Source organism: Mobula hypostoma, chromosome 4 (assembly GCF_963921235.1).
Source record: "Mobula hypostoma chromosome 4, sMobHyp1.1, whole genome shotgun sequence".
In the NCBI taxonomy this organism is placed as follows: Eukaryota; Metazoa; Chordata; class Chondrichthyes; order Myliobatiformes; family Myliobatidae; genus Mobula; species Mobula hypostoma.
Genome location: NC_086100.1, coordinates 157838858 through 157983036, shown reverse-complemented (window position 1 = coordinate 157983036; position 144179 = coordinate 157838858). Strand labels below are relative to the sequence as shown.

General features: G+C 41.6%; 1 protein-coding gene across 1 annotated transcript; it reads right to left on the bottom strand.

Moving 5' to 3' along the window:
- Positions 1-64268: 64268 nt before the first annotated feature.
- On the bottom strand, positions 64269-141239 carry papss1 (3'-phosphoadenosine 5'-phosphosulfate synthase 1). Its single transcript, XM_063046810.1, has 12 exons — positions 141082-141239; positions 125027-125141; positions 117070-117305; positions 114074-114212; positions 112643-112761; positions 98282-98395; positions 96512-96623; positions 92748-92953; positions 89883-90018; positions 78889-79157; positions 67125-67354; positions 64269-65399 (listed from the first exon to the last, which is right to left on the bottom strand). Exons 1-12 carry the CDS (start codon positions 141133-141135, stop codon positions 65261-65263), a joined length of 1869 nt encoding a protein of 622 aa, XP_062902880.1. The 5' UTR covers positions 141136-141239; the 3' UTR covers positions 64269-65260.
- Between the last annotated feature and the right edge of the window lie 2940 nt (positions 141240-144179).

The following is a 144179-nucleotide window of genomic DNA, read 5'->3' as shown; positions in this document are numbered from 1 at the left end:
GACTTGATAAGTGCAGAGCATTAAACATAAAGAAAGATGCAATAGAGTTAATAGAATACAAAACAGAGCAGCCAGATACAATACAACCGATCAATGAATATGAAATATTTAAGTATCTGGTATATCAACAAGCAAAGAAAATAAAGGAAAAATATAACAAAGGCAATGAACACTTTCACTACAACCATATTAATGTATTCTTTTGGCATTATATCTTAGACTGAAACTGATTTGGAAAATTTGTACAGAAAAATATGATTTGAAATGACAAATCTTGGAAAACACTATGTACACTCAACCGCACTTAGGCCAGAAGGAGGAAAAGGAATAACAGATATAAAAAGTTTACATGGCAGTAAGATAAAATTTGTAAGGATATATTTTGTTCAAGAAAAACAGGATTCAGTACTCCACGTGAGCATATGCAATTCTGCTAAGAAGCACACACCACTAAACTTAAATGAAAGCACAACCCTGAAAAGAAGAAATTATCACTATAGAAGAAAATGATAACCAGTGGATGAGCATGACTCTCCATGGAAGACATCACTGTGATCTGAGCAGACTAGATGGTGACAAGGAAGCATTGAAAGCCTGACTCTGAGTTGGAGACCTCTTCCCAGAAACAGAAGGGTTCCTGGTGGCAGGATCAGGTGGTTAACACAAAAAAATTATCAGAAGTACATAATAAAAGACCAACAAATTCAAAATGAGAAATGTAGAAAATGCCAAAAGAAACCAGAAATAACACATTGCAGGATCCTGAAGTAGTTTAACTCAATTTGATTATTTACACAGGCACAATCAAGTGGCAAACATCATTCACCAGAAATCTTGTTTTAAGATTCAAACTCATAAAAGACACCATACCTTACTATAAATACAAACCTAATCTGGTTTTATAGTCAGAGTCCTGCGGATTACATTAGGACCAATCCATTACTACAGATAGAACAATCCATAATTGTCCGGATATAATATTACAGGATAAACAAGTAAGAACAACTTACTTAATAGATGTCCTGACGAAGGGTCTCGGCCTGAAACGTCGACTGTACCTCTTCCTAGAGATGCTGCCTGGCCTGCTGCGTTCACCAGCAACTTTGATGTGTGTTGGTAGTTAATAGATGTAGCCATTCCAAACACACACAACATACAGAAAACAACATCTGCTCCTTTGCCTCCCGCAATCAGCTCTTACTTGTCCCAATCTCTGGAGCCTTGCTCTTTAGTTTTTGCCAAATTGAAAGTAGGAGGATGAATTTGATCCAATTCCCAAAATCTGGTTTGGGCATAGAACGTTAGGCATTTATTATCTTAGTATAGCAGTAGTCTAGTGTGTTGGGACCTCAGATGCTAAAGATTATATGCTGATGGTAATTGGGCAGGGATTTATTCAAAAAAGCCTGATTGAAATCCTCAACTATGATATGAAATGTGTTGGGGTGGCCTGATTATTGTTTGGTGATGGCATCATGCAGTATCTCAAGAGTTTGATTATAGTCGGCTGCTGATGGTATGTAAACTGTAGTTATGATCATAGAGAACTCTCTTGGTAAGTAAAACAGTTGGCATATGATTGTTAGATGTTCAAGGTTGGGGCGGGGGGGGTGGGGGAGCTTGAGTACGTCAAAACTGCCACATCAGAGCACCACAGAGAGTATATCACGAATCACACACCTCCACTTTTGCCTATTTTGAATCAGCAGTTCAGTCCTTGTGCTGTATTGAGAAGCCTTTGGGTCTGACCACCATATCTGGTGCACTCGGAGTAAGCCAAGTCTCAGTAAAACACAGAACACAACAATTCCTCATTTCCCTACTCTATACCATGCTCTGCGTTCTGTGGGAAAGCTAATTCTGAATCCATGCAGGCAGGTTTCCCTGGATGCCATGCCTCCTGAGTTTCTGAATGAGCTCCCACAGGGAACCTTGTCAAATGCTTTACTAAAATCCACATACCACATCCACTGCTGTACCTTTATCAATTTGTTTTGTCACTGCCTTGAAAAAGTCAATTAAGATTGTGAGACACAACCCGTCCCTCACTAAGCCATGCTGACTATCTCTAAGCAGACTATATTTCTCCAAATGCTCATAAATCCTGTCTGTAAGAGTCCCCTCCAATAGTTTCTCACAGCTGATGTAAGACTTACTGGTCTATAATTCCCAAGATTATTCCTTTTAACTTTCTTGAACAAAGGAATGACATGTGCCACTTTCTAGTCCTCTGGTATTACTGTGGCCAGCGAGGATACAAAGATCATCATCAAAGGTGTGGCAATCTCTTCCTCACTTTCCCTAATATCCTGGGGCATATCCCAGTATTCAATATGTCAATCAAGAGATTCTTAGACGGGCACCTCACGTGCAGGAAATGAAAGGATATTGGCATGGAATAGGCAGAAAGGAGCTGGACATTGGTTTAATAATTTAATTAGTTAGGCACAACATTTTAGGTTGAAGAGCTGGTTCCTGTGCTGTATAGTTCAAAGTTCTATCAATGAATATTTCCAAATTTTTCTCACCCAATGACGTTTTTATCTCACAATCAAGCTATACTTTATACAGAATAAGTTGTGTACACTAATTGAAATTGACAAACATCCTTCACAACTGAACTCAGATTCATTTGCAATTGTCTTCCCTCGTCTCTAGCATACAATTTGATATAACCTATGGATTTAATTACTTTACCAACTGAGCATTCCTTTGCATTGTTAAAGAATATCATGAAATAGAAGTGTACCAAACCCAAAGCTCAGCTCTGTCAAATTCTTGACTGGCCCTTACAGTGAAATATTTAAAATTAGTCCTTGTTTATTGTCTCTGAGCCAAATTGTTTTCATTCTTGCCATTTCATCCTTTACAAAACTGGACCTCATTATTACACACAAGCCTTTGTGGAGCACTTAATCAAAGTTTTTTTGCATTCTACATAAATAATATACTCCTGGTCTTTTTACCTCACCGCTTGATCTTCTCTAAAATACAGCATTAAGAACAAATACCGCCTTTGTTTTGTGATACCATATTGTCTTTCAACAAACCCCTGCTTTTCTAGACAATCATCTATATCATTCAGTTTCATTCCTATCCATTAATTTCACAATAATTGCTTTGTGGCTTCCACAATATAACTAATCTATTTTTATATAAAGACAACACATATGCTTCACTCCAATCAACTGGCATTCCCCAGCACTCAGTGAACTATTGAAAATATTTGCCCCAGGGAATAGTATAAGATCATTTCTTTCAGTACCCCAGGATAAATTAAAAATGACCTTGCCACTTTTTCCAGTCTATTAATTAAGCTCATTCCCCTTGGGACCAGAATCTATCTGACTTGTAGTTTCATCTATTTTGTAAGAAGCCTTGTATTGTCTTACATTTCAAAGTAGATAAAAATACGTAATATTTTGCACTGTACTATTTTATAATCCCACTTTACCTCGCACCAATCCCACTAACTCTCCTACTAAACTCAGACATCTAATCTCATCAAATAAAATACCTTGTTATTTTGATTACTTTTCTCTCTCAAAGGATATTAAATTTCAATTGCAGTAGCTGCTTTTAAGAATTATAACTGACCCCATAAGTCTTAAAGTAGCTCATTATATGTGTGAGCCATTCCATTAATCCATCATTCCCCATTTCTCGCATTATTGTCTTTTCTTTTAAATAGAAGTATTATAATATTTCAATATTATTGTGAAAGCCATAGGTAGCAACACTAATCACTTCCCATCAAGGTAAAAATGACTGGGTAATTCCTAATCAATTAAAACTGCTATAGGGAACTGAAATCGATTATATATGCATAGTTTTTACTTGACTATCCTCCATCCACTATATTTTTGTAGAGAATTTATCCTGCTTGTATTGGGAAAGGTTGCTGTAATTTTTGTTTCTTTCGGTCTTCAGTTGTTTGTTTATGAAACAAATGGACTTTGATTGCACCTTTGCTGTCCTGGCTCCAACTCATTGGCTGTGTTGTCAGTAAACATGTAGGCATTTCTTTATTGTACTGTGTACGGCGATTTGTTGCAGCTAGCCACTTTTCCCTGTTAAATTCTGTTAATCATCGTTCCTTAGCATTAATGTCATCTTTTAAAAAACAGCACTGCCATTATTTTATGCCAAAACTTTCTAAAACCCATTTTCAAAATATTTTAATGAATGACAAATCCATGAGTAAATATTTTGCTTAAGTTACTGGACTAGCTAAGAGGTTGTCATGGCATGACATTTTAATTTTAAAGTAATTAAAGAAATCTGGAATAATCAGATAGTAACAATACAGTTGTCATGAAACTAGCAGATCATCATTAAAAAAAAGCATCTTCTTCACTTCATTGAAGAAATCTTGCTCACTTCATCTGACTGGCCCATGCATGACACTAAACCCATCAATGTTGTTGATTTTTAATTGCCCTCTCACCTGAGGCAAGTAAGAGCAGGTGATAAATGCTATCCTTGCCAGCACCATCCCCAAACCCTCAGTGGATCAATGTCTGAATCTCTAAGATGCTCCTCATCTGCAAATTATCTTTTGGCTGCAGTTCATTGCTGACCGCTAGATAATATGGGGGATAGGACTCAATCCAAGCAGCAGCTGCATCCACCTCCCAATTTCCTTTGCATCCATGCAGTCAGGACCCACCCCCCGACTGCACAGATGGGCTCTCAGCAGCTCGTGCTCATCAAGATCCTTTGAACTATTTTTAAGTGCCCTTGATATTCAGAGATCACTGAAAACTGTTCAGGTTTAAGTAAGTAATCTGAAAACTTCTGTAAAATAATCTGATTTTAAACTGCTAGAAAAATATCAATAAAGATATATTTTAAATGCTTTGCTGTACTTAACTTCGTACCCAAGGCTGACAACTCTGATCAAATGAAAGTTGGCATGTTACTTATAACACTGTAAGACTGAGGGGTCAGATGTGAAGTGTATCCAGCCTCCCAGCTTGGAACATCCATGCTCCGTTTCATGAGTCTCACAGTAAAGTGCGAGGTCATATAAACTAGAAACTGACCTCCTCTCAAGTCTGACTTCTGCTGAACACTCTCCAGTTCTCTGTGGGTTTGCCAGTTAGAGTTATGTCTTAGCCCATTATAATCCCTGCCACGATTAAGAAGTATTCTTTGATGGATCAGCAATGTCTCTGCTGTCTAATTCTCTACTATATAAATGGAAAACTAAAATTGAAATGTTCTGTGTTCTTTATTTGCCTTTTCAATTATTTAATTACCCAGAATCAACTCTCTTTCTTCTCATGGATTAATAACCCAAAAGGTCAAGAAAGCCTTTGCAGAAGGAGAATGAAGAAATCATGTTTGAGAATCAAACCAACAATTTCTCCTGATATAAGCTTTTTAAGAAAATAAATCTTAAATGATTATGGTGTGATTTATTCTTTCAGATATTAATTCTGGCCTTTGAATAACATAGCTCTTTGCTATCAGGTAGTCCAAAGCTCTACTTCATCTTTCACAAAAGATATCAAGGAAAACAAATGGATGCCTAAACAAAGGAAAGCCTAAGAAATGTTTGGCCAAATAGATGTTTTGTAAAGAAGGCCTTAAAAAGAAAGTGGAGATTATGGAAGATATGGAATTTAGGAAGAACGTTCCTGGAGTTACTTTAATCCATGACTTCTGCCCTTCAGTGGCGATACAGTTGCAAGGGAAACATGTGTTGCTTTCCGTGGGATTATCTGTCATTTATGGGCGAACAGTTGTCTGGATCTGAATGAGAATGTGACTTGCCTTGTTTATAAATGGAACTAAACAGGTTCTCTATACTTACCATTCATGGTTGTTATCTCTTGGGTTCAGTGTCTCTGTTATAAAAATAAATAGGAGATACTTGGCATTTTAAAATTGTATCAACATGCAGTTACTGTGGAGAGGGCAAACAAGTCTCTCTGTATCTTAAAATCATAGTTTAATGCTCTGTTGATGTCATTTGAATCCCAAGATTATATTAGACCCCTTTAACCGCTTCCAATCATCTGTTCTTTATCATATATGTATGTATTCCATTCCCTGTGCTTTTATATTGTATGTGTAATCGCTTGTTTACTTAACCCTTTGATGTCCTTTCTTTTTCTTTGGCCACGTTATGTTTTCACATCCTGTCAATGCAGCTTCATTATGGCAAAGTGCAGTTTTTACTTCTTCATCTGATACAGTTTCTGCTACAAACTACATAGAGGGCCGAGCTGCATCAGTAGGGTGAAAAAGAGAATTACTACTTCAGGTATATTATCCTTCAGTGAGTGCTATTTCTCTTGCCAAAGACTTTGCCTGACTTGCTGTGTGCTGCCAGCATTTCTTCTTGTTATTTCAGATTTCCAGCATCTGTAGTTGTTTGTTTTCCTGTTAAAGTCCAGTTAGCGCATGCCTACAGCACTTTTGACTACATTACAGAGAAACCCCCACTGTGCTTACCACCACATTCATTCACAAATAAACCCATTCATTGGGTACCCATTCACAATTAAGAGCTGACTCACACTTATTGGCTGTACCCACACTTACCAATAAGAATAAAATGAATAGTCATCAGCAAACACAATGCTATTTACTTATATTCCTAGAGATATTAAAGACATTTATAAATCCCTTATCCAGGGGTGCAGTGGTAGCTGGAGCTCTCTGAAACGTGACTGGCACCTCTTTAAGAAAAAAGCCAAAATAAACAAGCTAATTAATTAGGTGCCGCCCAAGGTGGTTTGAGTTTCTCAGAAACTGCTGATCTCCTGGGAGTTTTACACACAACAGACTCTGGAGTTTACAAAGAATGGTGCCAAAAACAAAAAAAAATCCAGGGAGTGGATTTAACACGATGTTTTCGCTCACTGAACAGCCACTCGCTGGATTTTTTTTTTGCTTTTGGCACCATTCTTTGTAAACTCCAGAGTTATTGTGTGAGGAGCATTTGGAGGCTCTGGGCCTGTACTCACTGGAGGTTAGAAGAATGAGGGAGGATCTCGCTGAAACATATGGAATGACGAACAGCGTAGGTATGTTGGATGTGGAGAGGATGTTGCCTATAGTAGGTGAGTCTAGGACCAGAAGGCACAGGCTCAAAAGAGAGGGACATCCATTTAGAATGGAGATGCGGAGGAATTTCTTCAGCCAGAAAGTGGTGATCCAGTCAAGATGGCTCCTGCATGCAACACTCCTTCGGTCTACATCTTCTCCATAGATCATGAAGCCATATATTTCACTTCTTTTATGTCCTTTACGTTTGTTTTTTGTCTTGAATCTGATTCTGGAATAGTTGGAGCCTGTGATTTGCAGTTTGCAGATCGTTTTGGTGTTTCAGTACTCTGCCGTCTCTGAGAGGATTCCGGGAGAGCGAGGCAGCGTGCATGAACCTCGTGGCAAGAAGGGTGCAGGCAGCTGTGGGATGGCAACACGGTGCGAGTTGATGTTTGACTCCATTTCGCCGATTAAAGCGATGAGGGAAATTGAAACATTGAGGCAAAAGTGGAAGGAGAGCATTGGCTGCCTTCCTGTTGATCACTAGTGAGATCACTCTGTTGCCAGAGAGGGGAGACTACCTTTTGATCGCTGGGGTGGATCACTCTGCTATCGGAGGAGAGACTACCTTTTGATCACCGGGGGGATCACTCTGCTATCAGAAGGGGAGACTGCCTTTTGATCACTAGGGGGGATCACTCTGCAATCGGAGAAGGGAAACTGCCTTTTGATCACTGGTGGGATCACTCTGCTATCGGAGGGGAGATTGCCTTTTGATCACTAGGGGGATTGCTCTGTTATCAGAGAGGGGAGACTGGCATTTGATCACTGGGGGGATCACTCTGCTGTCGGAAAGGAGTGACTGCCTTTTGATTACTGGGGTTCACTCTGCTGCCGCAGAGGGAAAAGGCCTACTGCTGTGCCCAAAGAATGTTACCCAGGTTTCCAGCGTTTTGGATATGAACTTGGGCTATAGATCTTTTTGTTTTTTTTTATATTCTGTGTTTTGCCCAATATTTCTTCTTGTTTTGTGTGCGGGGAGTCAGATTTGAAGATTGATGTGCCTGTTCTGTTTTTGTTCATTTTTGTGTGGGGAGGAGGGATTTGGGGGTTGGTAATTATGATTCCATCCTTTTCTTTCTTGGTTTCATGGCTATTTGGAGAAGAAGAATTTCAGAGTTGTATGCTTTGATAATAAATTGATCTTTGAACCTTTGGTGAATCAGCGGAACTCGTTGCCACATAAGTCGGAGGTTGATAGATTCTTGATTAGTCAGGGCATGAAAGGTTACGGGGGAGAAGGGAGGAGAACGGGATTGAGAGGGAAAATGGACTCGATGGGCTGAATGGCTTAATTCTGCTCCTATTTCTTATGGCCTTATGGTCTTCATAGAGTCAATCTCCACCAGGTTTAGGAACAACTACCATGTTCTTGAACTGATCTGCACAGCTCTAATCCTACCTCAGCAACAGAACACTATGGTCCACCTCTCAGTCCTGATGAAGGATCTCGGCCTGATCATCGACTGTTTACTCTTTTCCATTGATATAAGTCTCTCTTGCTGTGTTCCTCCAGCATTTTGTGTTACCTCTTGTACGATTGTGGACAAGAATGCATTCTTTTTGCTCCAATATATCGTTTTGAACAGTCTTGTAAAATTTAAGTATAACTGGTGTCCTGTGTATTGCTGTCTGAGTCTACGTGCCTGTGATGTTGCTGCAAACAGGTTTTTCATTTTTCCTGTACCTCACTGTAATATAAATAAACTCAAGTTCATTTGACTTAATTGAGAAATGCAAATATCTGATGAGCTCCAGTGGTTGTTGAATTTAGAGTAAATTAATTAAAATATACCTCTCAGCATTGGAAGTAACATGCCTATCAAAGGTTTCAAAGGTACACTTAATGTCAGAGTGCCCCAAAGAATGAATGACAATTGTAATTAAATGTGAAATTTCTTATAAAAGCTAGCATAGTTATGCTCGGCAAAGTGGCCTGCTGATTATTAAACAACCTGATTATTAAACTTTTATAACTTGAATTAATAAAAAACTTTTTATCAATGTCAATACACAATCTGCAGCCAATCCAATATTTTTTATATCTATAACTATTTCATTACTTTTGACACAATTAAACTTGTAAGTATAGAATTTGATCTGCTTTTTATGGCTGGATCAGTTTATTCACACAATTTTAGAGACCTGTGTAGATGCCTCACCATTATTCTTGTTCCCAAAATAAATTGCCTTGCATTTTTTTGCCTTACATTTTGCTTGATATCCAATGGACTAATCGGTCTAATGAAAGTACAAGTGCGACATTCCATTCCTGAATGTAAGCATATTAAATAGAATGGCTGTGTGGTGTCTTGATAATGGAGTTGGCCAAGATGTGTTCTGGTTCACTTTGTAATTCAAGAGGCCACCTGTTGTTCTTGGCATTGTTTAAAAGATGGACAAGGGAACTGCCTGAACTGGGCAGAATGCTCTCTGCACATATGGTCATAAGTATGTGGCTCATGACCAAGTCTGATTGCTAATCTGCCTGCACGCAAGCCTCATTGGCACCTGAAAAAACAGGATGGACGAGGAACAACCAGAGCAATTAACCATCTTGTGAAGAACAGTTTTAGGAGGTGAATCCTCCTTGCATTCAGGATCTTGAAATGATCACTCAAAAGCAGAGTGAAAAAAAATGGAAAAAGTAGCATTTAGAACATAAGACCATAAGACAAAGGAGCAGAAGTCGGCCATTCGGCCCTTTGAGTCTGCTCCACCATTTTATCATGAACTGATCCATTCTCCCATTTAGTCCCACTCCCCTGCCTTCTCACCATAACCTTTGATGCCCTGGCTACTCGGAAACCTATCAATCTCTGCCTTAAATACACCCAATGACTTGGCCTCCACTGCCGCCTGTGGCAACAAATTCCACAGATACACCACCCTCTGGCTAAAAAAATTTCTTCGCATCTCTGTTCTGAATGGGCGCCCTTCAATCCTTGAGTCATGCCCTCTCATACTAGACTCCCCCACCATGGGAAACAACTTTACCACATCCACTCTGTCCATGCCTTTCAACATTCGAAATGTTTCTATGAGGTCCCCCCTCATTCTTCTAAACTCCAAGGAGTACAGTCCAATAGCAGTCAAACGTTCCTCATATGTTAACCCTCTCATTCCCAGAATCATTCTAGTGAATCTTCTCTGAACCCTCTCCAACGTCAGCACATCCTTTCTTAAATAAGGAGACCAAAACTGCACACAGTACTCTAAGTGAGGTCTTACCAGCGCCTTATAGAGCCTCAACATCACATCTCTGCTCCTATACTCTATTCCTCTAGAAATGATTGCCAACATTGCATTCACCTTCTTCACCACTGACTCAACCGGGAGGTTAACCTTAAGGGTATCCTGCACGAGGACTCCCAAGTCCCATTGCATCTCAGAACTTTGAATTCTTTCCCCATTTAAATAATAGTCTGCCCGCTTATTTCTTCTTCCAAAGTGCATGTCCATACACTTTCCAACATTGTATTTCATTTGCCACTTCTTTGCCCATTCTCCCAGTCTATCCAAGTCTCTCTGCAGACTCTCTGTTTCCTCAGCACTACCGGCCCCTCCACTTATCTTTGTATCATCAGCAAACTTAGCTGCAAAGCCATCTATTCCATAATCCAAATCGTTGATGTACAATGTAAAAAGAAGCGGCCCCAACATGGACCCCTGTGGAACACCACTGGTAACCGGCAGCCAACCAGAATAGGATCCCTTTATTTCCACTCTCGGTTTCCTGTCAATCAGCCAACGCTCTATCCATGTATGTAACTTTCCCGTAATTCCATGGGCTCTTATCTTGTTTAGCAGCCTCATGTGCGGCACCTTCTCAAAGGCCTTCTGAAAATCTAAATACACAACATCCACTGCATCTCCCTTGTCTAGCCTACTTGTAATTTCTTCAAAAAATTGCAATAGGTTTCTCAGGCAGGATTTTCCTTTAAGGAAAACATGCTGACTTCTGCCTATCTTGTCATATGCTTCCAGGTACTCCGTAACCTCATCCTTGACAATCGACTCCAATAAATTCCCAACCACCGATGTCAAGCTAACAGGTCTATAATTTCCTTTTTGCTTCCTTTCCCTCTTCTTAAATAGCGGAGTGACATTTGCAATCTTCCAGTCCTCCGGAAACATGCCAGAATATATTGACTTTTGAAAGATCATTGCTAATGCCTCCGCAATCTCCACAGCTACTTCCTTCAGAACACGAGGGTGCATTCCATCTGGTCCGGGAGATTTATCTACCCTTAGACTATTCAGCTTCCTGAGTACTTTCTCTGTCGTAATTGTAACTGTGCACACTTCTCTTCTCTGACACCCTTGAGTGTCGGGTATACTGCTGATGTCTTCCTCAGTGAAGACAGATACAAAATACTCGTTCAGTTCTTCCGCCATCTCCTTATCTCCCATTACAATTTCTCCAGCATCATTTTCTATTGGTCCTATATCTACTGTCACCTGTCTTTTTCTCTTTACATACAGTACTTGAAAAAGCTTTTAGTATCTTCTTTCATATTATTTGCTAGCTTCCTTTTTTTCTGTGCTTTTGCTCAGTGCTGATTTTTGATCAGCACAGAACAGAAACAGGCCCTTCGGCCCAGCATGTCTATGCCATCTACAATGCCATTCCAAACTAATCCCATCTATCTTCACATAGTCAATATCTATTCATTTCCTGCCTTTTCATGTGCTTGACTAACCACCTCTTAAACACTGTTCACATATCCACTTCTATAACTACCCCTGTCAACAGCTATAAACTCTGGATGTCCTAAAGCAGTTTACATAAAATATGTCTGTCTTTGTAGAAACATCTACACATGGAAAGTTTTCCACAAACAACAGTGAAATAGGTGATCCAGTCATCTGCTGTAGATCTTGGCAAATAGATAAACAACATCCAATCAGGTCCTAGAATTCTTTATGTTCATCTGTAAAGACCAAGGATGCCTCAGTTTAACATCTCATTCAATGATAATAATGTGTACTACCCAGGCATTTAACACATAGAACATCTTTGTGTTGATAAGCGTGGACGCTGAAAAGGCATTTGATTTGGTTAATTGGAATTCTCTCTATAGAGTTTCACATAGATTTGGTCTACATGACACAATTATTAAAACTATACAGACACTATACAACAATCCCACTGCCAGGATTAAAATCAATGGATATTTATCTAATAGTTTTACCTTGGAAAAGGGCACGAGACAGGGTTGTGCATGGTCACCGCTACTCTTCGCATTTTATCTGGAACCATTAGCTCAATACATCAGACAAAATGCAGATATCAGGGAAATTACCATTCAAGGGACAGAGCATAAATTGACCTGTTACGCGGATGACATTTTGATCTATCTCGGGCAACCAACAGACTCTTTACCTAAATCCATGCAATCCTTTGAACAACATGGCCAATTATCAGGATACAAGATCAACATAGATAAAACCCAACTACTTTCATATAACTACAGCCCACCAAGAGAAATTGAAAGTAGATATACTTGGGCAAACAGAGTCCGTCAAATATTTGGGCCTCATTATGCCAAAAGATTTGGCAAAATTATCAGAATGCAATTATCAGCCAATATATAAAAAAATTAAGGAAGATATAACAAAGTGGAACCTAATCTCTTTTCTTGGTCTCAGTTCAAGGATTGAATCTATTAAAATGAATATACTGCCCAGACTACTATATCTCTTTCAGACCCTACCAATAGAGATTAACCAAAATCAATTCAATGAATGGAACAAGATGCTATCAAGATATATATGGCAAAGTAAAAGACCTAGGGTTCATCTCAAAACTTTGCAATTAGCCAAGGGGCCTACCTTCTCTTAGAGATTATTATTTTGCAACACAGTTGAGAGCTGTGATATGCTGGTGCAACCCATCATGTGATGCTCAATGGAAAAATATTGAGGAGAGGATACTTTCCATCCCCATACAGGCAACTTTGGCTGATAACAACCTATAAAGTTACATAAATAATATTGACAACCCGTGGGTGAAATAGACTCTTAAAATATGGAAAACTATTATAAAAGAATATAAACTGGAGAGAGACATTGCAATTCTTAAGTGGTGTGCATATGACTTGGATTTTATGCCAAATAAACTGGATGCTAGATTTAAGGACTGGACAGCTAAAGGAATAACATTTATTTGCAATATAATGAAAGAAGGAACACTGTTCAGTTTTGAAATGCTCAAAGAGAAACACTTGTTAGAAAAACAAGACTTTTACCGGTATTTGCAGATGCGACAGAATGTTAATAGGATGGTTAAAACTGTAACCAAGGTCAGTGCATGTCTGATAGAGCTGTTTAGAAAAGCATATAATTCAGACAATGGTAGTAAGATCATTTCAAGCGTGTATAAGGGTTTGTCAAATCTTAAAACACATTCAACTTCATACATTAAAATAAAATGGGAGGAGGGAGGAGGGATAATAATAACTGAGGAAGACTGGACAATAATATGGAGGTATCAGTGGAAGTGTACCAGTTCACAGAAATGGAGGGAGTTCGAGTGGAAAAACTTGATAAGGTATTTCATTACACACTCTCAGAAGTGCCATTATGATAACAACCACCCTGTTTGCTGGAGAAATTGTGGAAATCAGAATGCAAACTATTATCATATTTTCCGTTATCAAAGACTATTGGAGCAGGATACATTATGCCCTACAAGACAGCTTTAAATGTGAAATACCCTTAGAGAGTAAGACCATATTCTTTGGGTATATGCCTCAAGAATGGTTGAAAAGAGATAAATATTTAATGAATGTACTGCTGGTGGCTGGTAAAAAGACTTTTACCAGGAAATAGTTATCACAGGAGAGCCCAACTCTGAACGTATGGATGGAAATTACAATGGACATTTACAAAATGGAGAAGATAACAGCATCTGTTAATTATAAGTTGAAACAATTTTATTCATGCTGGAAAAAATGGTTTAACTACGTAACACCTCATAGGCCTGATTTTATTCTCACAAGTCAATGAATATGTTATAAAAAAAAAGATCGCTCCCTACTTTGTACATAGTTTTCTTCTTTTGATTGTTGTTTCTTTCCTCTGCTTTCTATAAGTGTATACTTCAGATAAATATTATGTGGAGATTTGTGACAAATATGATTATATGATTATATGGTGAAGAAAGCTTTTGGTATGCTGGCCTTTATTAATCAGAGCATTGAGTATAGGAGTTGGGATGTAATGCTGAAATTGTATAAGGCATTGGTAAGGCCCAATTTGGAGTATTGTGTACAGTTCTGGTCACCGAACTGTAGGAAAGATTAGATTAGATTATGAAGACACGTAGTCCTCTGTTATTGTTATTTAGTAATGCATGCATTAAGAAATGATACATTATTTCCTCCGGTGTGATATCACAAAACTCAGGACAAACCAAGACTGAAAATACTGAGAAAACCACATAATTAGAACATATAGTTACAACAGTGCAACAATACCATAACTTGATGAAGAAGTCTGTGAGCACAGTAAAGTTCAAAGTTTCTCAAATGTCCCACATCTCACGCAGACGGGAGAAGGAAGAAAAACTCTCCCTGCCATGCCGACCACAATCCGACTCTGAGTCATCCGAAAACTTCGATCTCTGATCATCTCTCAGTCACCGAGTACTGAGCGCCATCTCTGCCCGAATGATTCGACCTCCTTCTGGGTCGCCAAAAGCAGGCAAGGCCGGGGATTTTGAGGCCTACCCTCTGAAAGATTCCCGATCACAGTAACAACAGCAGTGAAGGGGCGTTTCAGAAATTTCTCCAGATGTTCCTCCAGATATCCACGTCCATTCTCCATCAAATCAGAATTGTCCACAGCCCCTATTTAACAGATACGATATCATTTTTCACCGGAGGGCTGCGCACACGCAGACGCACCGCCATCTTCTCCTCCCGCCTAAGATAAAAGATGTCAATAAAATTGAGAGAATACAGAGGAGGTTTACTAAAACGTTGCCTGGATTTCATCTCCTAAATTACAGAGGAAGATTGAACAAGTTAGGTCTTTATTCTTTGGAGCGTAGAAGGTTGAGAGGGGACTTGATAGAGGTGATGGCCTGTTTCCGTGCTGTACTTGTTATATGGTTATATGGTTATATGATATATATGTACAGTATCTGAAATACATCTTATGGAAATGTTTGTTTGCTGATGAAATTCAATAAAAAATAAATTACAAAAAAAAAGAACATCCTTGTGTTAACAATAAAGTCATCAGGTTTGAAATACAGTAGGAATCTCTGAGATGGAATTAAAAACAACTTTATTTACAGAATTAGAAAGAGGAAACTTCAATTTCATCAAAAGACTGCAGAAACTGCTGACCAAACCCAAAATAAATGTCAGCACTTCCCTCATTCTGTTCTTATTCAAGATAACTTTGTGTTTGCTAGGTCTTTTTATAGGCCAGTGAGCCTGACATCAGTTGTAGGAAAGTTATTGGAAGGTACTATAAGGGACCAGATATATAAGTATTTGGATAGACATGGACCTATTAAGGATAGTTAACATGGCTTCGTGTGTGGTAGGTCATGTTTAACCAATCTTATAGAGGTTTTTTTGAGGAAGTTACCAGTAAAGTGGATGAAGGCAAGGCAGTGGATGTTGTCTACATGGATTTTAAAAAGGCATTTGACAAATTCCTGCATAGGAGCCTGGTCAAGAAGGTTCAGTCACTCAGCATTCAGAATGAAGTAGTAAATTGGATTTGGCATTGTCTTTGTGTGAGAAGTCTGAGAGTGGTAGTAGAGGGTTGCCTTTCTGACTGGAGGCTTGTGACAAGTGGTATGCACACAGGGATCAGTGCAGGGTCCTTTCTGGTTTGTCACCTATATCAATGATCTAGATGATAATAGAAACATAGAAACATAGAAACATAGAAAATAGGTGCAGGAGTAGGCCATTCAGCCCTTCGAGCCTGCACCGCCATTTATTATGATCATGGCTGATCCTCCAACTCAGAACCCCGCCCCAGCCTTCCCTCCATATCCCCTGACCCCCATAGCCACAAAGGCTATATCTAACTCCCTCTTAAATATAGCCAATGAACTGGCCTCAACTGTTTCCTGTGGCAGAGAATTCCACAGATTCACCACTCTCTGTGTGAAGAAGTTTTTCCTAATCTCAGTCCTAAAAGGCTTCCCCTCTATCCTCAAACTGTGGCCCCTCGTTCTGGACTTCCCCAACATCGGGAACAATCTTCCTGCATCTAGCCTGTCCAATCCCTTTAGGATCTTATACGTTTCAATGAGATCCCCCCTCAATCTTCTAAATTCCAACGAGTATAAGCCCAGTTCATCCAGTCTTTCTTCATATGAAAGTCCTGCCATCCCAGGAATCAATCTGGTGAACCTTCTTTGTACTCCCTCTAAGGCAAGGATGTCTTTCCTCAGATTAGGGGACCAAAACTGCACACAATACTCCAGGTGTGGTCTCACCAAGGCCTTGTACAACTGCAGTAGTACCTCCCTGCTCCTGTACTCGAATCCTCTCGCTATAAATGCCAGCATACCATTCGCCTTTTTCACCACCTGCTGTACCTGCATGCCCACTTTCAACGACTGGTGTATAATGACACCCAGGTCTCGTTGCACCTCCCCTTTTCCTAATCGGCCACCATTCAGATAATAATCTGTTTTCCTATTTTTGCCACCGAAGTGGATAACTTCACATTTATCCACATTAAATTGCATCTGCCATGAATTTGCCCACTCACCCAACCTATCCAAGTCACCCTGCATCCTCTTAGCATCCTCCTTACAGCTAACACTGCCACCCAGCTTCGTGTCATCCACAAACTTGGAGATGCTGCATTTAATTCCCTCATCCAAGTCATTAATATATATTGTAAACAACTGGGGTCCCAGCACTGAGCCTTGCGGTTCCCCACTCGTCACCGCCTGCCATTCTGAAATGTTAACTGGATCAGCAAATTTGCAGATGACACCAAGATTGGGGATGTAGTGGGCAGTGAAGAAGGCTGACATGGCTTGCAGAAGGATTTGCATCAGCTGGAAAAATGGGCTGAAAAATGGCAGATGGTTTTCAATGCAGTCAAGTGCGAACTTCTGCATTTCAGTATGACCAGCTAAGGTAGGTCTTACACAGTGAACGGCGAGGCACTGAGGAGTGTGGTAGAACAAAGGGATCTGGGAATACAGGTCAATAATTAGTTGAAAGAGGCATCATAGGTAGATAGGGTTGTAAAGAAAGCTTTTGGCATGTTGGCCTTCATAAATCAATGTATTGAGTACAGAAGATGGGATATTATGTTGAAGTTGGATAAGATGTTGGTGAGGCCTAATTTGGAGTATTGTGTGCAGTTTTGGTCATCTACCTACAGGAAAGATGTAAACAAATTTGAAAGAATGCAGAGAAAATTTACAAGGATATTGCAGGGTCTGGAGGACCTGATTTGTAAGGAAAGTTTGAATAGGTCAGGACTCTATACTTTAGAACGTAGAATATTCAGAGGAGATTTAATAGAGGTACACAAAATTATGAGGGGCATAGATAGGGTAAATGCATCAGAGGTCATGGATTAAGAGTGAAAGGTGAGAAGTTGAAGGGGATCATGAGGGGAAACTTCACTCAGAAGGTCATGAGAGTGCGGAATACGCTGCCAACACAAGCGGTGCATGTGAGCTCAGTTTCGATGTTAGGATAGGTACATGGATAGCAGGGATTTGGAGGGCTATGGTCCCAGTGCAGTTCAATGGGGGAAGGCAGTTTAAATGGTTTCAGCATGGACCAAATGGGCCAAAAGGTCTGTTTCTGTGCGGTATGTTGTGCTTGTGTGTCTTTAATGTCACAGCACTCAATTACAATTATACAATACAATGTTTAAAAGGAGTTTGGGTGGTTCTTGGTTAGGAAAGGCAGGCAAGTGAGATAGGCATCACGTCAGTCTGAACAAATTCTGATTCAGGTTTAATTCTCACATGTACATCAAAACATGCTGAAAAATGCACCTTTTGCGTTAAAAAATCAACACCCCCCCCAAGAGGGTGTGTCGCCGAACATTCCAGCGCCAACGTAGTGTGCCCACAATATTCAGAACAACACAAGCAGGAACATCAACTACAACAGGACAGCAAAACAGCAGCAGAACAAGCCCCTTTCCTGCCTGTTCAGTATATCAGGTCATGGTGACAAATGATCTGAATCCAACGTGTTGCAATCCATTTCCCTCCATAGAGGTTGCCTGACCCATTGAGTTCCTTCAGTGTATCTTTTTTTGTGTTGTTTCAGATTCCAGCAACCGCTGTCTCTTGTGTTATGAAACAACTGATGTCCCCGGCACTAAATGGGACTAATGCAATGGCCCTGCATATAAAATACTTTTTAATAAATTTCTCTATGAAGTTAACCTAATTGGTATGAACAAAGCTCATTTTTCAAGCTCATTGTTTGAATTTTTTTCATGGAGTTTCAGTAACAGATCTGTGAATTCCCTTTTCATCAGAATGTCTCAAGTAATTAGAAAGTGGCAATCATAGTATGAGTAAATACTCTGACAATTGAGACCCTTTATTGTGGGCGATTTTTGATACCAGATCCAAGAGAGTTAATCATAGGGTGGGTCTTTTGCTCAGGAAGTGTTCTGAAAGCTATCAATCTAACTATCACTCAGAGTTTTAACACAGTGGGTCCTATTAACCACAAGCGATTGTAAAATACAATGAAGCCAATTATTGGGAGTTAAATTTCCAACACTTTTAGCTTCGAGACAGTGATTAAAGTGAAAAAAATTGAGAAAATTTCCTTAACTCTTTCATTGGATCACTTTCAATGGTTTTTCATTTTATGTAACATCTGGCACAAGTTCAGAAATAAAATTCACAAAAAAATTGAAATGAATTTTATGTAATTTGGCTTTCTTATTCTGAGTCCAAAGACCATAGGGACAGACTTATTACAGAAACAAAAAGAGCATTACCTGGTTGGAAGTGCATCTTTTGAAATAATGAGATAAACTGGAGACCAGAATCACCTCTCAGGTGAAGGTAGGTGCCTCAATGTTAATATTTAGTTCCCTGGTTGACATGTATTCATCAACATGATGCTTATTTATCTTTTTTGTTGCATGTGGATGCTTTTTGTCACATTGCACGGAATACAATATTGACGGGAGAGCACATTGCCCATAGTGCAGTCCATTGCCTCTTCTATTGCTGCGATGAGGACTGGTGCTCCTAGTGTGGCCTCCTATATCGGTGAGGCCCGATGTAGATTGGGAAACCGTTTCACCAAGCACCTACACTCCATCCTCCAGAAAAAGCAGAATCTCCCAGTGGCCACGCGTTTTGGTTCCACTTCCCATTCCCACTCTAATATGTCTTTCCATGGCCTCATCTACTGTTGTGATGAGGCCACACTCAGGTTGGAGGAACAGCACCTTATATTCCATCCAGGTAGCCTCCAACCTGATGGCATGAATACTGATTCCTCGAACTTCTGGTAATGCCCCTCCCACCCCTTCTCCATTCCCCGTCCCCTTCTTCTCCTCTCACCGTATCTCCTTGTCTGCCCACTGTCTCCCTCTGGTGCTCCTCCCCCCTTTTCTTTCTTCCATTGCCTTCTGTCCTCTTCTATTAGACATCCTTCTCCAGCCCTTTATTTCTTTCACCAATCAACTTTCCAGCTCTTTACTTCATCCTTCCCCCTCCCAGTTTCACCTATCACCCGTGCTTCTCTCTTCCCTCCCACACCCTTTAAATCTACTCCTCATATTTTTTTCTCCAGCCCTGCTGGAAGGGTCTTGGCCCAAAACGTCGACTGTACTTTTTTCCATAGATGCCGCCTGGTCTGCTGAGTTCCTCCAGCACTTTGTGTGTGAGGGAGCCTAGGATCAGAGGGCACTGCTTCAGGATAACATGACTTCCCTTTTGAACAGAGATGAGGAAATTTTCTTTATCTAAAGGGTAATGAATCTGTGGAATTCATTGCTACCACAAGTGACTGATATATTTAAAACAGAGGTTGCTAGGTTCTTGATTGAGCACGTGGCCAAGTGGTTAAGGCATTTGACTAGTGATCTGAAGGTCGCTAGTTCGAGCCTCAGCTGTGGCAGCGTGTTTGTGTCTTTGAGCAAGGCACTTAACCTCACATTGCAGTAGTGTCTGTGCAAGGAGTGGCGCCCCACACAGACTTCCAACCTGCGCCTTGTAAGGCATGAAAATGCCCGACACAGGCCTCTCATGGTCTGAGTCGATGTTCCCTCCCTGATTAGTCAGGGTATGAAAGGTTACGGGGAGAAAGCAGGACAGTGACATTGAGAGAGATGAGAAATCAGCTACAATGGAATGGCAGAGCACTCAATGGGCTGAATGGCCTAATTCTTCTCCCATGTCTTATGGTTTTATGGTCTTCCCTTTGAAAAATAGTTCATTGCTTCTTTAATTTTACCTCAAAACACTTTACTTTGGGACATTCTTTCCTTCAAACAATGTTCAATGAAAGTAAAATTTCCTTCATTTAAACAATCCCAGACACTATTGTCACAAAGGAATAGCAGCATTGTGGAAATGTTTCTGGGATAGACTGCACGGGTTGACTGACGCCACTTCAATAACCACACCAACAATTTACAAACACTGCAGGGGTGTGAAACTGAAGAAAGTGAGGGAAACCAGACATGAAAATAAGCATGGGAAAGACATAAAGATCAGACTCTTAATTTACGTTTGACCATGTTGACTTCCAACCTGTGTTCGAATACAGTGAATAGACCCCCTTCAAAGACCACTGTTATTGCTTTGGGTAACTGTTGTTCCAGGAATAGTCTGGAACAAACTTTCCCATTTGCTTTCAGATACCCGTGAGGAATGAATATTTGAAACACAAGAGACTGCAATGTTAGAATCTGGAGTCACAAACATTCTGCTGGAGGAATTCGGCAGGTCAAACAGCATCTGCAGGAGGAAAGGAACTGCAAAAGGTTCAGGTCAATGCCCTGCACTAGGTCTGAGAGTGGAGAGGTGAGATGGCCAGTGTAAAAAGGAGAAGGGAGTGGCGTGAAAGGAGTCCAAGGTGGACGGTGAAAGGGTGTAAGATGTCAGGTTGATGGTGCCAGGTAAGGGAGGAGAGTAGGCTTGGAGCTGGGAGACCGTGGCAGGTGAATGTTAGATAGATGAAGGCACACAAAGAGAGAGAGAAGTAAAATTGAGAGATAGATAGGAGGTGCAAAGTTTGGAGACAACTGCTGAGGGAAACAAGCAGGAACACAAAAGGCTACTAGTGCTGAAGTTCATCAGTCTGATAAGTGAAGGAGTTAAGAAGAAATAAATGTTTTCTTGGGAGTTATGTACATTTTTGGGGGATTTCTTTTCCCAATGTTGATATTTCCAAGTTTGTATTTTATTTGACAAAGTTATGTGTTTTATATTAAAATCTAAATTTTAAATTTTATCTTAAAATATTACTTTAATTCTTACTCTTCTATATTCTATCAAGCTAGGAGCCTGATTATTGCTGCTTCAAGGAAACTTCAGGCAGCTTTTATGAATGAGGTGCCTTTGAGTAATTCAAACCATGAGGAGAATTAACTTTATAAAATCACTGTTCACAGAGGAAAGGAATTATCTTGGATTTTCTCCATTCAAATGATATTCCAGGTGTCACTGAGACTTGCAAATAGTAGGATTAGCAATCAGAGCTTCAAGGTTCAACGTGTAGTGCATTCAGAGATACTCTTCTGCACACCACTGTTGTAACTGTTGTAACGCATGGTTATTTAAGTTACTGTAATCTTCCTGTAGTCTTCCTGTAAACTTGAACCGGCGTCTCTGATTTCTCTCATTAACAAGGCATTTTCACTCACAGACTGCTGCTCACTGGATGTCTTTTTTTTTGTTTTTCACGCTATTCTCTGTAAACTTCAGAGACTGTTGTGTGTGAAAATCTCAAATCAGCAGTTTCTATTACTACGTCCACACTAGACCGGATAATTTTGAAAATGCCAGTTTCGCGTAAAAACAATAGGCATCCACAACAGGCATTTTTGAAAATACCTCCATCCACATTAAAACAGATATTTGGGTGAATCTCCTCCTACTGAGCATGCGCAGGACACATCTACAGAAAACAAGCGAAGAGGAAACGGTGTACTTGGTGTGCATTTGTCCAATTACAGACTAGAAAAACTTAAAAGGAAATTGCCAAATGAAAGACTTGGTGCGCATTTGTCCAGAAACATTTCCTACAGCCATAGTCTCTTCATTGATGAAATGAACAACAGCTACAACTAAATGCAATAAGGCTTGTTACTGGGCAAAAGTGAAATTTGCTGTTACCTCATTTGTTTGCCTTTACTTTTGCCAATGTCTTTGTGTATTATTTTGCTGTATTTAACACGTGCAATAAAACGAGTTACTGGGCAAAAGTGACAATTGCACCTATTGAATGCTCGCACAAGCAATACATTAATAAAGCACCTTGTTAAATGTATAAAACATGTCTGCAAGAGTTATCTTGTATTTCCATACAATGTTACATCAGGCTGTTACACATCTATTGTCAGATATTGTTGTTGTGGTGTTGGAGGTTGCGTTCAAGAAAACAATGAAATGCAACACTGCCACCACCATTTGTTCCAGCACATCATGACAGCGTTTTTAAAATTAGCCGGTTACCCCGTACACACTACAACAGCCAGCCAGCGTTTTCAGATTTAAACACTCTGGAGAGTGTTTTAGAAAAGCTCCATTTTCGGGGGAGGAAAACGCCGGTTCAGTGTGGACGGAGGGTCAAAACGAAGAGGAAAAGCTTTGGTTATGGATTTACTTGGTCTAGTGTGGATGTAGCATCAGATACTCAAATTCCCTTATGGCACAAATGATCGTTTCACAGTAAAGTCACTTAGATCATATTTCTTCCCCATTATGAAGTTTGGTCTGAACAACAAATGAACCTCTTGACCATGTTTGCATGTTTTCATGCAATGAGTTTCTGTTACATATTTGCATTATCAAGCTGGTGTACAGGCGTATCTAATAAAATGGTCACTGAGTGTAGGTCTATTCTTACACTTTACAGTCACCTGACTAAACAAATCTCATCTCAACTCAGTCTGACTAAGATGGTCTTAATAATGAATCTTTCATTTCCCTGAATCAATAGACAGTAGAAATTGTAAGTTTCTCCAAGCCTTGTGTGAAAATGTTATTCCTCAATGTATGACATAATCTGGAAAACGGTGCCATCTAATGACATGAGAAACCAGATGTTATAGTGGGAAGCTATTGACGTCTGGTTTGCAGCTCATAACACAAATTGGAGAAATACTGAAATTGGAAGAAGATGGCACCAACAAACAACACCACCTAATGTGACATCCTCAAAATGGTTCATGAAGCAATTCCTTTCACTTTTTTCACATATTTTTATTTCAGATATTGTTCTGTTACTGTCAGAGCCTGTTATCTACATTCGGGCGGTATGATTTTGGGCTGATCGGGCGATCTAGCGCTTTGCTGTCTTCGAGAGTATTCCGCCAAAGCCTGGGGTATGGAGGTCCGGAAGCCTGGAGACGTGGCGCAGGCCATCTCTCGCCGATCCTATCGATGAAAACGCCAAGGAAGATTGAAATCACTGAGGTGAGTGTTCAGCGCCGTCTACCAGCACCTCGCTCACTGCTGCCGGAGAAGATTCTGCATGTGACTGCTCTCCCCCTCGCTTAGTGCTCCCGAGAGAAGGTCCTTGCATCCAAATGATCTCTTTCCCCCTTAGTTGATGCAGACTGAAGATTTGGTTGGCTGGTGGCGTCAGCGCCGGACTCTGGAACCGAGGTCCCCGGGTTCGAATCCAGTCGGGCTGTTCCCGAGTACACTTTCCATCCGTGCCCGGTTGAGTGTTGAGCTCACAACTCGACCTCGTAAAATAAAGAAAATACTGAACTGCGAAATGACTGTGTGAGGAGTGGCGCCCCACACAGTCTCTCGTTCCCCGCCTTGTAAGGCCTGAAAATGCACAACACTGGCCTCTCAGGCCTGAGCCAACATCATCATCATAGATTTGGATTCGAATTCAGTTTTAACGATGTGTTCTAGCTTTGGTTTCTCTTTTTTTGTTACTACTTTTGGACAATTTTTGAATTGGGGCGGCCTGAAGATAACGATCTGAACTGAACTGGAATGTGTTTTGGGATTGAGTGTTTTTTATCCTGTGTTGTCTCTTGTCTTTTTTTGTTCCTTTTTGCACAATATTTTTTGCACGTGGTTGGGGAACAGGTTTGAAGTTTGATATTTTTCTTTGAGTATGTTGGTCCATGGTCATTCTCCGTTTCCTGACTGTCTGTGGGGAAGCCAACTTTCAAGGTTGTAAACTGCATACATATTTTGATAATAAATGTACTTTGACTCATGAAACAGATAATTCTGATGTTAAGTGGTTAAATTACAGTAAATGAACTCATAACCATTTTAGGGTTAAGGAGCCAGGGCTATTCCACTAAGGTGTTCTGAATTCAAAGGGCTGTTAACTTATGAGGCAAGTGGATTTGTGATGTGAAAGAAAAGTAGGCAAGGCGTTAGTTGCCTTTGGCCAAACACACGACAACCAATTAAATTAAATGTCTAAATCACACAATAGGAATCGCATTGATGAATAAAAGAAATAAAGAATTCATTTTGCTTTTGTTGCAGAATGTAAAATTAATCATATCACTTTGCCAGACAGCCAGGCTCCACCAGCTCCTATCAATTAGCTGAAACTGCTACCAAGAGGGAGAGTTTATTTGTCCCTTGCCTCATTTATATTGCACAAAGCCACACCAATTACAAGTCTGACTCGAACTGACTTTACATATTGGAATGGACCTGGGGCCTGCTAGACCCAAAAAAATCTAGCTGCTGTAAAATTATGATTTTGTTTTTTTTTACTTTTAATTGCTTGGAGCTTACAAGACAAGCACACTATCAAACTTAGCACTAAGATAAAGACATGTTGCTCTTTCCTGATCTAATTCAATGCAGACAGCATAGAAGTAGTTATGTGAAGTTTAGAAGAACAAGAGGCAAACTCACTGAAATACTGTATGTAGACATAGAGGGGCCTCTTGCAAGGAATGGAGAATTAAGAACTGGCGAAAGGGAGTCGGAGTAAGGGACTAGTCATTTTTGGCTTAAATGGTGATAAGCCTAGTCCATCACAAGTAAATACTGTACCTCCCTGCTACTGAGCATATCTACAAGGATTGCTCCACAAGAAAACATCATCCATCTACCATCCAGGCTGTACTCTCTTCTCAATGTTGCTGTCGGAAAGGAGGTGCAGAAACCTCAGATCCAACATCATCAGGTTCAGAAACAGTTATTACCCTTCAGTCTACAAGCTCCTGAACCAGCATAGATAACACTACTCACCTCAACTCTATATTAATTCCATAACCTATAGACTCACTTTCAAGGATGACATACCTCACATTCTCAGCAGAGGTGAAGATGACTTCTCCCATCCCATTGCTGGAACCATTTAAATTCTTCTTCATCTAATTTCCTTTTCAAGGTAGCCAGAGTCCTGCTGGAGTCTGTGATCTACAGTTGCCTCAAACGGATGTGTGTTTGTGTTTTTGGATGGGCTGCATGTTTTGTATCTTCAGGAGCTGCCTGGAATATGGGCATCTTTAGGATGAAGCCTAGTGTGGCCCCGTGGACCCGATGCCTTATCAGTGTCATGAACTGAAGCGTCGGTCCATGGCTTCCTATACTGCCACAATGAAGCCACTTTCAGGTTGGAGAACAACACCTCATATTCCAACTTCATGTTCCAAGCCTTCCCTGGTAATACTCCCCAACTCTTCCTGTGCTACACTGACAACTGCATTGCTGCTGCTTCATGCACCCGTGCTGAGCTCATCAACTTCATCAACTCTATCTGTAACTTCCACACTGCCTTTAAATTCATTTGGTTTGTTTCTGACTCCTCCCTCCCCTTTCTTGATCTCTCTGTCTCCATCTGTGGAGACAAAATGTCAATTGACATCTTTTAGAAACCTGCTGATTCCCACGGTTATCTTGACTATACCTCCTTCCACTGTAGAAATGGTGTTTCCTTTTCTCAGGACCTTTCCCTCCACCACATTTGTTCCCAGGATGCAGCTTTCCTTTCCAGGACCAGAGTTGTCCTCCTTTTTCAAAGAATAGTGTTTTCTCTTCCTTCACCATTGATGCTGCCCTTAATCACATCTCCTCCAGTTCCCGGACATCTGTGCTCACTGCTCTGGCCTTTGACCTCTTCTCACCTGCCTATCACTTTCCCATGGGTCCCCTCCTCCTTCTCTTTTTCCCAAGGTCCACTTTCCTCTCCTATCAGATTCCTTTCTCTCCATCCACCTTTCCCACCCACCTGGCTTTACTTATCACCTTCTGGCTAGCCTCCTTCCCCTCCATCCCCCCTCACCTTTTCACTCTGGTTTCTTCCCCCTTCCTTTTCAGACCTGAAGAAGGGTCTTGGTGACCATTTGTTCATTTCCAGAGATGCTGCCTGACTGCTGACCTACTCTAGTATTTTGTGTGCGTTGTTTTGGGTTTCCAGCATTTGCAGACTTCCTTGTGTTTACGATTTGTTACCTCATATTCTGTTTGAATAGCATCCAAACTGACAGTATGAATATTGATCTCTCCAATGAATGGTAATTTCTTCATCCTCCCCCCCAACCCTCCTTTTCCATTCCCCATTTTAGCTTACCCTTTTTTTCCTCCTTACCTGACTATTACCGCCCCTCGGGTGCCACTCCTGATTCCCTTTCTGACGTGGTCCACTTTCCTCACCTATCAGATTCCTTGATTTCAACCCTTCACCTTTCCCATCTATAATCTGCACGCTTCTCACTTCATCCCCAACCCCTTATCCATATTTAGTGCCTTCATAAAGTACTCAGCCCTAACCCTTTGTTTACATTAATGAGGATTACAATCAGCGATTTTGATCAACATAACAGAGAGTTTTCATTTGTGGATCACATGCTCCCCTTTTTCACAGTACAGCCCAAAAATACCAGGAAATTAGTTGGGGAGAGGTGATGGACAGCAACCTTAAGGTCTTGCCAGAGATGCTCGATCAGGTTAAGGTCAGGACTCTGACTAGGTCACTCAAGGCTATCAATTTGTGCAAGGCCTTGGTGATTGTGTCTCCAGTTTCAGTCACCAAGTTGTGCAGCTCATGCAGGGTAACTGTTGGTGTCACAGTAGCTTGTCTTACAAGTGCCATTTTTCTCTGGTGACTAAGTTTAGAGGGGCAGCCTGACTGAGGCAGTGTGGCTGTGGTTTCATATTTTTTCCACTTTTTCATGATGAACTACACTGAACCCTGAGGTATGTTCATGCCTTTGAGATGGTCTTGGACCCTTCCCCAGATATGTGCTTCTCTGTTATTGTTTCCCCCCGACTTGTCCTGAATGCTCTTTTGTCTGCATTTTTGTTTAGTCTGCTGAAAATCTACCATACTGTAGGATCTTCTAGAGATAGTAGGTATTTATTCTTATGAATTCATTGAAAATAGATGATCCTCCAATTTTTGACATCAACAAATTGAGTGAATTGGTAAGTTAATATATTGCTATTGAGGGAAGTTAGTGTAGTAATTACAAAGCAGATGAATACTTTTTTCAGTCTCACGAGTTTGGTTTTTAATTTTTAGGAAATTGTTTGCAGGTTTTGGAATTTTCCTTTGGATTTGACATGATGCACAATGTTTTTCAGATTAGCTCAAAAAATCCTACTTCAATATTTCAAATTTTGAAAATGAGATAATAAAATATGAAAATAGTTGTGGGTCTGAATACTCCTTCAAGGCGCTGCACCTTCCCTATCATCTGGCCTCACCAATTACCTTCCAGCTTGTCCTCCTGCCCCTCCACCACCTTCTTATTATTCTGGCTTCTTCCCCCCCTCCCCCCCCCCTTCGTTTCCAGGCCTGATGTAGGGTCCAGACTAGAAAAATTGACTCTTCATTCCTGTCCATAGATTCTGCCTGACCTGCCAAGTCCCTCCAGCATTTTGCGTGTGTTACTCTGGATTTCCAGCAGAATTGCATACGTTTTTGCATTTTTATTATTACATAGAAAAAAAACATAGAAAACCTACAGCACAATACAGGCTCTTCGGCCCACAATCTAAGTGCCAGGTGATTATTAGCATCTAGAGTATTTTCATTTTGCCCGCACAATTATTATGAATTTGGAATTAATTTCTACAGAGTGAATTTGCAGTTAAAGTATTTGCAAACAAGCTTTGAAATAGATTGCAAAATCATGTTTTCACTTGGGTTCAATGCTACAAAAATCTTTGCTTTGTGACATATGAAATTCCCTGGCAAGGACAGCATTTATTTCCCAATTTTTATTGTTCTTGAGTTAGGGAGGTTATCAGTAACTCACACTTGTGCCAAACCAAGTAAAGATGGGAGATCTCCTTCTATGAAGAAATGTCATGACACAGACAGGAGTTTATGACTGTTAAGTTTTTTCAAGAGCATCAATATTTCATTCTAAGAGCTACTTAGTTAAGTGAATTTAAATTCTCCAGATGCCATGGTGGAATTCAAAAACATGTTTATGGATCATTTGGTCCAAGACTCTGGATTGCGTATCTGGAATATAAACACAAAGCTCCATAACCGTTTCAATTCAAAGTTCAAAGTTCAAAATACATTTATTATCAAAGTATGCATACATTATACAACCTTGAGATTAGTCTTCTTGCAGATAGCCACAAGACGAAGAAACCCAAAAGAATCCATTGTAGTAAAGACCATCAAACACCCAATGTGCAGAGAGGAAAAAAAAACAAATCATGCAAGCAATGAAAGTAAGCAAATAGCATTCAGAACGAAAGTGCATCTATGAATGACAAAGCCCAGAGCAGCTGAAGCCAGCCACAACCTCAGCTTCAGTTCAACACAGAGCTGAGTAAATGACATGGAGCAGCAAACACAACTGGCCCGACTTTTGCCTCTTGTTCTGACACCCTGCCTTTTCAATCCATCTTGCCTGGCGTTTAAATCATGCAAACATTGGATCGTTCCTCACACTCGGACTCAGGTCCTGAAACATCGATACACTCTGGGGTTGGACCCTGCCGCCACATTTCAGTCCATACCCAACCATTCTAAATTGACTTGGCACTCAGGTTGATCCAACCTTGTTCTTAGTCTAGGTGGGCGGGCCTTGAATCTGCCTCTCCTCCACTCATCCTGACTTTGCCTCAAATATGCCTCGACCTCACTCCAACTTTGCCTTGAACATACTTCAACCTTGGCTCGACTTTATTTCGCACACACACGCTTTGACTCTTGACTCAGCCTTGTCTTTGCTTCCCTCTCCATTGTTTGTAGTGATCATTTACCATAAATTTTACAAGAAAAAGTGTTATTAATAGAGTATTTAGTTGTACTCTTTGTTTTCCTTCCTGCCAGTAAGCCATTGCCGGGCTTCACCAGCGTCATCTTAAACCAGTTACAGTGGCTGATGAGAACAAAGTGAAAAAGTTTGCCTTCTCTTGGATCATTTGATAGACTTGACTGCCCTACACAAGATTTACTTTATTTTCTTTTATTTTATTTAGAAATTCAGCAAAGTAACAGGCTCATCTGGCCCAACAAGACCCCACTACCCAAATTCACCCATTGTACCACTAACCAACTAGTACATCTTTGGAATGTGAAAGAAACCAAGCGTCCTCCTGGATTTGGTATGGATTTATGCTCTTGTAGTTGGTACCTGGATACCACCTTCTCACTTGGCCATCTATTGATCACAGCTGAGTGTCACTGTGAATTGTTCACCATACTGCTGGACGTGGCATTCAGACTGGGAGTATGTTTGATATCAGTGGCTAGGCCTTTTAGTGCCTCATTGTAAATGGCATCTCAGACAATTTATTTGTTTATAATAAGATTATAAGACATAGTAGCAGAATTAGGCCACTCAGCCTGGCTATTCTGCTCCATCATCTCATGATGGCTGATTTCTTATGCCATTCAACCCTGTTCTCTTGCCTTCTCCCCATAACCTTTGACACCCTGACTAACCAAGAACCTATCAACATCTGCTTTCAATAGACTCAATGACTTGGTCTTCACAGCCATCCATGGCAATGAATTCCACAGATTCACCACCCTTTGGCTAAAGAAATTCCTTCTCATCTCTGTTCTAAATGGACATCCCTTTGTTCTGAGGCTGTGCCCTCTAGATCTGGACTCACCCACTATAGGAAGCCTCCTCTTCACATCCACTTGCCTACGCTTTTCAATGAGATCCAACACCCCCACCCCCCCCATTCTTCTAAACTCCAGTAAGTACAGGCCCAGAGCCATCAACTGCATCTCATACGTTAACCCTTTAATTCCTGGAGTCATTCTCGTGAACCTTCTCTGGACCCTCTCCAATGCCAGCACAACTTTTCTTAGATAAGGGGCCTAAAACTGCTCATAATACTCCAAATGCGATCTGACCAATCCCTTATAAACCCTCAGCATCACAACCTTGTTCTTTATTTCTAGTCCTCTTGAAATAAATGCTAACATTGCATTTACTTTCCTTACCACTGACTCAATTTGCAAGTTAATCTTTAGGGAATCCTTCACAAGGAATCTCAAGTCCCTTTGCAGATCTGATTTTTGAACTTTCTCCCCAGTTAAAAAATAATGAATGCCTTTATTCCTTATACTAAAGTGCATGACTGTACATTTCCCTACACTATATTTCATGTGCTACTTCTTTGCCCATTCTGCCAATCCAAGTCCTTCTGCAGAATCCCTGCTGCCACTCTGCCTACCTTTGTATTGTCTGCAAATTTGGCCACTAAGCCATCAATTCCATCATCCAAATCATTGAAATCATTGAATGTGAAAAGAACCAGTCCCAACACCATCCCCCTGCGGAACACCACTTCTCATGGGCAGCCAACCAGAACAGGTCTCCTTTATTCCAACTCTTTACCTCCTGCCTATCAGTCAATCTTCCATCCGTGCTAGTACTTCTGCAATACCATTGACTCTAATCTTGTTAAGCAGCCTCATGTGTGGCACCTTGTCAAAGGTCTTATGAAAATCCAAGTTAGCAACATCCACTGACTCTCATTTGACTATCCTGCCTGTTATTTTCTCAAAGAATTCTAACAGATTCTTGAAAGATCATTACTAATGCCTCCACAATCTCTTCAGCTACCTCGTCATAACACTGGGGGTAGTCCATCTGGCCTAGGTGACTTATCTATCTTCAGACCTTTCATCTTCCCAAGCACCTTCTCCTTAGTAATAGTAACTGCACTCACTTACGTCCCCTGACACTCTCAAATTTCTGGCTTTCTACTGGTGTCTTTCACTGTGAAGACTGACAAAGTGCTTATTAAGTTTATCTGCCATTTCTTTGTCCCCTGTCACACCCTCTCCATTGCCATTTTCCAGCCTCTCCTTTACTTTTTATATATCTGAAAATATGTTTTCTTTTTACATTATCTTTGGCTTCCTTTGTCACCCACTGTTGCCTTATCATCCCCTTAGAATACTTCTTCATCTTTGGGATCTATCTATCCTGTGCCTTCCAAATTGCCCTCAAACACTCCAGCCATTGCTGTTTTGCCATCATCCCTGCTAGTGTACCCCTTCCAATCAACTTTGGCCTGCTCCTCTCTCATGCCTCTGTAATTCCCTTTAATCCACTTCAGAGTGCAGGGTGAATTCTATCATCTAATGATTTCTGCCTCCCAAGGGTTCCTTCACTTTTAGCTCCCTAATCAAATCTGATTCATTACACAAACACCCAATCCAGTATTGCCTCTCTCCCTGTGGTGTCAATCGCAAGCTGCTTTAAAAAGCCATCATGTTGGCATTCTACAAATTCCCTTTCTTGGGATCCACCACCAACCTGATTTTCTCAATCAATCTGCCTTTTGAAACACCCCATGACTATCGTAGCATTTCCCTTAACACATGCCTTTTCTATTTATATCCCTCATTCTGGCCACTGCTTGGGGTCTGCGAATAGCTCCCATCAGGGTCTTTTTCCCCTTGCAAGGATTCCACATCTTCTGACCCTGTCACCTCCTTCTAAGGATTTGATTTCATTTTCTTGCCAACAGAGCCACCCCACCCCCTCTGCCTACGTGCCTGACCTTTTGATGCAAGGTGTCGCATTGTATGTTAAACTTCCAGCTATGATCTTCTTTCAGCCACATCTCAGTGATACCCACAGCGTCATTCCTGCCAATTTCTAACTGTGCTTCAAGATCATCTATCTTATTCAGTATACTGCATACATTCAAATATAACACCTTCAGTTCTGTATTCATTACCTTTTTGATGTTGCCCCCATGTTACACTTCAACTCATCCCACTGACTGCAATTTTGCCGTGTCATCTGCTTGTCCTTCCTCAGTCTCACTCCAAAATGCATTGACTTGTATACCAACTGTCACATCCTCAGCCCTATCACTCTGATTCCCATCCTCCTGCCAAATTAGTTTAAACCCTCCCAGCAACTGTAGCAAACCTGCCCGCAAGAGTATTGGTCCCCCTTGGGTTCAGGTGTAACACACCCTTTTTGCACAGATCAAATCTTCCCCAGAAGAGATCTCAGTGCTCCAGAAATCAGCAATCCTCCCCTTCGCACAAGTTCCACTTAACTTACAAGTAAGTTTATGGGCAGTAGTTGTCTTTAGTGAAAAAAAGGGTAAATGAAAACAGAAATGCTGAAAGAACTCTGTCAGTTGAACCTCATTGGAAAGTGAAACTAATTAAGGTTTTGATGAGGGGTCTTCAAAGTCAAAAAGTTCAAAATAAACTTATGATCAAAAGTACATATATGCCACCATATACAACCCTGAGATTAATTTTCTTGAATCTATTGATAAGAAAATAAAGAATTACAATAGAATTCATGAAAAACTACATAAGCGAAGTCTGCCAACCAACCAATGTGCAAAAGACAATGCATTGTGCAAATTAAAATGAAAAAAAAACTGAGGAAATGAATTTGTAGTGCCCTTGAAAGCGAGTCTGTAAGTTGAGGAATCTGTTCAGAGTTCAGGTGAGTGCAGTTACCCACGTTAGTTCAGGTGAGTGCAGTTACCCACGTTAGTTCAGGCTGAAGGGTAATAGCTATTCCTGAGCCTGGTGGTGTGTGATTTAAGGCTTCTACACTTCCTAGCTAATGGCAGCAGGAAGAAGAGAGCATGGCCTGGATAGGGGAGGTCCTTGATAACAGATGCTACTTTCTTTTGGCAGTGCTCCTTGCAAACATGCTCAATAGTGGGAAGGGCTGTGCCTGTGATGGACTGGACTGCATTTTTATAGACTTTTCATTCCTGGCCATTGGTGTTTCCTTGCCTAGTCATGATGCATCCAGAAATGATACTCTTCACTGTGCATCTGTACAAGTTTGTCAAAGTTTTAGATGACATGCCAAAGCTACAAAAACTTATAAGAAAGTAGAGGTGGTGCTGTGCCTTCCTTGTGATGGTACATGCTGGTCCTCGAACAGGATCTTCTGATTTGTTAACATTAAGGAATTTGAAGTGACTGACCCTTTCCACCACTGATCGCTTAATGAGAACTGGCTTATAGACTTGCAGCTTTTTCCTCCTGGTCCTAGAGTGTTGACAGATTTCTCTTTCAAGTTCAAGTTTACTGTCATTCAACCGTACACATCTATACCACTAAATGAAAGAATGTTTCTCTGGACTATAGTATACAACGCAGTACAACTCACACACAACACACAAGTCATATTACCAACATAAGTTAATTATAAGGTGTATTAATGACACAAGCTAAAATGTAAACAGTAAATGTAAATGTAAACGCTGATACTGCTTCCTCTGTGATGAGGGCTGGGAGGTGGCAGAGAGTTCAGTCGTCTCACAGCCTGGGAAATGAAGCTGCTCCCCATCCTAACAGTCCTTGCCCTAATGCTGTAGTACATCCAGGCTGATGGTAGGGAGTCAAAGAGATTGGTGAACAGATGCGAGGGATCACTAGCGATACTAATGGCCTTGCTCCTGATAAATACCTCTAATGGGTGGAAGAGAGACCACAAGTGCTCTTAGACAACATTTGCATTTTTCGATCCAATCCAGCATCTGCAGTTTTATTTGTTTTCCATAGTCCCATCAGAGTCAGAAGCAGCTTTAATAGCACTAACATATGTCGCAAAATTTGTTTTGTGGCAGCAATACATTGCAATATATAGCAACTTTAAAAATCTATAAATTACAATAAGTACTGAATATATTTAAAAATTAAATTAAATAGGTAGTGCAAAAGAAGAGGAAGGGGAAAAAAATAGTGAGGCAGTATTCATTGCTTTATTGTCATTCGGAAATCTGATGGTGGAGGGGAAGAACACCAAATGTGTGTGTTTGGGCTCCTGTACTTCCTCCTTGATGGAACCAATGATAAGAGGACATGTCCTAGGTGATGGGGTCCTTAATGATGGATGCCTCCTTTTTGAGGCAATGCCTTTTGAAGAAGTTCCCTCTCATGTTCCCAATAAATATTTCACCTTTCACCCTTAACTCATGACCTCTTGTTCTAGTCTCACCCAACTACAGTGGATAAAGCTTGCTTTCATTTATCCTATCTATGCCCCTCATAAGTTTGTGCACCCTTATCAAATCTCCTCTCATTTTCCTACGCTCTCTTGAAAGATGTTCTGAATTCTGTGTCTGAGATAGAGATCAGAGGGTCAGCAGATGCTGCAGGGATTTGCACAGGTGTAGTTTTATTCTCCCTTTCAGACTGTGCATGAAAGGCGTTGAGTTCATCTGGGAGAGAAGCATCACAGCCATTCATGGTGTTACTGTAAGTTTCGCTTTGTATGAAGCAATGGCCTGCAAACCCTGACAGAGCTGATAGGCATCTGATTCCAGTTCTAACCTCAATTTAATTTTTTGCTCTTAAAATAGCCTTCCATAAGTTGCACGTGGACTTCGGGTATAGTTCTGGATCACCGATCTTAAATGCCACAGATCTAGCCCTCAGCAGACGATGATTCTCCTGGTTCATCCATGGCTTTTGACTTAGGTATGAATGGTCTGTTCTCAAAGGCACACACTTATCCATAAAGGTCTTGATGAAGTTGATGAACAGCGTGGCGTATTCATTCAGATTCAAAGATGAATTCCTAAGTGCAGTCCAGTCACCTGACTCAAAGTTGTCCTGTAAGCTCTCTTCCACTTCCCTTGACCATACCTTCTTGGTTCTCATCACTGGTCTCTGCCTATATGCTGGGACTAGAAGTTCAGCCAGGTGATCGAACTTTCCAAAGTGTGGGCATGGGATGGCACAGTAAGCTTTCTTGATGGTGGTGTAGCAGTGGTTAAGTGTGTTGGGCTTCTTCACAGGTGGTAGTTGTTCAGAGACTTCTTCAAGCTGGCCTGGTTGAAATTCCTGCAATGATAGAGAAGGCATTAAGGTACACTCTTTAGTACCTGCTGATTACAGTGCTCATATCCTCTAGTGCCTGCTTGACATTGCCCTGAGAAGGAATGTACACCACTACCAGGATGATGGTGAAAAACTCCCTTGGCAGATAAAATGGACAACATTTGACTGCTACATGTTCCAAGTCAGGTGAACAGGACTGGGACAGAACCGCCACGTCTGTTCACCACAATGAGTTAATGATAAAACATATTCTACCTCCTCTACCTTTAGAAGACTGAGCTGTCCTCTCTTTATCACTCAATATCAATGGGAGTAATTGTGTAAGTGCATCGATACAAATCACAAACTAGTCTTTTATATAACCGCAACATCTAGTAAGCCTCAAGTCCTAATTCTAGTGCACTCATACAAACCATTTAATAGACCTGTTAACATCATTGATGTTAAAGCCAAGAGATTTCAATGTTTCAAGCTCCTGGCATGTACAGAATCAACATCCTCTCCTGGTCCACAGATAAAATGGCAGCAAAAGCAATACCATTGGCTCTACTTCCTCCGGAGGCTAAAGAAATTTGTCAAGCCCCCATAGACCTTCACCATTGATTCATTACAGCCTTTTTTCCCTCAGGATTAGGGAATCAAGGACTAGAGGACATAGGTTTAGGGTGAGAATAGTGAGATTTCATAGGAACCTGAGGGGCAATATTTTAACCCAGAGGGTGATCCATATGTTTAGTTGAGGTAGGGACATTACCAGCTACATGGATAGGGAAGGTTTAGAAGGATATGAGTTAAATGCAAGTTAACGGGACTACCTTAGGTGAGAATCTTGGTCAGCATGGACCATTTAGGCTGAAAAGTATATTTCTATGCTGTATGACTCTATAACTCTAAAATATTAAGCAATGTAACTAGCCATAACTACAGGTACTGAGTGTTGGTATTTTCCATTGATACTAAATTGTCAGGATAATGTCCCAGCTACATTAGGAGATGGGTAATCCTGACTCTCAGATGGCTGAAGCCCCATATGAGTATTTTAGTGATTTTGAAATAGATGCAATAAAAGTTACCAAGGCTGCCAGATTGTTGTGTAAGGCCAACATACTCACCAATGTAGAACAAGGAACCTATCGTGACCTGTATGTGACTCCATCTAAACCAGCAAAATGATTTTCTAAACAGAAGAGGTTCTGCAGATGCTGGAAGTCTTCAGCAACACACATAAAATGCCGGAGGAACTCAGCAGGCCTATGGAGGAGAATATATATTGAGCTGAGACCCTTCATCAGGACTGGAAAGAAAGGGGCGGCAGCCAGAATAAAAAGGTGTGAGGGGAGGAAGGAGTATAAGCTGGCAAGTGATAAGTGAGGACTCGTGGGGGTGGGGGGGGGGAAGGTGAGCGAATAGAAGAAGGGGGTCAAAGTAAGAAGCTGTGGGGATTAGGTGGAAGAGGTAAAGGAATGAAGGATCTAACAGAAGAAGGCAGTGAACCATAGAGGAAAGAGAAGGAGGAATGGAACCAGAGGAAGATGATGGGGAGGAGAGGAGAGGAGAAAAGGTGAGAGGATAAATGGAATGAAGAATGGAAAAGAGAGAGAAGGTGGGGGGGAGAAAAAAATTAGAGAAATTGATGTTCATGCCATCACATTGGATCCTACCCAGACAGAATATGAGGTGTTGCTCCTCCAACAGTTTGGCTTTAGTTTGAGTTTGGCTTGATCATGGCAGTAGAGGAGGCCATGGACAGACACGTCAGAATGGTGATGCGAAGTCAAAATGATATGGGTAACCATTGGAAGATACTGCCTTTTGTGGCAGACAGTGCTAAGGTACTTGGCAAAGTGATCTCTAATCTGCATTGGGCCTCACCAACGTAGAGGAGGCCATATCGAGGGCAATGGATACAATAGATGACTCTGACAGACTCAGGAGGGAAGTTTCTCCTCACCCGGAAGACCATCTTTCAAGGAACACCTGGGAAAAATATTTTCTTAATTGCCAACTGAAGATGTCTTGCTAACTATTCAATGCAGGCAGCCTTGTCATTATCAAGCAATGCTGAGGAGGGGAGAAGTGGCAAATGGTAAAATGAGTGAATTCCAGATCTGTGGTCTTACTAATGTTGTGATGAAGAGCATCCGGCTTTGACATGTGAGATGTTAATCTTGAAGAAACACAGGTTTTCCTGAGGCATTTAGCGCTAGAGGCAGGAATGAAAGGCAGTGAGACTATAGAATGATTTAATCATGAGGTGAAAGTTTTAGAACTGATTTATGAGTGGATTTGGGCCAATGTAAATCAAAGGGTTTAAGGGGTGGTTAGTGAATTAGATTCTGTGGGACATGATACATGCACAATCAATTTAACCCACAAGTCACATACCATCTAAACTTTAGAATATATCATTAATCAGGGGATTACTGACAGCAGTAATTTCAAAATTTCTTACTATCTGACTCCGGACATGATTAATCAACGTGCTACATCAGAACTTTTGCAGAAGGCATATTTCAGTACAAATATCTGTGGTTTAAGTGGATCCCGCTACCCTGGGGAATAAGTGCTGAGGCCCAGTGAGAGTGTTAATTAATTGAAACCATGAGTAGTGAGGTTCTCAGCATAGTGGCCTTTGCAATGGAGCAACATCTGTGTATGCTCCTTGTGGGTGATTTAAACTGGGTACAGATTGACACCAGACAAGACATGAGAGGATTTGAGCAGGGATAATGGTGGATTCAGAACTGAATGTGCAGATAAGAAGTATACGTTTTAGTGACGCTTTTTGGGGCAGGGATAGAGGGTGGGATGTTTCGTGCACAGACTTCAAGCGAATTGCAGCAGGGGCATGTATCTGTCACAGAAAGAAAGTAGGAGGAGATGCCGTAACACTGAGTCAAGGATAGAGTATGCAGACTTTGACACGTGGCTGGAGAAGATCTGCTTCCTTTCTGCCACACATTACTTATCTTACTGAAAGCGGCTTCTAACTATTTTTATAGGTTCTGAGAGCTTAGGAACACAGTGAAGGCAATTCTGCGCAATGGCGAACTCCCTCATGGCTAATTCAGCTGATTGTGTCAAGCCACTCTGTCTGCAAGCTGTAAGGTTTTATAGGGAGGTTTAATACAGAGTACAGGACTCCAAACTGTGACAATAAATTCAGCCCTGCTGACCTACTTATTGGAGCAAAGGTTTATTATACTGAGGGAAACCTTCTCAGGTCCAATTAGATTTGAGCCATAAATGCTGCCTTTTGCAAGTCATACAATCATCCCATAAAGTGAACAAGTAAAAGACAAAAGCAACAATCCAACCATAATTGCTGGCTGTTTTGGATGATAGACCATACGACTTGGGAAAATCTGATGGTGGAGGGGAAGAAGCTGTTCATAAAACCTTGAATGTGGGGCTTCAGGCTCCTGTACCTCTTCCTTGATGGTAGCAATGAGATGAGGGCATGTACTGGATGGTGAGAGTCCTTAGTGATGAGGCATCGCCTACTGAAGATGTCCTCGATGACTGTGAGGCTTATGCACATGATTGAGCTGGCTGAATTTACAACCCTCTGCAGCTTTTTCTGATCCTGTGCATTGGCACCTTCATGCCAGATTGTAATGCAGCCATTCAGAATGCTTATAGCTGAGATAGAAGCTGTCCTTGGGCCTGAGGGTCCCTGCCTTTTTATTCCCTGGAAAGAATAAGCTGAGAAATAACCCTATATATGTGCTTAAAACATATATATGTGAGAGCAGAGCTCATGCAGATGGTCACAGTTTTTATCCCATGATAATGGAGTCTACATCTAAGGGGCATATATTTAAGGTGAGAAGAAATGGATTTAAAGTGGACCTGAGGGAGAAGTTTTTCCATATAGAGGATGATCGGCGTAGGAACAAGCAGACAGAGAAGATGGTAAAGGCCTTTAACATTTAAGAGACATTTTGACAGGTACATGACTCAGAAAAAAAATAGAGTGTTATGTGCCAAAGTGTGATTAGCTCAGTAGATTTCTTGTTGGCATGGACGATTTGGGCTGAAAGGCCTGCACTGATACTATTTAACTCTATAAATCTATGACTCTATGAAATGCTCCTCTTTTGGTTGTGAACGTGTAGCTCGTTAGCAAAGATCAAGAAAAGAAATTGGCAGCATACGTTTATCCCACAGATGTTGAATCATTCCAAGTAAAATCCCTTGGTGACATACCAAAGGGATAGGAAATTATGGGGATTTTCCAGGCAGAACATCCTGTTTTCAAGAGGATATGAAAAGCCTACAGCAGATTTGCTATGTCGCTGCTGCCAATGTGAACTTCCCGCCGTCTCCCCATGACAGCATGAGCTTCCTCTGGCTGCTTAGGGCTCCTCGCATTTCCCAAAGACGTAGGTTGTTGGTAGGAGAGCCAGGGCATGGGGTGAAGATGGGAGAGAATTGATGGGCAGTGATGGAGAAAAGATTACACAGAAACAGGGGGGACTGGGATTGATAGAAAAATGTTCTGAGAAATGGTTTAGATTTAAGCGGGTGCTTGGCTTCCTTCATTAGAATAAAATATGAAAGATAAATGCTTTGATCCCTGCATTTGTCCATTGAATTAGTTCCGGTTATCTACACTGATATGCTGGCACTTATCCTCCTGTAAGTGTCTGCAGATACGGAGCTGTCAAAGAAAAGCAGAAGCCCTGCAACTGATAGCTGAGCTCTGATCTCAGTCCCTGTCAATCACTGCCCCACGTTGGAGAGGAGAACCACGAGACTCTCCTGGCACTTAAGACCCAGAACCTGGTCCAGAATCACATAGCCAGTGAGACCCGTCACAACATCCATAAGCCGTAATCCAGTGCAGATCTCACAGCTATAAAGAAGGGCAGTATTGAATAAGATATTTTTTAGCAATTTTTATTTATTTGAGATTATTTCAATTGTTTTTAATTTCAATATAAGCAATGTTTAAGTGGTCGTGAACTTAACGGGCATTGAAAAGTATTGACAGCTTTGAAGGAAACTAAAATGGGGTTGAAGGCTTTATCTATCAACGAAGAGAAGTATTGTGAATGGGGCTTCTATGACCTACCCACATACTGCAGCCATGACATACAAGAACATGCTGCCACCCTGCACGGTGTTCACCACTTCGATGAACTCACTCAATGAATATCCACTACCCTCTGAATTTCCAACACAGTTCAAAAGATTTTAAATACTTGTCCATTTTAATATATGTAGTTGTTGACTGATAGATAAATTGCAATGACTTGACCAATCACAGTACTTTTCCTTTCAGTCTCTATTTTGGCTAACAGGATAAAACTGTTAGCCAAAATAAAATGAGGCTTACTGTGGCTAAATGCTTACATGGCATTCGTTTCTTAACTGCCAGCAACTCATCATAAGCAAACAGAACATATCAAAAGAAATTTATGTTTGTTGTCATGGATTCCAATCAAAATAACAATCACATCACATGAAGCCAAGTCTTTGTTGCAAACCTCCAGTTAAAGGATTAGAGAAAACAGATTGTTTGAATTGGAGAAGGCCCCACAGCCTAATGATATCTGAGTGGAAGATGCCAGCTTTGTCAGTAAGCATAATATAAGTACCATTTTTCTTTGTCAGAGAAATTTGGTGAAGATTTAATACAAACATTATAGCAAATGCTTTAAATTCACAGTGAAGCACATCATTGGGACTAGATTTTAGCTTAGCACTACCCATTTATTTTAAAAACCCTTTACAGTAACTTGCAACATAGAAACCTGATGCCTTAATAGAGATATCATTTACAATATGCATTATAAATGTATACTGTATATTATTATTAGAGCCAATTCCAGGATTTGAAAACTTAGATCTAATATATTAAATCATTAATGTGCACAATTCCTATCAATGATTGTCATTCTAAATCTACGTCGACCGGTTGCATCAGCCATGCACATCAGAATCGGCTTCAAGCAAAAATGCTAATCATGTTACATGACTCTGGCATTTGATGTCATGGCTTTGATTATAACAAACCATGTCTGTGGCCCTACTGCCTTTTGAGTTCTCTGCACTCCACCAAATCCGGCCACTATCACGTCCCCAGTGGTCGGATTTCACCATTGACAATCCTGCCCACCTCCCTATCATTCCTGAACCTCCCTCCCTCCCTTCTTTCCTTGAGGTTCTTTGCAAAAATTGCATCTTGATCCCTCTATATGTTGGCTAGTGCCAAAGTTTGTGCCTGTGAAATGCCTTGAGGCATTTTATTACCATGAGCACCACATAGGTGTCTTGTATTGTATCAGTCAGTATCCTGAAAATTCTAAGTATTTTCTTTGTCTTCAGTTCGTTGTTTCCTGCTCACTGGTGTGCGACTTCTTCAGAAAAGTGTTTGTATGTTAAATGCTCAGATTTATTTGCCCTTTTGCAATTTATTTATAAATTCATTTGAATCTACTTCCCTGGGGCTTAGACCAGGGAGTTATTATTACATGCCCAGCCTACAGTGCTCTCACATATCCCAGCTCCAGGTGGTTCACTGTCAACCGATGTTGACAATTTAGAGTTGGACACCTTGGGATGCCCTCTTACCATTTTTTGTTTAGTCACACCAACAACCATGTAGAAAGTAGAGTAATCAAGGTAGAGTAATGACCAGTGCCCTTGATTATAAACTCAGCCACACACTATTCAACATTGCTCTCCTGAAAACAACGCTCTATCTCTCCTCTTTGCCTACTTTCAAAGACAATGTCTTCTTCTATCTCCCAGACCCATCTTACCCATTCCATCTGCTCCTCATTCTTTATTCCAGCTTTTCTAATCTCAGGCCTGATTTTGCACATTCCCCTCACTAGCTCTCTCTTTGCCTTTCCACTCTGAGAAACTACAGGGCTCATTCATTCATTTTATGTTACAGATGAAAAAGAAATACAAGTTGTTGTGTGACAAAAAATATAGCAAAGATAAAATTACACACTGCTACACACATCATGCAATCTCGTTTTGCCTTCGTCCTTCTATTTTCCTACACACCTCCAACTTCTCTGTTAACTAAAATGGGTTTGATTTCTAACAATTCCAGTGAAAGGTTGTCAACCTGAAATATTAACTCCATTTCTTTCTCCACAGGTGCTGCCTGGTCTGTTGAGTATTTCCAGCACTTCCTGTTTTTGATTTAGTCTGACTTTGTCAATATTTTATGGATGTTGCATCACTAAAGTCATGAGGAGAACTTTCAAGTTCATCTTCATGGATAAGCTAAAATGTACCTTTTCTCTTTGCCTTGTAGAGTTGGTTAGCAGAGCAAATGAAAAACTCGAATGAAGAAATCAAAAACAAAGAGGGAGCAAATCAAGCTTCTTGTCAGTAGAATGGGTCTCTATGCTCTGGCATTCAGGAGACTCAGAGGTTAAGAGTTGCAGATTGAAGTCTGGTAAATGAAATTATTCATGGCCCTGGTTTTGCTGGGATTGACAACAGTTCCACACATAACCGATGGCATTTCTCATTAGTAGTGGCAGCATTAGTCAATGCTCAAGTCTTGAACTTAATAGTCAGTCACTCTTTGGTTTACTTCCACTGTTGGACTCCCACAAGTGCCCTGCTGAGATTTTTTTAGTATTTTTCCATTTATGCTTTAGAGTCAGCTCTCAGATCCCGAGTCCAGTTCAGATCATCACACCACTTGCAAGCCCATTGATTTGAATGGAGATTGTTGGGCAAAGAACAGAAACTGTAAAATCCGGGTAAATTCTACCTTTTAATTACTTGTGCTTGGTTTAATGTTTTTGAAGTATTTTGTAGTATTATTTTATTTTAAAATGTTTTTTCCTTATGTTACCGATTTCATGTTAAGAACTTATAGATAAGTTAGGAGCATTCAGGAATGCAGATGAGCCTTGACAAAATTTGATAGATGACAAAGCTGAGAACAGGGAGCTGACATTTCACCACTAATCAAAGGTTTTACCTGATTAGTCTCAGTATCAGCTGCTACAGGATCAGGCTGCTTGTATTTGGGAACATATGGAGAAGATGTGTTTGATAGAACAGGGATTCATGAGTGGCAGGTGTGACAACAGGCTAAACTTTCACCACAACATTTTGACATGACCCTCAGTGACTTTACTACAAATCATGCTAAAGATGTAGCTAATCACATGGGGGGGTGGGGTGGAATTGATGCAATAGATTCAATAATCAACATTCCACACTAGTGATGGAGTAATCAGAAAGAGGAACTAAATTACAAAAGGCAACTTTTTAATCCCCCAGGAGGATGTAATTATGCAAGTGAATTAGAAACCAGATTTGGGATTTGGCCACCTCTGCAATAAGCAGGTTCCAATTGTAACAGAATAATATCCATGACAAGGATCCTCCAGAATTCATAAAGCAATGGGACTGATTATAGCAGCCCAGAAAGGACATGACCCACTTGAACAGCAGGAGAAGCTTGAATTCCTTAAAGATGCGTATGTTTTGCCATGTGTGTAACCCAGCAACATCAATGCCCTTAGTGAAACCAAATCAGTCCCTGAGTTCTGTTGCTGGTCCATATAGTTGGCAGCCTGCCACCCTACTGAAGACATCTGCCACCTGCACTGAAAGAGATCTAGTGCAGAAAGCTGTCTAAGGCTTGCAGTGATGTGTTTTGGGGACTGGAAATGGCATTGAAACATAATAGCTATCACCATCATTGGCATCAACAAGATCAGACTCGTGCAGAATCTGTTTCCAATTCAGGCCTTAACTCCTGACAAAGGTCATATATAATTTTTGTTGCAATGATGCAGGACTGCTGGTAATACTGGTTACTTGCCAAAGATAATCAGAGATGAGATGCCTTCACAGGAGAATATCTCTTCATATTTTGCCTGTCTTGTCTCATCATCTCATGGAAAAACTAACACCGGACATGCTGACTTTGTTAGCGCAGGAGTTCTTTATACTTGGCACAGGGCATCAATTTCAATAAGTTTTAACTACACATGGTTACCTTTGCAGTTTGGTCTAGTTCATGGGACTAAAACATTTATTTCAAAGTACTTTGTATCCAGTTTTGACATGTATCCACCATGGGAAACACAGCACAAGCACCCACAAGCAGCTTTGAAAAAAATGATTGACTTTGGGTCAAGACGCCAGGGAAAAACGTCCTGCTTATCTTCAGATAATGAAGTACACCCATCTAAGTTTGACAGTCGACAGTGGAATACAGGGGGTAATCTATGATCAGATGTTTAAAATGGGAAAAGAACCAATTTTTGAGGAATAGATCTCACGATGGTCTGAAAACATCAGCGATGTAACCTGGGGTCATTGGGTGCTTCGGGTCTTTTGACATTAGACACTCTCACCCAGGCGACCAGCCATGGTTGATCAAGCCATGACTTGTGTTCAGGTAGCATGTACTGCAGATCCCCGTGGACTTGCTCCCTCCATCCAGAGCCATCTTGAGGCTTTCTCTGCTACCTCAGTGATGATGCCAATGGCTCTCTGCCTCGTACCAGCAATGCCCAATGCACTGAGGGCTCTGTGTGGAGACTGCCCAGAGAAGCCCCGGCAGCCCCATTTCAACTGGCACTTTGCCTCCCATCCCTGCCTTCAACTGTCACTGACCAGTCCCTCGTATCTGGCAAGCTTCCCCTCATGGGCTTCCTCCAGAAGCTCCTCCCACAACACTGTCAGCTCCAGCAGTTTTACTGCCTCTGAGACCAGGAGGTCTCAAGCTGGTCTTCATGATGTGCAGTGGGAACTTTAGCTGCTTTTCCTGGTCAGTCATGAGTCGCCACTCACCAGCGGGTACCAGAATCCCTCTGGGTGACTTTGCTCTTGCTTCTGGTTGCTCTCCAGCTCTCACAAAGGTGACGGTTCGATTGCGGGTTTGAGCTCGTTCACTGTTACTGATTCATAAGAAGATTGCTTCCGTGAGGGTGTTCAATACCTGGTCATGTCTCCAGCAGTATTGGACCTCTCCAAGTGCTTTTGGGCAGCAGCTCAGGACGTGCTCCAAGGTTTCTCTCCTGGAACACAACAGACAGTCTGGGGCATCAACCTTCCCCTAGCAATGCAGGCTGGATGGACTGGTCAAGATGTCATATACCGCCTGGACAAGGAACTTGATTTGGTGTGGCTCTGCCCATTAGAGATCAGTCCATGTCACTCTCCTTTCCATGGCCTGCTCCCACCTGGCCCAAGCTCCCTCCTGCTCCATGCCCACTGCTTTGGTGGGTCTCTCTTCATCCATGGCTGCTCTCACTTCCTCCTGGATAACCCTGCACTTCTCTCTCCCCTTAACCGTGTCATAACTTGGGTGTGGGAAGCTTCCCAGGCCAGCTCTTCCTTGGGAGACCACCCCCACCAGGATATTGTGGCACAGCCAAGATTCAACATGCTGCATGGTCTTTTCTGCTCTCCACTTCCTCCTGGTCTTCACAATGACCCAAGCCTGGGCCACCTTTGGGTTCCTATACTATATCATCCATAGTTTTTCAATACTAAGTCAGAAGTATCAATACTTAAGTGCAAACTAACACAGATATGGAAGGATATTGCACTGCAGTTGACTGGCTGATAAATGAAATCATGAGGTGAAAATGAGCAACAACACACGGAGACAACAGATGGACAAAGATCGTCTTTGTAACTGTACTGTGTTTAGTCAGAATTCTATGTTTAAGAAGCGTTTAATCAGCTACAGAAATATGCAAGAAATAGAAGGATATGAACTTAATGCAGGTACATGGGAATAGTGTAGATGAGCAAAAATTGTCAGCATAGATATGTTGGCTGGAGGACCCATTTTTGTGCTGCACTTCTCTTTGACATGGTTATGTAACAGCTTTGTGTTTTCTTAAATAATTCATTTTACAGAAAGTAGGCATTAGCTATTGCATATCCTTGATTTCCTAGTGTGGTGTAGGTGAGTAGCCTTCCTGAACCTGCCACTATCCTTCTGATGATTATAGATGGGGAGATCAAAAGTTCACCTGTGAGCATTATGAGAGATCTCTTCAAGAGTCTGATAACTGGGGGAATTAAACTGTTCTTGAGCCTGCTGGTGTGTTCTTTCAATATCTTGAAAAGAGAGAATGGCCAGGATGGGAGGAGTCCTTGGAACCGTAAGTTTCAGGTAACTTAATTTTTCTGTCAGTTTGTGCTATTGGCTCAGTTTGCATGCGTGTGTTTTATTTTCCTTTCTTTCCTCTGGGAGTGGGGTATGTGTCCAGCCTAACCTGCTGGGCATATCTTCATGGTCTACATTTTACAACTTTCTTTTGTCTAATTTGTCACTCCCTAACTGCTCCTATTCACTCATTGACCAGATAACCTGTTTATAGCATATTCCCAAGGTTTTGCTGGCTTGATCCTGTGAAAGCCTTATCCCACTTCCCCACCTCCCTGTAGTTTAGTGAGATTCTTTTCTCTCCTTCTCAGTTCTGACAAGGGTGTTTGGCAAGGTTGGCTGTCAGTGATTTTGATGGATGTGTACTTGACCTAGGTTGTTTTGGATTGAACTTAGAGTGATTTTTCATCATACAAGGAGGTTCATGGAGATTTGGAATAACAGTCCAACAAACCATTGAAGATGGAGTTTAAAAAAACTGAGATTTTTGAGTTTTTGTTAGGTCAGAGGATTCTATCTCTTTCTATCTCCTTGCAGTACAGAATATTTATTATAAATTACTGTAATTGCACATTGCACATTTAGACAGAGATGTAATATAAAGATTTTTACTCCTTACGTATATGAAAGATGCAAGTAATAAAGTCAATTCAGAATACTTCAGAATATTTATCAATTACCATGTCCACTTTGATATCCATATACATATACAATCAATTCCAGTTAATTCAGACATTGGGACACATTGGGACCCTACATTTCGGCCCAATATAGCGGCTGCCCCAATTAGCCAAGGTTTTGTAGAAATTGTTAAAAAGATATAAACAAGACAAACTACCATTTAACTGAGTAATAAATTATGTAATTAACTGAAATACAGAACAAGTTAAAACAAGTATTATAAACCTATATAAATTCTGGATAGTTATCGATGGATAAATTCAAATTATGTACCTGCCATGTTCTTTTGATTAACTATAAATCAACAATATCTGCGCAGACACCTAGCGCAGATAATGGACTGTCTTCGTATAATCCTTTCTACGATTGCATCCTCCAAGTTTTCATTTTTATTATAACAGGAAAGATAATTGTTGATACCTTCAAATTCTTCATTATTCCTAACTTGTTGAAGTAGTGAAATAGTTTCATTTTCACTCCTGGCTGTTTATGGCACCTCCAAGCCCAAATGTTGAGTTCTGGATTGTCCTACTGCTTATTTCTTGCCAACTATCAATGACAAAAATTGTTTCTTGAATACCAACATACGCAACTGGAACTATTTCAAAACTGTTCGCACTAAGCACAGTGTCGTATCCAACAGCCACACAAGTGCACACAACTGATGCTAGTTAGAATGGTTGGCAGCAGCCTACAGTCCCAAGTAACCAAAGAAAACACCAGCTATTGTCTCAATTTGTTTTTATACTTTCAGAGTTGTCCCAAATAAGCTGCTGTCTCGATTAACTGATGGCCCAATTAACTGGAATCCACTATATTTATATATATTAATATGTATATATAATCAAGTAGTTTAGTTCTCATTTCAGGGACATTTGACTGAGTCCAGATCTCTAATTTTCAGAGATGCCGAAAGTCTTGTTTTATGCTGCTACCATACACTTGGAGAACAAAGTTTTAAAATTAAGACCCCATCAAATTTGGAACATCAATCTTGAATAGATTTGTTACAAACTCCAGCACAGTTCAATGACATCTTTATGCAGCTGGAAGGTGTTAATTGACACAGTATTAATTGCCTTCACATGTGCCCTGTCCCATAAATTCTCTGTTGTCTGGGAATTGTTTTCAAACTACAGGTAGAAATGGGAATAATGCCTTTGGAACTAAGAAGGATGCAACTGATGGCAAACTACTGGGCTAACTTGCAGGGACACAATGATTCTCACCCTACTAAAGGAGTGTTGCAGGAGTGCTGGGAAAATGGGAGGTTTCAGAGGGATACCTTTAGTCGGGTAGGGAATGATATCGTGAAAGAATGTGGAGTGTTTGATCTGAGGATAAGTCCTTCAGTAGTTTATCCGGTTGTAGCTCCATGGAAGCTTGTATGGCCTGACATAGACTGGCATTTGTTAGAGGTAAAGATGAAAGAAAGATATAAAACAGATTTGGTAAATGCATTTAACTGTCATGTGATGGAAAAGTATAGTGATTATACTCACATTTATACGGATGGTACAAAGGAACCTGAAACAGGTGTGACAGGGTTTGGGGTGGTAATACCAGCAAAAGAAATTGGAATCAGCAGAAGAACATCTAATAAGTTATGGGTGTTTACAGTGGAGATGCTGGCAGTGTTGGTTGCATTGCAATGGGTGCAGAAAGCCAGACAAGCCAAAGCATTGATATGTTCAGATTCATCCTCAGTTCTAGCAAGTTTAAGGTCTTTTCACACAAACAGTCGGCAAGATGTACTTTATGAAGTCCTTCAGTTAGTTACAAGAATTGCAAATCAGGGAGGTCAGGTAAAATTTCTATGGGTTCCAGCACATGTAGGGGTGAAGGGGAATGAGAGGGTGGATGAGTTGGCAAAGAGGGCGTTAAAGAAAGAAAATGTGGAAATGCACATTAGTATCAGTAAAGCAGAGGTTAAGTGTGTAATCTGGGAAAAAGTCAACTGAATGTGGCAAGAAAGATGGGACAGGGAGGGGAAAGGGAGGCATTTATATCAAATACAAAAGAGTGTTGCAGTTACTAGGGTAGGTAATGGAAACAGAAGAGAGGAAATTGTGTGGACTAGGTTAAGGCTGGGGCATTGTGCATTAAACAAAACATTGAAAATGATAGGGAAACACCAGACAGGATTGTGTGAGGAATGTCAGGAAGAGGAGTCAGTAGAACATGTAGTTTTGTGTTGCAGGAAGTATGGGATACAGAGAGAGATGATGAGAAATAAATTAAGGGAGTTGGGGATGCAGGAATTCACATTAAAAGGGTTGCTGGGCATGGGTGAGAGAGCACAAGTCCGGGTATTTTTAGCGTTTTTAAGGGGTACAGGGGTTTTTGTAGAATATGATGAATAAACAGGAATAGGATACTAGGATTGTCAAAGATGGGAGGGTGAAGTGTAGGTTTGTATATATATGTGTGTGTGTGTGTGTGTGTGTGTGATTGGGTGAAGGGATTTAGAATGTATGTCTAGTGCACATTCTGGAGCAGAGGGTGGCGGTAATGCACCATTAAGCTGGATGCCAACCGCCGTAAAACAAGATACAGACAGACAGAATTGTTTTCAATTTGGGGGAAGGGGGTGCTAATAGGATATCTATGATTACTTTGTATAATACATTGACTAGAACTGTCTTAGATTATGGCTGTGTTGCATGTGAGTCTGCTGAACCCTCACTTTTGAAATCGCGGGATGTTCCCCTTATTCAAGCCCAGGCTTTAGGTCTGTGCTTTGGTGCCTGTTAGGGTCTTCTTCTGTTTCTGCTCTGCTCATTGTATTTGTGAAGATTGCAGATGCTATGAATTACTGGGCACACCTCAGTGGTCATGAAGATAATCATCCAACTAAGAACATGTTGAAAGATTATTGGCAGCATCAAGATCACAAGATTTGTAGTTTTGGGTGGGAAGGAAATGATCAGACCAAGAACATGGCTCTGTCAAATATAACCTATACTCCTAGTGTAGCTTTATCCATTATTCCTCCCTGCTATTTCCTTTATCTAGGGTAGATTATGCTCTTTGGGAGAGGCTGTCAGAACATGCCTGTTGTGTACCTGAAGAGGTAGTGGTGACTTCTGTTCCTTTGTCTTGTGATCTTGCAATCCTGTGACTCTACTTATGCGGTATCAATATTATGGAATGGTTCCAGTGTTGACAGATAGCTCTGAAGACACAGGGTCTCATAACACTGATGCAGGAATCTATGTCCCAGAATTTCAGGTATCATTTTGAAAAAGGTTATCTAATAAACTATCAGTTTATACTATTGAAATGGTGGCATTGCAGTGGATGGCAGATGTACAGCCTATCTGTGGTGTTGGCTGTTCTGATTCCTTCTCTGTTACTACGTCATCTTAAGGTGGGTGTGTCCAATAGTCATCCAGACGCTTTGTTGGAAGTTAGACATAGATTATTACAGCTGCAGTGTTTAAGATCGGATGTCTGCTTTTTGTAGATCCCAACTCATGTCGGGGTGGAAGGAAATGAAGTAGTCGATAGGCTAGCTAAACAATCTGTGAAGGCCAATGCTGCTGATATTGGTATTCCACTAAGTAAGGGGGAGGCAAAAGTTTAAATTAAGGACCATGATCTCTCAATTTGGCAGGGTCTGTAGGACACACGATTAAGGGGGAGATATTTGAATGGAATTCGGAAAAAAAGGTTACTTCACTTTGGAGGAGAGAAGGGTCCAGAAATTATAATTATTTGGCTTAGGCTTGACCATACTGGTTTAAATGCCACATTTTTTAGACTTGGTAAACATACTTCAGGTGAAAATATAAAACATCAACTTCCAGAGACAATCTCACATGTATTCTGAGAATATTGGGCATATGAGTGGGAGAGAAAGTAGACCGTGAGAAACTACATTGTTACTTTGGATAGTTTGGTAGGGTATAGTCAAGAAGCATAAGCAAATACTTAAGTTCTTGAAACTTGTTGCATTGTTTAATACAATTTAAACAAATTAATGCATGTCTGAGATGCTGGTGTGTGGGACAGGGCTTCAGGTTCCTGGAACATTGGATCTCTCCTGGGCAAGGTATGACCTGCTCAAAAGTGATGGGTTGCACCTGAACCCAAGGGGAACCAATATTCTCGCAGGCAGGTTTGTTGGAGCTGTTGGAGAGGGTTTAAACTGATTTGGTAGGCGGCGTGGGAACCAGAGTGAAGGAACTCATGACAGGACAGATGGTAAAAAAAAGCAAAGGTAGCATGCAGTCAGACTGTCAGGAAGGGCAGGCAGGTGATAGGACACAATTGCAGCCAGCAGGGTGAGAATCAGTGCTTTGGGGATGCAAATACAGTACTGAAAGCATTATATCTCAATACACAGAGAGTAAAAATTAAGCTGGATGATCTACTACATGTTGTCAGGTACAATGTTGTAGCCATCACTGAATCATGGCTAAAGGATGGTTATAGTTGGGAGCTAAATGTCCAAGATTACACTCTGTATCAGAGGGATAGGATGGTAGGCAGAGGGGGTGGTGTGGCTCTGCTGGTAAAGAATGGCATCAAATCAGTAGAAAGATGTGACATCGGATCAGAAGATGTTGATCCTTGTGGGTTGAGTTGAGAAACTGCAAAGGTAAAAGGACCCTGATAGCGTTTATATACAGGCCTCCCAGCAATAGCTGGGATGCGTACCACAGATTACAATAGGAAATAGAAAAGGCATGTCAAAAGGGGAATGTTATGATGGTTATGAGAGATTACGGCATGCAGGTAGTTTGGGAAAATTAGGTTGGAAATGGATCTCCAGAGAGTGAGTTTGTTAAATGCCTACGAGGTGGCTTTTTAGAGCAGCTTGTTGCTGAGCATTCAAGGGGATTAGCTATTTTGATGAACTGGAGGCAGTTAGGGAGTTTAAGATAAAGGAACCCTTAGGAGACAGTGATCACAATGCAACTCACAGGTGGATAGGGTAGATAGGGTAGTTAAGAAAGCTTATGGGGTGTTAGCTTTCATAAGTCAAGGGATAGAGTTTAAGAGTCGTGATGTAATGATGCAGCTCTATAAAACTGGTTAGGCCACACTTGGAGTACTGTGTCCATTTCTGATCACCTCACTATAGGAAGGATGTGGAAGCATTGGAAAGGGCACAGAGGAGATTTACCAGGATGCTGCCTGGTTTAGAAAGTATGCATTATGATCAAAGATTAAGGGAGCTAGGGCTTTACTCTTTGGAGAGAAGGAGGATGAGAGGAGACATGATAGAGGTGTACAAGATAATAAGAGGAATAGATAGAGTAGATAGCCAGCGCTTCTTCCCCAGGGCACCACTGCTCAATACAAGAGGACATGGCTTTAAGGTAAGGGGTGGGAAGTTCAAGGGGGATATTAGAGGAAGGTTTTTTACTGGGAGAATGGTTGGTACGTGGAATGCACTGCCTGAGTCAGTGGTGGAGGCAGATACACTAGTGAAGTTTGAGACACTACTAGACAGGTATATGGAGGAATTTAAAGTGGGAGCTTATATGGGAGGCAGGGTTTGAGGGTTGGCACAACATTGTGGGCTGTAGGGTCTGTACTGTGCTGTACTATTTTATGTTCTATGTTCTATCTTTCAAAAATCATTGAGCACTGGCATAGTACCAGGTGACTGGAAAACTGCAAATGTCACTCGACTCTTCAAGAAAGAAGGAAGGCAGCAGAAAGGAAATTATAGACCAGTTAGCCTGGCCTCAGTGGTTGGGAAGATGTTGGTGTCAATTGTTAAGGATGAGTTTATGGAGTACTTCGTGACACGGGACATGATAGGACAAAGTCAGCATGGTTTCCTTAAGGGAAAATCTTGCCTGATGAACCCGATGGAATTCTTTGAAATTACATGTAGGATGGGTAAAGGGGATGCAGTGGATGTTGTACATTTGGACTTTCAGAAGGCCTTTGACAAGGTGTCACACATGAGGCTACTTACCACGTTAAGAGGTAAGACAGGAACAATACTGGCATGGTTAGAGCATTGGCTGATTGGTAGGAGGCAGCGAGTGGGAATAAAAGGATCTTTTCTACTTGGCTGCCAATGACTAGTGGTGTTACATGGGGGTTGGTGTTGGGACTACTGCTTTTTATGCTGTATAACAATGATTTAGATGATGGGGTAGATGGCTTTGTTGCCAAGTTTGCAGATGATACTAAGATCAGTGAAGGGGCAGGTGGTGTTGAGGAAACAGGTAGGCTGCAGAAGGACTTAAACAGATTAGGAGAATGGGCAAGAAAGTGGCAAATGAAATGTAATGTTGGAAAGTACATGGTCATGTACTGTACTTTGGTAGTAGAAATGAATGTGCAGACTATTTTCTAACTGGGGAGAAAATCCAAAAATCTGGGACTTGAGAGTCCTTGGGGAGAACAACCTAAAGGTTAACTTACAGGTAGAGTTGGTGGTGAGGAAGGCAAATGCAATGTTAGCATTCATTTCAAGCGGTTTTGAGTAGAAGAACAGGGATGTGATGCTGAGGCTTTATGAGGGACTGGTAAGGCCTCGCCTTGAGTATTGTGAACAGTTTTGGGCTCCTCATCGAAGAAAAGATGTGCTGGCATTGGAGAGGGTTCAGAGGAGGTTCACAAGGATGATTCTGGGAATAAAAGGTTTTTCATACAAGGAACGTTTGATAGCTCTGGGTCTGTATTCACTGGAATTCAGAAGGATGGGGAGGGGGTTCTCACTGAAACCTTTCAAATGTTGAAAGGCCTGGACAGAATAGATGTGGAAAGGATATTTTCTATGGTGGGGGGTGTCTAGGACAAGAGGGCACAGCCTCAGGATAGAGGGGGTCCATTTAAAACAGAGATGTGGAGAAATTTCTTTGGCCAGAGGGTGGTGTATTTGTGGAATTTGTTACCACAGGGATCCATGGAGGCTAGGTCATTGGGTGTGTTGAAGACAGATTGATAGGTTCTTGTTTGGACACTGCTTCAAAGATTACGAGGAGAAGGCCAGGGAGTGGTGCTGAGGAGGGGAGAAAAGGATTGAATGGCTGTGCAGACCCAACAGGCTAAATAAACTTAAGTCAGTAGCATTGCATGTTTATATGAATATTTATCTATTTATTATTATTATCTTTATTGTTAATATTGTTTCTTCTTAGAGGTAGTGGTGTTAGGATCACTCTGCCGAATCTTCCTCACATTCCAGTTCAGTAGGTGGCGGTAATGCACATTTTAAGTTGGCTTGCCAACTACCAATAAAAAGCAATAGAAGAAAAAGATTGCTTTCAATTTTCTTATTTTGCTGCTGCTGTTTTAAACTTTAAAACTCTTCATCAGTTATGCTCACCTGAGTCGACTGTCAGTTAACGTCTCCATCATCTGTCTGAAAGGGGTTAGAAATCCCCGAGATACAAGGTAGGGCGATGGTGCACAGATTGTTATCATATTAGTTATCCAAAGACTTAAGTTCAACATCCACAATGGAGACTGTGGAATTTAGTCAATAATCTGTAATTTTAGGCAAAATGAGTTATTAGTATTGACAATCAATACCAAATGGATTGAAACTAGGCAGTCCTATGGTACAGCCTTGTGGCTCCAGCAACCCAGGTGCTGTGCATGTGGAGTGTTGATTTTTGTTGTAGTGTTTGATTTCCTTTGGATGCTCTAGTGTCCACCCACACCACAAATGCATGCAGGCTAGTAGATTAATCAGCCACTGTAAATTGTGCCAAATGTATGGTAGAATTTAGAGGGAGTTAATTGGAATAAAATGGGTTTAGTGTAAATAAATATTTGAAGGTCAATGTGGACTCAGTGTGCCCTTTGCTCCATTTTGTGTTTTGGTCACCAGACTGTTCTGTTCTAATTGTACTCTTGTAAAAATTGTGTACAACTTGTTTTATTGTGAACACTGCTTATCTGATGCTATGTGCTGCACGGAAGTTTTTCATTGCACCTGTGCATACTTGTGTATATGACAATAAATTCCAACTTTGTTTTGGCACTGTATAACTGTAAACTATTGTATTGTCCCCCTCCAGCTTTCAAATCCCTTACTCACTCTTCCTTCAGTTAGTCCTGACGAAGGGTCTCGGCCTGAAACGTCGACTGTACCTCTTCCTATAGATGCTGCCTGGCCTGCTGCGTTCACCAGCAACTTTGATGTGTGTTGCTTGAATTTCCAGCATCTGCAGAATTCCTGTTGTTTGCGTTTAAACTATTGTATTGTTTGCCTAACGTGCTTAAGGAGAGGAAATCTGCCAACTTTTCGTGCTCTGCTCTGAAATGTGACTCCAGATGTGACAGCAAAGGGATTGATTGCACTTTAAAATGGCTGCCATTACCTTCAAGTGGCAGTAAATACAGGTCTTGCCAGCCAAACCCAGGTGAACAAATTGAAAATGTGTTCATAGTATTTGAATAGCTTATGATATCTAACTATAGCTTAGGATGTCTAACTAGTTACACAACAAGCAGAGACTAAATCCAATATGCAGAAATTTATTCATTTAAAACATATTCTACAGTCAAAAGACTCTCGAGCACACATACAAAATACTGGATGACCGCAGCAAGTCAGGCAGCGTCCACAGATGGGAATAAGCAGCTGATATTTTGGGCCAAGACCCTTCATCAGCAAGTACTAATGAAAGGTCATGGCCCAGAACATTGGCCGTTTGCTCTCCTCAACAGATGTGATAGCAAAGTGGTTGATTTTGTGTGTTGCTCAAGATTTCCAGCATCTGTAGAATCTCGTGTTTTTGATTTGCTGGAGGAACTCAATGGGTTGTGCAGCTGCTTGCAGGGGGTGGGGGGAGAGGGGAGAAATTATCAATATTTCAGGTCAAAACCTGCTTTAGGACTCGTGGGTTTCAACCCAAAGCACTGACACTTCCTTTCCTCTCAGCAGGTGCTGCTCGACCTGCTGAATTCCTCCAGCTGATTGTTGCGGCAATAGCATTTTCACCTTGATTGATTTTCTATGAAAATGTCTCAGGGCTTTTTTTGAATATAGAGATCAATACTGACACTTCTTAGAAGCCCAACCTTATAATACTGTATACCATGGAATAAAATGTGGTGGGATTTCAAAGACACCTCTGTGCAGTTCAATCTCATTAGCAGACGAACCTAAATAGGACTGGTTCCTCCTCTTAAACAGACACAAGATTGAAAACTACTTCCTTTCACTCCAATTCCACCTTGCATACATATCAGGTCTGTCCTTCAGCCAACACTTTAACCTCGACTGTTCTTTCATGCCTCCTGTGACTTCTCAGTATCCTCAGCATCCCCTTCTCCATTCCTGCACAGACCCATCGCCTTTACTTACTTCCTCCATCACTTAATTCCTCCCATAAGATCCCTTCACTACTCCCCCCTTCCTTCTTTCATTTCCTCTTCTCTCTATACTTCCCCTCTCCCTCAGTAAATTTCCCCCTTCAGCAAACCCCACCTCCTTTAGTGTTCACAAATGTCCACTCAGTATTGGAGAAACCAAATGCAGATTATGAGGCCAGAGAAGCATTAAAAATTAAAGGGGCAGACAAATGTAAAAAGAAGTCACTCTATTACATTCAGTGAAGATAGTCTCTGGGATAGATATTGAAACAAGTTGTGTACCTTAATACTTAGTGTCTTGTTATCGAGCCATACAGCACAGAAAGAGGCCCTTTGGCCCATCTAGTCCATGTCAAAGCCATTTAAACTACTTATTTCCATTGACCTGCACTGGGACCATAGCCCTCTATACCCCTAGCATCCATGTACCTATCCAAACTTCTCTTAAAAGTTGAAGTTGAACTTGCATGCACCACTTGTGCTGGCAGCTCATTCAACACTCTCGAGGTCCCCTCAGTGAAGAAGTTTCCCCTCATGCTCCCCTTAAACTTCTCACCTCTCACCCTTAACCCATGACATCTAGTTGGAGTCTTGCCCACCGCAATAGAAAAGGCCTGATTTACCCTATCTTTACCCCTCATAGTTTTGTATACCTCTATAAAATCTCCACATTTTCCTACATTCCAAGGAATAAAGTCCTAACCTATTCAATCTTTTCTTACAACTCAGATCCAACCGATCTGACAATGTTCTCGTAAATTTTCTCTGTACTATTTCAACCTGGTTTATATCTTTCGTGGAGGTAGGTGACCAAAACAGCACACAATACTCCAAGTTGGGACTTACCAACGTCTTATACAACTACAAATATATCATCACATCTCTTGTACTCAATACTTTGATTTACGAAGGCTAATGTGCCAAAAGCATTCTTTATGACCCTATCAATGATGCCACTTTTAACAAATTATGGACCTGTATTCACAGGTCCTTCCACTCTCCATCTTAGGCAATGCATTGGAAATTGTGGAAATACTTGTACATTCTGAATTTCTTATTTATGAATCCCCCCCCCCATTGGGCTCATATGGAAATTTGGCTCGTTGCTGGCCCCCGTTTAATAGCCACGGGACTCAATGATGAGAAGGCCAGCTTTCATAAACTATAGGTGCTTAGGGTCAGTATAATTTGGAGTTCAAGCAAACATTGTGATGTTCTAATTAAAGAAACCTCGATTTGAGCAAATGCTGTGTAAAAACTGACCACACATAATTGTTGGTCAGCAAGTAACGAATCGTACACTGCATAAAATTGTAAATAAAGTATATTTACAAATTACAGCTTTAATTAACAGTTAGTAGGAAAAAGAAGGGAAGAAAATAAAAGGTCTCATTACAGTTACACCAGTCTAAGTGTGTATATAGTTGGAATTCATCTTGAAGTTGGTCTATTTACTCATGCTCTGGAAACACGGTCTGCGTGAAAGCACACACCACATTCTAAACGTCGCTCAAAATCCATCTTGAACAAACGGGCACTCTCTCGGGAGTATTGGCCCTTGCTCCTCGGAGCCATTCATCTGCAAAAAAAAACTTGTGCGTCGGGGAACGCTCCTTCCCACAGAATCCTCAGAATCCTCAGCCATCTTCCCTCCTGTCCTCTCTGCAGCTCCTGCCAAAAAGCTCACGAACCCCATCAGTGTCCGGCACAAATCTCTCTCTGCCCAGCTTTCTGTAGATCCTCCCCCCCAATTCCACCATCCTGATTGCCTGACACAACATTCCTCAAGTTGCAGCATAGCCGTTTCCTTTAGCTGAAAACTCAAACACCCTGAAAGCAGAACCCCATGCTTTTACAGAACTACTAAAATGAAATACGTACAGCATAGCAGTAAAAATCTTAACCAGGACATTACAGATGTAACAGTTGAAAATCAGGCAGGAGCCACAGTTGTTCAGAATACATCCCTTTACTATAAAGGATTAAATTTGCTACTAGCTTGGGCTGAATTATTGATAGATTAATTTAAGAACTAGGTAATTTCAAATTAACTGTTAGATACAACTTTGCACTGGACAAATGTCTAGTTTTAATTCTTAGAAGCCACCTCTGATGTGGTGGAACTCACCATTACCTCCCATGTGTTAGCATAGCCCACAGCCTTTGATAGATGGAGGAAAAAGGTATCTGAAAGATCAACACCCAAGATCAGGCACAAAACTCATGGTCTTTTGTCAGCAGTAATCCCTGACCTTCCATGTATCCCTGAGACTTGGACAATTTGCAGCAGGCACCTCAAGGCACTGGATAAACAACGTAACTACTATCTTCACAAAATCCTGCAACCTGGAAGGATCAACATACCATTGATCTTGCTCAAGCCAATGTTCCAAGCAGCAGGGCTGTAACTGCTGCGTCAGTACCATTGGCAGACTACAGCACTCACATGCCTGATACCAGACCCCTGAAACAAGCATCCTATTTTCAAGGCATGTCATGGGAAGGGATTCAAGGACGTGCTCAAAGCCTTCTTCAAAAAAATACAGTATTCTGCATCCTCACCCTCCCAAACTCTGGAAAACTCTTGCCCTCACAAGTACTCAGGAAGGTACAGAAGTGCTCGAGCACATACATTGAGAGGACACAGAAGTGTCAGGAGCACTTTACCTTACAAATTATCCACCCACCCCATTTGTGGAAGAGTCAGTGGTTTTCTCATTGGTCTTAACCTACAAAACAGGAGTGAAAGCAAAACATTCTCCAGATTAAGGACATCCTGAACGCTAAAAAGAGGGCGTTTAGAGATGGAAATAGGGAGGAGCTGAGGGCAATGCAGAGGGACCCAAAAGCCAGGATCAGGGAGGCTAGAGACAGGTACAGGAGGAAGCTTGAGTGGAAACTCCAGCAGAACAACATGAGAGAGGTCTGGAGAGGGATGAGGACCATCACTGGGTTCCGGCAAACTAGTAACTGAGGAGCTGAAGGCAGTGTGGACAGGGCCAACGAACTTAACCTGTTCGTTAACATTTGACGTTGTGGCCCCTGCCCATCCCCCACATGATTCATCTGTTGTCGGCCACCAACCAACACATATTCCACTCTCCCCTCCTACCCCTCCTCACAAGCCCCCACCCTGCTCTCATGACTATACCCCTTCCCCACACGAAACCACCATGGTGGGCTTCACAGCTGAACAGGTGAGAAGACAGTTAAAACGTCTCAACCTAAGCAAGGCTGCAGGACCGGATGGTGTCAGTACCAGGGTGCTCAAAGCCTGTGCCCCTCAGCTATGTGGAGTACTTCGCCATGGCTTCAACCTGAGCCTGAGTCTCCAGAGGGTTCCAGTGCTGTGGAAGACATCCTGCCTCGTCCCTGTGCCGAAGATGCCGTGCCCCAGTGACCTCAATGACTACAGACCAGTGGCATTGACCTCCCACATCATGAAGACCCTGGAGAGACTTGTTCTGGAGCTGCTCTGGCCTACGGTTAGGCCACACTTAGATCCCCTCCAGTTCACCTACCAGCCCCGACTAGGAGTTGAGGATGCCATCGTCTACCTGCTGAACCATGTCTACGCCCACCTGGACAAGCCAGTGAGCACTGTGAAGGTCATGTTTCTTGGCTTCTCCAGTGCATTCAACACCATCCACCTGTTCTGCTGAGGGAGAAGCTGACAGCAATGCAGGTGGATGCTTCCCTGGTGTCATGGATTATTGATTACCTGACTGGCAGACCACAGTACATGTGCTTGCAACACTGTGTGTCAGACAGAGTGATCAGCAGCACTGGGGCTCCACAGGGGACTGTCTTGTCTCCCTTTCTCTTCACCATTTACACCTCGGACTTCAACTACTGCACAGAGTCTTGCCATCTTCAGAAGTTTTCTGATGACTCTGCCATAGTTGGATGTATCAGCAAGGGAGATGAGGCTGAGTACAGGGCTACGGTAGGAAACTTTGTCACATGGTGTGAACAGAATTATCTGCAGCTTAATGTGAAAAGGACTAAGGAGCTGATGGTGGACCTCAGGAGGGCTAAGGCACCGGTGATGCCTGTTTCCATCCAGGGGGTCAGTGTGGACATGGTGGAGGATTACAAATACCTGGGGATACACATTGACAATAAACTGGACTGGTCAAAGAACACTAAGGCTGTCTACAAGAAGGGTCAGAGCCGTCTCTATTTCCTGAGGAGACTGAGGTCCTTTAACATCTGTCAGACGATGCTGAGGATGTTCTACGAGTCTGTGGTGGCCAGTGCTATCATGTTTGCTGTTGTGTGCTGGGGCAGCAGGCTGAGGGTAGCAGACACCAACAGAATCAACAAACTCATTCGTAAGGCCAGTGATGTTGTGGGGATGGAACTGGACTCCCTGACTGTGGTGTCTGAAAAGAGGATGCTGTCCAAGTTGCATGCCATCTTGGACAATGTCTCCCATCCGCTACATAATGTACTGGTTGGGCACAGGAGTACATTCAGCCAGAGACTCATTCCACCGAGATGCAACACTGAGCGTCATAGGAAGTCATTCCTGCCTGTGGCCATCAAACTTTACAACTCCTACCTTGGAGAGTCAGACACCTTGAGCCAATAGGCTGGTCCTGGACTTATTTCCTGGCATAATTTACATATTATTTTTTAATTATTTATGGTTTTATATTGCTGTATTTATACTCTATTCTTGGTTGGTGCAACTGTACTGAAAACCAATTTCCCTCAGGATCAATAAAGTATGACTACGACTATGACTAGATTGTTAAGGAGGAAGATTTAACAGTGTCTTCTGACAGTTCTAATCAAAAGGACAGGATGCCACGGGATCAACTCCTTGGTATGATGCAATTTGCTTACCTTTCTGAATATAAACCATAACCTACAGATCAGAACCATGTCACAGAACGAAGTCCTGCCCTGTGATAAAGGTTTTCTTTTAGTATTGGGCATCTGCAGTACACTGGGCTGATCGGGGTGGCACAATAGTGCAATGCTTTACACCATCAGCTGCAATTTGGGGTTTGATTCGCAATGCTGTCTACAGAGTTTGTACCTTCTCCTCATGATCACGTGTTTCCTCCAAGTCCACCAATTTCGTCCCATGTTCAAAAGACAGCCAGTAAGGGTTATTGAGCTGTAGACACGCTATGTTGGTGCGAACATGTGGTGACAATTGTGGGCTGGCCAGCACAATCCTTGATTTGATTTGGCACAAACCATGTATTTCACTCCGTTTCTATGTACATGTGACAAATAAAGCTAATCTTTTATCTAAGCAACACACATCAAAGTTGCTGGTGAACGCAGCAGGCCAGGCAGCATCTCTAGAAAGAGGTACAGTCGACGTTTCAGGCCGAGACCCTTGGTCAGGACCCTCCCCCTGTCCTGACGAAGGGTCTTGGCCTGAAACATCCACTGTATCTCTTCCTGGAGATGCTGCCTGGCCTGCTGCGTTCATCAGCAACTTTGATGTGTGTTGCTTGAATTTCCAGCATCTGCAGAATTCCTGTTGTTTGCGTTTTAATCTTTTATCTTTTTATTTAATCTGAATATTGCAGTCCGTAGTGGAGGGAGTGAATAGTTGTCAGTTGGGGAGTGGTGCGATGCTTTACCCTAGAATTATTACAATTTTGTTCATACATTCTCATCTGTCGAAGTGGTATTTGGAATTAGTAATAGTTCCAAATGCATATGGGGAATATGTCAGAATTGCAAAATTTCCTGATGCACGTCGAACCGACAAATGATGTAAATCTATTTATGTGGTTACTTTTTCATTTGTCTTAAAGCATCTGCAACTTGCACTCAAGTGTGAATAAAATCAGATTACAAAGTTCACATGGGTTTAACCACCTTAAACCCTAGCTTCCATTGAATTAGAGAATTCTGCCATTGTAAATATTGCTTCAATCCACAAGCTCAAAATGCTTTGCATCTTATTTTACAAAACACGAGGTTCTGATTCATATTAAAACTCTCACACTTTCTACTCTTACCTATGCTAAGTGCTTCATCATTTTCTCCTACGCAAGTTAACAGAAAAGATGCCAATTCATCCGTATCAGAGATCAGAGTCCTTCCTGTGAGACCAAGAGCTTACTTGCAGCTGAATGCAAAACAGATGCCAACATTAGAGCTTAGCTCTAATGAAGTCTGATAACCAAAGGATTCAAATTCAAATCTGCAAAACATCTCTTGTCAAGTATGTCTAAATCCTAGTCAAACTCATGCCCTGTTTACAGTGGTCAATTCTGCAGCTGCTCAGCAGTAAATTGTCAATTCCAACCCTATGATCTAATGGGAATAAACTACATCTAGATTTTACCAAATCAAATCATCCCAAACTGAAAGAAACAGCTTTTTTGCTATAGCAAAATCTTTCATAAATTACAATATCACTGTATATTATGGCCTTCATCATATCCTGGAGGACTTTACTGCTGCTGAGTACATTTATTGTACTGATTGTTCATTGCAAGGATGTAATATTTGTGGTAAAGTGACCCAGTATAGGTTGAATTATTTCATTACAACTTATTGCAGACTATTTTAATACAAAGGCAGATACTTTAAGTCAAATTTTATATTTGGACTATATAAATACTGTATTCAGTTTTAAAATAGCATTGTTTCCTATTAATACTCTACTTTGAATTGAGAGATGAAGGGTGCAATGACCCTAGATCAAGATGAGGGGTTACTTAATACAAAACTAAGCATGGATTTTACTATTCTCATAAAGGTGGAGGAGGGAAAGCATGAAGATCAGAGGAAGCTGACTTCAGGAGAGTACTGTTGAAAGTCTTTTGAAATATGATATAAAGGCAGATTAGTTTAACATGTCAAGTATATCTACTATGAAAACTTGTGGCTATCAAATCAATGTAGTGCTGCAAATACAATAGCTGATCAGAAGCACAACTTTGAACAGGAAGTCACTTCTAGGTAACTGAAAACCCATGAACTCAAACAGACTGGAGATGGTGATAAAGCTGGGGTTGACTCAGCTGATTAGATCTACTAAATAGAGAGGATGATGCCTATTTACAGATTGGTGAGTGCACAGCTGATCACGGAGAAGGCAAGAGGCTACCTTCTCTAATCCATTTGGAAACAGTTTAAATAAAACTGACAATATAATTTTCAGTAAGAAACTTCTCCATGGATTCTGATATAAAGTACACAGACCTATTGTGATGGTTGCATTTGACACAGAATCCCATTACATTACACACATCAAATGGAATTTGATTAAATGTCTTTGATTTCTGTTTACAAAAGTGTCTAGTTCTGGCTACATTTTGGTACATAATTCTCAGTCAGTATGGCTCAAAGCATGTCTGAAGCCTTGGAAAGTCAAACAGACTCTGTGCACAGAGAAATAAATCATGAGATAATACACTGCCGAAGGCATGGTCATTTTTGTTTATGGATAACTCCTCAAATACTTCTATAGCAGAAGAGAGTTTAAAGAATGGGATTGGCTGTGGCAACCCCTTGATTCAACAACAGTCTCAATGGCCATCATGAGATACTGATGGACCACAAATATCATTACAATCAAATGCTCATGTGAAAAACTAAACCTAAATGCAGCACACCCCTGGCTGAACGTGAAATAAGAGAAGAAAAGATAAGAGTTTTATACACCACCTTGAAAATCTGAAGAGGAATTTTGGAATCAAAATTAAGCACTCTAACAATAGTTGAATTCAATGAAAGACCAGCTTTATTACAGCGGCACATATCAAGCAAACCTCATCATGGCAATAACTGCACACATGACTGTGAACGATAGGTTTTCAAATTACATGACCAATTATGCAACATCGTTACACTTGATTTTACCATGCCCACTTTACAGCTAGGTTTATAGTTAGGTTTGGAAGTCCCATGGGTTTTCACCAGTCTACCTCATGTATTTGACACCTACAATTAATAAATCAGACATTAATTGGGTTTGGACATTTATTGGGTTTTACTGGAAGTCCCAAACTGATGGCCTAATGTGAAAGGCACCTGTAAAATGTCAAATCATTTACAATTCTGAGTTGTATATCCTTCACTGCAATAATCCATTCTCTACTGCAGTATCTGCTAAAACCCGAAATGCTCAGGAGAGGCATGACCTTAACTGTAGTGTGGCAACACACCAGCTGCTTTGCAATCAAAGAGCCCTTTTGGCTTTCATTACGCCTTTCAAATCAAAATTGTTAAAGAAATTTAAAAGATAAAAAAAATTTTATTCTGTATCTGGAGGAGAAGGGGTTGGAAGTTAAAAGACAGCCATGTCTACATACGATAAAACCCAGCAGAGAAATTTAAAAAAAACATTAAACAAAAGCTAAGTAATCTTAATGAATAAACAGCGACATCTTTAAATTTGCTACAGTTGAAAGCTCAACCCATCGAATGCCCTTGACTTTTAATGCTAGTTTGAACTGGAAATGTCAACACGAGATAAAGGTAATAGAAACAGAAAACATGGCAAGTCAAAGAAAGGAAGAATAGTGGGAAGAGCAACTCTATAGGTCCTGATATGTAATAAAGCTCATAAGACTTGTGCAGACAGTAATGTGGCTTCAGGAAGAACACTGGTTCCTAAGAAACATCAATAAAATTGCTGGAACTCTTGCTCTGTGTGTGGTCCCCTGCTATCAATTATGGAACTGTTGTGTTACATTTCTGCTGTTCCCATCTACATCTTTTCCAAGGACTTATAGTATTCAGTGAGGACTGCCCATGCTTTCGAAGCCATGAATCCTTCTGGTGGGTTCACTCCTTCTTGTGCTAATTTACGCATGCGCGTTCCAGAAATAAAGTCAAAGTCTTCATGGCTTTAAATTAGAAAATGTGAAGATTAAAGGAAGTATATTGTACACAAAATACATAACATTTATTTCTGCCATATTTATTTGCTTCAAACTAAAAATCAATAAACAATTTATATAATGAGCTGGGTAAGACTATAAAGCTTTCACAGCATGCAGTGAAAATAGCAGCATCATTTTAGTTAATTCACTGCAGCCCTTTTACAAATAATCTTGGTGAGATCACTTCCCTCTTGAAATGTTTTTTTTCTATAAAAGGTTTTCTTTTTCTGAGGGTTTGTCATCCTCTAATATTTTTTTTAAAATTCTCTTTCTCCCCTTGTGGTCTATCCTGGTTTGCAGCTGAGATGGTGGGTGGGCAATCTGTTTCCAGATCTCTGCCAATACATCACTGAAGACTGTCTGCTAGGAGGCATGAAACAGCAACTCAGTTGCCTTGCCTCTGACCAATGAAGTACCATGCTTTCACATCACCTCTAAAATATAACGCAGGGTTGAGAAGGTCAACCGGTATTTCGATACTGTGTGTCATTGTGCTTTGGTGCTTTGCATTTAATAGTTCATTCACTTTAACCGCTTGTGCACTGTTTCTCAAGGGGAGTTACTTTCAAGAGCACCAAAATTGTCCTCTATTACATGTCATGTGATAATGAATGTGCATAATATTTGTCTTTCAAATTTTAGTTACATTGAATTGAATGGAGTAAAGTGAGGTTCAATGTGAAATTTACCATTTATCACATACAAACAAGAATGACTTTCTACCTCTGAAACCTGCATTGGTGCTCAAAGGCCTAGTGCAGATTCCTGGGATTACCCACTGTACATCCCCATACCCTGAAAAATAAGCTTTCATAACATTTTGTTTCTGATTACTTTTCTATCCCTGCTGTTATACTCTCATTTGGTTCTGTGCTTCAATTTTGTTGACGTCTATTATGTGGAACTTTATCAATTGCTTTTGGGAAGATACCATATCAACTACATTTACTACATCAGTTGTCTCTCACACTTGATCACAAAACTATATCAAGTGAGTTACACATGATATAACTGAAGCAAATGTAGGCTTTCTCTAATCAACTCACCTTTGTTCAAGTTTCTACTTATTCTGATCGGTTCTACAATTTCCATTGTTGCTCTAAACTACCATTCAATTAGACTGCAACCAAAATTCACCTTCGTTTTGTTTAATGCCTTTGATCCACATACTTTGATATCCCTTTGTACAAAAATCTAATCACCTTCATATCGAAAGCTACACCTGCTTAGCTAAATGCTTCTATCATCACATCATTGCAAACAGCTAATATGTATCACAAGATATGGTATACTTTTTTTTTGGAGTAATATAGGAAGCTCTAAATATTATACTAGGTTTGGGGTTCACCATTATCAAGTTCACCTATTTGAGTAGATTTTAGTGACTAGAATACAATTAAGACACTGAGATTCTGCAAACTGTTCCAGTTGCAAATTCATCTATACGTTATAATAAGCAACTTAAATTTCTTCCATTCTATTTGGTGTTCACTGCCTTCAGCTGTTCAGGGGAACTGATTAGATTTTGTCTTTTTAAAAAAATATATATTTTTTTCCTTTGTTCTTTTACCAGTTAGATCTCCTATACCACAAACCATTCTGGAACAGCAACTTCCAATTTCTCTGCATCCTAGTTTTACGAGGTTTATTTACAGCTTTCACATATTTAACCACGTAATTTATACTTACTGTTCAGGGTCATAGTAGTCCATACATTTCTTCTGCTTATTATATGCAGCCACACGGAATGGGACAATTTCCAGGGACAACAGGCCTGGGGCCATAGTCAGTACTTTTGCCCCATGTGTTGGCTCATACAAGTCCTTCTTGGTCTCAGGATGCGGCATGCCTGCTGGGTCTCGGCCTACAATGTAGAAATTGGCTCCTGCAATCATGCGTGCCCTGCAGTGCCACTGGACCTATGAACAACATATTAAAAAAAACACAAAATTGGATGACACAAACTACTCATTTTCCTTTTGTTACTGAGCCACTCTTGTTAGGCTGTTTTAGGTAACTTTTTTTTATTCTTTCTTACTTCTCTTCTAATATTTGTATATCTGTGCATTTGCAATGCCCTGTAACACTGTAATTTCCTTTGGGATCAATAATGTACTCGCCATATGTTGATTTTGCCTTCCAGTTCTCAGGTATCTACAATTTAATCTCATGCTAGAAAATATCATTTGTTGATGACTTCCATCAAATGTGTGCACTGTGGGTTGTAAGATTCTGCTGCGTGCACACTAGGCCTCAATTTTTTTTCTTGAAGAGTGGAGTGACATTTCAATTTTCTATTTCTCTAGAACCATTCCAGAATCCTGAGTTACAGTGCATATGGACCAGGTGATTTATCTATCTTCAGACCTTTCATCTTCCCAAGCATCTTCGCATTAGTAATAGCAACAACACTCACTTCTGTCCTGACATTCTCGAATTTCTGGAATATTTCTAGTGTCTTCCAGTGAAGAATGATGCAAAATAATTATTGTTCCTCTGCCATTTCCTCATTCTCCATTACTACCTCTCCAGCATCATTTTCCAGATGTCCGATATCGACTTTCACCTCTCTTTTACTCTTCATGTATTTGAAATAAATACTTTTGATATCCTCTTTATATTTCTGGCTAGCATCCCTTCATAGTTTCTTTACTCTCATTAAAGCTTTCTTATTGCCTTCTGTTGGTTTTTAAAAGCTTCCTAGTCCTCTAACTCCTGCTATATGGTATGCCCTCCTCTTTGTTTTTATGCTGTTTTTGACTTTCCTTGTCAACTACAGTTGCCTCATCCTCCCTTTAGAATACTTCATCTTTGGAGTGTATCTATTTTGCACCTTCTGAATTGTCACCAGAAACTCTAGACATTGTTGTTTTGCCATCATCCCTGATAGTGTCATCTTCCAATCAATCTTGGCCAGCTCCTCTCTCATGCCCCTGTAATTCCTTTTACTCCACTGCAATACTGATACATCTGACTTTACCTTCTCCCTCAAACTGCAGGATGAATTCTATCATAATATGATCACTGCGTCCTAAGGGTTCCTTTAGCTTAAGCTCCCTAATCAAAATTGGTTCACTACACAACACCCAATCCAGAATTGCTTTTCCCCTAGTGGGCTGAACCATAAGCTGCTCTAAAAAGCCGTCTCATAGGCATTCTACAAATTCCTTCTTGGAATCCAGCACCAACCTGATTTTCTCCAATCTACCTGTATACTGAAATCCCACATGACTATCGTAGCACTGCCCCTTTCACACACCTTTTCTACCTCCTGTTGTAATTGGTACCTAAATCCTGACTACTGTTCTGAAGCCTGCATACAAAAGGGAAGGAGGACACTACCGTGGCTGACAAGTGAAGTCAGAGCCAAAGAAGAATCAAAAGAGAGGGCATATAAGGAAAGCAGAGCTAGTGGGAAGACAGAGCATTGGGGCACTTTTAAAAACTTGCAGAAGGAAACTAAGGAGGTCATTCGGAAGGGAAAAGATGAATTATGAGACGAAGCTGGCAACTAATAACAAAGAAGATACGAAAAGCTTTTTTTAAGTACAAACGTTTGTATATAAAGGGTAAAAGGGAGTCGAGGGTAGATATAGGACCAATACGAAAAGACACTGGAAATATTATAATAAGAGATGCAGAGATGACAGAGGATCTGAATGCGTATTTTGCATCAGTCTTCACAGTGGTAGACATCTGCAGTATACCGGACATTCAAGAGTGTCAGGGAAGTGAGGTTTGTGCAGTGAAAATTATGACTGAGAAGGTGCTCAGGAAGCTTAATGGTCTGAGGGTGGATAAATCTCCTGGACCTGATGGAATGCACCCTCAGGTTCTGAAGGATGTAGCTGGAGAGATTGTGGTGGCATTCATGATGATCTTTCAAGAATCCATAGATTCTGGCATTGTACTGGATGACTGGAAAATTGCAAATGTTACTCTGCTATTTAAGAAGGGTGGGAGGCAGCAGAAAGGAAACTATAGACCTGCTAGCCTAACTTCATTAGGAAATTGTTGGAATCGATTGTTAGGGATATGATTTCGAAGAACCTGGAGGCACAGGCCAAAGCCAGCATGGTTTCCTGGAAGGAAGATCCTGCCTGACAAAGCTACTGCAATTCTTTGAGGAAATTACAAGCGGGGTAGACAAAAGAGATGCAGTAGACGGGGTGTACTTGGATTTTCAGAAGGCCTTTGACAAGGTGCCGCACATGAGACTGCTTAGTAAGATAAGAGCCCATGGAATTACGGGGAAGTTACTAGTGTGGGTGGAGCATTGGCTGGTCAGCAGAAAACAGGGAGTGCAAATAAAGGGATCCTATTCTAGCTGGCTGCCGGTTACCAGTGGAGTTCCACAGGGGTCGGTGTTGGGACCGCTGCTTCTTACGATGTATGTCAATGATTTAGACTATGGTATTAACGTATTTGTGGCTAAATTTGCCGATGATACAAAGACAGGTGGAGGAGCAGTTAGTGTTCAGGAAGCAGAAATCCTGCAGAGAGACATAGATCGTTTAGGGGAATGGGTAAAGAAGTGACAAATGAAATACAATGTTGGTCATGCACTTTGGTGGAAGAAATAAATGGGCAGACTATTATGTAGATGGGGAGAGAATTCAAAATGCAGAGGTGCAAAGGGACGTGGGAGTCCTTGTGCAAGATACTCTAAAGGTTAACCTCCAGGTTGAATCGGTTGAGAAGAAGGCGAATGCAATATTGCTATTTATTTCTAGAGGTTTAGAATATAAGAGTAGGGATGATGCTGAGGCTCTATAAGGCACTCGTGAGACCACACTTGGAGTATTGTGTGCAGTTTTGGGCTCCTTATTTTAGAAAGGATATACAGACGCTGGAGAGGGTTCAAAGAAGATTCACAAGAATGATTCCAGGAATGAAAGGGTTACCGTATGAGGAGCGTCTGACAGCTCTTGGACTGTATTCCCTGGAGTTCAAGAGAATGGGGGGGGGGGGGAGAGAATCTCATAGAAACATTCCAAATGTTAAAAGGCCTGAACAGATTAGATATGGCAAAGTTATTTCCCATGGTAGAGGATTCTAGGACAAGAGGGCACGACTTTAAGATTAAAGGATGTCCTTTTAGAACTGAGATGCAGAGAAATTACTTTAGTCAGAAGGTGGTAAATCTGTGGAATTTGTTGCCACGAGGTTCCCCCTCAGGTTCAGATGCAAATCCTCCTTTTTCTACAGGTTATACCTTCCCCAGAAAAGATCCCAATAATCCAGAAATCCTGCCCATTACACCAATTATTCAGCCAAGCATTCGTCTGCCAAGTTATCCTATTCTTACCCTCACAGGCATGTGGCACAGACAGCAAACCAGAAATCATTACCCTGGAGGTCTTGCTTTTCAGCTTTCTACCCAACTCCCTACATTTTCTTCAGAACCTCCCCCCATTTCCTACTTATGTTGTCAGTACCAATATGTACTATGACTTCCGGCTGTTCAACCTCCCCCCTTTAGAATACTGTGGGCCTTATTCATGACATCCCAGACCCTGGTACTTGGGAGGCAAAATACTACTGGGCGTCTATCACATCCACAGAACCTTCTGTCTGCTGCCCTAACTATGGAATCCCCTATCACTATTGCACTCTTCTCCCACTTTCTTCTGAACCACAGAGACTGACACAGGACCAGAGATCAGGTCACTGTGGTTTCCCCCGTTAGGTTGCTTCCCTCAACAGAATCCAAAGAAGAATACTTATTATTGAAGGGAACGGCTACAGAGGTACTCCACATTGATTGTCTATTCCCTTTCTCCCTCCTGAAAGTTACCCAGCTACTGCTTCCTACAACTCAGGGGTGAATACCTCCCTGTAACTCCCATCCATCAGCTCCACTGCTCACAGAGGGAACATACCACTAACACTAACCACCGACTCATTTTCAGCACACTAGCTATGTACTAACAGGAAAAAAAACTTACTAGAAACGTACTTAGAACTACTGAACCCAGGACATGCCATCTCCTCATTGCTACCATTGCCCAAGGAGGAGTTACAGGAACATGAAGAGACACACTCAACATTTCCAAGAACAGCTTCTTCCCCTCCACCATTGGATTTCTGAATGGACAATGAACCCCTGTACACTACCGCAGCTTGGGAAAAACAAAGGCTGTTTCTTAACTGATAGTCTGAAACCAAACAATTGTGGAAGAAAATGCCTGTTTGTTTTCCAATCTGTATGAGAAAACAGGATGTTGTGAAGGTAGTTCTGTTGAGTAAATGATAGTAGGACGTACAATACTCAGTTGTGTTCCCCAGTTAAAAGCCCCACTTCTCATCCCGCTCACTGGCTAAAATGCAGTTATCAATAAAAAATGTTTATGGGTACACTGTTTACATTACATAGAAACGATACAATATTTTTAAAGTAACATGCTTTGAAATGGGGTAATGAAAAGAGGCATAAAACTTCAAGCCTGCTCTTTTTACAGATCTAGAATTTGAAATGGGCATATGTATACTCAATCCTGTAGGTTATGATCAATGGTCTGTGTAATATATAAACAATGGTTTCTAAAGCTTCAGTAATTATAATTACTATGTGCAATTTTGTACCCATCCCCAAAACCCATTAAGGATACACTCTCAGGAACTATGAAGTTAACTTCCTATATTATTGCTCTCTAGGTGTGAAATATCCTGTTCTCAATATGCCGTTTTGTTACTACAAATGTCAAGCACGCCAAATCAATTTTCCATCTGTACAAAGTAGCAATACAGGATGTGGCAACTGTCATATCCACAACTTTGGCAGCACAATGACGGCTCTACCACAAACTGTTCTGGAACTGGGATATTACGGGTGGATTCAATAACAAAACCAGCACATTGGCTTAATTAGTCAAAAATGTTGTGCATGGTTATATCAACAACACCAACATTCTAAGCTCAATTAAATAGTAAATCACACTTGAACCAATTGTGTGAAGGCTGGCAGCCTCAAATCTACTAGAATTTTACAGCTACACTATTAATTCTAGCATTTCCTTACATCAGGAAAATCATGACAATGATATTAATTTGGGAAAGTACAAATAAGTGTTTACTTAATACTTTGTACACAGTGAACTACCAAATAAAAATACTAATGACAACACCTATCTTTTCCAACAGGTGTCCAGTAATTCATATACAGATCTCCCCACTGGCTCATTAGAAAATTTTAAAGTTACTTGTGTTAAAGATCATTCTATAATACCAATGCATTGGGCAAATTTGTTTTTTTGCTGGACATCCTTTATACAAAAGGGTGAAGAATGAACATCCTGTAATGCAGATATGTCCAACAAATCTCCATAAGGATATAAATACGAACACGAGGAGGCTAATTGTTCCCTTAAAACTGTACCACTGTGCATTACACTTACATGTTGACATCATACATTTCCCATTCTAGGACACCCCAGATTCCTTAATACAAAACAGTAAGACATAGAAGTTGAATTAGGCCATTCGGCCCATCAAGTATGTGCTGCCATTTGATAATGACAGACTTATTTTCCCTCTCATTATTCAGGTAGATTGAGATTTTAAAGGCAGAGCTTCGTGGCAATTCCTCTGAGTTGAGGAGCTACCTATCAGCAAGAGGGGTTCATTAGAAAGGGCTAATAAAAATAATGCAGGTGCAAGCAGAGCAGCAATTCTTTTGACTGTGCCAGTGTTTAGAACGGCTTTGGCTCATCAGGGTTGGGCAAGGTATAGTATCTTGTAAGTTATTCTCTTTCTGTTCTTATTTGTTCATTCCTCAGCTGTTAGGACATAGTAATTTAGTGAGAATGGTTCCAGGGGCAGTGTTTTGCACTGTGTGGGGAAGTGGGAAGTCTGGGAGACCTGCTGGTTGGCAGGTGAATGCACGGCTGAGGAACTCATGCAGGGGATCAGATTTATGGATCATTGGGGTCTCTTCTGGGAAAAGCACAACATGTATAAAGGAACAGGTTACACCTGAACCCAAGGGGTTTCAATAACCTTGTGAGCAGGTTAGCTGGAGTTGTTCAGGAGGATTTAAACTAATTTGGCAGGGGAATGGGAACTGGAGTGATAATGCTGAAGATGAGATAGTTGGTTTACAAACAGAAGCAATATGTAGTGAGGAGAGGCTATTGATAGGGAAAAATTGCAGTCAACAGAATGAGTTGCAACACAAAAGGTGGCCAAAATCGAAGAGGGTGAATACAGAACTCAAGGTGTTATATTTCAATGCATGCAGTGTACAGAATAAGGTAGATGAATGTGTACCACAGTTACAGATTGGCATGTATGATGCTGTAGGCATCACTGAATCATGGCTGAAAGAAAATTACAGCTGGTCGCTTAATGTCCAGGGAGATACATTGGCTTTGACAGAGACAGGAATGAGAGGGGACAGCAGTGCTCTGTTGGTAAAAACACTAAATCAAATCATTTGAAAGAGGTGACAAAGGGTTGGAAGGTGTTGAATCATTATGGATAGAGCTAAGGAACAGCAAGGGTAAAAAGACTCTGATGGGAGTTGTATACAGATCCCCAAATAGTAGTAAGGATGAGGTCGACAAATTACAATTGGAGATAGAAAATGCATGCTAAGAGGGCAGTGTTACAATATGCAGGTAGATTGGGAAATTCAGGTTGGTGCTGGATTCCAAGAGGGGTTATTTCTAGAATGCTCACGAAATAGCTTTTTAGAGCAGCTTGTGGTTGAGCGCACTACAGGATCAGCTACTCTGGATTGGGTGTCATGCAATGATCCAGAGTTGATTAGAGAGCTTAAGGTAAAAGAATGCTGAGAGGCACGTGATATTATGATCAAATTCACCCTGAAATATGGGAAGGAGAAGCTAAAGTCAGATGTATCAGTATTACAGTGGAGTAAAGGTAATTGATAGAGGAGTTGGCCAGCAATGGCAAGGATGATGGCAGAACGGCAACAGCGGGAATTTCTGCAAGCAATTCGGAAGGTACAGGATTTATACATCCTAAAGAGGAAGGAGTATTCTAAAGGCAAGATGACACAACTGTGGCTAACAAGAGAAGTCAAAGCCAACATAAATAGAGCAAAAATTAGTGGGAAGTTTTAAAAAGCAACAGAAGTCATTAAGGCAAAGATAGAATATGAAAGTAAACTAGCCAATAATATTAAAGAGAATACCAAAAGTTTCTTCAAATAAAGTGTAAAAGTGAGGTGAGAGTTGATAAGATTACAGGAGAACAATGCTGGAGAGGTAACGATGGGGGACAAGGAAATGATGGATGAACTGAATAAATATTTTGCATCAGTCTTCACTGTGGAAGACAGCACGACTATTGTGAAAGTTCCAGGTATCAGCGGTCATGAAGTGTGTGAAGCTACCATTACTAGAGAGAAGGTCTGAAAGAAGTATTGTGCAGGCATTAATAAAGATCTTTTAAGAATCACTAGATTCTGGAAAGGTTCCAGAAGTCTGGAAAATTGCAAATGTTACCTCATTTTTCAAGAAAGGAGAGGCAGAAGAAAGGAAATTATAGGCCAATTAGTCTGAGTTCAGTGGTTGGAAAGATGCTGGAGTCAATTGTTAAGGATGACGTCCCATGGTACTTGGGGGCACGTGATAAAACAGGCTGCAGTCAGCAAGGTTGACTGACAAATTGGTTTGAAGTCCTGTAAGAAATAACAAGCAGGATAGACAAAGGAGAATTGGTTGATGTTGTGTACTTGGATTTTCAGAAGACCTTCGACAAGACCCAGACATGAGGCTGTAGAACAAACTATGAGCCCATGATATCACAGGAAAGACTCTAGCATGAATATAGCAGTGGCTGGTTGGGCAAAGAAGTGGCAGATGGAATACTGTTTCAGGAAGTGCATGGTCATGCTCTTTGGTAGAAGAAATTGGTTACCTATTTTCTAAACAGAGACAAAATATTAAAAAAAAATGAGCTGCAAAGGGGCTTGGGAGTCCTCCTGTAGGATTCCCTGAAGATTAATTTGCAGGTTGAGTCTGTGGTAAGGAAGGCAAATGCAACGTTAGCATTCATTTCAAGGGAGCTAGAATATAAAAGCAAGGATGTAATGTTGAGACTTTATAAAGCACCGGTGAAGTCTCACCTGGATATTGTGAGCAGTTTTGAGCCCCTCATCTTATAAAGGATGTGCTGAAACTGGAGAGAGTTCAAAGGAGGTTCAAGAAAATCATTCCAGCATTGAATGGCTTGTCATATGAAGAGTACTTGATGGCTCTGGACCTGTATTCACTAGAATTCAAAAGAATGAGGGGTGACCTAATTGAAACCTATTGAATGATGAAAGGCCTTGACTGAGTAGATGTGGAGAGGATGTTTCCTATAGTGGGAGAGTCTAAGGCCAGAGGACATAGCCTCAGAATAGAGGAGTGTTCTTTAATAATGGATATGAGGAGGAATTTCTTTAGCCAGAAAGTGATGAACCTGTGGAATTCTATGTTACAGGCAGCTGTGGAGGCCAAGTATATTTAAGGCAGAGGTTGATGGATTCTTGATTGGTCAGGGCATGAAGAGATACAGGGGAAGGCAGGAAATTGGGGCTGAGAAGAAAATTTGACCAGCCATGATGAAATGGCAAAGCAGACTAAATAGGCCAAATGGCTTAATTCTGCTCCTACACCTAATGCGAGTTTTTGAAGAGGTGACCAGGGTAATTGATGAAGGAAGAGCTGTGGATGTCTACATAGATTTTAGTAAGGTGTTTAACAAGGTCCCTCATGGAAGGCTCATCCAGGAGATGCATGGGATCCATGGTGAATTGAACGTTTAGATTCTGAACTGAAGATAGTAGTGGTTGAAAAAACTAGCTGGAGCTGTCATTAGTGGTGTTCTGCAGGGAATTGTATTGGGATATCTGCTGTTTGTGATGTAAACAAGTGACCTGGATGAAAATGTAAATGGGTAGGTTACTAAGTTTGCAGAAAATATGACGACTGGTGGTGTAGAAGGCTGGCAAAGAATACAAAGGGATGACAATCAGTTGCATATATGGGCGAAGGAATGGCAAACGGAATATAACCCAACCAAATATTAAGTGTTGCACCTTGGTAGGTCAAATGTAAACAGACAGTATACTACTAAGGGCAAGATCCTCAACAGCGTTGATGAGCAGAAGGACCTTGCGTCCAAGTTCATAGCTCCCTGAAAATGGCTACACACGTTAACAGGGTTGGTAAGAAGCCTCATGACATACTTGCCTTTATTAGTCGAGTCACTGAGTTTTCAAATGTCAAAAGTTACATTGCAGAGCTTCATACAACTCTAGTTAGGCTACATCTGAAGTATTGCATACAATCCTGATGAGGTTTATAAGATTACAAGAGGCATAGATAGACAATATCTTTTTCCAAGGTTAAAATGTCTAATACCAGAAGGCATGCACTTAAAGTGAGAGGGGATAATTTCAAAGATGTGAGGGATATGTTTTTACACAGGAAGTGTGGGTGCCTGGAGTGGTGGTACAGACTTTTTAAGAGATGTTTAGATAGGCATATGAATGTGCAGAAAATAGAAGAGCACGAACATTCTGTAGGCAGAACAGATTAGTTTCGTTTGCCATTTGATTACTGATTTACCTGGTTAGACACAACATTGAAGGCCAAATGGCCTGTTCCTGTGCTGTACTGTTGTATGTTCTATGATTTCGATGTTGCTAAGCATCTATTTATAATCTCATAAATCAAAGAGATTATCTCAATTAGCAAATGCCTTTGAATTGGAACAGTATTGCAAAATAGCAATTAAAAAGAAAATACTATTTCTATTGCTTAACCATTATTGGTTCCTTTCACTACACACAAGGCCCTCTTTTCTTTGATAATCACTTACTGGGTATTTTTGAGTTAATTTGAAGTTGATTGCTCAGAACAGTATCAAATATTGCAATCCAAGTGTTAAATGACTGGCAATGAAGCCCAACAAATTTTAAAAATCATTCGACAATATTTTGGCAGAGGTTACCTTGGGATTTGATCACTGACTGAGTGCCCAAAATAAACAGCAGAATTTCAATGGCACATACCTGATTACATTCATGTTCTCGTGCATGGTCAAAAATTAATGATGCAATCAGGATCTTTGAACCTTTCTTTTTCTAGAAACTTCTAATTATTGGTGTCATAACATCAACTAATCTAGCAAATGAATTCTCAATGATCCAGATTGCTTTCCCAAAGTACACTCACTAAATTAGATTCAACTTGTTTAAACTTTGAAAGTGTACCTGATGCAAATAAGTGGAATTTCAGGACAGCACTGTTGACCACGTAACTCATTAGAGACCGTTATGCAAATAACAGCAGCAGGTGGTGAGAAATTAGCTTGTTAAGTGCTGATCAGCTTTCCTTCCACTCCATACTAACATTGCACATTGCTTTGATGTGGCCGGTTTCATCTTAATTATTGTTCCTCTTTTTAACAATGCCTGACATGGAACCATAGCAAATATCTAATCAGCCAATCATGTGGCAGCAACTTAATGCAGAAAAACATGCAGAGATGGTCAAGAGATTCAGTTGTTATTCAGACCAAACATCAGAATGAGGAAAAAATGTGATCTAGGTGACTTTTACCGTGGAATATTTGTTGGTGCCAGATGGGGTGGTTTAGTACTCAAATTACTGATTGCCTGGGATTTTCCTGCATCAGTCTCTAGAATAAAATCTACAATGAATGATACAAAAAATAAAACACATCCAGTGAGTGGCAGTTCTGGGTCAAAAGTGCTTTGTTAATAAGAGAGGTCAGAGCAGAACGACCAGACTGGTTCAAGCTGACAGAACTCAAATAACTATGTGTTACAAGAATGGTGTGCAGGATACCATACTGGGCTCCACCTCCTGTAAGTAAGAAGTGGCTGTGAGGATATAACAAAAGGAAGCCCACTGTCTCTGTGCAGGTCAAACAAGAATGGCCACTCTCACATCAGCACAAAATCTATAATCCTGATAATAACTCTTCAAAGCACACATCCAAGGTATCTGCCTCTATCACCATTTCAGGCAGCATTCTCCAGTACCCTCCTGTTCACATAGATATATTTTATCTTTCCACATTTTGAGAATTATTAGTGCTTTAACAAGTGTGATTTGTTTCTTTTAACCCTTTAGGGCCACAGAGAAAAATATTAGTGTCTAATTTGATCACTTTTTCAAAGATCCAATCCAGCACAATAGGACTGCTGTGCTGTGGGATTCTATGATGATTGTATGTATATATAAAAAAAATCCTTGTGTTTTTAGTAACCTGTTTGGGACCGAGAATTTACTGGCATATAGTATACAATGCATGTCAATTCAAGTGACCAGTCAATTTGAAGAAGGGCACTGAATATCAAAAACCAAAAGGCAAGACATTAATTTGATTTTATAACATTTTCTGCAGTAAAAAAAGATTAATCAATTAAAAACCCGAGATACAGGAGAGGGTGAAGAAGGAGAAGAATCACCTCAGTTGGTCCAGCATACATCATAGGAGAAGGAAAGATGGCCACAACAGTAGATTCTTGTTTAAGAACTCCCTCCTCCAACACAGCAGCATGTTGCTTCATTCGCCATATTAAAGGCACATCATCATCTTTTGTCCAGCCGCCTAATGGATGAAGGAGGAGAACTGGACGTCTGTAGCCACGGTCAATCAATCGCTGAAAGGTATCCTGCATCAGTAGAGCATGCCCATTGTGCACTGGGTTACGTAGCTGAAATGCAAAGACAGCATCTGGAGGGTGGAAACAATTAGGGCATATTTATCTAACTAGAAAAGATCTATTTTAGAAATATTTTAATTACCATTACTGCCACTCCTTGGAAAAAATGTCTCCAAGGTGGTCCACAACCCAAAGTAGTTGGTTAAGCTTTCTGTACAATATGTAGTGCACATCATGCACAAAAATCTTGAGTTTCCTATTTAACTAGACTTTAAAAAACACACACACAGAAGAGTATCAGTGCAGAAGATTACATCATTTTAAGGACAAGCTGCATTCAGTTTCTGCAGCCTTCTGCAATAATTTTTAAAGCACTATATTAGAAACCTGACCCATCTAGGAAGACCAACCATGACCACAGGGTTGAATAATGCCCAGCAATTACATTTTTTTGTGGATTTGGAAGCGGTTGTAAAAATTCAGCTGGATCTTTTGAACACAAGTCTCTAAGATTATGTCCTGGATTATTTCAATTTCGTTAAAAAAAATATAAGCAACTGCTAACAACACTGCATCTAGTTAGGAAGTGGTTATTACACTTTACTAAACAAGTAATTTGGTATGGATGATGGATTACCTCTTTCAGATTAAATAATTTCTGAAGAACTCATTTTCATCTGTATTAGGCAGTTAGGGAATATTGCAGAGTGAGAAATCACGGAGAGAGTTGGAGACAGTTTACTGTGGACTTTACACAGCAGGTTTAAAAAGTGATCGGTACCTGTCGGGCCTTGTCTGCAGAGCAAGAAATTGCTTAAGTTATTAGTAACTTAGCATGGGCCAATAAAAAGAAGTGAGGTGTAAGCAGAGTGGCTATTATGTGAGTGGACTAGTGTTAGAATGGTCAGGCTTCAGCAAGAACAGGTAGAGGTCAAGGGTGCTCAGTCATTTGGAATCATTTAGTTGATTGCAGAACTTAACCTTAGTTAGTAAGAGCCAAAGGTATAACAAGTGTAGATAGGATGGGAGTTAAGGCAGTGAAAGCTCCTCCTGTATAATATTTACATGCAGGATACCCAACAGTCTCCCTGATGACTACATCTGCAGGAAGTGCATCCAACCTCTGCTCCTGACTGACAAGGTCAAGGAACCAGAGCTGGAGCTGGATGTGCTCAGGACTATCTAGCAGGCTGAAAACTTCAGATGAGGCTTTTACTGAGGTAATCAAACTCAGAATGCAGGCTTCTAATAGAAGATGGGTGACCACAAGAAGGAAGCAGAGTAAGCAGTTAGTGCAGGGATCCCCTGTGGCCATTCTCCTCAGCAACAAGTATACTCCTTTGGATAATGCTGGGGGGTGGGGGGGTGGTGGGAGATAACCTAATAGGTTGCAGTAGCAACCAAATCAGTTGCTAGCTCTGCAGCTTGGCAGGGAAGGGTAAAGTCAGGGAGAGTGATAGGAACACGAGACTCGATGGGAGAATGAACAGGAGATTCTGTGGCTGTGAAAGAGAAGCAAGGATGGTGTGATACCTCCCAGATGCGAGGGTCCAGGATGCCTTAAGAGTGGCTGCAGAATATTCTTAAAAGGGAGGGTGAGCAGCTAAAGGTCATGGTGCATATTGGCACTAATGTCCACAAGACCATGAGACATAGGAGCAGAATTAAGCATTTGGCTCATTGAGTCTGCCCTGGCTTATCATCACGGCTGATCCATTTCCTTCTCAGCTCCAATCTTCTGCTTTCTCACCGTAACCTTTCATGCCCTGACTAATCAAGAACCTAACAACCTCTGCTTTAAATATTCCCAATGACCTGGCCTCCACAGCTGCCTGTGGCAATAAATTCCACAAATTCACCACGCTCTTGCTAAAGAAATTCCTCATTTCTGTTCTATATGGACATCCCTCTATTCTGAAGCTGTGCCCTCTGGTCCTAGACTCCCCCACCATATCAGCACATTTATTTCTTAGATAAGGGGCCCAAAATTGCCCACAATACTCTAAGTGAGGCCTCCTTAGTGTCTTACAAAGCCTCAACATTACATCCAACACACATAAAAATTGCTGGTGAACGCAGCAGGCCAGGCAGCATCTCTAGGAAGAGGTACAGTCGATCTTTCGGGCTGAGACCCTTTGTCAGGTCTCGGCCTGAAACGTCGACTGTACCTCTTCCTAGAGATGCTGCCTGGCCTGCTGCATTCACCAGCAACTTTTATGTGTGTTGCTTGAAATTCCAGCAACTGCAGATTTCCTCATCTCAACATTACATCCTTGCTTTTATATTCTTGTCCTCTCAAAATGAATGCTAACATTCTATTTGCCTTCCTCACCACCGACTCAACCTGCATAGGGAGAAAGGAGAAGAGGTACTGCGCCGTGTATATATGGAGTAAGGGAAGAGAATAAAGAGCAGGACCTCCAAGGTAGTAATCTCTGGATTACTCCCAGTCCGCGTACTCAGCAGAGCAGGAATACAATAACAGTACCAATGAATAAGCAGCTGACGAACTGGTGGCGGAGAGCAGGGTTCAGGTTCTCGGATGATCCGAACCTTTTCTGGGGCAGGGCTGACCTGTACAAGGAGGACAGGAATGGATGACTAATATCCCAGGGTTTCAATGTTTTAGAAAGGGTAGAGGAGGAGGTTAAAGAGGTGGTGGAGTTGCACTACAATTTAGGCACAATATCACAGCTGCACTCAGAGTGGCAGATGGAGCTCATCAGCCTGGGTAGGCAGTCCATCCAAGAGAGGGAAAACTGATTTCAAACCTCCGCTGCCTTGCGGCCATAACCATTCCTGGGAAAGATTTCGGAAGTTAACCCTGAGGACAAATCCGGAGCTGGGGTCCCTAAGGCAGTCCGACGTTGTCTTCAACCTCGTTCTGGCAACTCCTGCAACGTCCCCGGTGCCAAGCTGTGTCGACCCTTGCCCTTCCCCTGGACAACATCGGTGTCATGGAAAGGGGAGACCTGCTGCATGGACAACTGCGGGTCTTCCATACAACCTTGCCCAGGCCTGTGCCCTGGCGAATCCAGGCGCAGATCCATGGTCTCGTGAGACTAACGGATGCCACACACACTCCGAGGGGGCATTTGCTTGGATGCACAAGATGTGGGTGAGGTCTTTGATGAGTACTTTATATCAGTGTTTACCAAGGAGAAGGATGTGAAGAACAGGAAGATCAGTGCCAAGCGTATTCTCATGCTCAGGCATTTCACGGTAGAGGAGGAGGTTGTGTTAGGTAGGCAAGTCCCTAGTGTCTGATGGGATATACCCCAGGTTATTGAGAGAAGCAAGAGATTGCTGGGACCTTGACCAATATCTTCAAATTCTTCTAGCCATAGGCGAGGTCCTGGAGGACTGGCAAGTAACTAATGTTGTTCCATTATTCAAGAAGGGAACCAGAAATATCCTGGAGACTGGAGACTACAGACTACGAGTCTCACATCAGTGGTAGGGAAGTTACCAGAGAGAATTCTTAGGGATAGGATTTATGAGCACTTGTAAAACCATGGCCTAATTAGGGAGAGCCAGCATGGCTTTGTGTGGGGCAAGTCATGTCTTACTAACCTGATTAAGTATTTTGACGAGGTTACGAGGGTAATTGATAAAGGTAGAGCTGTGGACGTTGTCTACATAGATTTTAGAAAGGTGTATAACAAGGTCCCTTAAAGGAGGCTCATCCAGAAGATTCATGTGATTCATGGTGAATAGGCTGTTTGGATTCAGAATTGGCTTGTCCCTAGAAGGCAGAGGGTAGTGGAAGGGACTTATTCTAGCTGGTGGTCTGTCAGTAGTGGTGCTCTGCAGGGATCTGTACAGGGATATCTGCTGTTTGTGACATATCTAAATGACCTGGATGAAAATGTAGTTCAGTGGGATAGTAAGTTTGCAGATGTTATGAAGACTGGTGGTGTTGTGGATAGCGTAAAAGCTGGCAAAGAATACAAAAGGATATAGATCAATTGCACATATGGGAGGAGAAATGAAAAAGGAATTTAACCCAACCCAATGCGAAGTGTTGCACCTTGGTAGGTCAAATGCAAAGAGACAGTACACTGTTAAGGGCAAGATCCTTAACAGTGTTGATGAACAGAGGCATCTTGGGGCCCAAGTTTGTAGCTCCCTGAAAGTGGTGCTTAAGAAGGCATATGGTATGCTTGCCTTCATTAGTTGAGGCACTGAGTTCAAAAGTCAAGAAGTTATGTTGTGGCTTTATAAAACTCTAGTTGGGCTGCATCTAGAGTACTGCATACAGTTCTGGTGGCCCTTATTATAGGAAGGATGTCAAGGATTTTGAGAGAGTGCAGAAGAGGTTTACCTGGATTAGAGGACATGTGCTATGAAAAGAAGTTGGATAAACTTCTGTTGTTTTGTCTGGAGTTACTGTGGCTGAGGGGAGATCTAATAGAGGTTTGTAAGGACAAGAGACCTAGACAGAGTAAACAGACAATACCTTTTTCCAAGGGTTGAAATGTCTAATACATGCATTTAAAGTGAGAGGCGGTAATTTCAAAGGAGTTGTCAGGGGCAAGTTTGTTTGCTGGAAAGCGCTGCCTTGGGTGGTAGTAGAGGTAGAAACATTAAAGATGTTTAGATAGGCACATGAATGTGAGGAAAATGGAAGAATATAGGCAGCCATTATTTCTTTTAAATTGAGAGTTGTTTGTTTTAAGTTCAGTTGTAACTTAAATATCATTCTAAATAACTGAGATGTTATCTTAAATTTAGTTGTTGTTTTCAGTAATTGAATTGCCAGTATACTACACATCAAGATACTGAAGAAATTGTTAACTGTTCATTTCTGTGAGCCAGAAATATTGAGTTACAATCTGAAGAAAAAACAATCCCCATTCATTTCATATTATACCATTAAAAAGAACACCTTGCATGTTGTTACTCTTTAGGTTATTTTAGAGGGAATTTTAAGAGTCAATGACATGGACAGAGTCTGACATCATATACTTCAGATACTGCTGGGGGAACAACCTACCGGGGGAAACCACAGCAACATGATCTCTGGCACTGACCCTGTCTCTGTGGCTCAGAAGGGTAGTAGGGTGGGGTGGGGGGTGAAGAGTGCAGTAGTGACAAGGGATTCCATAATTAGAGGAGCAGAAAGCAAATTCTGTGGATAAGAAAGACACTGGGATTGTATGTTGCCTCCCATGTGCCAAGGCCAAGGATGACTTGCATCAGGTCCACAGAATTCTAAAGGGGGAAGGTGAACAGCTGGAAGTTGTGGTACATATTGGTACCAACGATGCAAGTAGGAGGTCTTGAAGAGAGAATATAGGGAGTTAGGTTGAAACCTGAAGGGATTGTAGAGGCATTAGTAATTATCTTTCAAGAATCACTAGATTATGGAAAGATTCCAGGGGGCTAGAAAATTGCAAATATCACTCCAAGAAGGGAGGGAGGCAGAAATTAGCCTAACTTCAGTGGTTGGAAAGATGTTGGAATCTATCATTAAGGGTGAGGTTTCGGGGTACTTGGAGGCACATGACAAAATAGGCCAAAGTCAGCATGGTTTCCTTAAGGGAAAATCTTGCCTGACAAATCAGTGGGAATTCTTTAAGGAAATAACAGGCAGGATAGACAAAAAAGAGTTATTGGATGTCATTTATTTGGATTTTCAAGAGGTCTTTGACAAGGTGCCATTCGTGAGGCTGCTTAACAATACAAGAGCCAGTGGGATTACAGGAAAGATATTAGCATGGATAGAAGATTGTCTGACTGGCAGGGGGCAAAGAGTGGAAATAAAGAAGGCCTTTTCTGGTTGGCTCCTGGTGAATAGCGGAGTGCCGCAGTGGTGTTCCTTTTTGGAATTACTCCTTTTCATGCTATATGTCAATGATTTGAGGACATAATTGATCACCTTGTGGCCAAGTTTGCGGTGAAGGGCAGGTAGTGTTGAGGAAGCAGGGAGTCTGCAGAAGGACTTAGATTGGAGAACGGTCAAAGAAGTGGCAAATGGAATACAGGTGTCCCACGCTTTTCGAACATACACTTTACGAAACTTCATTGTTACAAAAGACCTACATTAGTTACCTGTTTTCGCTAACAGAAGGTGTTTTCACTGTTACAAAAAAAGGCAGCGCGCGATAAAAGCAGCACTCTCCCCCGGATTCGGAACGGCATTCTAGCCGGCATTGCTTAAACATGTGCCTGTGAGCAGCTGTTTGCAAGATGAGTTCTAAGGTATCAGAAAAGCCTAAAAGAGCTTGTAAGGGTGTTACACTTAGCGTAAAACTAGACATAATTAAGCGTTTCGATCGTGGTGAACGAAGTAAGGACAAAGTGAGTTTGGCTTGTGGAAGTTGACGAAGATGATGTTGAAGAGGTTTTGGCATCCCATGACCAAGAACTGATAAATGAAGAGCTGATGCAATTGGAAGAGGAAAGGATAACAATCGAAACCGAATGCAGTAGCGAACGGACTAAAGTGACTGCGTGAGATTTTCGCTGCAATGATAAAATACGACTTTAATTTTGAAAGGGTACGTCGGTTTAGGGCATATGTGCAAGATGGTTTGAGTGCCTACAAAGAACTGTCTGATAGGAAAAATGCGCAAGCCTAGCAGTCAAGCAAGCCTTCCACATCAGCCACAGCAGATGACGAACCTCGACCTTCGACATCGAGGCAGACAGTCATAGGAGAAGATGAGCTGCTTGCCCTAATGGAAACAGGCGACGATGAGATGACACACCAGTGTCCCACCACCCCAACCCCCAGGCCGCAGACAGATAGCGATTCGCGGAGAATGCAGCGGTAGCCGGACAGCACACAGCACATCTTTAAGAAATAAGCCGAAATAAACATGCTAATTAATTAGGTGCCTCTCAGCATGTAAATGTCGGCCCAGATCAGAGGCGATGCAATCAGCAATCGCCTCTGATCTGGGCCGACATTTATGTGCCAGGCAGCACCTAATTAATTAGCATGTTTATTTCGGCTTTTTTCTTAAAGATGTGCCGTGTGCCTCCCGGCTACCGCTGTACCACCGCGTTCTCCGCTAATCAGTATCGGGTCGCTACCCAGAGGGTGGGGGCCACGGCACCACCCCAACCTCCGGCGACTCAGCCTAACACACCATCATCAGTGTACTCTGCGCTGTCTTCCCGATTCCCGTGATACTACTGTACATACATTATTTCTACTTTATATCGGCTGTGTATTTTTACGTGTTATTTGGTATGATTCGGCAGCTTCATAGCTTATCGTTTACTAGAGAAAGTGTTTTTGCCAACAGCGCTTGCGTGAGATTTTCTGCCGAGAGCGCTTGCGCCGTGTTTTTGCCAACGGTGCTTGCGTGAGATTTTCACTACGGTGGACAGTGCAGGCAATGATTGTGGAAAAGTATTTCTACCTTATATAGATTGTGTAGTTATCATATCATTCTTGCTTTTACTATACGTTACTGTCATTTTAGGTTTTATGTGTTATTTGGCATGATTTGGTAGGTTATTTTTGGGTCTGCGAACGCTCACAAAATTTTCCCATATAAGTAAATGGTAATTGCTTCTTCGCTTTACGACATTCCAGCTTACGAACCATTTCATAGGAACGCTCTACCTTTGGATGGCGGGGGAAACCTGTACAGTGTGGGGAAGTAGAAGGTCATGTACTTTGGAAGAAGGAATAAAAGCAGAACTATTTTCTAAATGGGGAGAAAATTGAAAAATCAGATGTGCAAAGGAACTTGGGTGTTCTCATGCAGAATTCCTTAAAGGTTAACTTGCAGCTTAAGTCAGTAGTGAGGAAGGCAAATGCAATATTAGCAACTATTTCAAGAGGGCGAGAGTACAAAAGCAAGGATGTAATGCTGAGGCTGTAAGGCATTGATCAGACTGCATGGAATACAGGTGAGCAGTTTTGTGCCCCTTATTTGTGAAAAGATATGCTGTCTTCAGAGTTGGTCCAGAGGAGGTTCATGAGAATGATCCCAGGAATGAAAGGATTAACTTATGAGGAGCATTTGATGTCTCTGAGCTTGTACTTGCTGGAGTTTAGAAGAATGAGGGAAAATGAGAAGCTGAAAGGTCTGAAGGTAGATAAGTCACCTGGGCCAGATGAACTACACCACAGGGTTCTGAAAGAGATGGTTAAAGAGATCATGGGGGTATTAGTAATGATCTTTCAAGAATCAATAGTTTCTAGCATGGTTCCAGAGGACTGGATAATTGCAAATGTCACTCCACTCTTCAAGAAGGGAGGGAGGGAAGCAGAAGAAAGGAAATTATAGGCCAGTTAGCCTGACTTCAGTGGTTGGGAAAATGCTGGAGTCGATTGTGAGGTGTCGGGGTACCCGGCGGCACATGATAAAATAGGCCAAAGACAGCAAGATTTTCTTAAGGGAAAATCTTGCCTGACAAATTTTTTGGAATTCTATGATGAAATAATAGACAAAGGAGAATCAGTAGATATCGTGTCCTTGGATTTTCAGAAGCCCTTGCACAGGGCTGTTTTACAAGATAAGAGCCCATAGTATTACAGGAAAGATACTAGTATGGATAGAGCATTATCTGATTGCCAGGAGGCAAAGAGTGGGAAGAAAGGGAGCCTTCTCTAATTGGTTGCCAATGACTGGTGATAGTCCTCAGGGTTGGTGTTGGGACCACCGTTTTTTACATTATTTGCCAATGGTCTGGATGAAGAAATTGATGGCTTTGTGGCCAAGTTTGCGGACAGTTTTAAGATGTGCAGAGGGGCAGGTAGTGTTGAAGGAGGGAGGCTGCAGAAGGACTTAGGGGAATGGGCAAAGAAGTGGCAGATGGATTACAGTGTAGGAAAGTGCATGGTTGTGCACTTTGGTAGATGGAATAAAAGCGTAGATTATTTTCTAAATGGGGAAAGAATTCAAAAATCTAAGATGCAAAAGGACTTAGGGAATTCTGCACAGAAACTCCCAAAGGTTAACTTGTAGTTTGAGTCAGTGATGAGAAACAAATCATTATTAGTATTCATTTCGGGAGGACTTGAATATAAAAGCAAGGATGCAGTGACTTTATAAAGCACTGGTGAAGCCTCACTTTTGTGTTTTGTGAGCAGTTTTGGGTTCATTATCTCAGAAAAGATGTGCTGACATTGGAGAGGGTGCAGAGGAAGTTCACCAAAATGAAAGGGTTAGCTTATGAGGAGTGTTTGTTGACTCTGGGACTGTACTCACTGGAACTAAAAGAATGAGAAGAATCTCATTGAAACCTATCAAATATTGAGAAGGCCTAGATAGACTGGATGTGGGCAAGTCTAGGTCCAGAGGGCACAACTTCATAATAGAGAGTCTTTCATTTAGAACAGAGGTAGAGGAATTTCTTTAGCTATGGGTGGTGAATCTGTGAAATTCATGGCCACAGGCAACTGTGGAGGCCAGATCGTTAGGTGTAATTAAGGCAAAGGTTGAGAGGTTCTTGATTAGTCAGGACGTGAAAGGTTACGGGGAAAAGGTAGGCAAAGGGGGTCAAGAGGGAAATGGATCAGCCATGGTGAAATGGCAGAGCACACTTAATGGGCCAAATAACCTAATTCTTCTCCTATGTTTTATGCTTTTACAGCAAACAACTCTAAATAAAATACTAAATGATACTAAGGTGTGGAACAAGTAATTTGGTAGACAGCAATGAATTAAAATGGAAGTTGGATTTCTGTACTGTTGTGGAGATCGACTCTGAGCACTTGTGTCTTAGAAAGCTATTTCAGAGCAAAATCAAACAGTGAAAAAAAAATCAGAAGACTGCAAAAATTATTTCAAATTATTTAAATTTCCTGGTCTCAACCTTCCTGCAGTTGAGAAGATGGTTTAGGACACCAAGGGCGATGGTTTGTTGAAGATTTGAAGGAATTGGTTGGGTCCACAGTTCTGCTTCTCCCTGCCTTCCCTTTAAGGCTACCCAACTCAAAAACAATTAATTATCAACTTACATTCTGAGAGTATGTTAGTTGCCAGTTCCTTATCCCCTCTCTGTAATTCTGGTGAACCCAAGGATTGGCTTTGTGGTTCTGCCCCCATTCCCATCAGCTCACACGCTCTTGTTTTTGTGTGCTAAAATTCTGTTTCATTTCACAACCATTGCTATGCTACACTTACTGGTGACTTGAAGTACAAAATAGCAGTTCAGATTGACTGAGTTATGTTTTGCTTCCACCTTGTGGAGAACTGACTGACTCCACTTGATAATCTGCAAGAAAGACACTTTGATATCAGTAGTTATCTTGGTAGAAGAATCAATTTGGGATGAAGCAAACTGGAGTTTTAGTGTTTTTTTTAATGTTTATCCTCAAAGCATGGAAAACACCTGTTCTTTTTTTGAACTGCTATAATTCTCCTACTGGAGACATGATACTAGAATCAAGAGTAGCATTCAGCATCTTGTTTGAACTCAATGGGTTAGACAACATCTGTGGAGGGAAATGAACAATCAGCGCTTTTGAGTTCAGACCCCTTTTTTGGACTCAAAAATAAAGGGGAGACGGACAGTATAGCAGTTATATGCCAAATGCCAGCAGGTTGAGCCAAGTAGATACAGTAATTCCCATAATCTGGCATGGAATTAGAATGGCAAGCCTGAACAGAGAATGCTTTCTTAGAAATCCTAACTTTTAACATCAAAAAGCTAACATAAGGAACTGGCTGTTTCCCAGACTTAATGTTCCTCACGTAACACCCAATAAAAGAAAAAGCCTCTTTGGCATTTGATTGCTAACAACTATACTATAAATACTGACTAGATTCATGAATTTAAACTATCACGTGTATGGAAACAGTCAGACAACAAGATAAACTGGTACTCACCAGCATTCATTGCTTTAAATTTTTGCTTTAGTTCACGTGGGGTTAGGCGATATTGATCAAGTCCATCATTCCAATAAACACGATCAAGAACTTGCAAATCTCCACCTACTAACCAATTGCCACTCTGCATTACCATCTGTTGGTTTCAGAGTAGAGAAACAATAGTTACATTAAAAAAAAACTAATGTGAAATTAAAAAATAAGCAGATGAAAATCAAGAACTGCTCATGCTGGAAACTAATAAAAACAGACCACCCTGGAAACACACAGGTAACAGCTATACACTCAAACAAACCTCTACAGATATACTCCTGAAAGTATGCTGACTGGTTGATTATGGTCTGGTATGGCAATTCGAATGCACAAGAAGCTGTAGAGAGCAGTTCGCTTGATCCAATAAATCACGAGTAGATCCCTCCCCATTGTCGATAGCATCTACAGAAGGTGCTGCATCAAAAAGCAGTGTCTATCAAAGGTCTCCACTATCTAGGCCATGCCATCAACTCACAGTTACCAACAGGCAGGAGGTACAAGTCCCACACCAGCTTCAAGAACAGCTACTTCCTAATCACTATTTCCACTTTGATCACTTTGCACTAAAATTGGGTTATTTTAGTGCAAAGTGATCAAAGATACTTTGCACTAAAATAAGATACTGCAGAAGCTGGAAATCTTCAGCAACACACAAAATGCTTGAGCAAGTCAAGCAGCATCTACAGAGGGGAATAAGCAGTCAATATTTTGGGCCTAGACCTTTCATCATTACAGGACTAATCCTGATAAAGGGTCTTGACATGAAACATTGACTGCCTATTCCCCACCATCGATGCTGCCCGACTTGCTGAGTTGCTCCAGCATTGTGTGCATACATTAAGTATAAATTATGTTTTTCTTGGGAATGCTGCTTATATGTTGCTATATGCCTATGACATTGCTGGAAGCAAGTTTTCTGATTGTATCTATGTGAACATGTACTTGTGCAATTGACAAACTCAACTTTGGAAAACAAATAGAATTAACATTTCAAGTTGTTGATTCTTGGCCAGAATTGGGAAGAGCAGAAAATACATTATTACTGTCTACAGTTTTGGTTGCCTTGTTATGCGAAAGACATCACTAAACTGGAAAGAAATAACTGAGCTAGAAAGAATGCAGAGAAAGTTTATGAGGATACTGCCATGGCTTAAGGGTCTGAGTTAGGGAGCTGTTGGCCAAGCTAGGATTTTATTTCTTTGAGTGTGGTAAGAGATAAGAGGGGTGACCTTATAGAGGTCATAAACACAAGAGATTTGCAGATGCTGGAAATCAAGAGTAATACACACAAAGTGCTAGAGGAATTCAGCAGGTCAGGCAGCATCTATGGAAAGGAATAAACAGTTGACGTTTTGGGCTGAAACCCTTCATGAAATGTTGACTGTAGTAAATGGAAATCTGAAATAACAACAGGTAATGCTCAAAACTCACCAAAGGTTAGTGAGCATCCAGAGGAGGACAAAGTGAATGTTTTAGATTACTGTGCATATATCCTTTAGGTACAACCTTTGTCTCTAATTTATCTCATTCCTAATTCTTCTCATTGATTTGGACCATCACTTGCTATAAGAAATATCTCACACCTTTCAAAACACAAATCACTCATTTGCTCTGCCTGTGCCTTATCCAGATTAGTCTCTGGCTCTGAGACGATTTCTATAATATATAGGCATCCGTTAGTCTCGTGAGACCATGGACTTGCACCTTGGAAAGTTTCCAGGGTGCAGGCCTGGGTGAAGGTTGTATGGAAGACCGGCAGTTGCCCATGCTGCAAGTCTCCCCTCTCCATGCCATGATGTTGTCCAAGGGAAGGGCACTAGGGCTGATACAGCTTGGCACCAGTGTTGTTGCAGAGAAATGTGTGGTTAAGTGCCTTGCTCAAGGACACAACACGCTGCCTAAGCTGAGACTTGAACTAGCGACCTTCAGATCACTAGACCGACTCCATAACCACTTGGCCATGCGCCAACACATAATAATAATAATCATCATCATAATAAGCCATCAATTTGAAATGTTAACCCTAGGTTCATCTCATAGATGCTATGCAGTGTACTCCTTCTGCATTCTCTGAAATATAGATCCAACTGTATACCTCTTCCTAATTAATTTTCTAATAACACAAGAATACTGAAAGCAATGACAAGTGACTGATTGGAATCTTTTAAACAAGTAATAAGAATATTTTAAATTATTTTCCAATGAATGAAAATCAAGACTAACCAAACAATGGGCATGCTATACTCAATTTGGCCGCAGCTGATTTCCCACGAGTTTAAGGCAAGTTACAGTATCTATTTTAAAAATGAGTGCCTCGAATTCTTCCTTTGAGCAACTCTGAATTATTTTATTCTAAAGCTATACAGTATCATCCCAAAGTGTTCCACTTTATTTGTAACATTGCTTAGATCTCTGACCAAACTTTTGGTCACCAGCCCTAATGTAACCTAGTGACAAACTTTATTTGATAATGCACCTATGAAGGGTCTTGCAAACTTTTCTACATTAGTTAATTTTGAATATGCCTATGACAGACACTTCATGGATTTGTAGACTCCTGTGGTACATTGTGGAGTGTACAAGTCCTTGTGCTACATTTACATTTGTTAAAGACATTACATAAATACATACTGGTCTTATCAATGATGGGTAAGCAATGTTTCAATTGAAAGCCCCCAAATCAGTTATTTCAGATGTCAGTAAATTATTAACCAATTTCAAAGCTCCTACATTAAACATGCTATCTGTACTACCTTAATACTTATCTCACAGAAAACCTGAATGTCACATGGATTAAAGGGTATGGAAAACAAAAAAGGATTCTAACAAAACCTTGATATAAGGGTGCTCTTTGCATGTTGTTCCCCACTGACGTGCACAGCGCTCCTCTTTCCTGTGTTCATAGAATTCAGGGTTTCGAAGGATGGCCACTCTCCGTCCATCATACACCAATGCAAAGGCAGTGCAGCCATCCAGTCGCTCTTTATCTTCATCCGATGCTGTCAGGACAATGGGCACTGACAGGTTAATGAGACCCCCTGTCAAACAACAGAAAGCAAAAAGGCATGTTACTGGGTACAGACTTGGAAGGTTATTTTCAATTTATACATTACTAAGTAATGCTTTCTCCCCTAGTACATTCAATAAACACTAATACTTAGGCTGGCTTGTTCCATTTAAGCCTAATTGACATACCAACCCATCTTAACTTTGCCCACTTCTTGACCACTTCACTATCCCCACTATTAATCCCAGAACAAAATAAGCATCTTTTGAGAGTCTTTTGGGAATTGGAATATTATTGTCACATGTACTGAGATACAGTGAAAAGCTTTTCTCGCATACCGTTGAAACAGATCAGATCATTACAATGTATTAAGGCAGAACACAGCAAAACAACAATAATGCAGAATAATACATAACAGATACATAAGTGCAGTGCAGGTAAACAATAATGTGCAAGATCATAACCAGATGGGCTTTTGACTTCTGAGCCTAAATTATTGTACATTTTCTACCTCTCCACTGTTACCTTTTAACAGCAGGGTAGAAATTGTCCTTGAGCCTGGTGGTGCATGCTTTCAAGTTTTTCTGTCTTCTGTATGACATCAATGTGGTTAGACCAAGATAGGCTTTTGGCAACGTCCACACCTAGGAACTTGACAGTCTCAACTTCAACAATGTTGATGCATACAGGAGGATATGCACCACCCCCTTTCAGAAGGCTTACAGTAATATAAAAATTGCTGTCATGACACCATCTTAATAAGGTCTCCATCTCCTTCCTGTAGAGTGACTCATCATTATTTGATCTATAGCCCACTATGTGGAACCTTCTGCAAACTTGCGGAATCTGGCCACGCAGTCATGAGCGTACATGGAGTAGAGTAGGGGGATGAGAACATAACCTTAGAGCACTTAGTGTGTAGAACAGTTGTTGCTGCCTAAGCATTTTTTCCACCCCAAGTTTCTGCAGGAGTGAGCTAAACAACATTTTTAGTATCAACTGAGACCATCTATTTTTTGGAAAGCCACGATGAATCTGTATTACAGATCACATCACTGCATAAAAAACATTTCATCCATCCAATCTGAAGTTTTAAATAATACAATCCAAAATGCATAATTCAGATATTAAAATCTGATCAATTCCCAAATTCTAATGTAAATTACAGTAGGGCTTACAATAATTCAAAACAGAAAACTTGTAATTAAAAAAGGCAATTACAAGGAAATGATGGTAAAATGTGCCTATTGGAATACTCTTCCAATTAGCCAATCCATACAGAGAATCACAATCTCAAAAGATAATTGGAGCAGTACCGAATAGAAACCTTTACAAATTACAATTATCGGCCTCAATAGCCAATCCATGATCTCTTCGAAGTCTCCCTGAAGAGGAGCTAGATGCTCGATCTTGATCTTTTACACCCTTGGCTGTAAATGTGCTCTAAAAGCTGTAGGTATGTATTGGAAAACCGCAATCTGCCTTACAATATCATTTAGAAAGGAAAGGCAACCGAATAAAGAAGGCACGGTAAACTCAAGAGAATGTGTAGGTGCTGGAAATCTGAAGCAACACATACAAAATGCTGGAAGAACTCAGCAAGTAACATCTATGGCAGGGACTAAACAGTTAACATTGAAGGGTTTTCGCCTGATATCGGGACTAGACAACTCTAACAAGGGAAGTACCAGCTGGTCAGTAGAGAAGCAGATCAGTAAGTTCGTAACATTCCTCACCCCACTATATAGTTGTCCTGCCGTGCTTTGCAGGCAAGAACAGTACGAGTGGTATGGAATACAATGGGGTTCAAAGGAAGAGGGGAGAGCAGGCAATTTTTACTGAAGGGAAATTTCTACTCATGCTTTTCTAGACATTGGACAAAGTGTTTGTGGAGTGGTCAGGAGGAGGTGAGGTAGACTTGGACGCCAGCAGCTCACATATGGAAATTGATACGATGTATTTTGAGCATCATTACCAAGAGGTAATACTTGGATAAATATCAGCATAAATCAAGAGTCACAGCATTGACCTTTAGCCCATCTAGTCCAGACAGACCTGTTTTTATGCCTAGTTCCATCTACCTGCACCCAAACCATAGCATTCCCTACCTCTCCCATCCATGTGCCTAACCAAAATTCCCTTGTTGCAAGTGAACCTGCATCTACCATTTCCATTGGCAGCTTATTCCACAACTGAACCATCCTTTGAATAAAGAAGACCCCGTTAAAAATTTCACATTTCGCCCTAAACCGATGACCTCCAATTCTATTCTCATCCAACCTCAGGGGGAAAAGCCTGTGTTTCCCCTCTCTATACTTCTACAAGACCTCACCTCTTCCTTCTCCACTCCAGGGAAGGAAGTCCTAACCTATTCAACCGTTCTCTATTATTTGGATCAAGTCCCAGGAGGAGGTAAAGATGCAATAAGACATTGCTGTTGACTCTCTTGTGATGACTGAATAAATAAAAATGGACCCAGGTGAGTGCAATCCCACTCAATTGAATGGAAGGGATAAATTGGAAGAGGTTGTTTCTGTCAACCATGTGAAAGGCTGAGGAAAAGTAGGCTACCGTTTTCAAAGTCACTCAGCAAAGCATTATCACATTGGAGCCATTTTTGCCACTGTGTCAGGGTGAAAACAGGTTGGAAGAATTCAAATAGAAAGCTATTGGCACAAGTTTGGAAAGCCAAAAGGGAGGTTGAAGCTGCAATTAGGTACAAAAACATAGTGATGAACTGCAGATACTGAAATATGGAGTAACAAGCAAGCTGTTAGAGGAACTCAGTGAATCAGACATCATCTGTGGAGGGACATGGCCTGTCAACGTTTTGATTCAGGATCAGAGATAAACAACAATATTTGATGGGGCAGGGAATAATATTGGGTGTCAGGCACTGTAGTGGGCTAAGGTGAGGAAGCAGATGAGGAAGCAAGTTGAGTTGGGGAATTGGGAAAGATACAAAATTAGAGAAAGTATTTAATTCTTGAGCAAGTAGCTGCAATAGCTGTCTCACTGAGTAAATTAAGGAAGCAGGACAGGACTTCAAGACAAAGGAGAGCAGTTTAAAGAAATTGTTTGCAAAATCGATAAAAGGAGCTTAGGGTTATCTTAGTTTTTCAAAATCATCCTAGAAAAGTGTGGAGACTGATTAGATAAGAGCAAGGGCAATAAGACTCCGGGATGTATGACCAAATTTACAAATGCATCAAAAAAATTGTCTTGTCATATTCATTGAACATCCCATGGACAAGGACGTGCAAATGGAGCTCATATCAAGGGAAGTTGTTTGAGACAGGGACACAGTGCAGTGATTTTTATTGAGAAATAGGATATTAAAGATGAAGGTGTGCATCTTTAAAGGGATATACTGAACCAAATGGGTAAGTCAGTTGAAGTTTTGAAAGTGACTTGCATTTATAGTAGTTGATGTTTCATTCAATTCCTACATTAACTTTCCCAGGTTTTCTCCCACAATAAAGCTTTAGAACTGCCAAAATGAGAATGCTCAAACTTATACTCAAGAAGATATTCATTGTCTTCATTGTATTTATGACTTAACTCTCACAAAGGGATTGCAAGTTCTTACCATCCAGCAAGCAGCTAAAATGAAGGCACTGCAAGAATTCTCGCTCTCGCATGAAGCCATTGAGTGGGGTGGCCCAACCCTCAGCCAGAACCTGCACCCACTGCATGTCCACCTGGAACAAGAAGTTATATAGTCTTTCTTTTCAAAATCCCAATATTTGTGTAAAAGCAGCTGTAAAATCAAAGCTCTGCAAGTAGAATCTGAACATCCAAGAGATGATTCAAATATTTTAAAGCCAATGGATTACACTGCAAAGCAACTTTGGTCCATGTTCTGTTCATAAGAAACAACAGCAAGTCATCAAACCTGCCTCACCACTTAATATGTCCATCTACTCTTGTGCTACTTTTCCCATATACCTCTATTCCTTGTATCTATCAAATATTTATTCACCTCCACTTTATATACTTCCAATGAGACAGCTTCTACCACCTTCTGGGGCAGAGAATTCCAGAGATTTACCACCCTCTGTGAGAAGACGTTCTTTACATACCTCAGTTTTAAATTTCCAGTCCCTGATCTTGTGGTTAGGTCTCCTCGGTGAGGCTCTCCCACTAGCAAAAACATCCCAATATTTTCTACATCAAGCCCCTTTCAGTCTGGTATGTTTGAATAAATTCATAACTTATTTCTTCTAACTCTAAGGGTACAGCCCCAAACTGTTTAGTATCATTTGGTAGTACTACTGCCTCATCTCAGGAAATAACCTGGTGGATCTCTTTTGTACTGCCGTCAATGTTATAATTTTTTTTTTAGGGACCAAAACTGTGCAGCACTCTTGGGAGACCTCTCCAACACTGTACGATTGCAACAAAAACTATTTCTACACCTTAACCAGTTTGCAATAATGACCAAAAATGCTATTTGCTTTCCTAACTATTGTTGGGGCTTATCTGCTTGCATCTTGTGCTTCATGCACTAGAACACCTACATCCCTTCATACTGCACTTTCTTGGTCTCTTCAATTAGATAGATAATAACCTGTTTGATTTAAAAATCAACCAAGGATTCGATTGTGCATTTCAGAAAAGAAACTGAGCAAACTTACCAAGCATAATTTAACCTTCCATAAAACCACATTAACTAAATTATATTCAGCTTTCCTAAATGGTTAATATTTCTTCCTTGATGATCGACTCTAGTATCTTGCTAATAAAAGCCGTTAAACAATAACCTGTAGTTCTCCATCTTTCTCCTTTTTTTAACAAGGGTGTCACATCTGTGGGTTTCCATTTTCTGGTACCATCCTCCCACTAAGAGACAGAGTTATCTACGTCGTGATGATTATAGAGATAGAACTCTTGTTAGAATACTAAGAAAATTGATACACGATGGTATAACACAAAATGCTGGAGGAACTCAGTGGGTCAGACATCTGTGGATGGGAATGGGTAGTCAACAACTCAGGTCAAGAACCTACTTCAGGACTGGAAGGTAAAAGTAACAGAAAGCTGAAGAAAATGGAATCTGTAAGAGAGTACAGTGGACCATGGTATAAATGTCAGGAGGTGAGCAGAGGAACCAGAGAGGAATGTGAGGGTGATGGACAGATTGCGAAAGTAGGGATAGTACAAGAGTAGGAGTATTGGGGCTGGTGGGTTAAAAGAAATAAAGGGAAGGGAAAACAGGCAAGTGTAGTCTGTGAATTTGATGGCGAGGTTGGAATTGGTGTGGAGAGCATTCAGGCAGGGATAAACCCATCACCTTACAACTGAGACAAGAGGGCCACCACTAGTTGAATCTGTAAAAAGAAAAGGAGAATGCATCTACCTTGCTGATTTCCAGTGCTGGCAAGATTTCTGCATCAGCTCTAGCGAGATCCAGCTTGTTTTCTGGGACAAATAGTTCCTTTATTTCAGCGTAAGAGTCAACAGGAACAATGTCCTATTGGAAACAATAAACCCAAACAATATCAAGTTAGTCACAACTCTTGATTTCTGGCATAACCCAAGGTTAATTTATACAGCATTAAAAAGCTAAAGCATTGGTTCTGTAGTGCCATTCTGTGTTCATAAATCAGTATGTGGTTAGAAAAAGAGAAACCATTGCTTATTAAACCAGCGGTCCCCAACCACTGGGCCACAAAGCTTGTGCTACTGGGCTGCAAGGAAACAATATGAGTCAGCTGCACCTTTCCTCATTCCCTGTCACGAACTGTTGAACTTGAACATAGGGTTGCTAACTGTCCCGTATTTGCTGGGACATCCCGTATATTGGGCTAAATTGGTTTGTCCCGTATTTCCCCCACTAAGGTAGAGTGTTCCTGTGAAACCTTTCATGCCGAAATGGCGTGAAGCAAAGAAGCAATTACTATTAATTTATATGGGAAAAATTTTTGCGCATTCCCAGACCCAAAAAATAACCTAACAAATCATACATAACACATAAAACCGAAAATAAATAACACTAACAAATAGTAAAAGCAGGAATGATATGATAAATACACAGCCTATATAAAGTAGAAATAATGTATGTACAGTATAGTCGGGAAGATGAAGGCAAAACCAATTTGTGGGAGAAAAATCACGCATGCGCACACAGGTGCCTGTGCAAGGCTTCGTGGTCATGGTAGTCTTTCCTGGGGTAAAGTGTCCCAGGATTTGACTGCTACTTTTGTCCCTTATTTCGGAGTGAGAAAGTTGGCAACCCTAACTGTAAAAGACATGTTGAGGTGAGTAGTTTAACCCTACTTGAACACCCCCCCCCCCCACCACCGGGTCGGCCGGTCCGCAAGAATATTGTCAATATTAAACTGGTCTGGTCCGCGGTGCAAACAAGGTTGCGGACCCCTGTATTAAACCACTGTTACAAATATAGTACTTACAGACTCATGGAGCAAACAATATTTCATAAGGATCTTGGCGAAATAATGTTTCAATTTAGGAGCAAGGTGACTGCACAATGATGATCACAGCCCAAGTCACAGTCAGTCTCAAGGTAAGGAGAAAAATCGGCATCACTTACAACTCAATTTCTTGGAGGTGTAACAGGTTTATGCATTTGTGGGGGGGGGGGAGGGAGGAGTTAGGGATGTGGCTGAGGGGCAAATCACAAAATTACATCACGCTGACTTGTCTACTTAAAAGTTCATCAAGCCAGCTGTGTACAATAACATAAACACAGTAAATGCACAATTAACAACTTTTTAAAAAAAGTCACATCACTAGGTGTTGCCTCACACTTCCCCAGAGAACATCCTGTTTTCCATGGATTAAGATAAGGTAATTAGTACAAGGTCAGAATTATGTCTTGCTATTGCAAGAGCTACATTGTATAAGCGACAAAGAGCATCTGAAAAATATTCTTATTATAGGAAGATTCCAATTGCTTAAGTAAAATCAAGTGATAAAAGTCTGGTAAGAAATCAACAGAAATGACATTTCAGTTGATGGCAACCAAAATAAGTGCAATTTTGGTAGAGCGAAGTAAAAACAGAAAATGCTCAGTACGTCAGACAGATCATCCTTCATTACAACTCATGAAGAGAAAACAAATCAAGTTTAAATTGCAGAAAGGATGAGAGATAGAGGGATAAGACAAAGAGAATATCTGTCCTTTCATCAAAAATGGGAAAAGCCAAGGATATATTTATGGAAAGGGAAGGAGTCATTAGGAACAGATGGGAAGGTATGTGATAGGCAGGAGAGATAAAATGGAATGTGACATGGTGTTAGACATAATGGAATGAAAAGGGATTCAAAGTACATTTATCAAAGAATGTACAAGTTATACAACCTTGAGATTTGTTTGCTTACAGGCAGCCACAAAGCGAGAAACCTTCAAGAATCCCATTTAAAAAACAACATCCAATGCGCAGAGAAAGAGAAAAACACAAATCATGCAAACAATAAAAGCAAGCAAAAGCATTCCCAACCAGATTGAGTCCGTAGACCCAGAGTACAGAGCAGGCCCACAGCCTCCGTCTCAGTTCATCAAACAGCAGGGCAAATTCAGTGAGCTTGCAGACACAAAGTACATAGAAGTCGGGAACAGTCTCACAGCCTCAGGGAGAGGAATAAACGTCATGGAAGGTCAAATTGAATCGGCTCATCCCCTCATCTTTTCAGTCTACTTGGATCAGCACTTAAATTGTCCAAACACCGGTTGTCCCCTGCACTATGACCCAGGCCCTGACATGGTGATATGCTCGGGGCTGTACCCCGCCGCCCGGCCTGAGGCCGCTCTCGACCTTTTCAAATTGGCTCTGCGCTTAGGTTGATCCAATCTCGCTCCCAGTTTAGATGGACAGGCTCTGAAACTTCTCCACATTGCCTCCTCTCTGCTTTGCTTGCTCCAACTCTCTCTCTGATTCCAACTTGACATGCCACACTCAAACTTTGCATCGCTCCCACATTGCTCAACCCACAAGAAAGTCTCGCCTTCGCTCACCTCTTCACTGTTTGCAGTGATTAGTTTTCCACAGAAAAGGTGCTATTAGTAAAGTATTTAGTCGTATTACTTGCCTTATTAACCACCAGTAAGCTGTCACTCAATTTCAGTAGTGCCACCTTAAACTGGAAGTTCTCCCCACCATCAACACCTATTCCTGCTTTGTTATTCACTAGCCCTCATTTGCTTCTGCTTTCCGTTTGATCTGTTTCTTTATTGTATTGTGCAACTATCTTATACCTTCATCTGTATTTTTAAAAAATCTTACCTTTTCTCAGATCTAAATAAAAGATACGATTCTGAAATACTGACATTGCTTGATCTTCTAAAGCTGCTGCCTGACTTGCGAAGTATTTCCATCATTTTTCTTCCTGTCAAATTCCTACAGGTTCAGAGCATGGTGAATAGAAGATGATTATTTCAACATGAACTCTCCATCAAATTCTGAGCAGACTGCTGAGTTTACAGCAGCCACTATAAATTTTCAGTCTGCTACATGATTCCAACTTGGAGAAATAAAGCCAGAAACTGACAATGTGGATAAATGTTTATGTACCATTCATTGCTCCAACGACTCAGACTTAGATTGAAACTTGTGAACTCATTGCATTATGAATGCAGTACAAAGCAGGCTTGCTGTCAGCGAGGACACAGATAATCCCCTAATGAATACTGTTAAACATGCTTCATATAATCTAAAAAGGCAGTACTCTGCTTTAATAGAAAAAAATAGCTTCCATTTAATCTGCTTTTTGGGTGGTAAACCACACTCTGGCATCTCTGACTGTGACTGTCTGAGGCCAGACAACATGACTTCCTCCATTCTGGAATCACAATGTTGTTTCTAGTTAACAAAATAAATAATATTTTGTCTCCTTGTGGGAAAGAACAAAATTTGAAATTGTAAATGTAAAATGATCATGAGAAATGAAACAGGAAATTGAGAGGGGACTATGAGAATGCTGAACTCATCACACAAGATGTGATAATGAACAATATACATGAACTGAAAGTGAAGCTGGACAGTTACATGGTAGGGAAAGGAATAGAGGTGGATGCTGACCCACAGGAGGGAGGGAGGGAGGGGATGAGTGAAAATTACAAATACAGCATGGACTGGGTGCACTGAATGATGTTTTCCTGTGCTGTTTATGGTACCCCACAATCAAAGACAACTTAAGGTGATTCCTCAAGGCGGCAGCATTCATCACTTAGGACCCTCACCAACCAGGACATACCCTCTTCTCGTTGCCCTCATCAGGGAGGTGGTATAGGAGTCTGGAGAGCCACGCTTAATGATCCAGAAACACTTCTTCCCCTTGCCATCAGACTTCTGAACATCCAAGAACACTATCTTGTTACTCTATATAGCAATTTTTACTGTACTATTGCTGCAAAACAAAAATCACAAGTCAGTGATAATAAATCTGATTATGAATTCTACCTCAACAAGTGATCTCTTTCTTGCCCAAATTTATGTATATGAAGCTCTATTCCATTATGTCCCTATTTACCTTCCCTTCAATGCATTTACAGTATCTTGTTTACTTCGCATTCATTGTGATAGTTTACCACAACTTAGCACAGAAAAAGTGCTACTCACGAAGTATTTAGTCACATTGCTTGCCTTAATAACCACCAGTTAGCTGCTGCTTAATGTCAGTAGCGCCATCTTAAACCAAAGTTCTCCACTATCAACAGCTATTCACACCACTTGAGTACGGAAATGCCTGAATTCCCTCTTCTCAATAGTCATAGAAACCTACAGCACCGAAATGAGCCCTTTAGCGCATCTAGTCTATGCCAGACCATTTGAACTGCCTAGTCCCATTGACCTGCACTCCATCCACAGCCTTCCATACTTCTCCCATTCCTAGCAAACCTCTCTTAAGCATTGAAATCGAAACTGCCAACACAACTTGCACTGGCAAACTCAATCCACACTCACCACCCTCTGAGCGACGAAGTTTCCCCTCATGCTCCCCTTAAACATTTTGCCTTTCACCCTTAACCCATGACCTCTAGTTGTAGCCTCCTCCACCTCAATGGAAAAAAATTGCTTGTATTTACCCTATCTATACCCTTCATCATCATTTTCTCAACTTTTGATCTTTTCCATCCAATTTCCCTCGGGATCAATAAAGTATATCTATCTATCTACAAGGACAAAAGCTCTCATTTGTTTTGGTGACTGGTAGGGCCAGAGTGACTCCATAATGTAGAAAGTCCTGTCTTTGGAGTCAAAGAAATAACAGTTTATAGTTTACCTCACAGGGAAGTAAACCCTTGTTCATTTAAGTAGAACATGGCATTTTCAAATTCCAACTGCTCCGAACTTGCTGACACAAGAGAGATTACAGATGCTGGTAAACTTGGTGCAGCACAAAAAAATGCTGGAAGAATTCAGCAGGTCAGGCAGCATCTATGGAGCGAAATGAACAGTTAACATTTCAGGCTGAGACCCTTCATCAGGAGTGGAAAGAGGGCTAAAGCTGGAATAAAAGAGTGATTGAAGGGGGAAGAGGAGAAACAGAGTTCCCCTTGTCCTCACCTGCAACCACAAAAGACTGGCATCCAACACATCGTTCTTCACAACATCCGGTATTTCCAACACAATCCTACCACCAGGCACATTTTGCCTTTCCCTTCCTCCCTTCTTTGCTTTCTGCAGGGATAGCTCTCTCCATGACTCCCTTGTCTGCTTATCCCTCCCCACCAATCACCCTCCAGGCTCTTATCACTGCAAACACACTAAATGTTATACCTGTCCCTACACCTCCACCCTCACTCCCATTCAGGGCCCCAAACAGTCCGTCCAGGTGAGGCAACACTTCATATGCAAATCCAATAGGGTCGTTCATTATATCTGGTGCTCCCGCAGACTGAGGGATTGCTTCGTCCAGCATGTTTGCTTTGTTCACTGTAACAGCCAGGATCTCCCAGTGGCCAGTCATTTTAATTGCATTTCCCATTCGCACACCAATGTCTTTCCACAGCATTCTCTACTGCCAAGTGGAGGCCAGACACAGACTGGAGAAGGAACACTTCATATTCCGTCTTGGTAATCTCCAACGTGAAAGCTTCAATTTCTCTTACAGCAATCACTCCCCTTTATTTTGCCCCCCCCCCACTGTTCCCCCTTATCCCCTTTTACCTCTGCTCTTTCCTCTCCTCCATCCTCACAACCTGCCCTGCAACTTTAGTCCTCTGGTGCCCCAACTCCTTCCTCTTATTCCACAGTCTATTGTCTTCTGTTAGGTTTCTTCAGGCCTTTGCTCTCTCACAAAATAACTCCTGGCTTCTCACATCATTCACCCCCCACCCCTGACCTTTCTACCTTCCCTCTTGGATCCATCTGTCACCTCATTATACTCTCACTCCCACCACTCTAATACTGGTTCTTCCTCTCTTCCTTTCCAGTCCAGATGAAGTCTTTGCCTAAAACACCGACTGTTCATTTTGCTCCACAGATGCTGCCTAACCTGCTGAGTTCCCCCATTGTATTGTGTATTGCACTAAACCTGCTGTTTGCTTAAACATATAGTTCATGAAAGCACTTTTGACCACATAGTAGCATCTTCTTTTAATACAACAACTGGGACTAAAATGGAGAATGAATTGCAGGAAAGCTTCCGCAAAAAGTGAAATGAAATTTTTTTTTACATTAAGCCTCTCAACAACTTAAAAATAAATGCACTATCGCTTCCCAACTGCTCCTGCAAGCTTAGTATCTTAAGCAGTGATCTAAATAAGATGCTGAAAATGAAGTATTACATGAAAGAAAATAGAACTTTCTCTGAGAGGAATCCATAACTAAAGGAGGTGTACACTTTTTCATTCATGGTGGAAACCTGAAAAATACAGTACTGTGCAAAAGTCTCAGACACATATATATATATATAGTTAGGTTCTGCAGTTCTGTAGTAATCTAATATATCACACTGTACTGCTGCCACAAAAAAAATTTCATGACCTACGTGAGTGATGATAAACCCAATTCTGAAATGTGTCTCTACTGCGGACAGAGAGGGAAGGGAGCAGGGAGAGAGGAATCATGGTTGGGAAAAGCGGAGGGAGCACGAGGCACCAGAGAGACATTCGGTAATGATCAATAAACCAAATGTTTGAAATCAAATGACCTTGCCTAGTGTCTCAGGGCTGGGCATGTCTGCACCTGTGCCACCGACCCCCCCCCCACACCTGGCACTCCTCCTGTCGCCCATCCCATGCCCCTCCTGCGGCATTCCACCCTCACCATTCCTAATATCCTTCACTCCTGCCAGATTTATAAACTCGCTCTCTGCTTCATGTTTATAAATACGGTACTGCGCAGAAGTCTTAGGTACCCTAGCTATACCTATGTGCCTAAGACTTTTGCACAATACTGTATTTCCCCCAAATTTTATGATTACTATATCAATTTAATACATTTTAAAATATTAATTAATTTAATAATATATTCAAAATAAATGCTCAATATATCTATTTGCTATGTTTATTAAGTAATACAGATAGAAACCAGAATAGTTAAACAACAGATCAGCTGCAATCTCATAGAATGGAAAAACTGGATTAAAGGGCCGAATCTAGTGTTTGCCAGCTTCCTACTGCTGAGCTGGGCAATGAAGCTGAGGTTAGTATATATCCTCAAGGTACATGGTGTTACTCAGCTCTTTCCAGCACACAAGTAGATGCCCTCCCCAGCCAGCAATTGCATTCCTGTCTGTGTTTCCCAACCTTATGATGACCCACAGACAAATAATTACAGAAAATTATTCTTTTTGACTTTGATTTTTTTTCTGTATAATGCATGCACTGTACTACAGTATCAACGAAAACTATACACAAAGTAGGACTTGAACCTACATCTTCCTCATGATGCCAAGGCTGTGAAAGTCACTAGCATCTCAGGAAAGTAGTCAAACACTGTTTCATTCATTGCTCATCAACCAACAAATATTGCCATGAATGACATACTGAGAGTTAAAGTTTTCCTTAAAGTGAAAAGGTCCACTTGAGATTTCACTTCCTCAAAAAGCAACTGGTTGAAAAAGTCAATTATTTTTAGTGTAATATGCAGCACTTCTTTACAGACCATAAGACACAAGAGCAAAATCAGGCTATTCGTCCCAACAAGTCTGCTCCACCACTCCATCATGTCTGGTGTTTTTTTTTAAGATTATGAGGACACTCAGTCCTTGTTTATTGTCATTTAGAAATGCATACATTAAAAAATGATACAACATTTCTCCAGAATGATATCACAAGAACACAGGACAAACCAAGACTAAAACTTAAAAAAACCGCATAATTATAACATAGAGTTACAACAGTGCAAAGCCATACCATAATTTGATAAACAGCAGACCAGGGGCACGGTAAAAAAAAGTCACAAAGTCCCGATAGCCTCATCATCACGCAGGCAGTAGAAGGGAGAAACTCTCCCTGCCATGAAACTCAAGTGCCGCAAACTTGCCAATGCAGCACCATTGGAAGCACCCGACCGCAGCGGACTCCGAGTCCCTCCAAAAACTTTGAGCCTCCGACCAGCTCCTCCGAGCACCATCCTCTGCCGAGCGCTTCAACCCCACCCCGGCTGCCGAGCAACAAGCAAAGCCGAGGATTTGGGGCCTTCCCCGCTGGAGATTCTGGACTACACAGTAGTAGCGGCAGCGAAGCAGGCATTTCAGAAGTTTCACCAGATGTTCCTCCGTGCTCTCACGTCCGTCTCCATCAAATCAGGATTGTGCACGGCACCCTACTTGACAAATAACAGACATCACCACTGGAGTGGCCGCTGCGAGCAGCGTCGCGCCACCATCTTCTCCTCCCTCCCATTTTGCACCCATCTTGACCCCATTCTCCCACCATCTCCCTGTAACCTTTGATGCCCTAACTATCAAGAACCTATCAACCTCCACTTTAAAGGTACCCAATAATTTGGTCTCTGCAGCAACATGTGGCAAGAATTCCACAGATTCACCACCCTCTGGCTAAAGAAACCGTCATCTCCGTTCTGAACGGACGTCCCTCTGTTCTGAGGCTGTGTCCTCTGGTCTGAGACTCCCCCACGAAAAGAAACATCCTCTTCACATCCGCTCTATCCAGGCCTCTCAATATTCACTAGATTTCATTCATCTAAACACCAGCGAGCACAGGTCCAAAGCAGTCAAACATGCCTCCTACATTAACCCTTTCATTCCTGGAATGGTCCTCTGGACCTTCTCCGTTGTCAGCACATCTTTTCTTAGATAAGGAGCCCAAAACTGCTCTCAATACACCTAGAATGGTTTGATCAATGTCTTTTAAAACTACAATATTAAGTCCTTGCTTTCATATACACCCTATCGCCATTACATGCGAGGCATACGTTCTCCAGTCGACGCATAGTATGGAAAACGCATTATGTGAATAATTATTTAAATGGAGAAAATAGGGATGCATTCTGGAGGGCTTCCTAAATACGTTTTATCTGTAATTTATTCACATTTTCATACCAATACAGCACAAAAGTGGTACCACAAGGCAACATTCGTATTATATTTCATCAATTTAAGGTAATATTCAACATAATAAATCATAGAGAAGGTCCTGAAAGCCAGGATCAGGGAGGCTAAAGACAGGTAGAGGAGGAAGCTTGAGTGGAAACTCCAGCAGAACAGCAGGAGAGAGGTCTGGAGTGGGATGAGGACCATCAATGGGTTCCGGCAAACTAGCAACAGAGGAGCTGAAGGCAGTGTGGACAGGGCCAACGAACTTAACCTGTTCTTTACAGATTTGACATTGTGGCCCCGGCCCATCTCCCACAATTCATCTGTTGTCGGCCCCCAACCAACACATATTCCACTCTCCCCTCCTACCCCTCCTCACAGTCCCTCACAGTCCCCCACCGTGCTCTCATGACTATACCCCTTCCCCACACGAAACCACCACGGTGGGCTTCACAGCTGAACAGGTGAGAAAACAGTTAAAATGTCTCAACCTAAGCAAGGCTGCAGGACCGGATGGTGTCAGTACCAGGGTGCTCAAAGCCTGTGCCCCTCAGCTATGTGGAGTACTTTGCCATGTCTTCAACCTGAGCCTGAGTCTCCAGAGGGTTCCAGTGCTGCGGAAGATGTCCTGCCTCTTCCCTGTGCTGAAGACGCCGCGCCCCAGCGGCCTCAATAACTACAGACCGGTGGCATTGACCTCCCACATCATGAAGACCCTGGAGAGACTTGTTCTGGAGCTGCTCCAGCCTATGGTTAGGCCACACTTAGACCCCCTCCAGTTCACCTACCAGCCCCGACTAGGAGTTGAGGATGCCATCGTCTACCTGCTGAACCGTGTCCACGCACACCTGGACAAGCCAGCGAGCACTGTGAGGGTCATGTTTTTTTGACTTCTCCAGTGCGTTCAACACCATCCGCCCTGCTCTGCTGGGGGAGAAGCTGACAGCGATGCAGGTGGATGCTTTCCTGGTGTCATGGATTATTGATTACCTGACTGGCAGACCACAGTACGTGTGCTTGCAACACTGTGTGTCCGACACAGTGATCAGCAGCACTGGGGCCCCACAGGGTCTGTCTTGTCTCCCTTTCTCTTCACCACTTACACCTTGGACTTCAACTACTGCACGGTCTTGTCATCTTCAGAAGTTTTCTGATGGCTCTGCCATAGTTGGATGCATCAGCAAGGGAGATGAGGCTGAGTACAGGGCTACAGTAGGAAACTTTGTCACGTGGTGTGAGCAGAATTATCTGCAGCTTAATGTGAAAAAGACTAAGGAGCTGGTGGTAGACCTGAGGAGAGCTAATGTACCGGTGACCCCTGTTTCTATCCATGGTGGAGGATTACAAATACCTGGGGATACGAATTGACAATAAACTGGACTGGTCAAAGAACACTGAGGCTGTCTACAAGAAGGGTCAAAGCCGTATCTATTTCCTAAGGAGACTGAGGTCCTTTAACATCTGTCGGACGATGCTGAGGATGTTCTACGAGTCTGTGGTGGCCAGTGCTATCATGTTTGCTGTTGTGTGCTGGGGCAGCAGGCTGAGGGTGGCAGACACCAACAGAATCAACAAACTCATTCGTAAGGCCAGTGATGTTGTGGGGATGGAACTGGATTCCCTGACTGTGGTGTCTGAAAAGAGGATGCTGTCTAAGTTGCATGCCATCTTGGACAATGTCTCCCATCCACTACATAATGGACTGGTTGGGCACAGGAGTACATTCAGCCAGAGACTCATTCCACCGAGATGCAACACAGAGCGTCATAGGAAGTCATTCCTGCCTGTGGCTATCAAACTTTACAACTCCTCCCTTGGAGGGTCAGACACCCTGAGCCAATAGGCTGGTCCTGGACTTATTTCCTGGCATAATTTACATATTACTATTTAATTATTTATGGTGCAACTGTAATGAAAACCATTTTCCCTCGGGATCAATAAAGTATGACTATGACTAAGAAAGTTAACATACTAGGGTGTACAGTACTCACCAACAGTGACAGGCATGTAGGCTCCGGGAAATGAGTGGTTGTGCAGTGATGTTGGGCAGCTTTACACGGATGAGGTGGATGGTTGTGGGTCATCAGGATCATCAAGGACAGCAAGGGGTGAAGGAAGACTCACAGAACTCTCTGGCAAGTTAGTGGAACTCTCAGAACTGCCTACAGCAGGAAATGCGACAAGTGTGGAGTGCTCAGGTGGAGGTGGACTTGGTGTGGATGACAGCGGTTTGAAGAGAGTGGTGAGGGTTGTTTGCTTGGCAGCATTTTGTTCCTCAGCATAAATTTGCTTGTAGGGAAGAAGGATTGACTGCAGAGAACGACTGAAATGCTGACTCCATTCTAAACTTGGGTCCATGTCCATCGCCATTTGTGCCAAGTGTTCCGCAGCCTTAAAAAAATTCTGCCATCGTAGTTATCACCTTCAGTCTGAGTTAAATGCAGAAGGTCATCCACGCTTATTTCTTCATCATGAGAATCCAGGAGTTCTACCACGTCAGCAGTCTCGAGACCTGAGAATCCTTCCCCACCAATTTTACAGCCCAGGGCCACACAATCCTAGACAGCTGCAGTGAAGGCAGGAAACCCCTTGAGGGTGCGTGCACACTCCGCCAAAATTGATTTCCATGCTCCATTAAGAGTGGAAGACCTGAGCTCTTTCCAGGATTCATCAATGTTGTTGATGGCATGTCTGATGTTGAAGGACTTCCACCATTCCCTCACCGTTGGTAATCTCCCGGTATTTTCAAAATTGTCTGTTGCTTGCAGCACCTGAGAGATGGTTCGCCGTAAAAAATTCGCCGTGAACGTGGATATCACACCTTGGTCGAGTGGTTGAATCAGCGACGTTGTGTTAGGCAGCAGGCAACGCACTATTATGTTAGGATGAATGCTGTCTGAATGTTTAGGATGGGCTGGCACATTATCAAGCAACAAAAGAACTTTAAAGGCAAGATTCTGTTCCCAGCAGTAGCGTTCAGCCTCAACAGCAAAATGATTAGCAAACCAATCTTCAAATACTTGACCAGTGACCCATGCTTTCTTGTTAGCTGCCCAGTGGACAGGAAGCATATTCTTACTCAAACCCTTAACAGCACGGGGGTTTAGTGAATGGTAAACTACGAGAGGCTTCATCTTACAGTCCCCTTCAGCATTGGAACACATAAGCAGAGTCAACCTATCCTTTGCTGCCTTGAAACCTGACGCAGTCTTTTCATCCTTACTCATGTAAGTGCGTTTCAGCATACGCTTCCAAAAAAGCCCGGTCTCATCTGCATTAAACACCTGCTTTGATGTGATGCCTAACTCAGCTATCAAACCCCGCAACTGCACAGGGTAGCGTTCAGCAGCTTCGTGGTCAGCACTGGCTTGCTCACCACGCACAGCTAAGTTGTGAAGCCTGTGACAATTAACAAACTTAGAAAACCATCCCCTACTTGCATTAAAGCTAACAATAACACTTGACACTTCCTCACTAGCCTCTGAACAAAGGCGACCATAAATTTCCAAAGCTTTCACACGAAGATGATCAGAGCTAAGTGTTGTTTTTCTCTTTGTTTCATACTCAATGTACAAACTCAACATTTTCTCCATTTTTGTCATAATCCGGTGATGCACTTTGGTAACAATCTTTGAAGACACTTGAGATGAATCAATCACTGCACTTTTTATTTTCTCAGCATTCTTCTTTATGTTCCTGATCGTGGACTCACCCAGGCCAAAGTAGCGTCTCAGAGCTGTGCTACCTTCACCTGACGCGGCCCCATTTATAACTTCCAACTTTTTTTTCCAAGTGTTAAAGCAGTTCTCTGCCGCTTGGCTGATGGCCTAGGACTTGACATAGGTCGCATGGTTAAATATTTCAAGTACAAAATCATTGCACCATAGGTAATAACAACAAGGTTAAGAGCGCAAGATCGCACATCCACACGCCGCCACTACCAACTGAGTGAGACTGTGAGGCATGCACACGTAGCTTGTTTTGGCGGGAAAACGGTGTGTCTCGTCCCACACAATACTGGTCGGCCAACAGTCTCGCAGACTCCACTGCAAACGCACTCATAACTGTGAGTTTTGGACGTATTTAAGGAGAAGTTAGTAGAAATAGGTTTGACGCACAACTGTGACGCATATAACGGGGATGGAGTGTACTAGTCTTCTCCAAATAAAAGCTAACATTGCATTTATCTCCCTTAACACCGACTCAACTGCAAGTTAACCTTTAGCGAATCCTGCACAAGGATTTCCAAGTCCCTTTGCACCGATTCTTAAATTTTCCTGTGTAGAAATTTTATTTCTTCTACCAAAGTGCATGACCATACACTTCCCTACACTATATCCCATTTGCCACTTCTTTGCCCATTCTCCCAATCCGTTTAAGTTCTTCCGCTGACACTCTGCTTCCTCACCACTACCTGCTCCTTCACTCATCTTCATATATTCTGAAAACCTGGCTATTAGTCACCAGCAGTCAACCAGAAGAGGTCTCCTTTACTCCCACTCTTTGCCTCTGTCAGTCAGCGATCTTTTAACTGTGATATCCTTTCAGTAATAACATGGCCTCTTATCTGTTTAGCAGTCTCATGTGCAGCACTTTGTCAAAGACCTGCTGAAAATTGATATTACAAATCCCATTCAACATCTCCTAATTTATATTTCTCTTTGAAGTGCTACTGCTATGGAAAATATGCCAGCCCCTTTAATGCAGTAAGCTTCCACAAACATGACAGACCAGATACCTTTAATGCAATTGGTAAGTATTGACTAAGACTTAAAACATACCCTCCATGCCATTCTAATATTGTTTAATGGAAACCAAGGCATCAACCTGAGAAAGCAGGCAAGTTCTCACCAGTATGTCCCTGTTCAAAAGTCAGTAGCTCCAGCAGTACAGGGCACACTTAATAGTGTGCAGGAATGTCCGTGCAGAATCTTATGATCAAATTGTTGGAACGATACTCCAATCGAGAACTTTCCAACAGCAACAACAGATGATAGAAAGCAATATGCACAGCTAGTTTCTCATGTCTATTTATAATTGCTCTGTTGACTTATACAGGCAAATCATGAACTTGCTAGAAAAATGCCTAAAGCCGTCAGCTTCACAGATGAGGCACTAAAAATAAAATTGTCTCAGACTGAGGTGTGGTCGTATATGTACTGGTTTCATGTTTACCTTAGAATCCAACTAACCAAATCCTACTAAACCAAATCTTAAACACTGTTATCGAAACTTGTGGCTGAATCCATACCCTCTCCTGAAGAAGTTCAATCACTTGCTGGACACATTCATTGACAGAACAGACATCAGTCTTCAGAACCAGCTCAGGAGCTTCTGGTTTCTCGTACTCCGAATCAATACCAGTGAACCCTGCAAGAAACCAACTTCAGATCACCATTCAAAGTCAGTGACTAACTTTGCAATTTAATAAAGAATCCAGCAGCTTTGAGACAGTTGTATTAAGAAAGTACTATGGACTTCTCAGACTAGGATCTTGAAAACTGGTCTTCAAGTTAGTCATCTACAGTCTGAACAACAGGACTAAAGGTTACCGATTGCTCAAATCGCAACCATCGGTTTCCCATTTCAACCCACTCTGTGGGTAACCAGGCAGTCATAGGGAGATGGGACAGGGGTGGGGGAAGAAGTTATAGTGAGGGAGAGTTAACTTTATAAAGATAACTTGCATCACTAAACAATATTCTGCAGAACTATGGGGAATAAGTGGCACTAATTAGAGTTGTTTTTAAGTGAAGGAGGCTGAATCCTTAGCTTGGGAATGATGGGGTAGAATCCATACCAAATCACCTCATGCAATCTAAACAAAATATTATCTAGTCTCTGGATATCATTATTCCAAAGGTCTCCTTCAAGAGAACTGAGGAAAAATGGACTATTGCTATTATATTTGCTTAACTATTTTCCCATGGAAGTGGCTTGTTTATACATAAAACAATAACAGTCTGAACAAAGCCTTACAATTACAGAGAAAGCGTAGTGCAGATAGACAAAAAGGTGAAAGGATAGAGCACAAGGTCAAGAATCCACTTATCATACCAGACAACTGTTCAGTAACCTTATAACAACAGAACAGGAGCTGTCCTTGAGACTGGTGGTATGTGCTTTCATCTTTTTGTCTGATGGGGGGGGGAGGAAGAAAGAAAATGTCCATGTTGGGTGGGGTATTGATTACATTGACTGCTTTATTGAAGCTGATAGAAGGGGCTAGACAGAATCCGTACAGGGAAGACTGTTTGCCTTTTTGTAAAGTCCCTTCACATCCCTGCTCTCACAGACATAGTGGAGCATCAACAAATATCTCAAAAAAAACAGACCAGCTCTCTGATTTGCCGATCTGTGTCTAAAATTCTCTGCAGTTTCTTGCAGTCATGGGCAGAGCAGTTGCCATAGTAAGTCATGATGTAGAGATGGTTTATCAACAAAATTTGGTGAAGGAATGTGTGGATGTAGAAAAGGGTGAATGACGATCATTAGCTGAGTTTCCAATTCAATATTCTATTTAACAGTCATTTGAAGGATATACAAATGAAATTATATTCACGCCCACAAGTACAGAGAATTTATTTTCCTAAAACAAAGTTAAAACAAATAACCAAAGTACAATCACACATCACTACTCACAGGCTTCTTTTTCTGTTCCCTGTTTTCGTATGGTACATACCTTTTATCTCTCCAGCTCTGGCCTTTTTGTAAAGTCCCTTTACATCCCTGCTTTCACAGACATACAGCGGAGCATCCACAAATATTTCAAAAAAAGGTAGACCAGCACTCTCGTGTATGCTTCTGCTATTTTTCCGATCCTGGCAAATAGAAGGTTAAGATTTAAAAGACAGGGATCAAACATTCATTCCCAGAATTACATCATTTGACATGCAGTTTTAAAATATTAAAAACTATCAAGTAAAACAGAGGTTTTTCTATTTATGTCCCATCAAAGATACTTTATATTTTTAATCATGCTTTGCGTTTCCCTGGGTTCATAAATTATTATTGTGTATATTATTATTCTGTACTTTATTATTAGTTAAGTCTGCACATTGCTAAGTGTGCTTTTAAATGTTGCTGCTGAAACAAAAGAATTTCCGACTCGGGATCAATAAAGTATTCATTCAATAAAGTACACATATACACTAAGACCCCTGATAATGCCATTCTGGCAGTCATTGAAGGATATACAAAGCAAACTAGCATGATAAGCTCCCACCAAATTTGATCCATTTTACTTCATTCACATACTCAGTTGAGGAGAGAAGGGAGGAGGCAGGCAGAATCTCCTCTACCTCACTCCCAAGTTGGGGAAGGAGAATGGTGGGAAGCAATTTGTTTAGATTTCATATTCTGTGGGAGAGGGAGCAAATTCGTAAATGGGGTAGTTGCTGGATATTGAAACTTTCTGCACAGCAGCTTATGATGAGCTGCAATTTGAATAAGAATTTGCAACACCAAGATACAGTTCAAACAATGAAGTACCGAAATCAATCATGAACATTGGTTTTCTGTATTGAATATGCCAATGGAATTCAAGACAACTTTCTGAAGACTCCATCCAGCTTCCATAAACTGCAACTATAGGTGAGCACCCACATTTCAGGGTTTGTGTCCCAAGAAAACTGTCCATATGGTGATTTTCTATAATGCAAAGCTGTGCCACCGGTATATGCATTAAGAAACACAAGTTGAAAATAAATCTTGTGTTGATTTACACTGCCCCCAGATAAATTTGAGAAACACACAAGATGATAGAGGAACTCAACAGGTCAGGCAGCATCTACAAAGGGCAATCAACAACCCACAACTGTATGGCTAGGCATAGCTGAAAGACCATCTATAAAATTGCTGATGATACAACCACTGTTGGTAGAATCTCAGATGGAGACGACAGAGCATAGAGGAGTGAGATATGCCAACTAGTGGAGTGGTGTCACAGCAACAATCTGGCACTCAACGCAAGACAAAATAGCCAATTGTGGGCTTCAGGAAGGTAAGATGAAGGAACACATACCAATCCTCAGAGAGATCAGAAGTGGAGAGAGTGAGTAGTTTCAAGATATCCGAGGACCTAACCTGGTCTCAACATATCAATGTAGCTATAAAGAAGGCAAGACAGCAACTATACTTCATTAAGAGCTTGAAGAGATTTGGCACGTCAACAAATACACTCAAAAACTTCTAAAGATGTCCCGTGGAGATCATTCTGACAGACTGCATCACTGTCTGGCATGGAGGTGGGGGGGGGGGGGCACTGCACCGGACTGAAAGAAGCTGCAGCGGTTTGTAAATTTAGTTGGCTCCATCTTGGGTACTAGCCTACAAAGTATCCAGGACATCTTCAGGGAGCAGTGTCTCTAAAGGCAGTGTCCATTATTAAGAACCCCCAGCACCCAGGGCATGCCCTTTTCTCACTGTTACCATCAGGTAGGAGGTACAGGAGCCTGAAGGCACACACTCAGCGATTCAGGAACAGCTTCTTCCCATCTGCCACCCAATTCCTAAATTCATATTGAACCCACGAACATTACCTCACTTTTTTAATAGATATTATTTGTTTTTGCATGATTTTTAATCTATCCAATATATGTATACTGTTAATTGATTTACTTATTATTTTTCCTCTTCTACATTATGTATTGCATTGAACTGCTGCTGCTAAGTGAACAAATTTCACGACATATGTTGGTGGTGATAATTCTTATTCTGAACCGAAAACATTTTGGGTCGAGACACTACAACAGGACTGGAAAGGAAGGGGGATAAAACTAGAATAATAAGGTAGGGTAAGAGAAGGAGTACAAGCTGGCGGGTGATAGGTGAACTGAGGTGAGTGGGAAGGCGTATGGGTGAAGATGGGAGGATGAAGTGAGATGCTGAGAGGTGATAGGTGGGAGGTAACAGGATTATGATGGAGGAATCTTATGGAAGAGTGCACTATGGGAGAAAGGGTAGGAGGTGGGGCATCAGAGAGAGAAGATGGACAGATGTGGAGAAGGGAAGGAGTAAGAGGGAAACCAGAATGGGGAATGAAAAAGAGCCCCCCTCCCCTTTACTATCACCTCTCAACTTCTCACTTTGCCCCTTTTCCCACACCCACCCTCATCTGGCTTCATCTGCTACCTGCCAGATTGGACTCTCTCCACTTCCCCACTTTCTTATTATGGCTGCTTCCCCCCTCCTTTCTACTCCTGATGAATGGTCTTGGCCTGAAACGGCGAGTGTTTATTCCCCTCTATAGGTGCTTTAAAAATTCCTCTGAGCTTCTCCAGCATTATGTGTAGTGCCTCGGATTGCCAGCATCCATAGAATTTCATGTGTATATGACAGCAAACTTTTTTTCCATAGCTCAAAATTTTGGCTAGTGATTTGCGAATTCTGACTACGGGATTTTTTAATAATCTGAAAGGCTATAACACAGTTATATCTGTATATCTGATTTGCATTTGAAAGGCATACAATGGCATTTTCGATGTTAAAATATTAACATTGGAGAAAGAGTAAACTATCACGAAAGGTAATTCTCCAAGCAAAACTTTAGATGCATATTGAAACTGATGAGGAAAATATAAATGGTACTGCAAATAATAAACAGGATGAAGCAGTTGAAGATTAAATTAATGATAACTATAAAGAAAAAATCCGAAAGACATAAAAATGGAGAAGTACCTTTGTATATGGAGAAATAAAACTGGCAAGGCACACAAGTCCAGCATCTGCAAACAGTCTAGCTACTTCAGCAATACGTCGAATGTTCTCTTCACGATCTCCTGGGCTAAAGCCCAAGTTTTTGTTTAGACCTTGTCGAATATTGTCACCGTCCAACGTATAGCAGGGTATCCCATGGCAAACTAAATATTCTTCCAGTGCCATGCTGACTGTCGTCTTACCAGCGCCAGACAAGCCTATCAAATAAAACAAAAATAAAAAAATACACACTTTATAAAAATAGCTTGTTATAAATAGATTGCAAAATATATTCTCATTCATTTCTGATGTTTTCCCAGTGTTCATGACCAACTCACCTGAATAGAAAATTGATAATACTATAAGCAGCTCGCAGGTCAAGTAGCACCTGCAGAGTAAAGCACTTTCACATAAATAACTCATAAAAAGTAATTGCATTGCAGTGTTAACTATTTCTTTGTCCAGCACTTCATGTTTTTATTGGACATTTCTAACAGTCACTGAATTATGCTTTTGATTAGACACTATAACACTGGATGGTTGTTGATGCGCATTTACTCAAGAAGGACTGCAAGGAGAAGCCACAAAACTACAGGACAGTAATGCCAACATCAGCTCTGAGAAAGTTACTGGTGCAGATTCTGAGAGTCAGGATTTGTCTGCATTTATAAAGGCAAGGACTGATTAAGGATAGTTAGCATGCTTTGTGAGCAAGAAATTATGCTGCACAAATCTATTTTTTTTTAATATATAAAAGAGTCAAGCAAGAGGATTGATATGGCAAGATGGTAGACATCTATATCAACTTTATTAAGGTCCAGAAGTGAAAGGGTATTTTACAGATAGGAGGCCTGTGACCAGCAATATGCTGCAGGGGGCGATGTTGGGTCCACTGTTTTCTTATCTATATTAAAGATTCATATGAGAATGCAGCTGACATGGTAAGTTTGAGGATGACACCAAAATTAGTCACATAGTGGACAGTGAATGAGTTAACTAAGATTATAACAGGATCTAAGTCAATCAGAAAAGTGAGCCAGGAATTTAACACAGGCAAGTGCAAAGCGTATTTTGGGAAGTTAAACCATCCAGGACTTGCACAGTAAATGGTAGAAAAGACCTAGAGGTACAAAATATACAATTTCCTGGAAGTGTCATCACAGATGGACAATATCGAGAAAGCAACTGGTTATGCTTGCCTTAATCAATCAGGGCATTTACCCCCAAATTTTTAATGTCATGTTACAACTGCACTAGACCTCAATTGTTGTATTATGTGCAATTTTTGTCAGCTTGCTATAGGAAGGATGTCATTAAACTGGAAAGAGTGCACAAAAGATTGACAAGGATGTTACTGGGGCAGGAGGGCTTGAATAGGCTGAAATATTTCCCCTGGAGAACAGTAGGTTGAGGGGTGACCTTACAGAGCCATACAAAATTCTAAGAGGCTTAGATAAACTGAAGAGTCTGTCTTTTTCCCCAGTAGGGGAGTCTCCAGAGGGTATAGGTTTAAAGCAAGAGATTTAAAGGGGAGATGAGTGGCAACTTTTTCCACACAGAGGATACTGGATATATGAAACAAGCTGTCAGAAATGGGTACAATAACATTTGAAAGACATTTGGACTAGTACATGGACAGGAGCAGTTAAGTGTAGGCAAATGGGACAAGCATGGGTAGGCAACTGGTTTGGCATAAACAACTTAGGATGAAGGGCACATTTTCATATTATGGGACTGACTTACTAAATATTGATGGCCATAATTAGCTAACAACTTCACTATATCATTGTGTAATACAGCTACTAGAACACCTTAAAGTAAGAAAAAGATCTGACAGACTTTGCTCCATTTTTCCTGACAGTTACGATTTTCCTGATGATTTATTGTTGAGATATAATTCAGTTTGCCATCCAAGAGAATGAGTTAGCAAATTTGAAAACAGCTTGATATGTTTTTTTAACAAATGCTGTTCGAAAAATAAGACACACCAGAATATGACTACCTTTCTTTCAACTGTGCCAAGTGGGCCACTTTTATATTAACTCAGCTGAAAGTGCTCCAGCATGGTAATCAAAGGCCCATCTGATTCACCCTCAGCTTTATTGGAGGACAGCATCAGCAACCTTTTGAGCCCTAAAGGTAAAGTGCTACTAATAAGCAAAGGTTGATATCCTGTCTAAATGTGCTTTATAGTATAAAAATAGCAAGATCTCCATTCACATTTTCTAGTTTGAAGATGTAGCTGGAACTCCCATGAGCTCCAAGCTATACCCATCTTTCTCATTAATGAAACAGGTCTTATTCTACTCCTAACCAGTCTCCCTCCTTTAGCATTTTATCCAATGCACTCATAATTGTATTGGTGTTACTTCCTGCACTCACACATTACTTTGTGCTGCCACTTTCCAGCCCTTTCTCACCCTCACATGATTCATCTTTGACCCTTCCCTTCAGCATCCTATTTTCAATTCAGCAGATACACAAGCCACAACTCATCCAAGCTTTGATCTTCTGTTTCTAGTCTCTAATGTTGGAAGAATTTAAATGGAATTAGCAAGTTCTGATGTAGAAAACTGACATTCCAGACTCTGGAGATGCTGCCTGGCCTGCTGCATTCCACTGGTATTTTGTGTGTGTTGCTTCAATTTCCAGCATCTACAGATTTTCTCGTGTTTGTGTACAATTGGTTGTTATGAGTTCAGGCAGTTTATTGTGACTTGGATGAAGATCAGACCACATTTTATGAGTAATTAATGCAGAAAACCAGGTAATTGCAAAGGCTTCACAAACTTTTTCTTGCAACTGATGTTCCACTGTTTTAATTAACTTCAATATTCTATACAGGTGGCCCTCATTTTCTGAATGTTCGCTTTACGACACCTCGCTGTTACATCTTTTACAGTTTCAAAATAACAAAAAAGGAAATGGGCCCGGAGCAAAAGTTTGGGCACCCTGCATGGCAGTACTTAGTAACACCCCCTTTTGACAAGTAACACAGCTTGTAAACGCTTTTTGTAGCCAGCTAAGAGTCTTTCAATTCTTGTTTGGGGGATTTTCGCCTATTCTTCCTCGCAAAAGGCTTCTAGTTCTGTGAGATTCTTGGGTCGTCTTGTATGCACTGCTTTTTTGAGGTCTAGCCACAGATTCTCAATGATGTTTAGGTCAGGGGACTATGAGGGCCATGTCAAAATCTTCAGCTTGCACCTCTTGAGCTAGTCCATTGTGGATTTTGAGGTCTGTTAGGTTCACTATCCTCTTGTAGAAGCCATCCTCTTTTCATCTTCGGCTTTTTTTTTTAAAGACAGTGTGAAGTTTGCTTCCAGAATTTGCTGGTATTTAATTGAATTCATTCTTCCCTCTACCAGGAAACGTTCCCCATGCCACTGGCTGCAACACAAGCCCAAAGCATGATCGATCCACCCCCGTGCTTAACAGTTGGAGAGGGGTTCTTTTCCATGAAATTCTGCACCCTTTTATCTCCAAACATACCTTTGCTCATTGCAGCCAAAGTGTTCTATTTTAACTTCATCAGTCCACAGGACTTGTTTCCAAAATGCATCAGGCTTGTTTAGATGTTCCTTTGAACCTTTTGAATATAACTTTTTGGCTGCATCCAGAAAGATCTCCCCTCCCCCTTTCTTTCTCCCGAGGCCTCCCGTCCCACGATCCTCCTCCTTCTCCAGTTCTGTATCCCTTTTGCCAATCAACTTTTCAGCTCTTAGCTTCATCTCACCCCCCCCCGTCTTCTCCTATCATTTCCGATCTCCCCCTCCCACTTTCAAATCTCTTACTTTCTCTTCTTTCAGTTAGTCCTGACGAAGGGTCTCAGCCCGAAACATCGACTGTACTTCCTCCTGTGGATGCTGCCTGGCCTGTTGTGTTCCACAACCAATTGTACTACTACTTGTCAATACTGAGTACACCACTTAAACGATCATAGTGCAGGGTCCAGAAAGTATGTGAACCTCTGGGGTAATGCTTTCTACAAAACCAATTTGGAGTCAAGTGTTACTTACACCGCTCCCAAGAGTAAATAGTTGACATTTTGGGTGAAGACCCCTTCATCAGAACTGACACCACTGCAGTCAGGTGTTCCAATCAATGAGATGAGATGGGAGGTGTAGGTTGGAGAGGTGCCCTGTCCAATAAACAAGGACACACAAAGTCAAGTTATAGACAGAGCCTATTCTTCTCAAGAAAGATCTGTTTATGTGCACCATGCCTTGATCAAAACAACTTTCAGAAGACTAGAAGAATTGTAGCGATGAAGCTGGAAGTGGCTGCAAAAAGCATTTCTAAAGACCTGAGTGTTCATCAGTCCAAAGTAAGAGATATTGTCTGCAAATGGAGAAAAATCAGTACGGTTGCTACTCCTCCTAGGAGTGGACATCCTGCAAAGGTCACACCAAGAGCACAATGTGCAATACCGAAGGTGATGTAAAAGAACCCAAGGGTAACAGCTAAAGACCTGCAGAAATCTCTGGAACTTCCTAAACTCTCTGTTCATATTTTCGCTTCAAGAAAAACACTGAACAACAATGGCAGTGATGGAAAGACACCAGAGAGGAAACCACAGCTCTCCAAAAGAAAACATTGCTGCATGTCTTAAGTTTGTAAAAGACCACCTGGATGTTCTACAACATTCTGGGACAATGTTCTGTGGATAGATGAGACAAAAGTTAAACTTTTTTGACAGAAACGGACATTGCTCTGTTTGGAGGAAAAAGGACACTGCACACCAACACCAAAACCTCATTCCAACTGTGAAGCATAGTGGAAGGAGCATCATGGTTTGGGGTTGCTTAGTTGCCTCAGGGCCTGGACAACTCGCAACCATTGAGGGAACAATGATTTCAATATCTTATCAAGACATTTTACAGCAGAATGTCAGGGTAGCAGTCCATCATCTGAAGCTTAATAGAAGTTGGATGATCCAAAAGACAAGAGTAAATCAACAGAAGAATGGTTTTAAAAAGAAGAAAACTTATGTTTTGGAATGGCAAAGTCAGAGTTCAGACCTTAACCCAATTGAGATGCTGTGGCATGACCTGAAGAAGGTATCCCAGAAATACAGGTTTCCCCTGCCATCGGAAGGTAGAGCGTTCCTATGAAATGGTCCGTAAGCCGAAATGTCGTAAAGCGAAGAAGCAATTACTATTTATTTATATGGGAAAATTTGTGAGCGTTCGCAGACCCAAGAATAACCTACCAAATCATGCCAAATAACACATAAAACCTAAAATAACAGTAACATATAGTAAAAGCAGGAATGATATAAATACACAGCCTATATAAAATAGAAATATTTTTCCACAATCATTACTGCACTGTTATCCGTAGCAAAAATCTCGTGCAAGCGCTGTTGGCAAAAACACGGCGCAAGTGCTCTCCAGTAACCTTTAAGCTATGAAGCTGCCAAATCATACCAAATAACATGTAAAAATACACACAACACACATCAAAGTTGCTGGTGAACGCAGCAGGCCAGGCAGCATCTCTAGGAAGAGGTACAGTCCACATTTCAGGCCGAGTTCCTTCGTCAGGACTAACTGAAGGAAGAGTTAGTAAGAAATTTGAAAGTGGGAGGGGGAGGGGGAGATCCAAAATGATAGAAGACAGGAGGGGGAGGGATGGAGCCAACAGCTGAACAGGTGATTAGCAAAGGGGATATGAGAGGATCATAGGACAGGAGGCCCAGGGTAAAAATACACAGCCTATATAAAGTAGGAATAATGTATGTACAGTGGAACCAGAATTGGTTCAGCGATGGTGGTGTGTTAGGCTGAGTCGTCGCAGGTTGGGTGGTGCAGTGGCCCCCACCCTCCAGGCCACCGACTAATACCGAACCACAAAGCATGCAGGGGTGCAGCGGTAGCCGGGAGGCACACAGCACATCTTTAAGAAAAAAGAATATATAAACATGCTAATTAATTACATGTTGGGCGGCACCTAATTAATTAGCATGTTTATTTCGGCTTTTTTCTTAAAGATGTGCTGTGTGCCTCCCGGCTACCGCTGCATTCTCCGCGAATCGTGGGCTGGTGGGACACTGGGGTGTCATCTCGTCGTCTGTTTTCATTAGAGCAGGCAGCTCATCTTCTCCTATGACTGCCTGCCTCGATGTCGAAGGTCAAGGTTCGTCGTCTGCTGTGGCTGATGCGGAAGACTTGCTTGACTGCTGAGCCTCGCGCATTTTTCTATCATACAGTTCTTTGTAAGGACTCAAACCATCCTGCAAATATCCCCTAAACCTACATACCTTTTCAAAATTAAAGCCGTACTTTATCATTGCAGCGAAAATCTCACGCAGTTGCTTCACGTTCAGTTTCGGGACGACTTCACTTTCGGTCCGTTCGCTACTGTATTCAGTTTCAATTGTTATCCTTTCCTCTTCCAATTGCATCAGCTCTTCATCTATCAGTTCTTGGTCATGGGATGCCAAAACCTCTTCAACATCATGTTCGTCAGCTTCCACAAGCCAAACTCACCTAGTCCTTACTTTGTTCACCACGATCAAAATGCTTAATTATGTCTAGTTTTACACTAAGTGTAACACCCTTACGAGCTCTTTTAGGCTTTTCCAATACCTTAGAACTCATCTTGCAAACGGCTGCTCACAGGCACGTGTTTAAGCAATGCCGACGAGAATGCAGTTCCGAATCCGGGGGAAAGCGGCTGCTCGTGGCGCAAGCTGCCTTTTATCACGCGCTGATTTTCCCCACACGCTGCTTTTTTTTTGGAACAGTGAAAACACCTTCTTAAAGCGCAAACAGGGTACTAATGTAGGTCTTTCGTAACAGTGAGGTTTCATAAAGCGAATGTTTGAAAAGCGGGGTCACCTGTATTGCTAAACTGAAACAGTTTTGTATGGAGGAATAGTCTAAATTTCCTCCTCACTATTGTCCTAGTCTGATCAGCAGCTTCAGGAAAAGTTTGGTGGAGGTTATTGCTGCTAAAGGAAGTAAAACTTTTTCTAGCCTGGAATACGAATGATTAAACAATGTTCAAAAAGACATGAAAAGAACAATTGCTTGTGTGTTATTAGTTTGTCTGTTGTGTTTGTCCACCAAACTTTTCTTGCAACTGTATCTTTTACAGTAAGGAGCTGTCAAAAGCCTTCAATTATCCATTCAAAATCTGCTCATCATAGCAGGGAACATAGGAAATGGGGAATTCTTGGTTCTGTAGCTCAATAGATTTAAAGCGTATGATCACGTAGCAGGGAAAAAGGAAGACGCTTCAGGGATGGTACTTAATACTGACAGGCTCAAAATGATCTGAGTGACGAACTGTATTGCCACATCCCTGGATTACTAATATTGTAATAAAGCCACAATTCTACCATATCCCTTGCAGAGAAGAACACAGTACTAGCAACAAATCAAGAGTCAAATAATTCATTTTTTCCAGAATTCTTATCTATAAAATAAAAGGAGGCCATTCAGCTGATCAAGTCTATGTCAGTTCTCAGAGTTTTACTATCAGTCCCATTTCCACACTTATTTCACTATAACCAACATTAACACCAACTCCACCCTGATTCTCCTGCTATTCATTGTCTTGGAGTTCTAGAAGGGAAACCAGAGAAAACTACACAATCTAAGGAAGACAGTGTTAATTCCAAGCACATCACAACAGTGATCAGGATCAAACCCAGATCACTGGAGCTGTGAACTCACAGATGTGACAATATTCCAGTAGTACTGAAAATGGTACACAAGAAAAAAATAACGCAACATGAATTAACAGGACTGCGACTTCGACCCTTCCCTTCAGTTGAGATAAACAGTTAAGCAAGTTGAAGCTTAGTTAGGGTGTCAGTAGGAGAGTAGCAAGAAAAATTCACAGATTCTTCACTGCATTGAGTGCTATACCAGGAGGAGGTGGGCAACACAGGAGAGTTTAAGGGAACATTTAAAAACAGAACAAGGAACATTACCTGTAAGCCAGACAGTACACCCACGAAAGCCACCTCTGGTTCCTACAACTTGTCCACGCTTGTTCCTGCTAACATGGTGAGCTTGGAAGGTCACATTGGTTGCCCTCTGTTTACCCTGTAAGACATGTCAATGAGGAGTGAATGGCAAATACAGTGCAATTACAAGTTACTTCATGAGGAGAGAAAAAGAATAACACAACATTGCATTTATAGCTATGTGACCAATGAAGGTCCATAAATAAAATATCTATATAAGAATCTAGAGACAACTTCTCTAAAGAGTGCCTAGAATGCAGAACTTGCTACCTTATGGAACAGTCAAGGCAAAGAGCACAGATCATTAATGAGGAAGTTAAGGGAGAAAAAAATTGAATGTTATTTTGATATAATTAGATAGAGCAGGAAAAATCTGAATTAAAATTGGAGGTTCCAAGAGCTTAAATATGCTTCAAGACATTGTGGTCACAGTGGCCTGCTTGTATGATAAGTTCTGTCTATACAATTTTATTTCACCTGCATATGACATGATTCAGCCTCCAGATTCAATATTGCCTTTTGAATTCTAAATATTTTGCCCTCACAACTATGCTGCCACACACAGCTCCAACCTGATCAAAATCCAGATGACACGATGTTGATCCGCCTTATTTCTAGTGGTGACAAGACAGCCTACAGAGGAGAGGATACAGTGGTGCCATGATAACAACCTCTCCCTCAATGCCCAAAAAACAGAAGAGCTGATTGTGGATTACAGGAGGAACGGAGACAGGCTCACCCCAATCACTATCAATGGGTCTTGCAGTTGAGAGGGTGAGTTGTTTCAAGTTACTTAGTATACATATCATCAATGATCTCACCTGGACCGTACACACTGGCTTTGTGGCCAAAAAAAAACAATAGCGTCTCTTCCACCTCAGTTGACTGAAGAACTTTGGCAAGGGCACCCAAGTCCTCAAGATTTCTACAGGAGAATCATTGAGAGTATCCTGACTGGCCATATCACCGCCTGGTATGGGAACCACACCAACCTCGATTGCTGGGCACTGCAGTGAGTGGTACAGACAGCTCAGCGCATCCGTGGATGTGAACTTCCCTCCACTGAGGACATATATAGCAGAAGGCACAGAAAGGTGGCCTGGAAGATCATCAGGGACACCAGTCACCCCAGCCATAAACTGTTCAGCTGCTTCCATCTGGCAAACGGGCCCGCAGCATTAAAGCCAGGATCAACAGGCTCAGGTCAGCTTCCTTCTACAAGCCATTAGACTTTTAAATTCATGTCTGTACATTGCAACAGAGACATAACACAAAGATTTTTACTCCCTCGTTGAGGGATGGTTGTAAGATTTAAATAAATTCAATAAACTCAATTCAATATTGTCCTTCAAAGTTATCTCGAATAAGTTCTTCAGGGAGTTCTTGGTTTTAGGCAGTCCTTGGGTTTTATTTCCAAGAAATTATCTTGAAACAACAATTAATACCTTTTTCTAAGTTAAAGTTGAAAGTTTGCAATGACCACTACATCAGTGCAGCTATCAAGATGTCCGCATGGAAGTGGCAAAATTCACAAAATTCTGTCTCTGGACTGTTCAATCTGTTACTTAGAGCAACAAGCCAAAAAAATTACAATTTACATGGGGGGGGGGGGAAGGAAACTTCACTACATTAAAGTTGCCAAGGGAAACCAATGATAAAACAAGAGAACAATAGTGAGTGGGGAATAATCTCTAACTTCGATTGATCCCGCTGCAAAAGGATTAGCAACCTTCATGATGCAAATATGGTTTGAGACACGACTCCCTGTCGTTCCTATTTATATTGAAAGACTACATGAATGATAGTCACCCATTCAATAATTCTGCAATATATGCGTAACTTGCTGATGCAAGTTTGTGGGGTGGAGATGGAATAAATTCTACATTCACTATGAATAATCAAGATCTGTGGAATGTTGCCAATGCAACTGTGTAGCATAAGTTGAACTGATGAAAGCACTGTTAATCAGTGGGAGGAAGAATTTGAAAAGAATGTGCATAGGTCCTCTGCAGTGAAGACTCAGGCCAAAGAAATGACTACTATACAAAACAAACCTGCATCTTCAGTTTTGTAACTTCAGTAAACTAAAATTAAATTCACAAACTCTATTGAGATTCACATAGAAATAGTTCACCAAAGCATCACTCAGTTGGAGACTTATTACGCTCTTAGCTCCCAATGGAATCTTGTAAATACCCAAGATATTATTTTTAACATAGGGCTACCAAAAATCTGTGAATCCCTCGTGTCCTTTCCTGCTGTTGTTGCTGACAGCCCATTAATCAGGTGCCAGGCACCTGCAGAAATGTGAATAAACAACTTTGTGCTTAATTCCATAATATTTGAAGCTTTGGTGGGATCGTAAAAGCTGGCTGGTGTCCATGAGTGGTTTAGGGTCTCAAAATTGATCTTAGTGCTTACTTGCAACTAGTCAGCTTGCAAACTTTTTGCTGAATTTGGGTGCAGTTAGACACCTTCAGCAAGAGTGGTAAACTCATGGCAAACTAAAATGGACAAACATTCCTATTCCAATATGCCAAAGGAAACTGAACATTTCAGGTGGGTTGAAAATTGAAAATAAAACTGGAGAATTTATTTATACAATCCCAAGATTTTCTCCTCGATCCTTCCCATGTAATAAAGTTATGAATCATTTTACAAATAACAAAATGGCTCTGGTGTAGACAGGTCCATCCTCAGTAAGCACTTACAAAATTTTTGAAAGCTCAGACTATAATACATTTCCATCCCCAAACAAAATGCTTTGATCATCTTTTCCAGTAAAACTTCAGAGGAAAAAAAAACCTTATTAATGCTCTTTTAAAATGCAAACAAACTCAACTTGTTGCTTCACCCTGTCCTCCCAAACAGGCATCTTTGCTGAGTTAATCGTTGGTTAAACATTATACTACAAGACAGTTCATGGTAGTCCCACAACAACGAACAAGAAGAAGATGCCACAAGCAAAACAGATGACTATATCAATAGTCACATGTGATTTCTAGATTATATAAAAAAGTTGAATCTGGGAAAACAATATCAACTAAAAGGAAGCTGAAGACACATGTGTAATTCACCTCAAGTGCCTGATAATATGTGTTCTGCCCAAATTCACAGTTAAATATATTTTAAAGAATAGCTTGTGCAAAAAAAGCTGCAAAAAAAGGAATTCCTCACCTATGCAGAGACAAGGATGTGTGAAACAAAGGCAAATATGTATTAGTAGTGGTCAATAGTGATTAATCTTTTAACGTCTGTAATTTCATGTGACATTTCATGCCACATTACTTATAATGCTTACATTTTTTATTATTTTCATGGTATGCTTGTTTTAATACATTTTGAAAGAATTCTGGGTTGCGCTGCTCTGTGAGTCTTTACTGGTTTTCACTTCACAGGGATAGTTTTAAGGCAGGTGCATGAGAAAGCTACTTACATGGCAATTTTCAAGCTGCAAGCTTTGGTCTGAGAGCCATGGAAGTGTTCATTCTCTCCCTTTAATATTGCAACAGATTGCAATAAAACAAATGGAAAAGTTTAAAAACTCAGAAGTTGAAAGTAAATTTATTGAAGTACATACGTCACCATATGCAACACTGAGATTTGTTTTCTTGCAGGCATACTCAGCAAACCCAAGAACCACAATAGAGTCCATGAAAGACTGTACCAAACAGGGCAAACAACCAATGTGCAAAAGACAACTGTGCAACCACAAAAGAAAAAATAAATAATAATAAATAAATAATCGATATTGTTCTACAAGTCTGTGGTGGCCAGTGCTATCATGTTTGCTGTTGTGTGCTGGGGCAGCAGGCTGAGGGTAGCAAACATCAACAGAATCAACAAACTCATTTGTAAGGCCAGTGATGTTGTGGGGATGGAACTGGACTCTCTCACGGTGGTGTCTGAAAAGAGGATGCTGTCTAAGTTGCATGCCATCTTGGACAATGTCTCCCATCCACTACATAATGTACTGGGTAGGCACAGGAGTACATTCAGCCAGAGAATCATTCCTCCGAGATGCAGCATAGAGCGTCATAGGAAGTCATTCCTGCCTGTGGCCATCAAACTTTACAACTCCTCCCTTGGAGTGTTAGACACCTTGAGCTGATAGGCTGGTCCTGGACTTAGTTCATAATTTACTGGCATAATTTATGTGTTACTATGTAACTACTTATTACTATTTTCTATTACTATTTATTATTTCTATGACTATTACTATTTACTAATAGTAATATTACTATCACTATTTCTATTACTATTTATTATTTATGGTTCAACTGTAACAAAAACCAATTTCTCCCGGGATCAATAAAGTATGACTATGACTATAAAGAACATGAGATGAGTCCTTGAAAGTGAGAGTCCATAGGTTGTGGGAACAGTTCAGTGATGAGCGAATGAAGTTATCTCCACTGGAATATACTATTCCTAGAAAATGGAAATGTCTACAGTCATACAGCACAGAAACAGGCCCTTGGTCCCAAATAGCCCTACTGACCAAGACACCCTTTTAAGCTCGTCACATTTGTCTAATACATTACAATCAATCACAATCTAAATACCTTTCCTACCCACTTTCTCAAGTGCCTTTTAAGTTAAATCCCATGTTTAAATAGAAATTGAAATTAATTTAAAAATTTAGATCCCACAAGAACATTTGTTTTATTAAAATTTGTCAGAAATTCTTAAACTGAGTTATTAAGAATGATTAATTTTCATACAAAAATGATTTCTGTCCACTACTAGCAATAAAAAAACCAATACTGAAAGCAAGCTTGGGTGAATGAAGAAATAACAAGGGTATGCAGACCATGTTCAAACCCTACTGGATATACATTATTATTGAGAAGTGTATATTGCAAATTGTGTGTAAATTTGCTGTAGTAATTATACCTTCCTACTAATACTGGTTCTCCTGGCAACAAAGCAGATTAGAATTAAAACAAAACAAATTTACAGAGAATTTTCCATTTTATGCAAGGCATACCACACACCTTTAGTGCATTTTCATTTGGGCTGGGCAGTTTAGTTTACCTCTTCAATGGCCCTAAAATACTTCCCTCTCCTCTAAATAGACTGATTATGTACAATGGATTACTTGGTCCCAATGACCTTGTTTCTCTTGTTCTTGTTTCTCTGCTTTAAACATTAGGTTTCAGAAGGGTTATCGACCTCAAAAGTTCCAACTCCTCCACAGACGCCACCTGCCTTGCAAGTATCTCCAGTCTGTTCTGAATTAGAAATGGAGCAAATTATGAGCCTCAATATCATAGCAAATGTTTCTGAACTGCCCTGCATTCAATATTGTCAGGCTCACTTTTATACCCATCTTAAAATACCAACTCTCATGGCTCTCATTTGCTCTATTTCTCTTACATCATCTCTTTTACCTAAATTCTTGGTTCTTTCTTACTCATTTCCATCTTCTTCTGTTATGATGTTATTCCTTCCTGCCTCTGAATCTCTGCAGCTTTCTCTCTTTTATGCTGTTACGAGAATACACATAAAATTAAGATGTTTGCTGGCCTGGGCTAGCATCAGTGGCATCAGCAGTTGGTCTGCCACCTGCCCTCAGGGGAAGGAGAGATAAGGAACAATGGAGCAGCGTCTGGAGATGTGTAATGAAGGGACGTGGGAGAGAGAGAGCTGTCTGGAGCGGCTCCCCCCTTTGAACCCTGAACTGTTTGAAGTGATGGACAGGCGATACCCCAGCAGGGGGATAAAAAGGGACAGGTTCGCTAAGACAGGGACACACGCCACCCGAGGTAACGAGACCCTGGAAGCGGTGCGCCTCTCACGAGTGGGTGAGAAGTATCAGACAACGACAAGGGTGGAAAGGTACGATCAGCGGGAACCCGGTGTGTGTCCGCCCTTGCCTGGGTGCCGGGTTCACTGCAGAGGATCGACCGCATCTGGAGGAGGGGTCACAGTCGGTGACCTCAGGTGACATCACCAAGGACCCGCCCAAAAGCTGTTTGTGAGCCATCTCGCTGGTCTGTGAGCCATCTCGCTGGTCTGTGAGTGAAGCAGTGTTCTGAATGATCAGTTGTTCCTGTTCTCTCTGTCTCTTCCCCCACGTTGTCCATCGCCATGGCAACGATTACTGCGAACTGAACTTTGAGTCATTTTGAAATTTGGTCATTTACCCCTAGACAACGATAGAGCTTGATTGATGCTGTTATCTTAATTCTGTGCACATGTGTGGTTACCATTGTTGAACTGTTGCATTTATTATCCTTTCGATTACTGTGTTGCTTGTTTCTTTAATAAAACTTTCTTAGTTCTAGTACTCCAGACTCCAACTGAGTGATCCATTTCTGCTGGTTTGGCAACCCAGTTACGGGGTACGTAACAGTGCCCATCAGCATTTCATTCTTTTTCTATTCTGCTTTGCCTTTGTTCTACCCCTCTGATCACGATTTCTCTTTCAGACAATGACTTAGATACAAGATAACTGCGCCTCCTTTTCCTGTATCAAATAACCAGCTTTTTTTGTGTGTCAGGACTGACCAGTTCTAATGCGAGATCATTCACATGCAAGTATTAAATCATTTTCTTTATCTTTGCCCATTTAATGTGTACTTTCAACACCTGCATGTTTCTCAAGTTCTGCTTCTATTGTTCCAACACTTGCTGTTTCCACTTTCTCTAGGTCCCAGCTACCTTACACTGTGTGTACTCCCCTGTACTCTACTGCATAGAATCATACAGTTATAAAGCTTCAGCCCAACTGGAGAAAGCTGACCACAGCATCCTCCCTGCTAGTCCCAGTTACCTCTGTTTGGACTGTAACCCTGCAAGCCCTTCCCCTCCATGTACCTATCCAAATGCCTTTAAAGTATCCACGACGACTTCCTATAGCAACTGATTCCAGCTACTCAATACCCTCATTAAAGGTTTCTTTTAAATTGCTCCCCTGTAATATCTGCTTTGGACTCCCCTATGACTGCCCACTTTACCCATACCCCTCATGATCTCAGAAAATTCTCTAAGATAGCGATTAGCGAAACACTTTACAATATCAGTGACACAGGTTCAATTCCCGCCACTGCCTGTAAGGAGTTTGTACGTTTTCCCCGCAACTGCGTCGGTTTCCACTGGGTTCTCCAATTTCCTCCCACAGTCCAAAGATGTACCGGTTGGCAGGTTAATTGGTCATTGTAAATTATCTCGTGATTAGGCTAGGGTTAAATCTGGGACTACTGGGTGACATGGCACAAAGGGCCGGAAGTGCCTATTCTGCGCTGTATCTCAATAAATACCAGAGACAAGTTGCAGTGGTAACATCTCTGGCACCGAGACAGGACCCTCAGCTCAGAAGGGAAGGAGAGAAAAGAGGAGAGCAGTAGTGACAGGGGATTCGATAGTTGGGGGACAGATAAGAGGTTCTGTGGAAGAGATCGAGAATCCCGGATGGTCTGTTGCCTCCCTGATGCCAAGGTCCACGACATCTCGGATCGAGTTCTCGGTATTCTCAAGAGGGAGGATGTCGTGGTCCATGTAGGGACCAATGACATGGGTAGGAAGAGTGAGGAGGTCCTGAAAGGCGAGTTTAGGGAGTTAGGCGCCAAGTTAAAGGACAGGACCTCCAGGATAGCAATCTCAGGATTGCTATCAGTGCCACGTGCAGGCGGGTTTAGAAATAGCAAGATAGCGCAGATCAACACGTGGCTGAAGACATGGTGCAGGAGGGAGGGCTTCAGATTTATAGATAATTGGGCAGTTTTCTAGGAAAGGTGGGAACTGTTCCAGCGGGACGGTCTACATCTGAACTGGAGGGGGACAAATATTCTTGCAGGTAGGTTTGCTAGAGAGGATCCAGTGGATTTAAACTAGATACGAGGGGGGAGAGGAACCAAAGTGTAGGAACAAATGTAGGGGAGAAGGAAGAAAAAGGAGATAGTAAAGTTGTTTGCACCGTTAGTGATAAACAGAGAGTAAGAGGTGGAAAATTTCTTAAATGCATTTATTTTAATGCTAGGAGCATTATAAGAAAGGTGGATGAGCTTAAAGCATGGATTGATACCTGGAAGTATGATGTGGCAGCTATTAGTGAAACATGGTTACAGGAGGAGGTGTGATTAGCAACTAAATATTCCTGGATTTCATTGCTTCAGGTGTGATACAGTCAGGGGGACAAGAAGGAGAGGTGTTGCATTGCTTGTCAGAGAAAATATTACAGCAGTGCTCTGGCAAGATAGATTAGAGGGCTCAGCTAGGGAGGCTATTTGGGTGGAATTGAGGAACAGGAAAGGTGTAGTAACACTTCTAGGGGTCTATTATAGACCACCAAATGGCGAGCGAGAATTGGAGGAGCAAATTCGTAAGGAGATAGCAGATATTTGTAGTAAGCACAAGGTTGTGATTGTGGGAGATTTTAATTTTCCACACATAGACTGGGAAACCCATACTGTAAAAGGGCTAACAACAGGAATTCTGCAGATGCTGGAAATTCAAGCAACACACATCAAAGTTGCTGGTGAACGCAGCAGGCCAGGCAGCATCTGTAGGAAGAGGTGCAGTTAGCGTCGGACGAAGGGTCTCGGCCTGAAACGTCGACTGCACCTCTTCCTACAGATGCTGCCTGGCCTGCTGCGTTCACCAGCAACTTTGATGTGTGTTGCTGTAAAAGGCTAAATGGTTTGGAGTTTGTACAATGTGTGCAGGATAGTTTTTTGCAGCAATACATAGAGGTACCAACCAGAGAAGGGGCAGTGTTGGACCTCCTCTTAGGGAATGAGATAGGTCAGGTGACGGAGGTTTGTGTTGGGGAGCACTTCGGGTCCAGTGATCACAATGCCATTAGTTTCAATATAATTATGGAGAAGGATAGGTCTGGACCCAGGGTTGAGATTTTTGATTGGAGAAAGGCTAACTTTGAGAAGATACGAAAGGATTTGGAAGGAGTGGATAGGGAAAATTTGTTTTATGGGAAGGATGCAATAGAGAAATGGAGGTCATTTAAAGGTGAAATTTTGAGGGTACAGAATCTTTATGTTCCTGTTAGGATGAAAGGAGAGGTTAAAAGTTTGAGACAGCCATGGTTTTCAAGGGATATTGGAAACTTGGTTCAGAAAAATAGAGATATCTACAATAAATATAGGCAGCATGGAGTAAATGAGGTGCTTGAGGAATATAAAGAATGTAAAAAGTATCTTAAGAAAGAAATTAGAAAAGCTAAAAGAAGATATGAGGTTGCTTTAGCAAGTAAGGTGAAAATAAATCCAAAGGGTTTCTACAGTTATATTAATAGCAAAAGGATAGTGAGGGATAAAATTGGTCCCTTAGGGAAACAGAGTGGACAGCTGTGTGTGAAGCCAAAAGAGATGGGGGAGATTCTGAACAATTTCTTTTCTTAGGAGAAGGATATTGAATTGTGTAAGGTAAGGGAAACAGGTAATGAAGTTATGGAAACTATGATGATTAAAGAAGATTACTGGCACTTTTATATATAAAAGTGGATAGGTCTCCAGGTCCTTACAGGATATTCCCTAGGACCTTGAGGGAAATTAGTGTGGAAATAGCAGGGGCTCTGACAGTAATATTTCAAATGTCATTAGAAACGGGGATGGTGCCGGAGGATTAGCGTATTGCTCAGGTTGTTCCATTGTTTAAAAAGGGTTCTAAGAGTAAAACTAGCAATTATCGGCCTGTGAGTTTGACGTCAGTGGTGGATAAATTGATGGAAAGTATTCTTAGAGATGGTATATATAATTATCTGGATAGACAGGTTCTGATTACGAACAGTCAACATGGATTTGTGCGTGGAAGGTCATGTTTGACAAATTTTATTGAATTTTTTGAAGAGGTTACTAGGAATGTTGATGAAGGTAAAGCAAGTGGACGTTGTCTATATGGACTTCAGTAAGGCTTTTGACAAGGTTCCACACGGAAGGTTAGTTAAGAAGGTTTAATCGTTAGGTATTAATATTGAAGTAGTAAAATGAATTCAGCAGTGGCTGGATGGGAGACGCCAGAGAGTAGTGGTGGATAACTGTTTGTCAGATTGGAGTCCGGTGACTAGTGGTGTGCCTCAGGGATCCGTACTGGGTCCAATTTTGTTTGTCATATACATTAATGATCTGGATGATGAGGTGGTAAGTTGGATTAGTACGTATGCAGATGAAACTAAGATAGGTGGAGTTATGGATAATGAAGTAGGTTTTCAAAGCTTGCAGAAAGATTTAGGCCAGTTAGAAGAGTGAGCTGAAAGATGGCAGATGGGAGTTTAATGCTGATAAATATGAGGTGCTACATTTTGGTAGGACTAATCAAAATAGGACATACATGGTAAATAGTATGGCATTGAAGAATGCTTTAGAACAGAGGGATTTAGGAATAATGGTGCACAGTTCCCTGAAGGTGGAATCTCACGTGGATAGGGTGCTGAAGAAAGCTTTGACGAAGGGGCTCTGACAGTAATATTTCAAATGTCACTAGAAACGGGGATGGTGCCAGAGGATTGGCGTATTGCTCAGGTTGTTCCATTGTTTAAAAAGGGTTCTAAGAGTAAACCTAGCAATTATCAGCCTGTGAGTTTGACGTAAGTGGTGGATAAATTGATAAATCAGAGCACTGAGTATAGGAGTTGGGATGTACCCTTAAGATTAACTTCCAGGTTGAGTCAATGGTGAAGGCGGCAAATACAATGTTGGCATTCATTTCTAGAGGAATAGAGTATAGGAGCAGGGATGTGATGCTGAGGCTCTATAAGGCACTGGTGAGACCTCACTTGGAGAACTGTGGGCAGTTTTGGTCTCCTTATTTAAGAAATGATGTGCTGACGTTGGAGAGGGTACAGAGAAGATTCACTAGAATGATTCCGGGAATGAGAGGGTTAACATATGAGGAACATTTGTCCACTCTTGGACTGTATTCCTTGGAGTTTAGAAGAATGAGGGGAGACCTCAGAAACATTTCAAATGTTGAAAGGCATGGACAGAGTGGATGTGGCAAAGTTGTTTCCCATGATGGGGGAGTCTAGTACGAGAGGGCATAACTTAAGGATTGAAGGGCGCCCATTCAGAACAGAGATGTGAAGAAATTTTTTTAGCGAGAGGGTGATGAATCTATGGAATTTTTTGCCACGGGTGGCAGTGGAGGCCAAGTCATTGGCCAAGGCAAAGATTGATAGGTATCTGAGTAGCCAGGGCATCAAAGGTTATGGTGAGAAGGCGGGGGAGTGGGACTAAATGGAAGAGTGGATCAGCTCATGATAAAATAGCGCAGCAGACTCGATGGGCCAAATGGCCGACTTCTGCTCCTTTGTCTTATGTCTTATGGTAATATTGAAATTGTACAAGGCATTGGTAAGGCCAAATTTGGAGTATTGTGTACAGTTCTGGTCACTGAATTATAGGAAGGATGTCAACAAAACAGAGAGAGTGCAGAGGAGATTTACTAGAATGTTACCTGGGTTTCATCACCTAAGTTACAGAGAAAAGTTGAACAAGTTGGGTCTTTATTCTTTGGAGCGTAGAAGGTTGAGGGGGGATTTGATAGAGGTATTTAAAATTATGAGGGGGATAGATAGAGTTGACGTGGATAGGCTTTTTCCATTGAGAGTAGGGGAGATTCAAACAAGAGGATGTAAGTTGAGAGTTAAAGGGCAAAAGTTTAGGGGTAACATGAGGGGGAACTTCTTTACTCAGAGAGTGGTAGCTGTGTGGAATGAGCTTCCAGTAGAAGTGGTTGAGGCAGGTTCAATGTTGTTATTTAAAGTAAAATTCGATAACCATATGGGCAGGAAAGGAATGGAGAGTTATGGACTGAGTGCAGGTAGATGGGACTAGGTGAGAGTAAGCGCTCGGCACGGACTAGAAGGGCTGAGATGGCCTGTTTCCGTGCTGTAATTGTTATATGGTTATAAATAAGGCCACTCTTGTATTTCTAGGGTCTAAGGAATAATGATCCAAGTGGCCAACCTCTCCCTATAGCTCAAGCTCCCTAGCCCAGGCAGCATCTGCACTCACTCCACAACAGTTGTCAGTGCCATGCCATTCACTAGGGTAATGGTCCAAAGTGCATCACCTGAAACTTATCCAAGCTGAAATCCATTTGCCATTCCTCAGCCTATCTCCCGAACTGATCAAGATCTCTTTGCAATTCACTGTAACCTCCTTCATCTCCCTAATTTAATTTCATCAGCAAACTTGTTAACTTGTGCCATGATATTCACATCCAAATCATTTACATAAATAGTGAAAACAGAGTCCCCAACGCCATCCCATGGAGAACTGCACTACTCACAGGCCTCCAGAAGGACGAATACCTTTCAGCCTTCACCCTATGCCTCAGACCATCGAGTGAATTCAGAATCCACCTCTCTAGCTCCCCTGAATCCCATACAACCTAACCTTACTGATCAGTCTGCTACACAGGACCTTGTAAAGGGCCCCACTAAAGTCCTGTAGTTACTTCTTCAAAAAGCTCTGAAAGACTTGACTGACATGACTTTCCACACACAAAACCATGATGACTACTCCTGATCAGGCCTTGACTATCTAAATGATGGTAGATCTTATCCCTCTAAATTCCTTTCATCAGCTTCCCTACAAATGAAGTCAGGCTCACTGGCCTGCCCTTGTTATCTTCTTGAACAAGGGAACAACATTGGCCGCCCTCCAGTGTTCTGTAACTTTACCAGTGGTTGACAACAAAGCAAGTATCTCTACAAATGCATCTACAATTTTTCCCTGGCCTCCTGTAAGGTTCAGGCATACACATGGTCAGGCCCCGGGATACATCCACCTTAATGCACTTAAAAGGTGCAGATACCTCCTTCCTTGTAACCTGCTCTGCTGTCCTTGTAATTTGCATTGCTCTACTCTCTCTACACCCATGACTGTGTGGCTAGGGACAGCTCAAATGACATTTATATGTTTGCTGATAATTCATCCATTGTTGGCAGAATTTCAGACGGTGGTGAAAGGGTATACAGGAGCGAGGTATATCAGTTATTCGACTGTTGTCACAGCAACAACCTTGCACTCAACGTCAGCAAGACCAAAGAGCTGATTGTGGACTTCAAGGGCAAGATGCGGGAACACAAACCAATCCTCGTAGAGGGATCAGAAGTGGAAAGAGTGAACAATTTCAAGTTCCTGAGTGTCAATATCTTGGAGGACCTAACCTGGACACAACATATTGAGGCAACTATAAAGGAAGCAAGACAGTGGTTATATTTCCATTAGGTGTATGAAGAGATTTGGTTTGTCAACTAAAACACTCAAAAGCTTCCACAAATGTACTGTGAAGAGCTAAATCAGGTACGAGGGGTGGGGAGAGGCGACAGCACACGATTGAACTAAGTTGCTGAAACTTGCAAGATTAGTCTACTCCATCATGGATTACAGGCTCCGTTTCATCCAAGACATCCCCAAGGAACGATGCCTTAGGAAAGGTGGCGTTGGAGGGAGGAGAAAATGGTGGCGCTGGAGGGAAGAGAAGATGGCGGCACGATGCAGCTTGTAGTGGCCACTCTGGTGAATGATATCTGTTATCTGTCAAGTAGGGTGCCGTGCAGAATCCTAATTTGATGATGGAGACAGATGTGAGAGCACGGAGGAACATCTAGTGAAACTTCTGAAATGCCTGTTTCGCTGCCGCTGCTACTGTGTGATCCAGAATCTCCGGAGGGGAAGGCCCCGAGTCCTCAGCTTTGCTTGTTGCTCGGCAGCCGGGGGGGGGGGGTCAAAGCACTCGGCAGAGATAGTGCTCAGTGCTCGGTGTCAGAGGGCTGGTCGGAGGCTTGAAGTTTTTGGACAGACTCGGAGTCAGCTGCTTTCAATGCATCAGAAAGTTTGCAACGCTTGGAGGTTCATGGCAGGGACAGTTTCTCCCTTCTACCGTCTGCGTGAGATGATGGGACTATCGGGACTTGAGACTTTTTTTTTGACCGTGCCCATGGTCTGCTCTTTATCAAATTACGGTATTGCTTTGCACTGTTGTAACTATATAATTATGTGGTTTTGTCAGTTTTAGCCTTGGTTTGTCTTGTGTTTCTGTGATATCTTTCTGGAGGAACATTGTATCATTTTTTAATGCATGCATTTCGAAATGACAATAAACGAGGATTAAGTGTCCTCATAACATAATCTAATCTAATTATTAAGGACCCCGACCACCCAGGACATGCCCTCTTCTCATTGTTACCGGTGGGAAGGAGGTACTGAAGCCTAAAGGATCACTCAAGTAATTCAGGAACAGCTTCACCCACCCTACCATCCGATTCCTAAAAGGACATTGAACCCATGAATACTGCTTCACTACAACACACATCAAAGTTGCTGGTGGACGCAGCAGGCCAGGCAGCATCTCCAGGAAGAGGTACAGTCGACGTTTCAGGCCAAGACCCTTCGTCAGGACTAACTGAAGAAAGAGCTAGTAAGAGATTTGAAAGTGGGAAGGGGAGGGGGAGATCCAAAATGATAGAAGACAGGAGGGGGAGGGATGGAGCCAAGAACTGGACAGGTGATTGGCAAAGGGGATACGAGAGGATCATGGGACAGGAGGTCCGGGGAGAAAGACAAGGGGGGGGGAGAACCAGACGATGGGCAAGGGGTATAGTCAGAGGGACAGAGGGAGAAAAAGGAGAGTGAGAGAAAGAATGTGTGTATATAAATAAATAACAGATGGGGTACGAGGGGGAGGTGGGGCATTAGCGGAAGTTAGAGAAGTCGATGTTCATGCCATCAGGTTGGAGGCTACCCAGACGGAATATAAGGTGTTGTTCCTCCAACCTGAGTGTGGCTTCATCTTTACAGTAGAGGAGGCCGTGGATAGACATGTCAGAATGGGAATGGGATGTGGAATTAAAACGTGTGGCCACTGGGAGATCCTGCTTTCTCTGGCGGACAGAGCGTAGATGTTCAGCAAAACGGTCTCCCAGTCTGTGTCGGATCTCACCAATATATAGAAGGCCACATCGGGAGCACCGGACGCAGTATATCACTACCTCACTACTTTTATTTTGCACTACTTTTTTTAACTTCGCTATTTCACTGACATATATATACTTAAAATAATTCAATTTTTTCCTCTATATTTATCATGTATTCATTGTACTGCTGCCATAAAGTTAATAAATTTTACAACATATGCCAGTGATATGGAAACTTTCTTATTACCCCCAGCTCTTTGGTATCCATGATATTCTCCTTAGTAAACACCAGGGAGAAATATACATTTAAAATATCAGGCATCTCCTGGAGCTCCATACATAGGAAGCCCTAATGGTCTTTAAGAGGACTTATCCTCTCCCTAGTCACCCTTTTACTGTTAAAATAACCGAAAAACCTCTTCAGGTTTATTAAACTGTGTTTGCATTAATGACTAACACACATAAAACCGTGCTGGGGACAGCCTGCAAGCGTCACCATACCTTCGGGCTCCAACAGAGCCAGGATGATCTTTAACCTGACTGCCAAATCCATCTCATACTTTCTTTTTGCCCATCCGATTTCCTTCTCAAACCTGCTCTTACAGGAGTCGAGTGATTCATTTGTAGGCAACTGTCTAAAATATTTCCCTCCTTTGAAGGTAAAGAAAAAATTCTATACTGAGAAAACCTAGGTCTTCACACACACCAACCCCCGTCTTTTTCTGTACTTGTTCTCTCAGCTTTTCAATTCTGAAAAAAAGATCTTTAATTGACTGGATTGTTAATTAAACTCCCTCCAGCAGATGATGCATCATTTCTGAGTATTCCACGCATCAATTTGCCAATTGCCAACAGCTGCTGCGTTCAGCATTTCACAGTGCAAACATGTTTAGTTTGGGTGTCATAATTTTCCTGCTGTTTAATTCATATTTTACGATTTCTGATTGTGTCTTCCTTCCCCCTTCGCTCTCTCTCACTTCCAATCCCTCCTCCCCTACCCTCGCCCCGCCACTCTCCCCTCTTCTTCCTTTACCCCACCCACCCACTCGCTCCCTCCTCTCCTTCTCCTTCTCCTTCTCCTTACTAACAGCACCATCCGACTCACATCCGCCTTCCAATCTGCCCGGTCACTCACCCAGTTCGGATCGTTGTTGAGCTTCGCTTTCTTCACCTGCTTCCCCTCCTCCATGGCGAGAACCCGAACCGGGAGACGGAGACACACGGCAACCTCACAGCTCCGCTGCTTTCGCCGGCCGAGCAGCGCTGGGGCACGCGACACGCGTCAGGGGCGGAGCGCGGCCGAGATCTCGCGATTGTAGAGCCGGCATCACCTCAGCGAACGCTGGCCTGTGGTCTCGGAGCGGGCTCGGTCAGTCAGTGCAGTCGTCCTGCCCCGGTGTATGAGTAGAGTGTGGAGTGCGGAGAAAATAAAAACAATGGCATTATTACCTAATTAGTACAGATGGGTAGTTTGATGGCTGACACTGGACGCAATGAACCAATGCATCTGTTCAATAATTTCTCTCTCCCTCTGTCGTTGAACATCTCAAATCGCATCGTCAGAGAGGCAAGACTTCAACTCACTTCATTTGATAATGAGAAAAGGCTGAGTGATACACTTCCTCATTACTGCGGTGCAATAGCGGTCTAGGCTTTTGTAAATAACGAATATAAAATCTGATTCCTGAGCAACGGAACCAGAGTTGATATCACAGTTTATGTAAATATTTGTGATTTTGTCCTCCGCTACTTTCTGGAGAATAGACCTCACCAGTTCCCCACCACCACCACCACCATCACCCTCCTCCGGTTGACGGAACTATTACTCACACTTAATAACTTATGTTTTGGCTCTTCCAACTTTCTTCAGACCAAGGGTGTAGCTATGGGTACTCATGGCTCCCAGCTATGCCTGCCTCTTCATTGGTTATGTGGAACAATCTATGCTCCAAACCTGTACCGGTACTGCTTGCCGACTTTTCCTTCGCTACACTGACGACTACATTGGTGCTGCTTTCTGCACCCATGCTGAGCTCGTCAATTTCATCGACTGCTTCTAACTTCCACCAGGCCCTCAAATTCACTTGGTCCATCTCGGACACTTCTCTCCCCTTTCTCGATCTCTCAGTCTCCATCTCTGGAGGCAGACCGTCCACTGACATCTTCAATAAGCCTACTGACTCTCATAACTACCTCGACTATACCTCTTCCCACCCGGCCCCAAGCAAAAATGCTATTCCCTATTCCCAGTTCCTCTGTCTCCACCGCATCTGTTCCCAGGATGAGGCTTTCCATTCCAGGACATCTCAAATGTCCTCTTTCTTTAAGGATCGTGGTTTCCCTTCTGCCGTCATCAACGATGCCCTCACCCGCATCGCCACCATTTCCCACACTTCGGCCCTCACCCCACCCTCCCGTCACCACAACAGGGACAGAGTTCCCCTTGTCCTCTACCACCCCCACCAGCCTCTGGATCCAGCACGTTATCCTCCACAACTTCCGCCACCTTCAATAGGACCCCACCACTAAGCGCATCTTTCCCTTTCTACCCCTCTCCGCTTTCTGCAGGGATCGTTCCCTCCGCGACTCCCTGGTCCACATGTCCCTCCCCACAGATCTCCCACGCAGCACTTAACCCTGCAAGCGTAAGTGCTACACCTGTCTCTACACCTCCTCTATCACCACTATTCAGGGTCCCAAACAGTCCTTCCAAGTGAGGCAACACTTCACTTGTGAGACCGGATGCAGATTGGGGGACCACTTCGTCGTGCACCTCCGCTCTGTCCATGACAACAGAGAGGATCTTCCGGTTGCCACCCACTTCAACTCTGCTTCACATTCCCATTTGGATATGTCCATACATGGCCTCCTCTACTGCCATGATGAGGCCAAATTCAGGCTGGAGGAGCAACACCTCATATACCGTCTGGGTAGTCTCCAGCCCCTGGGCATGAACCTTGAATTCTCCAACTTCTGGTAATTCCCTCCCCCTCTCTTCCCCCATTCCAGTTTCACTTTGCCCCCTCCTCCAGCTGCCTATCACCTCCTTCTACTATCCATTGTGCTTTCCCCTATTCCTTCTTCACCTTTCCTGCCTATCACCTCCCTGCTTCCCCTCCCCCACCCCTTGATCTTTCCCCTTACTGGTTTTTCACCTGGCACCTACTTGCCTTCTCCTTCCCACCCTCCCCCCACCTTCTTTATAGGGCCCCTGCCTCCTCCATCTTCAGTCCTGATGAAGGGTCTCGGCCTAAAACGTTGACTGCTTGTTTCCATGGATGCTGCCCTACCTGCTGAGTTCCTCCAGCGTGTTGTGCGTGTTGCTTTGACCTCAGCATCTGCAGAGTATTTTGTGTTTGTGATTTTTCATTTTGATCTGTGTAATACTGTAGTTTGCTTAAATTAAATAGCTTATTTTGTCAGTTCAGAATCTATCATGTTGTTACGGACATAAGTCAAAGCCATTAAGACTGGGCAGTCAGTTTCCTTTTTATAGGACGACACAAGTCATTTTTATAGTACGTAGACACCAAGAGCAAAATAAAAATGCTCGAAATACCCAGCAAATTTGGCAGCAGCTGCAGAGAGAAAACAGATTTAACATTATAGATTGATGGTCATTTATCTAGAAGACATGCTATTGAAGCTGTTGAATTTAGTGTTGTACAGCACAGTACAGGCCCTTCTTTTAACCTAATCAAAAATCTCATATTTCCCTATCTAAAGCATCCATCCTTAAGGACCCCCACCACCTTGGACATGCCCTCTTCTCATTGCTACCATCAACGAGCCTGAAGACACACTCAATGTTTCAGGAACAGCTTCTACCCCTCAGCCATCACATTTCTGATTGGGCAATGAACCCATGTGTGCTATCTCACTATTTTTGTCCACTTTTTGCACTAATTTAATTATACAGTGCCTATACAAAGTATTCCATGTTTTGGAAATTTTTATTTTTATTGTTTTACAACATTGAATCACAGTGGATTTAATTTGGCATTTTGACACTGATCAACAGAAAAAGACCCTTCTGTGTCAAAATAAAAACAGATCTCTACAAAGTTATCTAACTTAATTACAAATATAAAACACAAGATGGCTGATTGCATAAGTATTTCACCCACTTCAAGTCAGTATTTAGTAGATGCACCTTTGACAGCATTTGCAGCCTTGAGTCTGTGTGGATAGGTCTCTATCTGCTTTGCACATCTGGACACTAATTTTTCTCCA

Excerpts from the sequence above, each read along its gene's own strand:
- papss1 (XM_063046810.1), bottom strand. The coding sequence starts at position 141,135 with ATGGAGGAGGGGAAGCAGGTGAAGAAAGCGAAGCTCAACAACGATCCG. Across the intron at positions 96,624-98,281 it reads CAGCACTGGAAATCAGCAAG|GTGGACATGCAGTGGGTGCA; the intron begins GTAGATGCATTC and ends TTCTTGTTCCAG. Across the intron at positions 90,019-92,747 it reads AAGAGCACCCTTATATCAAG|ATGGTAATGCAGAGTGGCAA; the intron begins GTTTTGTTAGAA and ends TGAAACCAACAG.